This window comes from Styela clava, chromosome 6, assembly GCF_964204865.1.
Source record: "Styela clava chromosome 6, kaStyClav1.hap1.2, whole genome shotgun sequence".
NCBI lineage: Eukaryota > Metazoa > Chordata > Ascidiacea > Stolidobranchia > Styelidae > Styela > Styela clava.
Window position 1 is genome coordinate 9100317 of NC_135255.1, and position 119068 is coordinate 9219384.

Here is a 119068-nt window from a genome sequence, read left to right on the forward strand (position 1 = left end):
TTTTGGAGGTTACCGGTACCGGTAATGCTAAAGATAAGGTAAACTACTGCAGTACTGCTTCGCTTGGTCTCAATATATTTGTAGACTGTGGTATCTGCTGTTATGTGTACATGTATACGACCGTAGTTCTCTTGTTGTGTTGTTGTAATTTGGCTTATTATTATTTTACTCAATTCAGCATTTTTGCTGCTTTGTGGCCTGCTAAATCGGAGAATACCCTCTTAACCTCCAAGCAGACCTAATGTTAATCACATGTAGGCTAATTTGTATTGCGCGATATCGGTTGTTCAACTATCGATTAGATGGTTCAACTACCTGAGCCTCGCTCATCAATAATAACAGTGCTCCAGCAATCAAGTTGCTAAAACTTACTAATGTTTATTTAGATATTTGAATCGTGGGTGTCGCTGCTTGATAACTTAACTAGATAACTATAACTAACATAACTATGGCTATGTTTTGGACTGATAGGATCGATTTGAATCGCAGGCGAACCACTTAAGCGTGAAATAGTTTCTATTTGTGGTCTGCTAAAACGGATCCAGTGGACATGTAGCCAGGCCTAATGTTTCCGTAAGTTTTCTCAATTTAGTTCAACTGCCTAGGGAATTTTTGGATATACTCGAAGTACCCGCACATCCAGAGACATAATATTTCGTAATTTGTCGACTATGAGATCCTTTCTAAAATGAAAAATCTTTGAAGCTAAGTTGGTATTCCAGCTACCCATAAAAAACTGAGACAGAAAAACAGAATACCGATTCTTATATTTTCTCAAGAACAAAGTAGGTAAACGCGGCAAATATTACGATTTCGTTTTTTATTAAAACAGAAATATTCGTTCCCACACGGAGATAAAATAGCCTATGCTTGTCGAATATTAACAATAATAATAAAAATAATTTTACCGCGTGGAAAGAAAATGTAAAATCAGACAGAATGCGGCATAACAGTGCAATATGTAGAGCGAAATGAAACTTTTTGTAAATATAAAAATAACACACAAATAAACAATAAAATATCGAAAAATAATGGGAACAAAACATAAATGATGTGAGGTCAGGCACCGAATGAAAAATATCAGAAAAAGTTTAAATAAATGTGTGAACAAATCTTGCAGGACGGCTTCTCACCTCTGTTCAATACTGCTTTCGCAAACATTATGGTGCAGTTGGCTACCGGATGAAAAATACAGCTAAAAGATGTAACCAAATTTTGTACCAAAAAAAAACCGTGTGTCGGTAAAGTATTTAATTTCTGTACGTGTAATGTAAGTAATAACTGCCAATACAACTTCCACCTGTTCAGGGATTAAATTTAATGAAGGTGTGCGAATTGACACAATAAATTTTCCATACTGAACCCAGTTATGCTAGCTTAAGAATAAAAAATTAAACGAAGCTTGTTTGTAAGTTGGCAACGGAATAATGCAGTAGGCCTGACCGTGAAATATCTCGGAATATATTATTTTTAAAGCGAATCGTACATCGAGTTTCGACACCTTTAAACAAATTGTATATCATTGAATGTAATAGAAATGTGCAGATTGTGTGTGCGAATGCAGAACCCGCATGTGTTAAAATATTGTAAAAATGAACAAAAAGGAGCAAATTTGCAATAATATGGCTGTGTTGATATATAAGATATAAAAATATTTCATGCAAAAAAATCAAAATAATAGGATATTAAAAAAAGAAACATGATTTTAAAAATATTTTTGTAGAAAATAAATTGTGAAAGAGATCCTTGCACGTTAACCCAAATACAAGAAGTCGTATTTTTAAACATGGCCATAGATGAATCGTGCCATCGAGGCGAAACGACAGTGCTGTTAAAAATTAACTAAAATACACTCGGATTTCGAAATACGAATGGAATTTACAACATTGACTAACAAACTTGCTTAATTCAACAATTTTGAATTTATGAGCGCTGGAATTAAAAAAAAAAGATGCTATGTCGATTTTGTCTCTGTATTATTATTATTATTTAAAAAAATTGTATTTTCATCAACGGCCATGTCGCAATTTTCTGGCAAATTTTCACTATCTACGCTTTGAAGAACAATCTTTTCGGATACAAGAGTATCCGGATTATCCGGGCGATCGGTTTCTGGATAACTACTATCAACAAAATCTCGATCTGAATCATTGTTGTTGTCGTCATCTGCGACGGGGGATGACGGACGGCTATCGATGGTGACGTCATCGTTGAGGGTCACGACCCCGGATGTCGCCGCGCCTGCGCTGTTCGCGTCATCGTCATGGGTAGCGTCGTCAGATTTCTCGGCTTGGGAATCCGAACTTGTCCTTGTGCCATCTTCGTTACTATGGTAACCGTTATCCGGCCTTTGTACTGAGTCCTCGTAATCCCCCGTGGTGACGTTCCCGTCGTATGTCCTCATTACCATATGTCCCCCTGGGGCTGAGTAAGGACCCATCACTTGTATACTCCCATCACCACCTAGTTTTCTAGCGTCGCCCGGAACTATATGACAAAACTCTCCGTTATTGCCCCTAACCCACCAACTTGGTGGGCCGCCAGGGACAGGCATACCTCTTCCCAACCCATGTGGAGGGTAGTAAGGGTGCCTGTGGTCCACATACATATGCATTGGGTTTGAGTGTATGTTGGGGTAATTACTGGGGCTCCAATTACCCGGATAACCGGGTCCATGAGGCATTGGGTATGCAGAGTAGTCTACTTCTCTTCCTAGACTAGAATGGTTGCTATGGTGACGTGAACAATGACATCTAGTGTCATGAGGAGAGTGACAATAACGATCAGCATCGCTGGAACTGTTCGGTGTTAGATGACCATTCGAATCTAACTTCTTCATATTAATGTGATTGGGTTTTCCTTGAATGTATCTAGGAACGAAATACATGAATATAAAAGTACGTTTCAATTTTTGGTGGATATCACTTAAGCTGCCATAGATACTTTTAAGATCAAGAAGTATAAAATTAAATTTTGTGTGCCTGGACGGGTCGGAAAATCCCTAAATTGAGCCCCATACTTGATTACTTGAATAGTATTTTCAACCATGAACTATCGATTACATTGTTAAGTTGAGTCGTGTTAAACAAAGACACGTAGTAAATGTATATTCAGTGAGGTAATTTTGGGAATGAGTCACAGATTCGATCGGTTTTCTATTTTCAAGAATTCAATAAAGGCTGTGCCGTATTATAAAACTTCACATTGTTCACAATACTAGCACAAAATGTTAATTTTTAAATAAAGTTATTCTAAATAATTCATAAAATCGAGAATTTGGAATCAATTCGAATTCATTTGGGATATCGCTGGTCACTTTCAAAATGCAGAAATTCAGTCAGATTTTTGAAGTTATGAAAATGAAGTTATTCTAAATAATTTATAAATTCGAGAATTTGGAATCACTTCAAATTCATTTAGGATATTGCTGGTCACTTTCAAGATGCAGAAATTTAACATAAAACTCCGGTTAAGGCTGACATGGGAAAATACGGTCCGCGGACAAAATCCGGCCCGTTCGGTAAACCAATCTGGCATGCCTGATGCTGTCACAACCAAACTGAAACCTCATTTTAAAGTTTCAGTTAAAAATTAGCTCAAGTAATTAGAGATTGCGATTAAACTTAGTTTCGGCAAGAGACTTATTGTTTTCCACTTTTGCTTTTATAACACTGTAAATATTGTTCATAAAATGAAACTCTTTACGTCACACTTACATGACCCGCCAGTATAGGTGGGCAAAATTTTTGGCCCCTTGTCTAAAAATGGGGCCCACTTCTGAGTTAAAGGCAGGAAGATCTAAGAAATAGTGATGTGACTATAACCACACCTATATGTAGGTATACTTATATATTTTCAAATTGTTTGGAAATATTTACCCATTTTTATGTTTCATTCCAGGTGATGCTTGAGAGTTCTGCTCGCTCCGTCTTCTCCAGTAACAAAACACGGATATGAGTAAAATAATGAGTACGACTCCGATCACAGCTCCGGTAATAAGGAACATCGTATTGCGTTGATATGCTTTGTCGCGCGCTGGATCGTTCCGGTCTGTATCCGGAATAACTACATCCGGAGCTGAAATAAAATAACTCACTTTAAAACATCATCCCATTTATTGCTTATATTTGTCTTAATCATTTGGCGAACCACGCCTTTTGTTCAGTCCATACCAGATGTGGGAAAAGTTAACAGATAGTCATTTTAGATTCATGGGTTTGATATATACTGGAAATAAAATAAAGTTGTCATATCATAAAGGCTAAATTGAGTCGACAAAGAACAGGTAGGCCTTGGGCAATAGAAAAGTAGTTATCATCATAATCCCTTGTTTATTACCTTCTAATAAATAATGCTGAACAAGAACAAGAACACGTTTGTTCTATTTCCGAATCAGTCATAAAACATATTTTTCAAATTTGTGATGTGGCTAACTTGAATTCTTTCAAGTGTCCCAAAAAATCGGCGTTACTGGGGGATAAAGCATCACTAGAATTCTATAAAACTTCACAACCTCTCGGCATTTAGTTGGCGCTCGTATGTTTACCCTCAAATGCGTCTTAAATAAGTATGTGTGATCCTGCTTTGATAAATTTGATAAAAAAGATGGTTGTTCTGGGCTTTTTATGTCCATTGGCAGGAAAAGGCATTTCAAATCTCCATATTATACTCTTTGAAAAATAGAAAAAAATTGAAATTAAATATAACATGAAGTCAGTATTTCAAACCTGCAACAGGGTCTGGAAGTCCGTTATCAATTATGGTTACCGAGCTATTTGGTCCGCCTGGTTCCGGTGTTTCAATCAGCATAACGTTGGAAAAGGGTGATCGCCCGAGACTATTGAAGGCCTGATGAAACATAAGTTGATAAGTTTACACACTGAGAAATACCAAAAATGTATTGAATTAAATTTCTGTAATATATATACAATACTTGAAAAGCTGCCTCAAAATTTTAGCTTTACTGAATAGTAAAATTGATACAAAAATGCGATTAATTTATTTCATTTGATGAACACTTGGGCAAATTTGTTGAAAATATAGTCAAACACAAACTGTCAAATTACCTGAATTTTAATGTCGTATTGCATTTCTGGTTGTAAACCTTTGAGAACATACGAAGTAGCAGTAGGATTTTCTACTACATTTCTTTTGTAATCTTCTTCGTTATCACTGTCCGTGGGTCGATGGTAAATGTAATATCCAGAAATAGATGACGGTGGGACGTTATCAAACTGAAAAGATAGCGAAGCATTACTGGGATATTCGGTGACGATGAGCATATTAACAAGAGAACTATGGTGTAAAAAATTGGGAAAATGTAACAGAAAAAAACGGCTTTCTTCTTATACTGGAAATTTAAAATTCATTCGTTCATTAATTGTGGAGAGAAACGATATTCACACAATAGCAAAATCCCAGACAAACAACAACCAAGCCAATTTTGAAAAACGATACATATGTGAACATCATGTCCAATAATCGATACATCCGTATTATGTGTACCAGGTTAGGGTTGGGCCATAATTTTATTCCGATTTTCCTTATTTTAGTTCTATTACGAGTTCGGGGACTGTTTGTGTTAGCTAAGTGAATATACCCCCTGCTCATAAGTTTCAGTCCCTTCACACAACTTGATTTAAAGTAGACAAACAAAATTAGTTACCTCCATATTGGTACACATACTTTTGAAGTGCCCAATATTCTGTACAAGAGATTTGACTCGTTTTTAAATAAATTTAGTATAATTTTTAACCGGATAAAACATACCTTCCAGTATATGACGATGTCCGTCTCTCCCTGAGTTGTAGCATCTCTTATATAAGGTGGATCTTCTAATAGCTGAGGTCTTCTTCGTTTAGGATAAGGTTTCGATGCTGATGATGGTTGAGAATCGCCGAAATGATTGTAAGCTATCACACGGAATTTGTAAGTCTTGCCTGAAAATAGTATGAAATTAGGATTTAATTTTCGTCAGGTACGTATAAACCGGTGTCGTAAAAATGTCATGCCCAAATTGTACCACATTTGACCCGCCTATACTATTTGTACCACTGTGCAGGGCAAGGGTAGATATAAAACTTTAGCCTTGGATAAGGTTATAATAGGGATAGTAAGCGGGATCCATATAAGTCGTACAATTAGTGAAAGTGTGGTTCAAATGGGAGTACTCCCGAAGTATGTGAACCAAGATGGCGGACACCGGATGGTTCATATACCAAATGGAACAAGTGTGAGACTCGACATGAAGTTCAAGTGGTAAGTTATAGCCCTGCAAATACGAGCCAATCAAACCACACCATGGACTGGACATCTACAATCTACTTACATGTATTTATACTATTTTAGGTTGAATAAATTTTGTTGGCGCGTATACAACGGCACATAACACTATGCCATGTAGTACATGATTGGTCCATGGTTCTTCAGCAGTTAGAATACTACTAGTATACCCTATTTACCTCTTTGCAGATTGCCGATCTCGTAGGGATAAACGTTTGAATCGCTTATCGTTTCCCATCCAAATTTGCCTTCCATATCTTTCCTTTGAATCTGAAAAAAACATGTGACAATGACGTAATCGATTTCATGACGTCAGTCTTAAGAAACTTGTTATATCATAAAATAGGAGGAACTTACTTTGTAACCGATGATAGGTGAACCTCCGTTTCCTCGGGGATTCCACATCAAGGACACTTTGTGAGCAGAAATAGCTGTTACTTGTGGCCGCGAGGGTGCTTTCGGCATATTTGCATCTGAAATAATTAATATAAAGATAAGAACAGTGGTAGATATATGGTCTCAATCGGCATTTATAGGTACAAAGGGTATGATTTTTATGTCAGCTGTACAATATGTGTAAATGCCAAGTACATGCAATGTAGAGATTTGTTCTATTAATGTATTTCATATGTCTCTGGCCTAAATGAAAAATGTTGAAGAATATGCCGAGATCTGAGTATTGTTTGTGATAACGATTCTGAATAAAAAATGTGAGCTGTGTTGATAGCGTTAAATGTATAAAAATCTTATAATAACCAAACGTAAATGATGGAGAATCGTTTTAGTAAATAGTAAATCGAATGCTGAATAATAATAATGGTGCGCAACTAGGTGCATTATATACAAATTTACTAACACTACGATAGATCATCGATAAACCAAAACATACAAATAAATGTTCCTAACAAGGTTCTTACCATTGTCCTTATCGCCACCCGGATTTCGCTTTCCACCGCTACCCCTCTTCCTGGGTTTGTCAGGATTAGTACTAGGAACTTGTGTATCTGGAGAACTTACTTTTGTCAGGTCTGGTTCTGTGAAAAAATGGTTCATACGGTAAAGCGTATTCCTATATTTGCCAAACCAGTGTAAGCTTGGGAATGTCCAGTGTATCTTCGATAAATTTACATTATTTTTACTATGAAAAGACGTGTATAGTGTTTTCAAATGTATAGTAAAACTCCGATATTTTATCATAATTCTAATAGCAGCCAGCTTATCAGGATAGGAGGAAACCGACCGTTTCATAGCGCAATGATTATCTTAAAAACGAGTAAATGTTTAACTTCATCTCACAGCCCTGTTACTTGATAACCTTCTTGCGGCATTTCAGTTTGACTTTCAAAAGTTGGAAAATTTTACAGCGATGACGAATTCGACATGATATCACAATCTGAATCTTAAAACTCTATAATTCAAGTGTCCAATACAGCGAGCAGTGTATATTCCAATCCATATAACTACTAAAAAGTGCCTATAGAAATTATACTAAAGTACAATAAAGTAATTATACTACTGCTAATTATACTAATTTCCCTCCTATACCTTTTCCCGTGTTGAAACTTGACATAGCAACGTCACTCCTTGTCCCAGCTTGACTTATGGCGACCATTTCTACCACATACGTGCTTGAAGGTTCCAAATTCTTCAGAACAACTTTGCGTTGATCGCCTGGTACGTTCACTACATTCCAAGGATAGTTTATGGCAGCTCCGTCCACAAAATCAGGCTCCTAAGTTGAAATTGAAAATATATATTGAAACAAAACTACGAAGTAACACCAAGCCCTTTGAGTACATTGATAAAAAAGAAAATTACTTTTTCACTCAAACATATTTTCAAGCACAATCGTAATAACGACTGATTTTGGTGGTTTTGAGCGCTTTTTGTTGGTTTCGTTCTAGTTGTATTTCCAAAATTTAGGTATAAATCTAATACCTTGGCCGGCAATTTTGTCTTAGGAAGCGTTTTAGTTTATAAGAATTGATCGAAGACGTTCCCGAAAACACGGAGATTTTATATTAGCCGTTTAATGGCTAGTTGGCAGTTGTTTAAATATTTTTAAAATGATGGTGGAAAACAGCCATCCATATAAAGCGCTGAATGAATGAATATATGATCTAACCTTATAATATTTGATGCTGAATAATTTGACGTCAAGATCACTTGTACTCCATGTTAATGTATGCGAGGTAGATTGTGTTGGTGTTCTTGATCTATCGATAACCGGAGTAGAGACGCCGTCCTGAAACAGAGTTGATTTATATATGAGAAGGAAAAAAAGGGCAAATTTGAAAACTCTGAAGCATAAAATACGGTTTCACTAGAACAGGGGTCACCAAACTTTTTTGACCGCGGGCCGGGTATGACTCAAATTGTGTTGAAACGGGCCGGATGAATATTTTTGTCAATGCAATACAATAAATTCACAAATGTTGGGAATATCGCAGAATATAGATCGAGAACATCCTATGAAAAAAATTAACAAGATTCCTATATCTAGACAACTATCCTGAGTTTAGCTGTTATCAAAACGTTGCTGTCATGAATTAGAAATGTTACAAAATCCGCGGCAAAAAATGTGGGCATCGCGTCTGCTGGGTACCGTTACGCCGTGTTGAAATACCGCTCATAAAAACGACTAACTGCTGTAGCTTGGAATTCTATGAAATTTTGACATAATTTAGATAAAATAAACAACTATTATCTGATATTTGATTTTTTTCATTTGCGCATAAATTTGCCAACATTCGACGCTTTTAAAAATTACGCTCCAGTTATACGTAGTTCAAATTAATGATATTGTCTATCTACAATCAGAACACCGTTAATTATTACCCACAATGAACCACTGTCAAACTATCATGCACAACTGCAGCGTTTATTTGCGACGATCTTTCGGCGGTGTCAATGACCGTTGTCAGAATAAAATCCTGAAATAGTCTCAATTTACTATAGATGTGACGCACATCGAAAGATTAGTGATTGATATGTGTTATTTTTCCATATTTAGTTCAGTTCTTATCAAAAAAGTAATACAATCATTATGGAAAAAATTGGCCTGTCGGGCGGTACTAAAATTCCGATATCTTCGTTATTTCTTGACCGTTTATTATAAACTTGGTATTGTTTTCTATTTTTACTCAGATCTTTCCACTGGAATAGTTTTTATTTAAATCGGATGAACATCAATTTTTTTGTAACATATACCTACATGAATATCCGCATTAAAGCAGTACAAAAGTTAGTGTGGCTTTTGAAATTGGAGCAGTGCGCGAGGGATTACAGTACTGTTAGCACAAAATGCACATTCGACGTTTATTTTAGCACAAAAAAAACATACAGTTTCGTCGAAAGCACGCGCCACGAGTGTACAAGTGTATCGCAGAAAACGTTACGTACTGGTAGCATTCAAAGTCGCAAAAACGAAGTTTTGTTTACAACCATGACTGAAAATCTGTCAGGGTGACAAAAGTGTCTGAGCGGATGCGGAAAGGCCTATTATTACGTCACTTTTTTGCATCTTGCGATTGGGCAATGTTACGATATAAACAAAGACGACGATGCTCGTGAAAATCTTCCTTGGAAAAAAATTTAGCCATTTTTGTGTGTTATTGCGGACCGGATAAAATGACGCCGCGGGCCGGATAAAATGACGTCGCGGGCCGGATCCGGCCCGCGGGCCGTAGTTTGGTGACCCCTGCACTAGAAGAAGCGTACCCGTCTCACTCAGAATAACTACTAAAAAAATAGTGAAGTTAACACATATTACCTGACAATTCCTTCAGCATTTATTGAATTGCCAAAGTCATTATTTGCTTAAATGTACTTACCGAGTCCGTTTCTGCTGTAAAATATTCTTCTGATTGAACAGGCTGAGGAGATTCTGGGGTTTCCTTTACAACTGTTAAAATAATGAAAAAGGCATATTTATGTAAACAAATTAATTAACAAAGTTACCAATCTGATATTTTTGTCTTAGCACGTTAGTAGTCGTTTACAACTCTTCTATTACTGATCTTTAAGTTTTAGTTTAGATATCACGATCTTGCGCGTAAAACAATAATTTTTGTTGAAATTTTCCAACAACTTGGAATCCAACAACTTGATATGAAGCGGCCACATAAGTGACACTGCAACTTATATTAATCAATAACCTATTGCCTATTCAGAATTTCAAAAGCCAAATCGTTATACTAAGGCAGCAATGGAACCACGTATAAATAATAACGAAAACGATGTGAAATCGAAATGATATAATTACCTTCGACTTTGAAAATCTTGTGTGATGATCCAAGGTCATTGATAGCCAGACATTGATAATATCCGGAAGAGAAGCCAATTGAAATGCTGACATTGAATTTTGAATCTATAAACAAAAAGTATATATCACATGTTACTTCAACTCATGAGACGTTGAGGGAAAGTTGGTTTGGCTACAGTTTTACAGTGATTCCTAAACATTTTCGTTATATTTCCCCTTCGTCTATGTTGGAACTCTTTACTCCTCCCTTACTACTTTCTTTATCCTACTGTCCATACATGCATGGCACGTTTTTCAATGTCGTTAATCGATCAAAGCAAATCGAGTATTCTAATAGTAACAGCAATGCAGTTACAAAATAATTGCGACTGTCAAATAAAATGGTAAATAATGAAAAATACTGACCGTTAGCGTCCTTCAATTTTTCTCCATTGTGATACCATTCCCATCTAGTGTGGAGTCCAGTATAATAATGCACCCCGCATTCCATTGTTATAATTTCATCATCTTTGATTGAAAAGTTATCGGGGCCAAGAATAACAGTTACTGGTTTCGCTGCAAAAGACGGAAAGCATGACATTATGACGTAGGTATTTACGTAATAAGAATTGTTCGGTACGAATGCATAATATGCAATGCAAAAAAACACAAATAACAGTTACGGGTTTCGCTGCTAAAAGACGGAAAGTATGACGTCCATATGACATTATGACGTAGTTATTTACGTAATAATAATTGTTAAATATGAATACCAAATATGATGAAACAATATCATCCAAATAAATACAAGATATCACTTACCGATTACGTTCAAATTGTATGTTGCTAGGATGGATCCGTTTGGTGATTTGCAACTATATTGTCCAGAATCCCAAGCCACATCCAAAGACAAACCAGCTAAATTATTATAACAACAGAGCACGTTAAAATTAACTACAAACTAGCATTTGTACTTCACCAACATACTATCCTCATAATCTATTATTCGGCTCAAAAAACTATAAAAAAGTCAAAAATTCGAGAAGAGGCGTGAAAGAAGAAATCTTTTCTTCTATATCTTCCAGTCAGCAATTTACATTATAAAAATCCCGGAATACCTCTCTTTCGTGATATAATATCGGACTATATAAAACTGAACAACTAAACGGCAAGTTGTTGAGAGTTGTTCCAGAATCATGTATATCAAATGATGACAGAAAATAAGTGTTCCCTTTACCTCGGCTGATTTTTGCTGAGTCTGGCATGATTCCATTTTCCCGAGTCCATTTCAATTCTGTGTCATCATTAGAAATACAATCTAACAATACATTCGTTTGATGAACTTCAGCAGTTACGTTAAATGGCTGTTGAGAATCAGAACTCGGATAAATCATTCGGGTCTGAGAAGATGGCTTTATTTCTGTACAAAAAATGAATAAAAAATTAAAATAAATTACAGTTGAACATATACCTGAGGCAGCTAAAGTCGATGGAACAATGTTACCAGAACGACTGATATCGTTAGCCCATAGTCTGGTAGCAACAATCTTCATCCAAAATAAAATATCGCTTATTCAAATTTTTTATTCTTGATAAAATTTTGATATATTACAGGACACAGACAAGGAACTTACTGCATTTCAAATGGACAAGTATCGGTCAGAACCTTATCAACAACTGTGAATAATTCCTAAACAGGGTGTAATAATATATTTGGGGTGTTGAGAAATGATAGAGCAGCGTTCCGTTTCATCCAAAAAGATATATAAATAGCCTACGTTAGTTATCGCGTAGTCTCATTTGGAGAAAGGTAGCGAGGTAGATCCATGGAAAATCGTAACACAATCTGACCATGTATGTATGTATACCAAGTACATATCATTATGTATATGGCTTCTGAGCAAGAGTTGAATCTCAACTCAATGCTCGATCCGATTATATTCCATGCTCTATTTCGAAGGTAAAACAACATTTACAAAAATTAAGTTCACTCACCGTCTACTTCGAGAGTAATGGACTTTGGTGCCATCTTCAGTTCTCCAGTGATAGAGTTGAAAGCCCCACATCGGTAAACCGATTGATCCAATGACGTCACGTTTCTAATCAGCAAAGCACCGGACGGTAATACCATATAAGGATCTAGATAGAAATAAAAGGAAATCATAATTAAGAAGGTAATGGGTTAAAGCTTACATTGCTACTATTTTGTGAAGGAAGATTATTTTATTCCTATTTTCCATAAGTCAGAAATAATTTTGCCTGTGAACAGAACACATTATTTAATTTCAATAATGCTTATAAACAATATTCTTTATTGAAATAGACACAAAGCTTCTGTCAAAGCACGAATGTAGAGCATAAACGGGTATCCGACGTGATATAGTCTTTTCAGTACGATATGTAATACCTAGGGGTGGGGTTGACTGCTAATCACTTCCCTAACTAAGGTTTAATTAAACATAGGCCTTCTAACTTGATCGCCCCACGGCCCACTAACCGAGCTATAATAACAAATAAATAACAAAGAAAATATTAAAAAGAAAGACATCACCGCCATACAAAAGCGCAAAGCAGTTTTAGAAGATAATTTTCATACCGTACGCGGCTCATTAATTCTCGAAAATGCGTTCTTCATGTCAGCGCCGTCGTAAAACCCACAAGATCGACCTCCAGGGTTATTTGATACGCATGAGTGCAAAAGCACAACATGCACGTGCGCGAAGAATCCTCAATTTATCATGATCGGGTTATCCAAGTATAAACTGTGATGGAGTCGTTTTTTCAATATTAATGGAATCTTGAACTTGAGCGAACTCGAGGTAATGGAGGTGATTCAGTCAGAGGTTGGGGAGTAACATTTTTATGACAGCGGGGAGGCATGTGGTTGCAAAAACGCTCAGGTTTTAAATTCCAGCGCATGAATCACCAAATATAACTGGCGCATTGGTGGTTTGCTGTCTCAATAATTGAATCTACTCCATAAAAAGTAATTTTTACGATTCGCTGATTTAATATATGCGCTCCGTTACGAATAGGCTGCATGCAATATTCGGGCGTATCGTCCGTTTATGTTAATTTACTTTTACCCAGGAACATCGGAATTGTATGCAGTTTTCTATTTAAAAATGGTCATTTAATCATTAATTGTATAAGGAACTGTAAAGTGGTGGCGTTTCAGTACAGAATGAATTTTTTCCTTCAAAGGCTCTTTCGGAAAACACGATTTCAAATACTTAATTTATTAAAGAACATAAGAGTGCTTGTGATTTGCCTTTTCTAATAAGTTTGATGTACGTCGAAAGACTTTTGAAAATTGAAAAGTCAAAAATTCTACGAAAAAACGTCCTATATTTGAAATTTTCCTCACGTACTCAAGGCGTCCTCATTTTCCCGTGTTGGGTTGCAATTTGTGACGAACATGGCGTATTGCCCGAAATAAAATCGTGTCAATTCGACCTCAAAAATCCGTATTTGATTAAACGATTCGCGTGCCGCGTTTCCGGGTACTTTGACCGTCAAGGATATCGATACATTAAGCGTGGAGCAACTATAAAGCTTTGTTTCTTAAGAACGCCCCAATTTTGGCCATACATACTTCAAAAGAGAACGATTGTTACACAGTTTGGTGACATTTTTCAACGTCAAGATCGACAACATAAAACGAAAATAACCACGAAATGGCGTCGAGTCGAATTGCCAGTATGGAATGTTTTTGGGATTTGCATGAAATTTTAAATGTGTAACAACAACGTACCAAGTATGAACAACAATGATTATTACCATAATGTAACAAGAGTAGTAGAAATGAATGAGCAATCCTATTTATAAAACTATCTCAAAATATCGATTTTCCCGAAAGAAAAAACACTTTAGGAAGTAAGTACTGAAATAGTGTTTCAAATTTTACAAATAGTCGTTTTAAATAGGCCTAAATTTTAAAATGAAAACATTTTTCGAACGTTTTTAATTATAAGTTCTGTTCAAACCAGTTCGCCAACTAGAAAGTAAGAACCTCATCAAAAGACATGATTCTCTAGTTGATATTAAAAGTATCAACTGATATATTCTTAAAAAATCTACCATGGATGGCTATAGAAGTCAGATAGGTTATAATGTATAGTGCTTCCATATCAAATACTTATATATATATACCGATTTTACTGTACCATTTGGGTTAGTTTAACATTTAGAAATTCAAATTAATACAAGATATCAAATTATAATAAATTACACAAAAGTAACGTGCAACTAGTTTCTATGAAGTATATCACATCCTTAGTCTGAACTTCCGGTAATTTTTCTGGGTTAACATATACTACCTAACTTTGCATCGACCATCCAAATTCCACTTAACTACTTAATAAGAAGAAGTAACCGAACCCAATACACTTCAGATGAAGAGGTTACACTTCTAGGTGCAGGTGGGGTTAGGTATTATTGGGGACGGGGGTCATATGAAACTCATGATGGGTGCAACGGGGTATAATATTACGAAATATGATATTTGAATGATCAAGATATATTAAAAAATAATTCAATTCTCTCAAAGACAGTACAGAAATGAATGAAGTACGAATTGTTTATAATATTTGGAAGTCTTATATCCAAATTCCTTAGGTGAACTCAAAATCTCCCACAAGATTTCGAACCTAAATAGGAAGATCGTAAAGACAGAAGTGGCTAAAAATGGAGTTAAAAGAATTTTGAGATTTGTTCTGTGTGAGTAAAGATGTTGAGTAAATTCACCCAATCATTCATTTGATTAAACTTGTCAGTTCTCTGTAATTGCTAAGCTATTGTTATCATTTCAGATGAAGCATAGGATGAAGTATAAACAAATATTTATCAAATTGAAATCTTGTTATGCATTAGGCTTTATTCAAATTAAAACCACATCAAAAATAAACCGACGGCGATAGATTAATAGCTAAAAATACATAGTCACGTTCAAAAACCACAAAGATTGGTTGGATGATATAAAATTTATAAAATTAAGCTGAGAAAACTGATCGGCAACGTGTTATTACATTCATACTTTATACCTCGTTTATCTTCAAAAAGCAACGGCTCAGACGAAACGCAAGATATCACGACAAATACAACTGTTATTAACTGCTAAATGGAGTGACCCTGGGATCGTACCTTAATTGTGCTAATGTTCGGCCACACATAAATACACAAAACCTTTTATCGCCTTTACTATGCATTTATAAACCAGTTATGTATGATTCAATCATTTCTTGAGATACCATCGGCATTCAAAATGAAAACAAATATCGTTTTTAATATAAACTTAAAAAAAACAAACTGTCGAGACATTATGCATTTGGCGATGGAGATGAGAAACTAAGATATGTCGAATGGTATGTCAATAATATGTCTATTACACGGACGACAATTTCAAACAAATATACACCATTGTTAGATAATTTGTTTGTCGAATTTTATCTGATCCGAGTTCGCTCAATTTTTTTGCTATTACGCCTTTATAAGCCACAACTGTTCATAAAGTGAAATGACGTTAGCGCCAACCACGGCTATGGACAAGGAAATATACGCATTACACGAAGTTGCTTTAAATTTGAAAAGAATAAACTTGAAATTTATGAAAAGGTTTTCTTAATTTACAACGAGTCACAGGTTCGGATAAATAACAAATATTAAAGGAGACGCGCGTGAACCTTAACCCTGGATGCACAGGATGGAGAAACTATATATGGAGAGCGGAGAATGCACGATGCCTATAGCCTATATGTGTTGGCATCGTATTTTAGAGAAGATGAATTTCAGGGGACAATACTGTGGAAATGTCTTGGAATTTTACGCTGATGAATTGCACAAAATATGAGGTGGAATACTTGTTTTACAAGCAAAAAAAAAGACAAAAAGAAACTCAAAACTATAGGTCGAAATCTGTTCTTTATTTACATCTCCAAACCGACTGGGTGACGCCGACTCGTATAGAAGTGACAAAGCACTGATACAATACAACGTCTGAGCCATCTAATCCACATCCAAAAATTCTTGAAAAAGAGAGGCCGCACAGTCATTAAATTTAACCTTTGAACTTTTCGTGTGCCGGGGTCGTCAGAAACGACACAAAGCAACGAAATAAGTTAGTTGCTTTGACGAATATATGCGATGAATCTTTTTAGAAAATTATTACGGGATTTAGAAAGATAAGAAAAATAACATTTTTGAGGGTATACAGTTACAAAACAAAAGACTGAATTTAATTCACAGAAACACACTCTCGGCCAATCTTCGGCAGTGGATGAAACAAGTATGTAGTCGACGATTTCTTCAAGATCTGTCTTAGGTAAACCACCTTAGAACAATATTTATCATTTAGCATGAAATGCGAATATTTTCACCAATGAATGATAATATTTACTTATGTGGCAGAACGAGGAATGTGGAGAGCAAAACATATCATTAAGTTAGAAAGCCCGTATGAACTCATAAAACCAAGTTATGGATCGCTATAAGACTAAAAAAATCGTTTGGAATAATAAAGCATTATTAATATAAATTTGCAATTGAATTTTTTGTAAAATTAAAAAGTAAATATACCGACGCCACAAGTATGGAGTGAAAAACGAATGTTTCCAAGTAACGTCAAAAATTTAACAAACTGATCGTACGATTAGAGTACGACGTGAACTATTTCTTTAAATTTAAAACGGAATTTTTGATGAATTTCCAATGATTTAATTTTGAAAATACTATTAAAAAAGCTAAGTTATTCGTCAAAATAAAACACACAAAGTATATTTTAATTTCTTGATACTTGATGAGCGATAGAGGACTCAAGCACTTATCGGAGAATGCATCGTTTTGTTATTATGTTGTTGTTGTTAGAATTATTTTTCCTGTTCAGGTTGTTATGAAAAAAAGCTTTTTTCATTAAATACTAGACCAATTGCTTTAAAATTTTCAGTGGTTAAAGATTGTATTTTTCGCTAGAAAGCTGTCACTTTTATTTATTTCAAAAATTTCTGTTGGCTCCAAAGGATTCGTTTTTTTTTTGTACGATGACGTCATCGAAATTAAAAAATGCGCACCTTTTAGCGGTTCCGCGTTCGCATTAGCGATCTGGTGGCCAGGCTAAGTCGTTGGGACTGCGGTACCGGTAGCCTACTGTGACAGATTGCATATACCCGTACTACTTCGTTTTGGCCTTCGTGTTCATATATTTGGTCCTCGCTCTCTTGTGAACGAGAGTGATACGAAAGGTCTGCTGGTTACTTTGAAATTCCAAAAATAATAATGTACGAGTATTGCCACATTTTCAATGTACTGAACGTCCCGACTGACTTTCGAATTTTTCGCAAGAAACCTGAAACCGCAAGAGAGATTATGACGAAAATGGAGAAAGTGGGGCCAGGGTGACGGCAAAAGCGGGCTCTGCCGGATTTAAACAGATTTAGTGCGCGCATCGCTAAACCTGTACTGTTACTGGACGGAATTATTCGGAGCTTAGAGCAAATAAGTGGAATGAAATCCCCGTCTCATTGCAAACATGTAATAAATGCAGCCATAATTGGTCCATGGATAAATCTTACTTTCAAATTAACGATTATCTGTGCACCAAGGTAGGCCAACAATGGCGATTAACGAAGGCTTATAGTGTAGTATCTGTCATCTATTATCGGTTTAGCGTTGAAAAAGTTTATTTTACCGGTTAAAAAAATGCAAATGAGCAACCTTGAAGTTGAGGATGTGGGAAATTATTCGTTCGTGAAGATAGTCGTTAACTTAATGGTAAAAAGATAACAGGGAAGACCGAGAAAGTAAAGCAGAGTGATGTTGGAGATATGACGCCATACGAGAAAACGTGGTTTAGCATAATATGATTACTCGCTAGTCAACTTTCCTCTCTTTCCCCCGATAAATTTGGAAATAGTTTTAAGCGTTCTAGCGATAAGTTGAAAGATCAGAACCGTGTACAAAAAATGGCCTGTAGGACTTTAAATCTAGCTTTTTATATGTATAAACAGCGCGAGTACTGATATTGTATGTTTGATACTTTTCTACTACTTCGACCAATCATTGAGAAAAAATCGCAATCCTATTTGCAATACTGTTTGTAAATAATAAAAATTACCAATATTTTTTTTAAGTGAAGACAAAGAATATCATTATTTGGTATAAAACATTGCGTGATTTATTTCAATTTATTTTTGCAATCTCAAGATGCCGGGTCGGCTTTTATTTCCTGTTACGGGCGTGAAGTTTAGGACAAAACAACCCGAATTGAATTAAATTTAATAACGAACTTGAAAAAAGAATGATGTTATTGTGTATGTTTAATAAGAAGTCAACCGCGATCTCATGTGGATCACTGGCGTGACAGAATGTATCAACACAAACGGTGCAATTTTATTGTCACCAATAAATCAAAAATTGCTTGTAAAATGAATCTCATATCACAGACAGTTTATGCCTTGTTGCCAAGCAAGCTTGCTGTACACTGAAAACAACACTCGAGAGGGTTATCAATTCGAAACTGTTTGAGTAAAGGCCATCAATACACAAGTTGAACTAAACAATAACCCTATTAACCATCAGTTCAAATGTTAAAGCTAATTTGGACAGACGTTAACTAAAGGCATGGGTTGAATATTAATAAAGTCGACTAGTTGAGCTAATTTTTTGGTTGGCTAAACTAAGAGTATCGGTGAGCGCATATGGTGATCGGGCATGGTGGAAGAAATACTAAACAGCAATCCAGTATAAGCAATTGCCACATTTTTTAAGAAATTTCATCGAAATCATCATTCGATACATAAACGGTGAACTACTTCGTCAGTGTCGCAGATATTTATGCTAGTTTTCCCCTCAAAGAATAGAAATATAAGCCTAAGTTGGGTGCTCATTCATACTCTACAACCTAAAACTTTAGTACATGGATTCTACTTCGCGGTCAAGGTCCATCTCACGAACAAAAACAAACTGAAAGAGGACATCTGCGGCGATGACAGTAAGAAATACCGTGTCGAACCAGAACGAAATGGGAATCACGGTAATATAACACAAATAGAAAAGATCAGTAAATTCACGAGTATTTAATAGTAATACTGAACGCAATAATCTTACAAGATTAAGATAGTCACATATAGTCAGCTGAGTGGAATAAGATAAAAAAAAAACTGTGGTAACGAAACTTCCACGACAAGATCGCAAATGGTTGAATGAAATTGAAACTAAATGACTGACAGAGAATTCTATATCATTTGTGGTATTACTTGTTCCGAAAAGAGTTAGAACGCGTGGGGAATGGTATATTCCGTGGTAAGCGCATAAACAATCATTAAAGCACATAAAGTCAAGTACATGCGACAAATTCAACAGAACCATATTCAACTGAGTTAGGATTAGAATTGCAGCATTGCTCCAAATACAAACAATGTTGTAGGAACGTTGGTATGTGTTAATATTAGGCTAATCCATACCGCTCCTTCCCTACTATAACAACAGCCCGAAGACGAATGTGGGCATTTAGGCAAGATAAAAGAAATGCTTTGTGCTGGCAAAACTATACAATAAAACTAAATAGGGATGCCCTTTTTGCCTCACCATGAAAGTCGCTCCATTCTTTCCCCAAAACCACGATAGAGTGCATACGAGCGTGTTTAACTAACACAAATCAAATCTCAATTTTCATCAAAGAAAACTTCGGCATCGGAGAACGATTTTTTGTGTTTTGGGTTTTGATGATTGGGTTTTTGTTTGTTGATACCAGTGCGCCCGCGCCTAGAAAATTGGGGCAACGCAGCTGTCAAAAGAACCCATGTTATTATTTTTTGTGTACAATGCTAACATACCCGGTCACGCGTAACTGAATTTGGCTTAGAAAGTCACAAGATGTTGGTGAAAGAGCAGAATATATTTTCTGCAAAATGTGAAGAAAACTTATTTTTATACATCAACATATATGACATTTTCTGTCTTTTTCTAAAAACAAGGCATATTTCAGTCACTCCTACGAAGCACGATTCGAAAAACAGTAAAATTACCAAAATTTAACAAATTCATAAGCGGTGATTAAAAACCGGATGAGAATATTCACCTTCAAGTTTTGTCCATCACACTGGACTTTGAATTCAATGGGCTCAAGAATTTTCAAGGTGGTCTTGACAATACAATTATAAATAAATAACAGCTAACACAAAAAATCGTTCATCGCCTTTTCATAAATGTAAAACTGTGGTAGAATTCGTCCGTCTTATTCAGTATCGACGATGGACAAAGTACAATAAGAATTATTCAGTCGACAAGAAATATAGCCTGAACGGGATGGTCTTTTCAATGGTATTTTAAGCTTCAAATACTGTAGAATCTAGAATAACAATTGATATATCCGGTATAAAGATATACCAAATTAGGTATTTGTGATTGTTTAATGCAGTAAATAGTCCAAATTGGAGGATTTTGAAGAAGACAAGTTTGAGTAAGTACATATGATTGAATTTAAATTTCCAGCTAATAGATATCCTAATGTACCGGTAATCAGAAACTATTTCAGAGTGTAATATTGGTACATCATATAATCAGATTTATTTATATATAGGAACAGAAATGTATCGGCAATTACTCGAATAACTCACAAATTTTAAAAAATTGATGATTCATGTTTTATATTTAAAATGATAATCGTACAAAAGAAATTGTGATTCTGGATATTGATAAAAAATAATTAGAACCGGCATACACCTGTCTCGCGTGAACTAGCATATTAAAAAAAAAACGTCGTGTCGCCTGCAGTAGCTATGCAAGGACAATGTTTTGATACGCTGAATTTTTCGGAGGTTCGTGACGAAACGCCAATGTCATGGATTATTAAAAATAGTGCAAAAGTGGGTTCATTCACTAAAGTAACATTGGCAGATGTCACAACGGCACGAGTTTCTTTTAATATTGTGCACCTGGAAGTAAGTCAGAAATACATATGCAACAGAGGTGTAGTTCCTATATGTGTCACAGAAAGAATGTTTTTCTTTGTAGACGAACAAATTAAGAACAGTAATACTTCGGCATTTTCGAATATTCACAATTGAAATGAATTTTCAAAGGAGTTTTTCATATCGGCAAATTAGTATTTTGCGAGGTAATAAGATACTGATTAATGTTTTGTTGCTCTAAATTATGCACGAGTATATTTAGCCAAATTGGCAAATTACCGGTTTTTAACAAATAGGTCACGGCTGTCAAATTGCGAAAACACTATTCAATTGTCCAATTGCTCTAAAACAACATTATTTTGCAACACTTAACAAATCACTTGAATAAGATACAAATCGACATGTTTGAGTCAGGACCCAAAAACATTTAAAAACTCGTGGGAATTTTACTAGCAATTCAATGAAATTGATGTCGGAATGGAGTTGCATTCTATGTTCTGCCTATGTTTTCTAATGTCAAAATCTTTGTTTGAAATCAGAAGTTTGAAATCAGATGGAAGACAAAAATTATTGCCAAATATAAATAAACTATATTTTTAACAGTAACGTGGACGTAAAAAAATTGTCTTCAAGTTTATCAACTTCTTGTCACGCAGGTCAATGTGAGCCAAGTGTCAACTGGCTCATATTGACGGTGTCAACTGGTACTTGAAATTGGAAATCTAATCTGCACATTAAATTGCAGTTTGATTTAATTTGCGAAAATACCAGTATTAGAATTCAATATGGCAGGATTCCAAATGGGAAGGATACCTATACCGTGATATAAAATAATCAAAAAGTAAAGCATCAGCGATTATTGCTCTTACTGGTCCTGGGATGACTAATAATGGTAATATAAGAGAGTAACAGTCTACTAATGATTCATTCGATATATTTGGTAATGAAATCGTTCTCAGCTTTATTGCGGTGAAGGCTTGTTCATAAGATCACATCAAATCGATATTTTTGTCATCGCCGGCCACTGAAGCAAATTTCCCGTTAAGCGGGCTTTTGCACGTATCTGCTTCTTCATACACACTTCATCAAACTCTTTTTATCGGGTGAACAGACGGGTGATTTAATGAATGTTTTTGAATTTTTGACTACCGCACACTTCTGTATACTATCTAAATTGGATTCATCGCCGTTCCAAAATTCTAATCGTGGTAATTCTATCCGCGTATAATCGTAATCGGACGTCAACGGGGTAAAGTGGGAACCATTGTTTTCGCGACATTTTATCGAGTGGGTGCGCGATTACCCATCGGTTTATATCGAAAAACACGAGTGCCTCGATTCGCATAATTAACAAAGTGCGAATCCGGGGAAACTGACAAAAGATTTCAGAAAATAATTATAAATTGGGGCATGAACTATAGTATCAACCAAGTATACGCCAGAGATGGAACCCGTACTGAAGTAGCGTTCTATATATGTACCATTTTGATCGAGATGAAATTTTTGTTGGCAGCAAGCCAAGTGGTAACCTACCGAGAAATTTGATCCGTCGATAAACTGGATACACAATGTTTCAATTTCCGTCGAAAAATACGATTTTTGGATTAATTCCATGCTACTTTTAATCGATTTGTAATGTGAGAATGCGTCACGAGAAACGATTTTATAAAATAGAATTGCGATTATTCAAGACAAAGTAGAGTTTTCTGAAAAATGTCAAAAACGAAAAAAAGGTCGCAGAAATTTAACTTCAATTTCCACTATTTTTCTATAAAATTATTTTTCCCATAAGCCGACACTGCCGGAAACCGTGAGAACCGTGATACTGAAAATTTGGCCATCATTAAGAAAAAAGGAGTCGTATTGTAAATACAACATCTTAAATAACCAATTACGGTTAGGCAAAACAAGAATATTGGTTAAATTATTAAACTGGTTAGAGATTTAGTACAAGCTCTGTGAAATATTGGGATTCCAATTCGATTTTTTTTTATTGAATAACACACGGCCCGAGTGAATAAACAAACATTTTTCAAAAAACTTCAATTCAAAGACATTCTTATAATGGGAAATATATTGGCCCGTAGTTTAAAAGACGAATAAAGATATTTGATTGATATGGGTCTCTCAGATTTTTAGTATAATTGACTTGCAATAAAATGCTTGCGATTCAGAGGGAAACGGGACACGTGCCCACGTACAAGTATACAGAGTTTTATTTTTCCGTTAGTCGGCCAAGTCAGTCTAAAGGTTCTACACCCGCTGTTTTTATAGAATACCCCGCCATCGAAAATTAGAAGAAAATTCTGAGGTTGGTATATCAAAAACAATTGAAAATCGTTTATTGCCAAGCCAACAAATTATGAGCCTAACCGACAAGAATGCTTTACATGTGGTATTGTTGAGAGATAAGAAGCGTTCAGAGGTTACAGGGAGTGTTTTGAAACGTCCGCCAGAAAAATAATTGTTATTGACTAATGCCAGATAGAACTGACTCATATTGATAATAAAAAATAAGGAAGGAGATTATAAAAATATGGTTGCCTTTACCTCAGCATTGATAACCCAATGTCCAACACTTCACCCAAAGTGTGATAATATTGGGTTGGCGAAGCCGGGAAGGACTTTCGAATGACAGTAGCTCGTTAGATATCAGTGCATTTTATACAAAGCCTCATTCAGAGCGAACGGTAGGAAATAACGTTCTATTAAAATTGGTTTGTATTACTTGTTATAGCCAGAATTTGGTTGCACTCCTATGAAAATGTGAAGCTATGCCTATCACGTATTTACCAAATCTTTAACAATAACTAGGGGATAAGAAATTCAAACTGATTCCTACTGATACGGTGAATTTTATCTCATTTGCATTTGAGATAACTACTGAAATATTGTATCTGTATCTATACTATATACATTGTTAAGAATGGTGATTCGCACTACAAAATTGCTTGTAGGGTTTATAAAGCAGCGAATTTCATATATGTTTTAAAATGAACAAACTCATTCACAAGAATGATGATTACTCCAGGTTAAGCCGCTTATCAGATGTCGTTACAGACCCCAAGACCCCATCAAAAACAACAATTAGGGGCAAAACTACGGGTCGCGTGCAAACGCATAAAGTGGCTATCTTATGAGAAAGATGAAATTACCGCCAAAGTTTTCTTTAGCGCATCGATGATTGGTCATTTGAGAACTAAATGCATTATGGGAAATTTACGCGGCTATTCATTGACAACCAAAACCAGGTGGTAAAAAATAAGAAAAATTAACCCCAATACGTGCAAAATCGCAAAAATTTAACAACGCAATAAAAATAATGAAAACGAGGGTCAAAAGGGGGAATGGGGGCAAGTAAAAGGGCGCTGAAATGTGAACAATGATTGAATGACCAGAATGGGTAGCCTTGCAAATCGAGACCTGAATAAGCACCCCAAACATACAAAAACAACTAACTTATAACCCGTTAGTCGCTGGTCAGAAGTATCAAGCTTAGGACAGTACCCGGCCATGAATATGGGGGTCAAAGGGTCGGGATATGTTAGAAACCTATAGCGCCGTGAAAGAAAATACATTCATCAAAATTACTGCTGACAATTTGTGGCGTCTCTCGTGGGTACTCCTAAAATAGGGTCGCGCTGTCGCACAAAGTGATTTATAACAATTTCGGGCAACACCTTCGTCTAAAATTACACAGTGCCCGAAAATGGACAACAGGTCAACGGGTAAACGACACCATTTACGAAAGTAAAAAAGAAGAAAGTTAACTTGCATTGTGAAGTAATATACACCTGGAATTCTGTACACCCAACTATACATATACTTATATATATGCATAGGTCATTGAACAGAACCGTCATCCATGGAGCATAGATGGTACGAGTCTCGGTGACGAGATTATCTAAGGTCTATGCATAAGTAGAGGGTCGTACATTGATCATACTTGCACTTTTCAAACGCGGGCCAAAGTTGTTTGTTGGAAATTTTATAAAAATAAAATAAACTATTTATACTCGTGTCAAGCATGTTCGTAAATAATACGACGATAGGTTTCATTCATCTTTCACCGCTCTTTTTGTTAAAAATGTTGGCATTTTCATCGTGTTTCCAAAACACAAAATCGATGATTTAGTGCAGAAAAATGTAGGTTAACCAAGATGAGAAAATAAGGTCGAAGCGCCCTATTTAATTATGAGCTTAATTGACAGTAAAAACAATTTTGACGAAGGAAGAACATTTAAATACTTATTTTTGTATACGTAACAAAAAATATTCAAGTATCCAATTCGTATAAGAACATTTTAGGACGCTACTTCCCGAATTTTCTATCACACAATGATCTCATTGAATTATAAAATCAACATCAGTTTTAGAAATAAGTACAATAATGGTTAGCAAATATGAAGATATAAGTGGATGCTTATGCAGAGACTTATTCGTGACGAATTTATTGGTTGTAAATAGCATAGATCAATTAGTTGAAAACAAACTATGATATAAAAAATAAAGTACAACGATGTTCGAGTCCGGAAACCAAGAAATTTGAGACTATTTCTTCTTGTTTTAAAAAGCGAGAAATAGTCGGATTACATCGACCTAACTTATAATCTTATTCCACTTAAAATGACAACAAAATTACGCCCGCAAACACGTTCATCAATACCAAAATGTAGGATGTAAATAATAAAGCATTACGCATATAAGAGTTAATGACATCGATGGGTGGTTAAAAATTCAAAAATGTCTTAAATTAGATAGTTTTTGGAAATTTAAATAATCATATTAATCGAATCGTTTTATGGGGCACGCAACTCCGCTCCAAAATAGGTTCTAGGCAAACAATAACGTATATGTGAGGAGATAGATTGCTAAGATAAGCAGGAATTTTCAGAACTATTGTACCAGCAGAATATAAGCTTTTATGCTCCCTCTGAAACCAGAAGCCATAACTGTAAGTTGGAATGCGGACAAGCAGATTTGATTCAAATTTAGTAAATTTCTAATTTCTTTATAAATAATAGATTCAAATTTAGTAAATTTTCAATTTTCTTATGAATAACCGAAGACCGACTCAATTATTATTGATTCAGAATTGCGAGGCTCTGGAGTTCATTCATTTTCATGCATATCAAAAATTCAACTCATTTCTAGTAACATTTTAAATAAATTTACAAATAGCAGCCACATCCGGGTACCAGCAATGACAAGTGAGAAACATACTAAGCACGGAGAGATGATAATTTGCGCCCATCTGACTAATGTTATCATACATCCAAGCTTGAAATAGAAAATAATATTAAAACTATGATAATTGCCATATAAAAACAGCACTTGCGCATTTATCGCTTCTCCGCAGATCAAAATTGTGATCGAAGGCAAATATAAAATCGTCGTCTCCGCCATTAAACGTCAAATCGCGTGACGACTCACAAGGCAATTTGAGCGATATACATCTGAAGCTTCATATTGGCAAGCCCGTCATAATTTGGTACTATCGCTCAATTTTACAATTGATACTGCTTAAAAATAAATAGCTTCGGAACGGTCGATAATCACATAGAGTTTTCCGCGTAAAATTTTCCATTACATGGATTTAAGTACACTTTTTGGATTTTGTTAAGTTGGACATAAAATGGAGGCGTATTTTGACCGCTTTATAAAATTGGACACAACATGGAGTGGTGAAATTAATTATCAATCACTCGGTAAGGAAATATATTAGGTAATGAATGCAAATTATTCTCCCCATTTTGCCTATCTGATTTAGCAATGATGTCTGTATTATAAACACTTCAAAAATAATCAAATTTCGTTCTGTTTCACAAAAGTTGATTTTCTGCACTGCAAATGTCAAACTGTACAAGATAAGAGATGACACAGATAAGACGAAAATTTTATATAAAGGATAATTTATGATGATCTGATTGTTGATATATGAGTTGCACAAAAGCATATATGTCTTGTCTACAAATATTTACATCGCATGGTTTAGTATTTCGTATATCTTACATGTGCAAAATAATTTCGATTACGAATATTGCATTCGAGTTTATTTTACAGAGAATTTTTGTTATTTGACATATTTTTCATCAACATATCAACAGAACATCAACATAAAAAACAAAAAGTCGATTATCCGTATTTTGCATTATCTGTAAAATTAAATATTTGAAAACAATCGCTTTTGAATATTGATCGAAATAATTTTATTGAAATTTTTTCATGAATTTTAATTTGGTTAAAAATTTTATTTTGTAATTTTCCAAATTTCAATCTTCAGTCGAAAGTTGTTTACGAGAAATGAAGATAAAAAGATCACATATTTATCCAAAACATGATAAGAAAATCTTATCTCGAAAGGTGTTTTGTTGGAAGCGCATATCATAACAAAGGGATTTATTTGAAATTGGCGTTAGTTAGGGCCAGTCGTGAAATTGCATCATCTACAACTTGTTGATGTTAACACCGTGAGTTCTAGTTCCCGATTAAAATTAACTGCAAGACTGATAGGTACATGTTATTATGTTTGTGCATCCTTCGTTTTGGAATTTCGTTTGAAGTTGCTAGATATGAATAACTCCATAAGACATTTATTATAAATAATTTTTATCAAAACGGTTCGAAAGACATTTCTTCGAAGTATAACTATAAAACGAGTGAGCGGGGACACCAAATTAAAAAGCATTTGGTTCCAAACTGAGTAATTTGTTCAAGTTAGGAAGGCCAGGTAATAGATCCCAAAGAATGGATTCTTAGAAACAAGGTATATTAAGGTTTGCATTATTAAAATTGCTTATTTAACATTTACTGATATACTATTAACTAAATAAAACACACATTCCAATATTCAATACATTAGAATAAATGTGGGCTATAGACTCTGATCTTAATTTTTGAGAGGACAGGAATCTCTCTATTTCGCCATTGCCTAAACTCAATTTATTACACACTGTTTGAGGTAATAGGCATTGAATTTGAATCAGAGATATTCAACGCGAAACACCATCATAGTTATTTCTGACGCCCTGACGATTGGCCATCGCGCATATATTGGTAAATCCACTTATTTAATTATCTTAAAGGATTTCTGACACAAACAGCACTATGAATAATGAGCTTCGTGCTGGCGTTTGTTAATGTAAAAAATCACCATCATTTAATAATAAAAAAAAACTGAAATTTTAAACAAAAACAAAGTAAAACAAAGAGTTCTAAAAAAACGTGATTCCTCTCTCATAACGATGCGACCAAACCCCATAGGACGCATATATTAAAATAAAATAGACGATCGACGGAAAGAAATATTTGCGCAGCGCGTCAGCGACCGGAATTGGCACCGGGCTGTTATTGAATCAATTAGTGCAATCGAGATTTATTTTCGAACGAACGAATTCCTCATTAAAATCACATTTGTCAAAAAATCTGGACGTTTGTGAGAAAGACAAGTCAGTTAGTTTATGTTGTATCTGATACGTATCGCAAATTTGACATCTTTCATCGTTTGGTTTTCAATGTTGGCAACGCAGAGCAAAAATTTATATACGAACAAGCGTGGGCATTATCAACATTCAAGCAAGATTTTCTGAATGTTAGACAAATCAAATTCGCGCGCTAAATATATTTAAGTAAAACTCAAACCCCAGGCATACAAGATTTGAATGCAAAAATATTTGAAAGTGAAGCAGATTTGATTACTTAGATACAAACGAATTTCGCATTACAAGATTTATTATTCTCTGTTCACACTTAGATGCAAATATAATCCTTTTTTTAGTTTATAGCGATTAAAGCACATAGACAACAAAAGTCAGCTTTCGCCCGTAAACATATAAATACAAGCAAATCCTTGATGTAGACCAGAAAATTCTAATAACTCTATTAAATATAGCCTTAATGATCTTAATCATATTCAATGTTATATGGCATTCATTCTCAAAAATACAAGAAATATTACAATACGAAACGCAAATAGAAGGGTTAACAAAACGTTGTTTACCCACTTCAAACCTTATCGAAAAATCAGCGGTTACAAATTTGGTTTTACTATAAAGGCTATGTGTAGTATAAGATCCAATAAATTTGCGTGGTTTTGAGGTATTTTGTATGTTAATATGGCCACAGAAAATGAAATTCAGGGTATATAATTTCATAAAAACAATATAATATTTTATAGTACCGCGAAGAAATTTGTGCCTTAGGCGTTAGCATGGTGAATTTGATATTATGATATGACAAGGGCGTACAGACGCGCCTTGGAAGACGAATGTCCGCTCGATTTTTTTTTTACAAATGACCAGTGTGCATTTATTACGATATCGATAGCATTTACAAAGAATCGTTGTCGACCGTAAACAACGGTTGCAAGACAATTCCAACACGCACAAATCATTGTATAAGTCTTATAAGACGATAGATATGTTGCATTTGGACGGTGAGAAATAAGACGCACGCAAAACGGCATACCGTCCAAAAACTTGACCATGCTGATTCAATCATAAGTCATTACACAACACAAAGCTCATAACTCATTTTTGACTTCACTACTTTGACAGTTAGGAGTAGAGTTGAATATATGACCCCAATCGCCATTTGAATAACCTCTTCCATTGAGGAATTATAGGCTGCCATGGTGTGAACTGCCAATGAAGTGCAGCGTATTGCGAAAATTTTTTTTCAATTGACTGGACACAAAGTGACAACCTCGTCCGGTGAACGATGCACAAGGGGCAAATTATGATACAAGTATGAAGCACATACCGACTGTGTCTTCAATCCATTCTTCATTTACTTTCCATCTTGGTTTAGCAGGTGGACGACTTTCAGGCATTGCACACGGTATTACTGCGTAAACATGATTTGCATTGAACTTTTCTTGTGGCGACGAGGTGAAATTTGAAATATCTGAAAATGAAAAAAAATGTTGAAACACAAACTTCATCATAAATGATACACCAAACTTGTGTGTACCGTCTGGATATCTCAATATGAAAAATATCTAAAAATAAAAAGATGAAAAAACACACCTTATCAAAAAATATAAACAAAATGTACTTTTATTTTCAGTATAAAAAATGTTTGTTATATTTAAAAATTTGAAAAATTGAGAAAAATGAATAACTACATCAAATATGACTCACAAAATGGGACACCTCAAAACGTCGTGTCAAATTTGTACAACTTGTCCCACTGTATGGATTTCACTGTATATGCTCACTCTAATCTTCTAATCGATTTACGCCACAATATATCTCAAAATAGTGGGAGAAGTGGTGCAAGTATTACACGTGGGACAAGTATGGGAAAATGGACACGGATTTCTAAGTTATCCATCAAAAAGTACTTACCATACCATATAAGTATAAAAATTGTTCATAATGGGCGTGTCAAATAATTCCCCAATGTGAAACGTAATGATAATACGTACATGCAGTTTTCAATGAAGCTACATTGCTTTTTATTGCACCATCTTGATTTGCAGCAACACAAAAATAGGAGCCTTGATTTTTCTCAGTAAAATTTTGAATGGATAGACGGCCCTTTTTTATTGAAATTCCATATCTGAAGTAAAAACGAATGGCGTTATAATGCTGAAGATAGGTATACTCAGGTATCGATGCTGATCTTGTGTTTTGATGCATCTCAATAATTTCAGAATAACCATTCCGGATAGGCTTCCATTAGAGACTATAATCGTACTGAGATTTGAAATAATTATACCAATATTTTCGCATCCAAACAATCGTTTTTCTCACAAAATATTTTGTCCTTATTTCGCAATCTAGCAGCTCTAGCTAAAAAATCATCATGTAATTATATGAAGAAATTGTGTTGGTAAGGTTAATTTATTCAATTTCCGGGTATATTTCCGGCTTCTGAAAATTTGATTGCAGCCTATTCGGGTCAGCATATGGTAGCGCATGGGCTGAGAAATTTTGACCAATGAACAACAAAATAAGGTGTGGAGTCTGGATCCACTTGGTACTCCTTTTAAATATTCTATAACAAATTCTAGTATATTCTATGATTCTATGATATTGCAAATCCATATTTCTATAAACGAGTGTTAGTACGGATAACATACTGTTATCAAGGTTAGGTATTTTGTTATTTCAAAGTAACCCAATATACAAATTCTACTCCACATACATTTTTGCATCAATAGTTTTCGTTTCATCGACGCTTCTGACATACCGGCTCATAGTCGGATACAAAAAATCGTCGTCTTCGTGTTTTTTCCTTTTTCGTTTTCCTTTGCGATTATGTTCTGAGAAAAACAGATAATTAAAATGGATTATAATGCGCAAATGAGCTATTAGACAAACTTACTTACTTTGACGTTGCCACAAAATGACATTGTCTAGGCGTGACGTTCAAACCAAGCCTTAATGACTTCAAGGTGAAGTAGCAGTATAGTAAAAATAGATTTTTAATGTTATTTGGTGGCGTTGAGTAGGAGATTTATAATAAGGAGTTCGTAAAGTAATTCCACAAGTCTTATCAATAATTTTCTTCTAAAGATGCGTAATTATTATTTATTAACCACTTTTTTGACAACATAAAAATAAAAAGAATAAACAACAAGAATGAAAAATAAAATTTTTAATTTTCGTTATTCCTAAAAAATGAACCTCGTAAGATTTATTTTATTTCAGATTTCGTTCGAACAATATATTATAGTATTTTTACATTTTTTTTATTCTATTCATCTTAGGCTGGGTATGGGGGTTAGAACAAGGTCGTAGCCAGGGGGTTAAGGGTCGGACACGGACCCCCCCTTGAAATGTAAAAAAAAGAAGCATTTCTTGTATCGTACATAGCAAATTTCGTGGCTTGATACGCCTCTTAAGCCCTCAAGACTCTTAGAAACCAACGTTTACCGACCGGACCCGGTAGCTGGTCTTTGAAAATTTCTGGCTACGCCCATGGATTACAAGGTGGGACAATAACCGAACCAAGTTATCCTAACCCAACCTAAGATTAACTAAATCAAAGAAAATCGATCAGAAAATTAATTGTGGAAGGTCATAGCACGAAAACATATTCAAACCAATACGTTTTGCTATTATAAACTATTTCTTTTTTCAATAAATACCATATATTTAAAATATTTCCGATGTTCGACCTGCGAGTTTGACAGATAGAACAAAGCACATATTTTTACTAAATATCATGCGTTTACTGATTTTTATTGGAGTTTTTAAACAGTTGCGTACCTTTTCTCCTAGTTTTCTTCGTTTTAGAATATCGAAAGAAATTTTTTCGCGGTGATTCGGAAAACGAATGCGAAGATGTTGACATCAAGTTAGATTCTGATTGTATAAGGTAAGGATCGTCCGATAACGTCGATCGATCTTCTTTGTTTCGCTTTCTACGCTGTTTCTGTGAATCGGAAGCATCTGAAACAAAACGGATTGAATATCAAACAAGAGCCAATGTATCTTCCAAATAATAAATGACAAAACAAGGGCTTCAAAACTTTTTTGCAATACGCTTTCAGGTGAATATCGCCTAAACCTTCGATGAGAAAACCAGAAATTGTATTTTTTTAAATAAATATTTTAAAAATTTCAGCATTCGTCTTTTTATTTCGAAACCTGTTATCAATGCATGGTTTCCCATGGGTTCGGAGGTGGTACCGGAGTCAAAATTTCTTTCAACACGGAGTCTGGATTTCAGTCAACCCGGGTTTAAAAGTCAGAGTCGTTCTTTAAATAGCTTGGATTTTCGAGTTACAGCCTGGTGTAAAATTTCTCCGGCTCCCTAACCCAGGTCAAAAGTATCTGAACCAGCGTTTAACATGAAGTCGTACCACTACCCCATTTTCAATCGGCATTGATGCCTTTTCACAGTTAAATGAATGGACAGTGTATTAGAATATAGGTACTGATATGTACCTGAATCCTGAACTATCTTGACGTCATTGAAGTACCACGTGATTTGGGGAATCGATATAATATTTCGTGTGAGACATTTCAACCTTGCTCTACCTCCAATTTTCACGATATTATCTTCAGGTTCAACCTCGAAGCGCAGGTATTCTTCTGTTAAAATAAATAATAATTTAAAAATAAAGAACGGGGCTTGAAAAATATGAAAGGCAAACGACTTTGTTTCAATTCACATCGGTACCACGTGGCGGCACAATATGCGTAAAAATACCAAAATTTGAGTAAAATGTTGAGTCGCATAGACTCGAAGAAAATTTTGAAAAAGGAGATAAAAAGTAATAGCTTTCTGGCTAATTTTCCATATTCAATAGTGCAATAGTGAAGACAGTCTTGTGAGGAAAAGTAATTCTTCACCCCAACAGCACTTTCGCAAAACGATCGACCAGGGTACACTTCGCGTCCAATAACAATGATTGAGTATTTGTGATGAAGTTCAAAAACTCAACGACAGTAGGCCAACAATGACGTTACGTTTTTTTGATCAAGGTCCTCGCCACTAATGCAAAAATGTGAGATTTGAGTATGTTCCTAACTCTAACCCGTTCCTAACGGGATCATTACGCATCTTCTTATTTCGAGCATTGGCGGGGATATTTTTTTTGGAGAAAGCTTTGTACAAAAGATCATTTCGCTCCTATAACCAAACGCAATTACGCTCGCCCATACATATGTTAACAAATGTGATAATACATCTATATGATATAAAAAATGTTCGTCATGTTAACTAACGCAAACGAATGCAATTTTTAAAAATTGAGTGTTTTCGTCCCCATTGTATTTCATGTATTGTATTGACCTTTGTCCACGAACGTCGGTACTTTGATCGTACTTTTTTAGCGTATGGAACTAAACAATTATTTTTAAATGTTTCAAAATTAATAGTTACACCACAATAGTAACGTCGAGACGCAAAAGCCCAGGTGCGTTTTACGTGACCGTTTCATAATAATTGACGGTTTCTGGCCCCGACTGTGTATTGTCAATTCAGTCAATATAAACTATAATTACATACTCCCTATGTTTTGTTGATCAGTAGCTTTGAGAACGACGCAGACAACTTCTCACCACCTGGCCACGATGATGCGACAAAATCGTAAATAAAGATTAAAATATTGTATCAGATTTCTGAGTGAGTCAGAAGAAATTGTTTGAAAAAATGGAGGAGACGATATAAGTCACCAATGAAGTAATGTATTACGTACTGATACATTTACCGCAATATTACACATTATATTCATTTAAATTGTGAAATTTTTTTTGGCAAAAATTGATGTTAACGTGGAACTTGAGCTTTCATTTACAAAACGATAACAAAATTCATGTTAAAACTTTAATGTGGCGGTCCTTTGCATGAATACAGTGGTCCCTGATGTTGGCACAAATCATATAGATAAATAAAAGCAAAAAACTGATGTATATACTGTATGGTATGCCGAGGCGCGGTTGTCTGCCATCCACTTACAAGAAATTTTGCTTTTTTAAGCCCAAAAATATGGGTAATGATTTCTTTTTTAATGAGATGAACGATACTCGATTATGGATAAATATAAATAAAACCCAATGTATCAATGTTGTTAAATAATAGTGTGAGATTGTTGTCATCCTCAAGCAAATAAAAGTGAGCAACTTTCTATTTCTTCAAACGCGAATGTCGAAATTATTACCAAGAAAATAATCTTCATTTTCCACCCCACCCCATACATATTATTCACACTCTAATAAATACGTATTGTTATTATCTATACGTCAGGGGTTCTAATTTTGAACACAAATATGTTAAGCTCAACATTCCTTCTGTTTTATTTTAGGCAAAATCAAGATGAATATTTTGCTATTTTTACTTCGACGAAATTTATCTTCAACTTAGAAAGATTTATTGATCGATCGAATGATATTTGAATAATCATTAGTGAAACCACCAATAACTGACAGAGTAGAAATTTATTATTTTATATGGTTAAAATTTCTAGACCAATAACATCATGTTATGAAATCAATGAATGCATGAAATAATTACCGATTTCTGTCTGTGCGGTGTAAAATAAATTCTTAATAAAACCGAACAATGGTCCAAAGATATAACATAAACTACATCTATGACGGCGAACTGTCCATGGATTTTCTGGCATCTTGAACATTACATGAAAGACTGTGAAGCCTGCGTCTTTTACACACAGCAGTTAGAAGATGTAAAATGGTACAAAACAGAAAATTTGTACGGAAAAGCTGGTGTAGAGCTGGATCGCATTTTCCACGTAGGCTACTGTTAAGAATTAGGAAAAATACAATGCCTCAAATGCTATTCGAAAGTCATAATCCGTAGACGGCTATTGAGTTGTCATATAAACAACGGTTAAATTTATGGGGACAAGAGTGTTTTATGTGGAGACTTGTCCAAATTCAAAACTGTAGACTTGCAAACAACAGATATTTGCAAACTAACCATTTACCAGACATGGCAATCCATCAATTTGGTCTATTTCAGACGGAATTTGAGCCAAATAACTTGGTGTGAGAAAAATAATATTTTCCCAAGTGATTTAATTTGATGGAATGCAGGCTGATTAATAAATAACTTAACCTTTATTTATATTTCGGTTATACCTTGGCCTTTTGGTTTGAGGTTTGAGTCTCATGAGAGATGTTCCTTAATTCAGTCAAAAACCGCCACGCTCCTAAACGTTGGGCACATTAACAATGTGGGTTAGTAAAACGAAGTAAAACGTTCCCAATACCGATATCTCTTGCACATTGGCTATTAAACTGTACAAGACTGGACGTCATAAAACCATCACACAGTACGATTGGAATACCGACTATATTGCCATGTTCACTAACACGGATTATAGTAATGTTGATAGGCTGTAGACTGCGCTATAGTGTTCCCCAAATTACAGTGTTCGTTTATCTATATTTACCTATTTCAATAAACTAAAAAGAATCTAAATTTATGAAAGTTTTTGGTAGTTAAAAGTCGGACTCAGTCTTCAGATGTGGTATACCGATGGCGGATGGGGATTCTGTCTAACGGAAAATCTACGTATGCGTCCTTCAATTAACTTAAATTAAGTGAAAATAGCATCTTCTTCACTCTTGTTTATTATTTTTTATTTTTCGTGACATTCTGAAAATCCAGGCGGCGCCTTTGAAGGCAAAAGCGAAAGCTCTATATCGCCCTTGGGGATAGAGCCTCCTGCATCCCATCTGAAGGTGACTCTAGTTATTTGGTCTTAGTCAATCGAACATGGAAAAGATATAAAAAAGCATTTTAATCGCGATTTATCTGAGGCCCATAATCGATTTACCTTTTTCAAATTTCCCTTCAGCCTGATAAGACTGTCTGATCTCCCAAAGCGGGGATTAAATAAATTGACTATTAAATATCATTATAGGCGCTGATGTATTGATATTTATTCATACTCTTATTAATATTAGTTCTTCATTACCTCGACGGAAATACGTACATACATAAGGGTGTTGGTTTGACAGCAGCAGTTTGAAAATATTAAACACTTGGTGATAAGTATATCACACAAATAATAAGATGAAATACGAACACATTGACTATAATTGTTCATCAACAAATGGTCGAAATTTTGTTAAAAATTAAATAGCTGAAAGTCGGTCAGAACAAATAAAAAACTTGAGGCCCAAGATGTCCATAGATTTGATGTTAAGTAATTTAAAATTAGTGGGTAAATTCTGTTTTTACATAATTGAAATAAAATGAATCCTTGTTACATAATTTTGATCTTTGCAATGCAATGATTGCAATCACGAATTATTTTAAAATAATCCAATACAGACCCATTCAGAATATGGCATTAATTAATTATTTAATTGATTATTAATTGTGATCTCTTGTGTGAGAGAAATAAATATTACTGAAATACTCTTCGGTATCATAGAGGAAAAATATATATTAAAGAAGAGTAAAATTGAAAACTTCGTTATAGAGATGCTCTTATACGACTTTGTCGTACTTTTCATTGGAAATTCTTGGAAATTCAGACTAAATAGGGTACAACTAAATTAAAAAGTATCATACGAATAAACAACAAATACAATTTAGTTGATTTGTTAAAAGCACTCAAGTAAAATATCGGTATGATATACCCTATGAATGAATTTCAGCCATTCCTAGTATTAGTTAGTTAGCATTAGATAAACTACATTTTCGTCTCACTACATCATATAGGACGTATAGTTTGGGTTCATATAATACCATATTGTTGACTTTTGTAGGATTACAGGATCAGTTCCATCCGTTTATGCGTCTTTCACACAGGTATGTGAAGAGTCGCAGTTCATTCATTCGGGGTCAAAACATGGGCTATAATTTGATCTGTAAGCGTTTCTTTTGGCGTAACTCGATTTTTTTTAAATATAGGCACAAGAAGCTAAATATTGTACAATGCTCGTCTCGTATTTGGGTAAACAGGATTCATTTAGCTAGCCCGCATTCTAAATTGAATTGTTTATTATATAGTGTAGTGAATTGTGATTTGAATACTCTGAATTTTCGTTGAAATTGTCCGGTTTTAATCTATAAAAGTGCGATTTTTTAGGATCTGAAAACACTTAAAAACATAAACGAACTTTTGCATAGTATACGATGGTAGACGACATCCATTCTAAAGCCCAATAGTAGGATAATGACATAATGGGAATATGACTATTTTTAGGAACTCAAAACCAGGAAAAAACTACTATTGCATTCGCGTAAATTTACTGCCTATTTTATACAGTACAACTTCGGTAAATTTTGAATGAAATGTACACAATACATATAAAAGAGCACGTAAGGTCACATAACTACTGTCGATGTACCAATTATTATCCGATAAATGCTATTTTAGACTTCCTTTGGACTTGAATTTAGACTACAGGAAAGCACGTTCGTAAATACTTTACATTTAAATTGCGTTAAAAATTGGAACGGCCGTCGTTCGATTTTATTCTTCTTTTTCCAAATTTCTATGTTCATTTATTGACGACTTCTTTGACGCCATCGTTTAGAAATTTCGTGCCGCGGCAGTCATACTCGTGGATGCAATGACATCCACTACCTACCAAAATGCTTCAAAAAATTACATTTCTAAACAAATTTTGAAATGTAAATAAATATTTATTAATTTGGTTTCAATAGACTACGTCTGTATCAGTTCATTCCCAGCCATATGTACTAAACCAAGTCCAATTTAAACAAAAATTCATACTGAAAGATCAGCAAACAGTTGAAACAAATAAGAAACAAAAATTTGAACTGAGATAATCCCTCTTCAAGATATATTTGATCTTGTCATGTGGATGATTCGAAACCATGCAAGCATAAGTAATCGTTACACATTGTTACAAATATAACAAATCGAGAGGGAAGCTTAAAAACGATTAGAAAAATCAATTGGATGCGCGGTCACGGACGACAGGCGGTCTCTGAATATTTCTGAGCAGCATAGCATTGTGGGAAATATTTGGAATTGTGGGAATCGTGTTACCATCTTCAGAAATTCTAATATTACTCGTAAAACAGTCTGCGGTAACGAGCGTCGGACGATAGCTAATGTGCAATTTACTATCGTATAAGAAGATATAGCACGGTGTGAAATCGAATGACAATTAAGCCCTGCGCACTCACCTCCATAAATAATATTAATCCATAAAAATGAAATGATGATAGCTGATATTCGATGCATAGCGACTGTTTTGATGAAGCAGCGAGTCAGCTCTTCTTTGTATGTTTCACCTTGTATGTTGCTAAAATTCTGACAAACGTTGATCACAATTCAACATAGTAGTATTTAATTACCATACTATTCCAAAAATATGTTGCTTTTCTATTGTATACCTGAAAATAGAGATCAAAAGTTTTATAATTACACAAGACGGAAACAAAACAATAAAGTTTATGTCAGAGAACATGTGGCAAGCACAGACCTGTAGTACATAGAAATAGGTTGCAAGGTATTGGCAGGTATACTGCCTAAAACGAAGTGTATTCATTTCTTATTAAATAATTCACAAAGTACTTCTTAATAATCACTGTTTCAAAATTCCGCCCTTTCTATTATAAAATCATGCATCTACTGTACAAAGTCAATACAATTTGTTTATTCGTAACTTAAGTTTCGATTGACACATTTTTTACTTCTCTATCTTCATAGCTGCGGACGAAAAAAGCAAAACGATAACGATAATACGTTACGCATGATCAGAAAAAGCGTAAGACAACATTCATTATGCATTAGGGAAAAATGGAGTGACATTAAATTCAAAATGGCGGTTTGATTTTATTAGACGATCGATCAAAATGAAGTTATTGCTGACTCAACTGAATCTATAACCACACGGACGGTGAGGCACAAATAAACTGATTTCTTATAGCCCGGCTTGAACAACATTTATACGGGCAAAACGTGGCAACATCTGAGACGATCCATCAATTGAAATCTTTTTTTTTCTTTCGATTTTCCTCAATAGAATAGTAAAGCTTGATTGTGGGCACGCGCTAAAGATTCAAACTTTAACAGCAAAAATTTGGTCTGACCTCCCTAATGGGGAGAGATGACCCCTTTCTAGATTGAATTTACAAATATTGGAGAAACGGTAAATAGCTTTCACCAGCTGTCAAATTAGAATATCAAGTTTCAAGTTTTTTTTGCCTCGCCTTTTTTGCTTTGCTACGAGTATTGCGTCACCGAGCCGTGTAACGCTTACTGCGTACTGTTTCGCGAATTTCGTACAAAAAACAACAGGAATAATGAGACATATTTAAAAATGATGAGTAGGCACCAAGGCCGGTGTGAAGAAACGATGTAAGTTTGGCACATCTGTGATCTATATATTCTCCACTTGAATATATCTGGTAAAAATCACTCTTTTCTGGCACAGAATTTCGCACTAAATTTTGTTTCTTGGAAATAATTGAGTTAAATCGAATTTGCTGCCCATCACTAAACCACTTAGACTCTGAGATTTAAGACAGAAATCGAATGCAGAATTTCAACGACATAATGGACAGCCATCTTAGGTTTGAATATTCAGATAGGAATTTAGAATACCTTCCAAATTACATATAGCAATCCTTAACGAAAACAAAGATGAAGTAAGCACTGGCACTTTCCTGATATTTTATGAAATACTCTCATCTATCTGTTTAAAATTTTGGCGCAATTATGTTCAAACGAATGCGGTGGGGCAACATAGAGAAATCCATTAGCAAGCATTGTTTGTAGTGACCACATAATTAGCGGAGAAAAAGACGAAGAATACTTGCTTTGTTACGAGGTAAAGAGTTAACTCATTTGTCTATTTTCCTTTACTCTGGAACGTAAAACATATTCAGAAAACGTGTAAGGTTCTTGAGATACCGCCATGAACCATGATTATTCCTACTTTCCCCGAAGAAACTACATCTAATAAAGAAAAGTATGTGGCAGGTATTCAGGATCCAAAAGCAGGAAGTAACAGTTTTATAAATTACATTCGCAAAACAGACTTGAAATAAACAAATGTGACTCAAAAACACATTTTCACAAATATAAATTGTCTCGATTTTGAATGCATGTATTTTACATATAAAAAAGCTACCTTTTTCTACCGGTAAGTAACTACAAAAATCAGAGCAGATTTAAAATTTAGATTCCAGTTTCGGTTACTTTTCGATGCGCCACACGATCAACATCTCGCCAAGAAAACACCGACAATACTAGGTAGACATTGGTTGGTTTTGCTACACGCAGAAATTCAACACAAATCATGATGGTAATCAAATGCTCAAGCTCAGAATTCAGCAGGTTATCGCGAAAAACCTTGTAAACAAAAGTCTTACATCAGTAGTGCTAGACACTGGATAATCTATAAGTAAACAGAAAGCACTTGAAAATAAGATCCTTCATTCGGACATAAACAAAATTATCCCGAGTCTGCGAGTCGCTGACCAGTAGAAGAAAGAATTTTGTGTTATTCAAGTAGGCTTACAATATCCTTTGTGTAACTTTGGGCAAGGATGTGTGATTTTGTTAGAAACATAAATATATGCTTTAATTTTAGACAAAATCAAATCGATTGTAAAGCCGTTATAGGATTTTATTCGTTTGTGCCGGTTACGACTATAAAATGATGGCTAACTGTGAAGGTATACTCGAGTACATCTGAGTAAGGTAACGTAACGCGCGATCGAGTAGAGAATATTTTATGTGTCATACTGAACAAAGAATAATACTGACATGAGTTACACTCCAGGTATGGTGACACTCGAGAGGTGTCAAGTGTGTTGAGGTGTTGTGAATTCATTCTGAAATTGTCAAGCATAGTCAAAATCCAACTATTTTTAAATTTGAATTTTTATCGAGCTGTAATGCCCTTGCTGTGGATACGATAATTCGCATACTATAGGTCATAAATATTCAAAATATCAGTTTTAATTTGAGATGTACAGCTTATTCAGGCCATTCTGACAAGAAAAGTAATAATTGAGTCTACTGCGAGAATGGTTAAATATTTTCATAAAGACATAATAACATTAATGCATGCAATGGTATCTCTAGCTCGCAACCTTAGTACAATACTCCGTGAAAACGACGTCCGCAAGCGTTTAAGTTTTCACACGGGCAGTGGACCGAACAATTCTTGCAGTTAACAATCTTTATACCCAGTTCCCACAGTTAATAACACCTTGTGACGTCACGCTATGCTTGACTGGGCACAGTCCATACCAAATACATGGGAAAGATATCGAAATTAACAGCCATACACGCGTGGTCGATGAAGATTGTAAAAGTGCCAAACGTGGCGCAGAAAATTAGTCCTGGTGTCAGATATCTGATACTGTATTCCTAGATTCCAACGAGTTTGGTACTCAAGACCTGTTTTACTAATTATTTTGCGTGTAAGAAGACTATAAAAACAAATAGGCAACTGCTGCTAAGGCATATAAGTTTTCGGCAACAAAACCAACTTAGATGGATTAAGATAGTTCCTGACCATTGGTCACTGTGATCTTTGGCCTAATTGCATAAACCAAGAATGATAAGGTAATTACAAACAATGAAGATATTATCACAAGCAAAAAATGTAAGCATTTGTAGTTGAAAACAATGAAAAGCATATAAATCTCTAACAGTAAAGATTTAATACGTAAATACATTTTATCGGTTTTTCGCTTGCTCACCCATTTTAGAAACATAATTTGATATCCACCTCGACACCGTAACATATTTTGGCTTTCGAGAAATATGTGTATCAATATGGAGATAGCTAATTTTGTTCGCTTACCTTACATCAAGTTGTGTATAGGAATTGAATATATTCACTTGGCTAACACAGACAGTCCCCGACTCGTAATAGGGAAAAACGGAGTAAAATTATGGTACACATACTACGGGAGTACCCATATTTTTTACGTATGGTTGGAAAGTTTGCACAAAAGTGCTTCTGTCAATTTGTTACACTGAAAGTATGCTTTGTGACAAATTGCGTAATTGAAGTAGACTATCAAAGAACTTCACCATCTTGTTAGAAGCATTGAATTCCACCTTCATAATGAATTGAAAATCGCAGGATTTAGAGTCGAGAATACAAATTGATTCAAACCAATTAGTGTATCAGAACGTGGGTAACTGCCTAACAGATGAAATCATATATAAAATTATTTTGTATTTAAAATGTCACACATAATTACAGTGATCACTTTTGAAAAAACCCAATCCCTAATCCATCTCCGGACGCAGACACGTCTGTCGTGAGGATGAGTATTCAACGACACAATAGGCGTTTTGGATATTTTCTCCCAATATAGGATAAAACCGCAACATCCTTCCCCAACCTTTTTATAACAAATAAGTACCTACTACGCTTTTTATAATAAAAGACTATAGCAAATGCCGCACCCCAATCCCGATGCGATGCTTTATGTAACATACTACGGTAAGTAAAGCGTAGCTATATTTCTATGTCTTCCGTAATTCAAGGAGTATTTCCACGGTTGAACAGCAACAGATACTAAACAACCAATGTTACAAGATATGAAGTGTAAAAATTAGTTTTCCCAAGCTAACGAACAACAATTATTATAAAATTATATAGGAAATCGGGCTATATTAGGATCACATAATAACTTCATATCGTATCATCCAACAACCAGAAGTGGGGGATAGGATCAACCTCTCGTTGATTGCGATTTCCTTCCTCGTCAACGACTGTTCCGATTTCCGAATACGAAAAAAAACTACAAAAGCCGCCGAAATTGGAATTTAATAATGAAACACCTGACGGATTTCTTGCATATGTAAACCAAAACAAAACAACCGACCAATAAAAAATTTACAATACATGAAATATGGAAGGAGAAAAATTTTAGTTCGGCCACAATTGAAACAACGCTACTGAATGGTTAAAATCATACCTACAGCCAAAAGTCGACAAAAAATATGATATGTATTTAACAATAGCGATTCTATCAGCATCCTTGAATAGCAAAAAATCTAATTGATAAACTACCAGCGACACAATTCGTTAACTTGACTGATGACAGGATGGAATCGTAAACGCTGGGGATTACAGATGGAAATCACAACCGGCAGATGATCTTTTGAGAGCCATTATGATAGTTATTTCAAAGTCAGGTGGACGAGTCGAAATTTAATTCAACCGTGGAAGTAGGACGACAGAGGAAATATGAACCCGGGAGACGCATTCCTTATAAACATAAACATGAGAGCATCAGCTTAAAACTATGCCCTTTTTCCCACTCGACAAATGAGGCGAAAAACATAACGCACTAGATGTAGATTTCAGACTGGTCCTATCTATAGTACAACATTCCAGGTCATACAAAGATCCTAAACCAAACATGAAATAACTTTCTATTGATTTGAAAGTGTAAAACTATAATACAATCTATACAAACATTCGATTTGGTGCCGATTATGTTTGGATTGCAAGTGTAGCAAACTTTTACGAGGTCAACATCACGCATGTTTCATACTTATTACGTGTAGGAAAAAAACTAATTTAGTTTTCATTTAATCCTCAAGAAGGTCTGTTCATCACGTTCCTGTTAAACTAATTCTTAAGGTTTATATTTGTATTTGGTTTACCCTGAAAAGGTTTCGATTTTTACGTCGTTTACCAGGTTCCCAAATTACTTTTGGACGTCACAGTACATCGGTGTTACATATAAAAAAGCCAACAAATTTTGAAGCATGCTGCAAGAAGAAATAGGATTGGCGGCGAAACATGGATAAATTGGTCGTAATTATATTAATTACATTGACAGATTAGAAGAAAACACTGGATTTCTAGGAAACTTATGAGTCGCGCAAAATGTATTTTTGCTTGCAAAATTCACGTTGATACTGAAGAATAAATAAAAATATAACACATTATAGAAAAACATAACAGGGTTAGATACAACAATCAGCAAATACTCCTAATCCACAAGTAACTATGACCTGGATATGATCTCATCTAAGCTGTACAGCCACCTTCCATCAAGCTCGGACTGGCAAATCGCAATTGTTGAGTTGGTTTATGTTTTCAATCTTAAATAATGTCACCATAAATACGAGCGATTATTCCAATGCGGTATAAAAAACGTAATGTTGAAAAGTTGCTGTTCTTGAATGAACCGTTTTGTCAGCAAACCATAACTAAATCTTGTAAAACCACTCTTATAAATTCACAAATTTCTCTAATGATTGATGAGATTTTAAATTACCAGACAATAATAAATACTCAGGGATGTGGAATGTCTTTAAGATAAAAATCTGAGGTCAAATTTAGAAATAACAAATCTACAATGGAACACCTGCTGACGATAATTTTAACATCAGATAGAGGATTTATTGTAGGATTAATAGGGCATTATACAGAGCAAAAGAGGGAATCAGAACTTCAAAAATGGATGATCCAAACAATAGATTGATTGAGTGATCGCATTTAGCATGTCAAGTTTGTTGCGTTAACATGCAGTAGATGCTCAAATAATCGGCAATTCTTGTATTATACAAGCATAAAACGACTAGTTTTGCATTTATTTTTTAAAAAATCGGGTAAAACTACGGAATGGAATCAAACAAAACATAACGATGAGATTCTCTCCAATATTGAATCAGTCACATCTACAGAAAATGTATTGTAGTGGCGTCAAATATCGAATGGAACCGTAAGATAAATTAGAAGGGCTAAATTTGCAAACACCATGTAAGAGTTTAAAGATGTTCGACCTAGAGCAATTTATCCATCTCAGAGTGTTATAACTACGACATTCATAAGAAGCGGTAAGGAAAAAGGCGCGTTACATTCATGCTTATGCTCGGCCCAGAACTTTATATCCAGCAGGCTGCACAGATACGGATGGTCCATAACACAAATTATCTCGTTATAAATAGTATTCAGCGAAATTGCAATTTGTATATATATAACATAAATCGGATTAAAAAACAAACAAAAAATCGGCCTAGGACGCGAGCCAGGAAACCATATCCAAAAAATCGTACGTTGCGGACATCTCAATGTTGATAATGAACACAGAATCAGCCATTCGCGAAAAATTTCGCAAGGGAAAGCGACAAGCTGGCCGCAGAATTTCAGACTGAAGTTATTTTGGAGAATATCTTTTGTCACGTATTGAATTCCACTGAAATGCGTCTCGGTAAAAGGTATCCGCAATAAAACTTTACTTTCCAGTGCATTTATAATTGCAATACCGGTATAGCGTTGCAGATGGTGAAGGGTTTCAAAGTATAAAAATCGGATTGTTGGCTTGTGTATATTTCAATATTAAATTTTTATAAAAAAAAAAAGTCCGGTCGAAATATGTTAGCTACCGGCATCGATATACTTATTGAAGAAACCATTTCGATACAACTCATTTATTTAATATATGTGTATTCATAACACATTTTATTATTGGGGGGCGAACTCAACTTTGGAATAATGATATGGTATAAAGTGATTAGATTGTAGCACACGTATTGACAATAATGATAAACATTTTGTTAAGTGCCTTCTTTTCATATTTTTGGCATACTACGTGAATTTGAACAGTTACGGTACTTTTTTGGTTTGGATAAATTCGCACACGTATTTGCGGATTCAAGCGATTTCTTAGCTTGGATTTCACCTAAACTAAATGATCTGCACCCCTCTACATATTATATTATCTTTCAGAATCATTCGCATAATCTTTCCGCAATTTCAGAACTAAATCTTTGTGTGGTCGTTCCTTAAGCGTTTTCTTTGGGCTCCGGGTTATGCCGCAAAATTTTATAATCCGTATTAAATTTCGAAGACTACTTTGGAATTAAAGGACAAGGAGTTTGAAACTGGAACAAGGCTGCTGTCTGCAACTGGATTGACTAGCACATCGAACATTCCAAATCAACTTTGTTTGGAAAACTATTTTTATGGAGTTCACTCGCAATTCGCCAATCACTATTAGTTCGAATTGACTGACCTCTGAGTCCCAAAATGATGGACTGACATTAGCTCGGCCAATCACACGATAAACAAAATTACGCGAAGTATTGTTAGGAATGCGAATAGTCTGCGGATTAACTTTGCAACAACATCAACAATAAGATTAACATTGAAATTCAAATAAAATAATAAAAATAAAGAAGCATTTTGCGGACGAATGCGTACGAATGATAAAACATTAAACCTAAATTTGTGAACAATACTGTCATTTAAATTACATTTTTATTGTATATTTTGTCATAAACCACAAATTCTACAAATCGTGACACGAAACCATCTTGGCATTGTGCTATTATTAAAAGTACTATACAACATGTAGTTCCAAGGCCAACAATGGCCTTCAGAATTCAAGCTTGTCTCGCGTTGGCATATTATTATTATTCCTCACTTTGGTGCGATGACCGCAGTGTAAAATCGCTGTTAAATCAATCGTTATTTTCAAGAAAGTAGTCTGAAAGGAATTCCAAATTTGGTCACTGCGATAAAATTACTCCTTACTTTCCACTTCCACCATTAGCCGCAAACAATAGGAAAAACAAAGAGTTGTACAAAATATAACAAAGAATTGTCAAGCATTGTTGTTCTCATATAATAGAAAGTTCTCGGTACTTCAGTAGTTTGTGTACCATGGTTACCTGCAGGTTAGGATTATGCCATAATTTTAGTTTACAAAATTAGTTACCTCCATATTGGTACAAACTCTTCTGGAGCGCCAAATTCTCAATATGACAAATCCTTGCTTGTCGTAGGTAGCCAAATAGGATAATCACGCATCATTGTTATCTTTCTTTACATTTTGTCCCATTAGATTATACTAACGGCATTGTCTCAAAATTATAAAATTTTTCATTGCACCTATGTGGCTACCGATATCGTATTATTGGCCAAATAGCTTATTTACATCAGATTACCTACTGATAGGCGAACGCATATTAACAAATATTAATGTATCAAAAAATCTCTTTCAATGAAGATACCACAATATGTATAATTAAAAACGAAAGGGTAGGGAATATATTGAAACGTCTAATATCCCATAAAACGCCTCAAATGTACAGGAGACTAGCTGACAATATGCATAGCGTCAATTTATCGCGGTATATGGCCTAGTGCTCCATTTACAGAAAACTGCATACGTTTCCCATCGGTAGCTAAACTGCAAATGCGGCTATTGACCTGAACGGTCGGTTCTTATAACCTCCTACTGCCCTCTGAATTCTATTTTTTCTTTGTGGCGCACAGTAGCAATTTGTAAAAATATCCGGCAGACTGATTTTGAAAAATAAAATGCCAACTTGCTGAAATGAAATCCTACCTTGCAAATTTGAAGAGGTATAACAATTAGTTGTATATAATAAGTGGGAGTGTAGCTTGCAAAATTTTCTATACATCCGTAATAAGCATGATATTCATTTGGAATTATAATGAAATCATAAATGCACGCTCTATGCTCTATAAAAAGAATCTAGCCTGCCAAATGCGGATAATTATGAATATTGCGGTATATTAGAATCCGTCATGGCAATGGTTATTGATCACGTCTGAAGTAGGCTACTCTACTTTTTCTTTGAATTTTTGAATTGTGCAATATTTTGGGCCTATATATCAACGCAAATTTTCCAACAAACGAAGTTTGCTATGCCACAGTGTCAATTTTAAAGGAGCGACTTTTCGACTTCTACATAACCAGTAAACAAAGTCATTTATCATAATCTTTTTTATGAAATAAGTTTCATCGATTAGATTCAAAACCTTGTTTTCAGTCGGCAATTTCCTGTCATAAAACACGTTTTGACTGAATTCGAAGGAAAACGCTTAACGTGATCTATTCTAGTCGTTAGCAATTTGTACTTTTTTGGAAAGATGACTAGGTCTAATTTTGTTCTCTCTTGAAACGCCCGCTAATGGCATTTTGATAACGCCGCCTTATCTTAGGCTTGTTTGTAAAAATAAACGGTCTGTAGATTTTTATCGATATGAAGGAGAGATTATTATTGTAAAACCTAAAAGAAAAAATCGTATGGACATAAACCAATTTTCATTTTTGTGCATTTGTATTATTCTCAATATAGCGCATGTTTACACTACGAGAACAATTTTACAAATCTTAGCACATTTAGCTTGCAGCTCAATAGCTCTCTTCGAAGGAAGCGATTCAAATGGCAATTGGGAACATGTATATCCCTGTTCCCAATTAGAATTGTGATCTCATTACCAATTGAATAGTATCTAAAGTCGTAAGTATGGTCATTGAAAACTGATTAGAAAATTCAAATAACTTTTCTTAATTAACGGAAAGTGTTTTTTGAAACTATTTTTGAAGGTGGAGGATTTTTTGGAACATTCAGAAATGAACATACCTTCGAATAATTCAATTTAGTGCATTTAAACGACAGCAATCAGAAACGTTAATCAGTGGGCATCATCGCACGTGTTTGGAAGGTACAATCGTATACATTTGCAACCGAAGAAACAAATATGACCGCAAAAGGTATTAAATGTGTCACATTTCAACCGAGTTGAGTACACATTTGCCTAAAGTCATATATTTCAACCCACAAGATATGAAAACTGATTCCAGTTTTTCGACACCTTCTGTGATAGTTGAGATATTTATTTTTGCCAAATTCTTTGCATTTTTAGTGAAAGTTGAAACCCAAAAATAAGTCTGTCTACAATAACGAAATTCGCAATTCGCAATAAACTCGAAAAATGCAAAAGACCATAGGTAGGCTAATAGAATTTCATTAGATGTTTTTTTTTCATTTACACTACACAAAATGAATTTAATTAACTGGTTTTATCTGACATAGAAGATGCATAGAAAGCGAAGCATTTGTATGTTGATAATAAGGCAAAAATTGATATTCAAATATTCCTAGTCTCCCACACGAGTCAAATGTATATTCAGATGTTAGGCGGATTGAAAAAACGATGAAATTTCTGACAACTATAAACAACATCCAAAATAAGAACAACATAAACAGTTCAGGTCACCTATGGCAAGACTAGGTCGAACAATTAAAACCAGCACTGGCTCAGTCTAATAGTAATAAACACTTTCGGAATCTCATCAGTCATAGATGGATGATCAATTTCTCAGGCAAGCGCGATCCATCCTAAATCTGTGATTGTAAAGAGATAAAGCCCGAGTTTATATTTGTTGCTAGTCTAATTTATGAATTATTTTACAGTGAGGTATAATAACCAAATGTTAAAAGATGCTAAAATATTCTAACGAGAATGCTCATTAATCATTTTTGTCAGGCAGATTCTTGATACCGTAAACACAAAAACGTTTTTCGCGGTATAAGTCCCTTATTTTCATATCACGGCCGAGATCATACTCCATTTTTATCGACGCATCAGCGGCGCCATCTCAAAGAACAAGCGCGAACGGCCGAATGCGCAACGCAAATAGTGAATCACCCCAATTACTCAATTATTTCGGGAAGAAACGAGCAACGATAATGATGCTCCACCTGTGGTGTGGTGATGTTTAGGGATAGATATCTAAAACGCATCAAATTGTCGAGCTTCAAGTTTTGGAATTCCGATTATTAGGTCGATACAATTGATTCATCTTTTTAACTTTCTTCTCAGTTTTGTTGAAGTGGCCGCAGTCATAAAGCTTCGAATCCTACATAGTGAAAATCCAATAAAAACCGGGAAAACTGCAAGACTATTTAAAGAAACAATAATTCAAATCAAGCTTACAGGCACTCTAGAATTATAATCTTTTTTCCGAAAATACTATTCTTGATTGACCCAAAAGAACACGCTAATATCGACAACCTACAGCCTGATTGTAACGTGCCGATAGAAGGTTTTCATAATAGGGAAGAACTAGACCCATGCTTCATGGAATACGTTATGTTTTATTTTAATTTGCGCCCTTTCTTATCTCCAAGTAAACTGACGTTAACCAGAGTAACGATACCAGAGTATGCCGTTAAAAAACATTTCCACTATACGAGATAAAAACCAGACCAATATAGCGTAATGTAAAATGATACTGACAAAAAGTAAGCCACGCCGAGGTACGGTTAGTCATATTCACATATTCAGTTTATGGTCAGTATCGGCAAACACCAAGGCTACATTACTTCGTACTGACATCTAAGTTTTCGTCTGAAATTTACAAGCATCGTGCGAATGATATCACTAGTCACAGTAAACAATACCTTTATCTCGTTGTTTATTCGCTAAAATCGATTACTTGCGATTACTTCACGAATGCAGAACAAAAAAATTGGCCGCTTTTCACCGTTCTAGCATAATTCGAGGGCTTCATGCTTATACACAAAGAAAACGAATGTTTGGTAATGAACTAGAACAAAATTAAAATAAAAAACGAATTCTGGATGTACCGTGGTAGCAACAAGTTCGTCAATGTGCTTACATTGTTACCCCGTTACGATCGACAGTTCGACTCGATATGCCGCGGAAATGGTGACCTCTATCCGACTGCTTACCGAGACACGCATCCGCTGAAACCAATGAGGCGTAGGCAGATGAGTCTGAGTGACTAACAATTAAAAAAGACAAGACTAAAAGAAACGGTAACAAGGGACTTGGTTGGCCAAATGACTTTCTTGGTTACCCTAAATATTAAACCAGCTGACTATGTGCAGCCCAAAAGTCTTCCAAGAAGCAGTCCATTCAAGTGGCGGCAAAGATCACATATTCATCTCTACTCCTGACTGTCCTGATAAAAGTGTTCCATTCGAATTTCCGTAACTAATCTGATGAAAAACCAGGTGACAAACGATGCAGGGTAAATTGACCAATCACCATTTGTAATGCGAAAAAAAGTCAGGAATATATTTCACTATGATAACAGGTGTTTTCACTGAGCACCACAGATTTATGAACATAAGTGTATGGAACAAGAAAAACAATTTACTCAGTATATTAATCAAATATATAATATGGCTTAGCTCGTTAAATAATTTGAAATATGCATCTTATTTTATTAAATTCCATTGTGGTTCCACTCCTATCCAGAACTTGATACCTAGACCTCCAATCGGAAATTCCTTAGCCTATTTGAAAGTATAACAAGACACAAGCAAGCTAAGTAAGTCAGAGTAACCTGTTTAAAAACTTTCATTACTAAAATTCTGCACATCTAAGTCAAGTAAAACTACACTAACTTGCAACTAAACGTGGTATTGTTCAGCTACATACTCCTAACCACAACCTCCAAATCTAACCTAAGCTAATTTGGGAGTTTGCTTCGGGGTTTCGGTCAAGAAATCCCAGGCGCCAGCACTGCTGCCATTCGATTAGCCCGTGAGATAACAAGCTCTCGTCCGCGAAATTTGATCGAATGTACTGGTGTGCTGGGCGCCCGGAGCTGTTTTTTTACGCTTGGGAGCTCGTAGAAAATTTTTGTTGATAGGACGGCAGATGGTGACGGCGGGATAGCTCAAATTGCGAGAGAACCGGCAACCGAGAGTAAAAAGAGAAAAAATAAATACCAAATAAGTTTCTTTAACCATAAAACTTTGGAATGGGTATAAGGTATCAGTACCCAAAAATGTTCGCTAATGAAAACGACAGCCATGTATAGAACATGAATAGAAAGTATCAGTGATACACGGATTATCTATGTATCACACTTGGTAATTATCGATACTATATGAAATGCAAACTTATGGCTTTACTAAGCATCAGCGAACGACAAAAAGATACATTGAACCGTATAATTATGTTTTCCCAAGGAAAAATATGTTAAGATACGATGAGGGGCTATCGTGGTTCACAAGATATAAAATTCAACAATTCAACGAGTCGGATTTTTATTCGAAAAATCCGATATCGTGTTACCCACGCCATGAGATAAAATTAGAAAATAATCACCGTATGGTGGGAACTCGCACCAGTTCGAATATAATAGTGAACTTGGTAGTATATGTCAGTAACGCTTAGTCCCGAATGTCGTTTTGGGTCAAAAACATTGAAGATAAGAACTCGAAACTGCTCGAAAATTTTACTGTGGAACGGAGTGAGATTTTTTCGATAAAAAATTATTAGAATATACAATGTTAATTAAAACAGTCAAACGAAAAACGTAGTTCGGGTCATCATCGGCATTTTACTATATAGCTGAAGTCAATGGCAAATCACACGATGTACAAAAATGTTTTTCAAGGAAATAGTTTTGTTCCGACGTTTATATAGATTTGGGTATCCTAATATACAATCCATTTTATTCTACCATTTTTTTGCCGTATGAAGTAAGCCTAAAATGATACCGCGCGGGAACAATTTAATATGTCAAATTTCAAAAAGAGATACATACCATTGTTGTAGGGCGGAACAATGACAAATATTTTTCCTTGCAAAACAAAATTGCAACCGACTGTGAACGTGACGAATGAAAACAAAGTAAAAAAAAAGTAATTTCGAAACGAAGCCGTTGAGATTTAAAACTAAAATCCTTAGGAAAAATTGCAAAAACGTACATACGTCTCTTATGATAGAAAACAAGGCCTCGAAGCTTGGTTCAAATTCCTTCGTTTTGTAATAAACTAACAAACATCAAATTATACAACGTAAAAATGCTTAATATCATAAAGAGCGCTACTAAAAGAACACAAAATATACTTTCGGTTAGAAGAGTGCAAGCAACCTAATTTCGCATATTGATGTGAAAAATACGATTCTACCGAATTTCAACATGCTGCAAAAGCGGTAGTTTTTTTTTTTTTTTGATCGTTCTTTACGCCATGATTTAGAAGTTTTAGAATAGTGATATTGAAGTAAACTCAATGATATTTTTCTATATATCTTATTGAAGAAAATATTTATTATTTCTAATATCATTTAAATTTTGAAGAGATCACTGTTCTAAATCAGAAGTTGCAAAAATTATTAGAGTTCACTCTTATGATTAGAGACATAAGTTTGGATATTGGTAGTTATTTGATTGAAATAAAGTCGGATTTACTCACTACAAGCCGAAACAGCGGAGGATATGACACAGTGCAAAATATTAAAAGTATTTCCCGAGTCAACGAACATCTACAAGCCACGTGACTCGTTTGAAAATAATTTTACGCTACAAAAAGGGGCATTTCAATATTAAGAAATATGCATTCCAGAGTATTATTTTTGTCTTGACTTTCCCTTATCTTTCGATCCACAGGAGCGTGAAGCACAGCCGACGCCGCAAGTCTTTTCAAGAATAGTTCAAAATTGGATAAAATTTCTCCGAAAGGGATAACCCGCCCTTCTTTTAATCTAATAATGAAGTAAAATTGTCGATTATAGAAGGAACCCACGCATGTATTGCGATCATGTGAAAACCAGAGGAATATTCTTAAAATTTGCAAAAGTTTGAACAATCGAATCAATCTAGAAAACAAAAGCACTGATGTATGCGGCCTAGCTGTTTGAGACCTCGTCGGTACGACCAATGTTAATCCCGAATCTATAATCATCTTTACATATTTGTTCCGTTATGTGCGTAATGTCCGTAATATGCGAACTCATTTACCAAAAAAATTAGATTTTTCCATGCCCCAAATATCCTCCTGTCAGAAGCCACAATCACATGTTATATATTAGTTCTACATTCATTTATGAATTTCATACAATTTGATACAAAGCATAACTTCACAACAGCAGTGGAAAGCAAGTTTTTCCTGAAGTGTTGTTGTTGATCCACAAAATCATTTTTCTTCGCAACCAATGGTCCGATCTATTGCGCAACATCTGGGGATGATGTGAGTCGCTGGAATGCTTTCAGTTTATTTTTTAAGATATTCTGAATTTTACGGGACCGGTATTTTTCCTAAAATATAACTACGTTTATTTTTGAATTTATGGGAACACTACAATACGACATATGGGAACACTTGGTTTATAAACTTCGTGTCCATATTCATGTAAATACTTTTATAAGACATATGCGAACACTTGGCCTATCACCTTGTGACCATATATTTGAACATCGGTGCTGAATAAACAATTTGTTCGCACACCAATAATATTAATATTAACTATTTGAACTATTCAAACATTCGAGTACGAGTCTATATAATATACTTTTCAAAAAGATAAGTTGGTAAACAATGTCCTATTCACCATTTTACCTTCAATAAACTTCAATTATGTAAACATTTTTGACTTGAATAAAGTTATATGCATCGATCATGAAATCATCTAATCAAATCTACATCAATCTTCGCAAGGTCCAATGCACATAGAAGGAAACTCAATCACCAGAACCATAGAAGGAAATTTACCAATGTAGCAATGAAATACAAAGTTAAAAAAATCAACAAGACGTTGTTAGTAAATGAAGTGAGAAAAAGTAAATATTTAATTTCACGCAACCGAACGTCAAAAGGTCACAACCAGGTGGTGATCGTAGTAAAGGTAAAAGAATTTTTGAGGTGAATTTCGGCACTGCATGTTCACTAAAAATTTATCTAATTTACAGTATGAAAACATAATGTAAACATGATCAACCTATCAACACAGAGGGAGGGCGTAGGATTTTTCCGTCAACCAAAATACAGTCATCATAACAATATGAAAAATAAAAGAAAACAAACGCGTTTTTTGTGGTGCGATCCTACACGGTCATCAAAGTCAGTCCCACTAAAATCTAGCGACATACGGGTAATACTTTTTTAGCTTTTGGGGAAAAAAGACTCGCGCATACATCGAACGCTTTGTCAACTAACTGCCTTGACTTTAGTGGAAAATTGACATGACAATTTTTCTGACTCTTCTGATTTGAATTACAAAACTTTTGTGATTGCATTGTCCTATACCTATACAAAACCACAATGGGGAATGCCAAAATTTCAAAAAGTTGTCCATTTTAAATCTTCGAGACTGTATATTTAGGACTACACCCGTTAGTTTTAGATCAATATTCATGTATTCAAAATTGTAGACGAACAGGCTAACTCTGACATGGGCAAACTACTCCCGGTTGGGTAATTCGATATGGCCCGCCTGATGCTGCCACAGACAAATTTTTAAACTAAATTTTTATGTTTTACCTAGAAAATAACTCAAGGAATTTGTTGAAATTGCATTAAATTCAGGTTTGGCACAAGACTTATTGTTTCCACTGTTGCTTTTGCAACACTGTAAATATTGTTTTCTAAAATGTACATTTTTACGTGACACTTACATGGCCCGCCAGGTTATAGGTGGGCAAAATATTTGGCCCCCTGGTTCAAAAACCTTAAACTACAACTCTGTCGAAGCGGCTTTCATGCAATGACCTACCTCATGTGTCTGTCGTACATATTGTAATATTTACAATGATTACTAGAAGGGCGTTATCAATATTTTAACTTTGAAAGGGTAGTTCTTCGTGTGCGGTATGCTGATATCGCGCCAGGAGCCGCATATCGTGTCACAGTACAGCTTTATAAATATTTCGAACTTCCAACTTGAAATAAAATGAAAATAAATGAAATCTTTCAATATCGCGAAGCGTGAAATATTATTATCTCGCCGCATACAATATGATTTTCATTTTTATGTTGAAATATTAAAACATATTTATCATGAGAAGCATAAAAATACGGAATTAAGTTCAAGTACAAATACAACAAAATACCATTACAAAAAAACAAAATTTGAAAAAGTTATTTCAGAATAATCAAGTAATATTCAATTAGCTTTACAAAATGTTTTTTATTCGTGGGTTCAGTTTGCTATTTATTAAAATGTTATACATCTTCGCTCTGAAAAAACTGAAAAATTGCTAACTTAGCTACTGCGTTTCGTCAGAGACAAAACCTTTCCTATAGTACTCGTTCTACTAACTTTGTTATGTCTTTTATGAAGTGATACATAAAATTTGAGTTTGACATCGGAATAAAACCGAAATCTCATATTTTTTGCTCGTTAATGGACATTACTGGGTTTCCTCGTATATAAATAATGTAAGTTATAACACTCATTTAGTTAGCCTACTTATGATCATTTGCCGAGGAATGACGTAGGATATGACTATTATTTTCTAGTTTTCTACAACAATAGTGCAATGCGATAGAGTCAAATAAAATAAAACATGTTTGTCAAAGAAAACTCTCTCGCATTATTTTCCGTCAATTTGTTTTTACAAAGTTATCTATGGAGTATGCGATACACAAAAGACACACGCTGGGTTTGAGATTCAAACTAATTTGATTCAACCCGTTGTCTATTGAGACGTACATAATATTGACAATGACCGAGAGAGCCCGACGTTTGTAGATTTACAATTTTGGCGATTTTTGCATCAGATCATATCAAAATCATTGATTGATGTCTGACGGTATATATCGCTCTATATCCTTTTCAGCATAGAAAATATGTGATTGTTTATGTTTAATTCTGTTCGACTGGAAGATGATACAAGATTAGTATTTACTATTTAATATGGGAAAGAGAGAGATGATGATATAGACACGTCGCTGCGTATATTGCACAATTCTACTGAGGGGCCTCAGCAAATTGCCGATTGCCGGTAAAACTTTGGCAGCGACTGCGTTTACATAGTCTTTCGTGTTCGAGTTAAAAGTAGTATGAAAATTTGCACAAAAATTATAGTACATGAATTGAAATAAATAACAGCATATACAATTTCCAGACAAACTACTCTGAACTTCCATACACGATGGAATTCCCAATCTCGGCATTAAATTCCGGACAGAGCTAAGATTCTTACGATATTTGCGTGGAGTATATCTCCACACTTGAGGTTTCCGTTGTCGACTATAATCCTGGCCCATTGCAGACATGACATTGAGATGGGTACCCTTGACTTTCTCATTAAATTCCATACCATAACAGCGGTAACGTAAAAAAGATTAAGGACCGAGCAAGTGTGGCTACCGCGTGTCCCACCTTTAAAGCATACCCTACCAGAATGTGTAGAAATCACAAATTCCCATTTTGGGAAGGGTCGACAGGTGTCGACGAACGACAGGCATGGTATTTCAAAACGTCAACTCCCTGGCATTTTATCGTGTTGAATTCCATGAAAGTAATAGGCATTTAAGATGACGCAATACTCATATATAAACACATGGCTTGTGTTAAAAATAGCAGTCATTTTTTAAATATTTGAAACATAGCAGATTGCACGATTGCGTATATATAGTTGCAAAAAAGTTGCCTGGTGTTTTAGAGTTCTATGTCAAATTTGATTTGTGACTAAAAACATCAAGAACAACTGTACAACCTACACCTTAACATTAGCAGGTAAAATGCATCACTTATTTATATTCCTAAAAGTGTTGGTGGTGTTTCAGATAGAAATGCAATATCCAAATAGTCGTTTTCTGGAATTACATTTTGAAGCTAGTTTAAATTAGATTGAATATTGGCAAAGTATGATGTATGCCAAATTTCACTCAATTTGATAGCAATTATGAGTTCAATGGTAAAATGGAAAATTTCTCAAAGAAAAAAAATGAGCTGTTTCTGATAGCATAAGTTTCAAATTAGTTTTCTGATTGATTTTATGTTAAGCAGATACAGTAAAGTAAAAAGTTCGCCATTTCGGAAGCCGGTTCCTGGCCTGCAATAGATCTTTTAATCTTCGGGATAAATTTGTTTAGAATAAGACTATGAGACGATTAGCAAAAGCTAGAAATAGTGTTGATGATATTGTTGAAATGGACATTCTGAAACATATCTTCGTGTGTGGTTATTAGTGCAAGAGATTAAATGTATAATCTCATAAATAAAGCACGAAGGTAACATTTGATATGTATGGTATGTTGTGAGGCGATTAGTTCAGAATTGTTATTCAAATCCGGCAATGTGGTGGGTGGTGCTTTATAACTACGATACGAGAAAAACTTCATTCTCTCAATTCGTGAATACTGTATTAGAAAACATCGGTAACTTAAAATTTTGGTTTAGATTTTATCAGTTACAGAGCTGCTTTGAAAATTAACAGGTTGATGTCGAAAATATAACACTACCACAGAGGAAAGTGAAAGTTTAAAAATAGAGCGTATTAAAATGAATGTGTATACTGCACACAAACGTATACGTCAACCTCACTCATGCTGAAACGAGGCTACGAACATAATGCTAAGAAAGTTCTATTAAAATTCCACCGGGGCACGGCTTTGAAACGAGTGCCAAAAGAGCAACTCCGTTCTATCTACTTATAAGAAATATGACAGACAGTGGATGAGAAAAACAACTTCCCGTATGTGGCCAAAGATCGCTTCCTTTATAGTTTAAACAAACGTTTTTTACCAAAGGCAAAAAAAGCTTTACATAAAGATCAAAAATATTCCTTCAATGGAGTTAGGCACTTTGTACAACTAAGAGCTTGCTATTTGGGGGCACACTAAAACTTTATCTCTCGGCCGAACATAACCCACCCAAAAAGATATTTGAAAAATTGATATTATCGCAGGCCGCAGCACATATCACATTCAGAAAATATGAAAATTGAATAATGAAAATTCTGCACAGGATTATGAAAGTCTGCAAATGCAGGAGGCAGATAATAGGTATATCTATATGAAGCAATGTATAATAAATAGGAATATATATAACGGCGGAACGAGCCAGATCTGGCATAGGTTCACATAATTGAAAACATGTCTGAAACTAGTCTCGGAATCCATAAAAAAAAGTCCCGAAACTTTCTTGGCACATCATCCTGCTTCTTTTGCTTTTCGTATCAGCTTATCATGGCAAAAATATTTAAAGAAGTATAAATAAAACTGTTGGAATGATGAAATATCTTTTTCAAGATACACAAACGTTCACGTAAACAAATATTCTTATTTTATAACAAAACCAGATAACATTCTGTTTTCAACATCAATGAAATTCTCGGTAAATTGCTTCAATTTTCCTCTCAATTACTTCTCTAGATTACCATAGTGAGAGAGGCGTTGCGTCTTTGTTGAGTTAAACTCATAAACGTTTTCCTCTCAAACTTGACGCACAATAGAAGAAGACAAATTCAAATGAAATTCGAAAAAAAAATCATGCTGAAGTGTTTTCTCAAGATTTGTGCATTCGCTGCGCACAAAGATTTGTGCAAGCGGCTCTCTTTTAGGAGAATTACTGGGTTTGGACATCGGGACCTTTCCCATTTATCATTTTCAAGCGAAATGCTCGGACTTGGACTGTACATCGGACCTTCTGAGGCTGAGATATTTAACATCCAACGCGAACAAGAACAACGAAATAAATAGAAGGTACTGAGTAAAGATATTCAAATGCATTGAAGTTTAAGTGTAATTATTGATGATTAAACTAATATCACACTTACCAAAAAAGAATTTGACGTATTTGATAGGTAGTACCTACTGTACATGTTTATACAGTTTCACACATTCCTAATCAAAATGCATTAAAAATTAAATAACAATATTCGGCAAGTCTAAAAAGATTATTATTGAACGGATACTCCGCATTCACATGTTTCTACTTCGACAAGACGAGAACTCCACACAACACAATTAATTGTAGGAAACAATGTAATCTATCTGACTAGTTGCCAAATATTAAATGTTATGACAATACAATGTCGTTGAAATTGATTCAAATCCGCTAATCAGCTTTTAAATAGCGACAACCTGGTTTTAATGAGCGACAACCAGGCGCCTGTGTTCGTGATAGTTGGAGCGGTACAGCTACTAATATTGCTCAGGCTTATGACAACAAAATAATAAACATTTAGAAAGTCGCAACTTTTGTTTGTATACTTTCAAAACAAGATATCGGATCTTTCACTAAATACCTATAATTAAATACCTTTAAAATTAGAAAATGCATTACCTGGTGCGCTTTTCGATAAACGTTCGCTAAGTCGGCATTCGAGACAGTAGACGGCTGAAGAATATTTTCGTACAGATTATTCGATTAAATATCAAATTTTCCAATCACTAAATCGGGTGCAATTTAAACGTTGAAACGACTAACTCTTGCCCAGAGGTTTTGCTCGAAAAACATTTAACATTTCGTGTTCCAATGTTAATTTGGAATTTCGTGGCATACTTCAAATATCCCTGGTCTAATCTAAATGTTTCGTAAATACCTACTCAGTAAAATTGATGAGGAGATTGGGATAAAGATTCGTGTTGAAATTACCTATATTCAATTCGATCATGAATTCAAAATAGACTACATGCAAGTACCATACATCACGTTTTTAGGCAATTTAATGGCAGATGAACAACATGTCACCAAATCTGCAATTAATTGTGATTTACAACATGGCGATGACATCTGCGGCTAACACTTGATCATAATTATAGGCGAAGGCGTTTAAAAATTACAATTCTGCGAACGATTTATCATGGCGTGTACTGTATATTTATCAAACAAAGAGTGAAGCTATAATTAAAACCAAAAATGAGCAATTATGATGCAGTATTTTTTATAAGAGGAGTTCAAATTAGCGGAAAGTAGAGAATGTACTTGTTTGTACCTAACATGAGAATTTTTGTTGGGTTACCATATCTAGCTACCAACCATTCACTGAAATGTAACTGTGAAAGTTCTCGCTTGCAACCAAAAGTTTAACACTAGAAGATTTCCTACAACTTTTTCCGAACTCTTCCCGCGACAATGTTGGTATCAGTGGGTACTGTTTATTAACCGACAATCACTGGGAAACTTCTGTATCAGGGATTTTCCAGACTTCTGATTATAATTTTAGTGTTATGCAAGAATAATGCAACCTATTTTGAAACCGCAAAAATGTAGTAGTACCGTATATAAAAAAAATACTCACTATTTAGGAAAGTTATGAAGAGTTTCAGAAAAGTGTATGTAACGAATTTGATGATAAAATATTGAGTTACCGCGCCTCCTATTTACGATGTACAGAAAACAAATCAAACGACATCATCCATTTTTCGCCAAATGAAACAATTTAAAACTCCTTGAGGACCGTTTATCTCTACTATGATTGCCTTCGATGACATAAGCAAATTAAAGAGTTTTTTATGACATATGACTCAGAATAATTTGATCTCGTTGAAGCTTGTTTCGTGTTGTATCTCTGTATTTACGCCTTAGGGCAATATGAAAATTCTTTCACAGTGTACCATGTTGTTGTGTTAAATAAAATAACAAACAGAACACGCTTTTATTCCGTTAATTAATTAAAAAAGCAGTCATAGTCGGGTTCACCTAGACGTCGATGCAAGAAAATACATGTTGTCAAAACATATCTTACAAATCTACCGGAACATTAGAGTCTATTGAGCTAATTATGGTTGCTGCATTGCTGATTTAAATATCGAGCCAAAGAAAGCATTGTATTAGTATTTAGGAACTTATCTCTGTAATACATCTTCTTTTGATGATAAGTCACAACTCACAAGCAAAAGTATAACATACGCAGAATTAGCTGATAAAATTGGAAAAGGTGGCAAAAGGCTAATAATTGTTATAACGAATTTAAATACACATTTTGGTCATATATAGTCTCCTTGCTCGCTGGATCTTGATAATAAATAAATAAAAATAATTGATGAAATTTTGAATCTTTATGTATGTTAAGTCGTCTTGTAATGATAAGACACATAGACAGCGTAACAATATGAAGACTTAGATTTCAAATACTACTGAACTTTTTTGATCGGCATGTCAAGCAAATTCAAAAAATATTGCACGCGAGCATATAACATGATGTTACTAACCATCCCAAGTCGCATTCAAGGCCCAAGTAATTTTGTGGCCTATGCCTATCTGGGTTCAGTAGCTTCTAAGTCTAGATGGTATTAAATCGACAACAATTCTTGAATAAATATTTAAAAATCAACATGAAAGCGAAAGATAACAATTACCATCTTGGACTAGCACATGACACTAAAGTGGCAGATGACGCACTCCACATACCAATAGAAGGTAATGGTCTTGAACACTGCAAACAAGAGAAGCGCTTCAAAACGGGATTGGTTATTCAGTGCGGTTCCAAAAGCAAACAATGTAATTTCTGAAGTAAAAATGGCCTTGTTTACAAAATGTAAATGTCGTAAAATACAGAAATACGATTACCAAAAGTATTTATATTGTTTGGCTAGAGCTCCAGTGTGTCATTTTCAGCTTTAATCAATATTCAACATATGTATACACTGTCGAAAAAAACATCAAATGATTCGTCAAAGTAACAGTGGTCAATGGTCATTGCTGTAAGATCACACAGAGATCATCTCCTTTGTTTATGAGTGAGTGCGCGCAACTCTGCTCTTAACAGATTTTTTTTAAAACGCATATCAGATCACTGCGAAATTCATATATCGAGATTTCTAGACGAATTAAAAAATATTAATGTATTAATCGAAAGTGTGGTGGTGGTAAACACATATCGAATAGTTCACCATAAAAAAACGACTTGAAAGGCTGGAACATGCAAAAATTTTGAAATCTCGATAATGAAAAATGGTAAAGAATGCACAAGAGAATCTATTTTCTCTTTCGTGGAAAAAAACAACCCAAAACAGAAAACCCCGTTTTGTTTGCACGATAAACAAATTATCGAAGAATTTTAGCCTGATTTGGGTTCTCCGCATTTTAAAACAAGACAAAAACGTGAGTACTGCCAACTTTTCACCACCGCAACCTTTTAGTGAGAACGAAGAAGGTATATATACTTGGTACGGAACGCCGAGATAATTGGGGACGGGCTATTAGAGAAGCGCCAGAACTGCGCCATGATGAAGCTGCTCGGTATTTGGGGACTTTTAATTTGCATCATAAACAATATTGTAACCTATTCTTAATGTACTTAACCCAACTTGATGAATTTGAAGTTTCTGATAAACATCATAAAAACAGGGGCGTAATTGATGACTTTTAAAAAGCGCGATGTGAAGAATTGATGATCTGTCGAAAAATATGTTCCTAATTGATTGTCTTGTTGGTAGCGAAAACGATAATTAACCCATAATTACAGATCAAACTACCTCGCCGAAATACTCTAATACAACAGACCTTGTCTAGGGTTTCCTAGAAGAACTGACGGTATTCTCGCTGAATAAGCAGTTTTTGGGAACCCGTGAAAATCTTGATTCTAATCTGAGTAAGCGGAGCCATTTTAAATGAAATAGGTATACCACACCGGTAACAGATAGATATCTATCAACGAAGTTATCGAACGCCCTAAAACCTTTTAGATTCGTTAAAAATCTAGCAGTGCAGCATCTACGGAGCATACATCCACTGTTTTGTTTGTAAACATATGAATTTGGTAGGGCCACCAACAACATCATAAATGGCAGGAGGCATTATACTCGATTTCACAGGCGTCCCTACATAATTGGTTGATGATGCTAAATTTTATACCAACAAAATAAAACGACATAATATGAATTGGCGGGCATAAATTGCATGTTGAATGAAGTTGACGTCTTGAGAACTGGGCTATAAAGAAGTTTTAGCTCAATAAGATTGCCGCTAAAAGATAAATTTCAATCTAGTTATAAATACAGTTTCAAACGAAGGAAAACTTTTGCTTTATAAATTAATGAGATTAAAATTCTTGTCGTAGAACTATTCGTATCGATTTTCCTTAGTATATTCTGCGCTGCTGTATTTAAACAATGCTGGACATTCGCATCAGTTTAGTCTTTTGATGATAATTTAACTTAGACTATCCCATCATTTCCTATAATTCTCAAATTGCGAGCAAGGCTCTTATCGAACATTCCTGGGCTAAAGTTTCACCCCTAATTCCGTTAATTACAAACCATAACTGAAGTACGCAAAACAAACACTATGACACTGGAAAACGCTTTCAGCAATGATAAGAAAATGCACGCCTGAAAATAATAATCATAACAATAATGGTGGACCACAAAAGTTCCGTTGATAAATTGATCATGATACAAATGATTCAAAGAATAATCGTGTATGATCGTTATTTTTTGGAGACCCTTCATAAAAAAAATCTATTTCAATCATTTTTGTTGTGGGGTATGGGGTTAATTGCGAAGAACTGCAGTTCTAACAAGGGGTTCAACAGATTCATGGCACGACCACCCATACGTGTTGTTATTGCAAAACAAAACTGGGTCGAACTACCAGATAGGCCCATTTGAGTGAATATGAAGGTGATGCATCATTTATCAGTTTTATTTTTGCCTGCCCTAAAGCCTATATATTTATTCATGACACAAGGAAGAAAGAATGTCTCTTTGCTGATCATCAGCCAGCTTTGACGATATTCCGAACCCGACGAGTGCTCGTGAGAAAGAATAATATGATCCCAACAAACAGGTTGAAAATATATTGATGGGAATGAAAAATTTCAACTACTTGTTTATAGCGTAACGAAAAATAATCTCAAAACTTTCATTTCGAAGATAAAATAAAAAAATTGTCAGATACCATGACAAACAATAGAATTTATTTCAATTTTTTTTCTTCAAATTTTATTCGACGTCAAGTTGAGCTGAGAGTATTTCAGAAAAACCATATCAAATACACGTTTATGGACGAGGCAGATCAACACAATCGCATAGATTGTGATCAAACATCTCAAATAAAGTATTTAAAAGGCCATGTATACGGACAGGTGACATTTGGTATGAATGTATGACGTGTCGTCTTAATCTTCTTTTGTCTACAATAAAATACATATGACCCCGCCCGAAATTCTGGGTCAGTTGGCTTTTTGTATTCTTAATTCTTGGATAATTCTTCGATTATTATTATATACATATCTTTAAAAAATTCGAAGCGATCCACGGAAAAATAAAAATTCTAGGGCAAAATGGCACATCGCACACTTCCCTACTCAAACAGACTATGTGGTTGAATGCGTCTAAAAGACAAGAGCGGCTTTGTGTCAGCTACCTGGAAGAATTTTGCGCGAATAGACGGATGTGGATGACAAGTCGATCAGGGCTGAGTCAGTCACGGTAAACTTAAAAATACAAAGACGGGCTGACAACTATACATCTCGGTATATAGTTTTACTTTTAAACGTGCTCGAAATAACATGGTCCACGCAAGGAAGGACCAAAATATTGATGGGCCGTAACCAGACCCTCTAAAACTCGCAATCAATCAAAATACAGTAAATCGTAAGGAATGGGTTAAACTGTACTGGAAAAATAAATAATTATAAACCATGACGTAAGGCTTTTCAGTAATCGGTTAATCAGACGCATCAGAAATTTGATTTGATTATTAAAAAGGGATCGAAAATTGATTGGGTATAAAAAGTTTCATGAATATTTGTTACGTACGATAATGTAACTATCGCGTTCATTTTAAAATATTGATATTTTTCTTCTAATGTTTTACCAAGTTCACGATTTTTACCGCAAAGTTTTGAGAAGTTTATTGTCGCGCAAGGCAGCAAGACTAATTGCATACCATTCCATGGAATTCGGCGAACGCGGTCAAACTTTTTGCAAACAATCCAGTCTTCACCGAGACAAGCAGGTGTGTGCTCTCGCCACCTTCAAACCAAAGCCAAAAATGGATTGCGGATGCGGCAGTGAAATCGGGGACATTGTCCTACCGAATTCAAATATCAGACTTCACATCATAGAAAAACGAAATTCTAACTTAGGATTTAAAATTTTCCAAATCTCACTCCAGCAGGAAAACAAATTTAGAGAATGTCAATACAAACGAAGGTAATAGTGAAAATACCGGTAAACACACCCAAGATGCTTTGTTGAGTATGGTCGAGTAATGCCATGGTCAATTCGCGTAATGATATCAAATAGATGAGTTTCACTAATAAATTGTATTTTCTCATAATCAAAGTCTATACCCGGGAAAAGATTGCGTGGACCTTCAAAACCCGAAACCTAAAAAGCAATCTAGTTCCAATTCCAAGCAGCAGACAGATCATTGCTATGATCGTAAGAAAAACGTGGAATTTACCTATTCTGAATGTGCACTCCTCAAGCTGGAAACATTTTCCGTTCGCCAAACAAAATATTTACCTTGGCGCTGACAGCCACGACCGCACGAAGAAATACGATATGACAAAAATGCAAAAGCAGAATCAGACTGGTTCTTGGATTAATATTATTAGGATTTCCAAGAAAAAGTTAGATGGCCTTGAAAAAAAATTTTACTCGAAAGAAGATAGGCTCTACACTTCTACAGAATATATGCAAACCAGCAAGCAAGCCTTTTTCTTGTAAAGACCAAGAGTGCCATGCCCCAGTGTGTTAAAAACTGTCTCGGGTAAATAAAGATGAATTTTTTTTTGCCAGCTCTCAAAGCGATTTTATGATTTCAAACAGAAAAAATTAGTTGCAAAACGACTCGCATCATCAGAGTGATCCGTGTTGCTGTAAGGTAACCCAATTCACTTCTCCCATTTTCTGCAATATATTATAATGCTCCGCTAAATTTGTCTCTCTATTTAGCTCTTTTAATAATCCAATTCCTTGTTTTAGCCTTTCGAACAACTACGAAACACTTACTTGAGGGAGGCAGTTATCTAAATGGCGTGACTTTAATTCAGCTTTGTGAAGTACTTTTTGACTCGGAAATTAGAATCGCATGAAATCTGAAAACCGCAATCTATTTGGAGTAAGGCCAAGAGTAAACGACCCGAGTTTTATTTCACTCATCCGCGACAATATTCGAGCCAAATATCGAGTCGCGGTCACGCAACATAAAAAGTTCAAGTACGCGTATGCGCTCCTCCGATTCCTGAGCGCCAGTCATTTTATTAATGTTGAAAATCACAGATGAGCAAGATTTGAAATAGTACTTTTCCACTTCCAGGTAAATGGACAAAAATTGATGGCAAATGCGAAAATAAGACAAAAAATATGACGAAAATAAAATCAGAAGCCTAAAAATGAAACCGACAAGACTCCGAATGCCGCGGCATAACTCAACAATTGCATTAAACTCTTTTCGCGCAAAAATAGAAGACTGAATAAACTCTTCAAAAAGCTTGCCCACTTATATATAACGCATAAAACATATTTGGCGAACGTTTGCGCGATTTTCCAAATTCAATCGATATGGTCAAGTTACAAAGATATTTTGTCAACTCTGTAGTGACAGCTACTGGCATGTTTTTTATCTGTACTTTAACCAGGAGATACTGCGGGCTTTGGCACTAAAGATTGGCCTGAATTACGGCAAGTGATTTTTGAACCGAGAAGAACTGTGCAAATGTTAGAGTTCATAAGCAGATGGAAGGGAGTGTTTGCATTTGACTGAGCTATCCCGACATCTTTCTTTTTCATGACTAAATATTAAAATTTACCAAGATGCTATCATTGACAAACTTTACTTCAAGAATCGGCACAGCCAATAACAATTAGGAAACAGCAGACCCCGTACACACTATGAATAAAGCATCACGTCCTAGCAACCAGAAAAATCGTGCAAAAGAGCTTGAAGTCAATACTTCAAGCATATCAATGATTAAACCAAAAAACATGCAAATTATACAAGATCAAAGCATCATAGCGTAACATGACAATATTTTGTTAAATCATGGTGAAACAATAATTGATAGTAAGCAAAGAAACGTTTGTTTTTCCGTGAATCATTTAAGAATATAGCAATATGGTGTTTGAAAAGGCGTATGAATTTGTGTCTCACCGTGCATTATACATATGTCGAAATTTTTATTTTGGGGGAGGGTGGCCTTGAGGGCCATTCCCCCCCCCCCCCACAGAGAAAAAAAATTTCAACATATTCCTAGGTTGACACATAGCCAATTAGTAAAACTTGCCAAAATTAACATATAGCAATTTCAATTTCATCCAAATGTAATAAATTGAACAAAAAAAACTCACCCGCTATTGAAATCCATGTCCACAAAGTGTTTTGCAATTATTCATTGATTCATCCAAAGTACAAAAAGCTAAGCTCAAACAAAACACACCAACTAGTATATACAGCATGCTTTAAAATAAAAATAAAAACATCAGCAATCATGCTTCATAATTTGAATTCAGAAGATTATTACTTAAAAGGATTTTAATTCATCATACAAATCATAGTTGATATTGCCTTTCATACTGCTATACAAATACAGTGAAATAAAATCAAAAATTGAAAAAACTTCATTGCTAGCTCATACAATAATTATGCAGCAAAATAGTCCAAAATAACGGGAACATTTTTTTCTTCCAATCATGAACTTTAAAGAACAAGAATTACAACTTACAAACCACACAATCATTCATATTTTTGGGATACCATATATACACACCGAAAAGTAGGTATATCATGGTATCTACCTAAATCAAAACAAAATAAAACAAATCAACAAAAAAATATCATGCAGAAATAAATTTCAAAATCCAAACAATGACAAAGAAAAAAAAATAAGCTGGCAACAACAACAAAATGACACCACCATACAAATCAGTTCTGTAATTAAAAACCGAAAATTATTTGTCAGCAAAAAAATGATTTGTTCTGAAGACATGCAATGGTGACATAATAATAAACTGGCCTCCTCCAAACATTACATATTAATATGGTAATACTTCAAAACCTAGGCTAACCCAAAGCAATCTGATGTGAAATATACAACAGATGATGTGTTCAAAATGATGCCATCATGGTAACAAACTTTTCATTTTCTCTGTTCCCTGTTATTTTATTTTTCAACCACACCACACATACATGGAAGTTTGTTATATTAATTTTATTAATATATGATTTATAATACGTATCAGTTCAGACTTTAATAAGTAACTTGAAATATTAAATAAACTTAGTGAAATGAAGCATAGTAGAATTTGTTATTTATCGGTACTTGTATTCTGAGAACTTAAAGCATTTTCGAAAACTATTAACAACAAGAGAGCGATGCTCAAATATAAGAACACAAAGTTAAAAACGCTGTAGTACAAGTATGCAATCTGTTACAGTACCGTCACAATGTCATACAATTGTGGAAGACAGTCATCACGATGGCATAAAAATGAGTTCCCCTAATTAAAGATTACACCGCATTTTAGTTAAAATATCAAACAAATAACAACAAATAGTACGGTATAGCCTTCTGGAAAAAATACAATCTCTAACCACTGAAAATTTTAAAGCAATTTGTCTAGTGATTGAAGAGAAAAAATATTTTTTTTCATAATGATAGGAAGAAAAATTTTGACAAAAACATAATAACGAAACGATCCATTGGTCCACTTTGAGTCCAACATTAAAGAATATTACTTCATTGCTATAAAAAGTAATTTCATTTATTAAAAAGATGTTAAATATAAATGTCCTTGTTTATACAATAGAACAATCTGAAATCTCCATGTGTTCTTCTTTTCATGCATCCAACCAGTTCAGTTTTGTAAAGAACTGCCTTTACAGTAAAGTTTTTTCTTTGAAATGGTGATTTTCAAGAAAAGCACAATCTCTGAAAAAGTAAAGCTGTCTCAAATAATTTTTCAAAGCAGTCAATTAATCATCAAGCCAATGTTTCAATTTGTTTTGTTTTTTTATCTCCAATTCCAAGTTCTGCTCAATCCATATTGATAGAATTTCATAAACCTACTATAAATTAACTTCATTCAAATAAGCAAGTGAATCAAATATGCATTTGAAACCACAATGCTTTACCTTCTTTACCCTCAGCCTTTACAATTCAGTCAATGTCTAACATCAGCATATTTCATGACGAAAGATCCATCAACCACCTAATGCTGTTGATTAACGTGAGAATCATTCATTTCCCACTTCCTCCTCCATTTCTTCTGCTTCATTCTCCTTGTCCTCAGATCCGGGACCGGGAGGAAGTTTTTTTACGATTTCTAGAATCTCGTCTATTTGTTCTTCAGAAATTCTTTCTTCATTTTCTTCCACAATTAGCGAAATTTCAACAGGGGTCGTAGGTCGTAAATTCATTATTTGAAGTTTTTCTGCTTTTGACAAATTATATGGTGCCAATGCAAGGCATGCATCTTTAATGCACTGTTCATTTTGATTAATACATGGTGTTCCCTCCAGATATTTAAGAACTTCATATGTGATAGTTGATAAATTTTGATCTCTTTGTCCAGTTTTATGTTTCCCTGTTTTCATTTCTGCAGAATATGTTGTCAATAATCCATGCATTTCATAATTGGATAACATCATTGGAACTTTATCTGATATTACTTCCATTTTTTTACACTTTTATTGATATAATATATTATTTAATAGTAATACTATAAATCTGAAATTAATAAACAAGAATTCAGTTCAATTTCGGTAACCTCACTCAAGTCGAGAAATCATTCTTCATAGATTGAGTTGCAAGCAATCAATGCTGTATTCAGATTGCTATCTAACTCCCAATAAACATTCTGACAACAATGGCCAGGAGTTCTGGAAATAGATTTTGCACGAAATTTGCATTGATCTGAGTGAATACTGTGAGACAAATGGATATTAAAGAGTAATGTTAAAGGCTTAAAAATTATTGTACAGTACAGTAATAGCAGATTGGGAAAAAATACTCTTGAAATAAGTTGTTTTCTTGGGGTTACCCTGTGTAACACATAATAATTAATTCTCCAAATACAAAATGTCCACATATTCAAAAGGTATTAAAAATTTCTATATCGTCAACTGCAACTCACCTAACTGCTGACCTACTTAGTCTGTTAGTGTAAACTCAAACTGTAATATTAGTTGTAAGCCAGTTTCTGAGCTCACCACAAGGTTTCAGTCTTCGAGTTGCTGAGTCTGTGAGTTGAGATTTCTTTTATGCCGAAGAAAACCAAGACCATATACTGAGATATACATGTTCCAGCAGTCAATGTGCCTGACAAAGAAACTGGAATGACAGAATGAGGCCTATGACTGCAGGACTGTCTGACTGCTGCCTGCTGGACTGTCTGAGGGATACGGTACCGTACCGGTATGCGAACTGACGAATTCCATTTTTCATTGTTCCATTTTTTGGTTACAAATGCCTGAATACCGGTACTGGAATACTGAATACCGTACTGGAATTTAATTTATTGATTACTCACTTTTCTGAATTACACTCATATAGACTGTACCGGTACCGGTACCGGTATTGGCGGTATACCGGTACAGGTATAGGCTTGTCAGCTTGTAGACGGAGAAGTCAGAAGTCACCATCGCTACCAGTGAAATAGGCGAGATGTCTCTGGTGAGTTGTCCGTCAGCGTCTGAGCATATTGATGTTCTCACAAAGATGTCCTGACTGCCTGAACTACTAGTACACTAGTAATTGATGTTTACTGCACACTGATACAACTGGGCATCTATATTTTTCTAACCAAATGAACAACCAAAGACTTGCCAAAGACCAGACTCATCTGAAAAACAATCGTAGTGCAATGAGTCTACAATAAGAAAGTAGATAAAATAAACAGGATCTTCATGTTTACTCATGAGGAGAGGGCGGACGAAAAAATAACTCTATTATATGCAAAATTCATTTCTCGTCATTAATATAGGTAGAATATTGGTATATTTCATCATTTAAATTTGTGAATCTGATTCATGAATGATTCTATTGTCCCTGGTAACCCTTCTCTGAATTGTCTTCCTGCGGATTTGGAATTGGCAATTGAAACAAATGGGAATCAAAAGTATTGATTGGTCTACAGATTGACAGCTGAAGAACTAAGAAACATTACACAAATTCAAGAATTCCGCCATAAAGTATAAGCTGTGACGAATCCCCCGGAAGAGGCTTTATTTGTGGGATTCATTTACGTTGAGCTGGGCGGTTGGCCTAACAAGGGCAAAGGTCGACCCTAATTTTGATTTGATCTCTGGTTTGCGAAAAGTGGCTTATCTGAATAGGTACTGGACATTTTATGTATATAGTGTATAAACATCGTGGAAAGTTCAGACGCCCGAAATGAATTTTCAGAGTCTACCGTTTTAGTCTTTGTTTACAATTATTTGTGCGCGTGCGCGTTCCCTACATAAATACAACAAATTTTTATGTAACATTATTTCTCCATCAAAAATATTGCACATATGATAACCACGGCCACAAAATTTTTGTAGTTTGTAAAAAAGGTTGCCCTGTTCTTCTTTTGATCAGTTATTTCACATTAAATTGTTTTCAGAATAATTGCCCGATTTTGTATCGTGTGTGGTTATTTCGTTGTGTGCTTTAACGCTTTTGGTGGACGGGCGCGAAACTCTACGTTTTTAACTCTTTCTTGATATATGCTCGGCTTCCAGATCCTGCATTTTGTTTGTCCGTTTAGTGTTGTTTTGTTTTATAGCAGAGCGACCAAAATAAAATTGATTGATGAATGCGGTTTATGGTGAGTGTGGTAACCGGGTTGCGAGGACATGACAATCAGCTGGACATATTTTGACTCAAACATAATAGAAGCGACATTAACACACTGATAAAGCATGAACAACACATGTAAAACCAGCAATATCTAGTGAAAATTTTAAAAAAAGGTTCAAAGCGCAATCAAAAAAGTTCATGTGAATATGAGGATGAAAACACGACTGGATTACATATTATTTTCATACTTACACATTTGAACCATACACTAAATCAATCAATCAATCAATCAATTTTATTTCGGTCGCTCTGTTATAAAACAAAAACAAACGAACAAACACAAAACAAAGAGGACCTGGAGGGCGGGCATAACTTAAAGAAAAGTTAAACACGTGAAAATACGCGCCCGTCCACCAAAAACAGTCGAATAACACAATAAAACAAAAATACACGATACAGAATCGGGCAATAACTTCAAATAAATAAATTTGTGAATAACAGTGACAACAATGAGTTTATTTTAAGGGTCTTCATGTAACCAGAAAATGAAGTGATTGTAGGAATAACACTACAAATGGTAAAGGAAAATTGTGATTAGAATAAACAGGTCGCTTGAATGAAGACTTTGTTCGAACATTAAATGACTGATAAAAATTGTTGAAAGAGGTGCTTTTGGGTGTTGACCAACTAAAAAAATAGTGTTGTGATGGTGTGGTGTTTATAATAAACTATGAATCCTTTGGGACAAACATATACTCTCTATAACGGTACCGGAATATAACAGATATGTATCAGAGTAAATTTGAAAAGAAAAGTGTAAACGAATGAATAAAATGGACAGTGAAATTCGAAATATCTAAAGAACATAGGGCTATCAGATTTGAATACCTTCGGATGTTTGCAACGGCCATAGAGCCAAATTGACAACCATCTCAAATATATGTAGCACATTAGGCTACAAGATTGCCAATTCTGACTTGGCTCAAAAATACATCTAGCCGAAATCTCACAAATATTAAAAAGCTATTTTGTATTAATTGCAAGAGTGAATAAGTGGTCTCGCCCTATCCCATTTTTTTACGTTTCCAGTTTATGGCAACGTTGGTTGGGATATTTGGCATTGGAATCCAACAATAACAAGCAATATTATATGTTTTGATGGACATTTCACTTCATTTTACCTATATATACATATTTAGTTACTGACATGGTAATATTTTTATGATAGTTTTTACGTTACATATATAGCGTAACCATTGACAGTATTTTCAAATAAATGACTGATGAAGTACAGTAACACAAATATCTAATTTAATTATATCTCCTGTGAGATTTGAACGATTTCGTTGCCAATACTCAACATCCATTTCAGTTTATTTGTTTTTTGAAGCATTTTAGAAATATGACCTATTTATAACACAGGGATGGAGGTGTTAATAGCGCGCTCATCAATGTATATCTTCATTCTATCGTAGCGTAAGGTTATAAAACGTTTATAGCCACGATGCAAAGTGCGAGGTATATAAACATAATGGTTATGAAAATGGCGAATCGGAACTCATATATATATATATGGAGTCAAACATATCGAACCCAGAACTCTACTAGCGAATGAAAACGTTGCAAGAACGGGAAATAGGGAAAACAGGAAAAGGGAAATAAAATTCAAATGCCGAGCCTATAAAATAGAAAATTTGGAAAAAATGAGAAGCCATCTAATTACTTTTGATAACATTAAGGAACGGAAGCGAAAAACTCTTATTGAAATCCCAATAGAAACTATTAATGAAGATATACTTTTTAGGATAGGATAGGATTTACATATTTATCCCGGGGAGAGGAAAGCCGATAAGACGGCTTATCCATATGGCGAACCACGGCCTCTCGTCCGGTTACCATTCCAAGTCGGGAATGGGATTAGTTATATTGTTTGTTTTCGAAAGCATGGACTTGGTGGTGGAGGAAGCCAAGGAAACCAACCAGCGGTTACGTGAACCACCCAACGACGGCGAGGAGTCCAGCAATCATCTCGCACATAACCATCCCTGCATGGGATTCGAACCTGCGAACCCACGCAGAGTAATTAGAGGTGCGGTGGCGAGCGTATTCCTAACGCTTAGCCCGTTGAGCCACACCGTGGCATAATGAAGTAGCATAATTGATTGATTCGCGCTTTTGGGTAATTGCATAATAAAATTCTTCACTTGCATTATCAGACTATAGAACTGTGGTTTTGCAGCACATGGAATCGTTTGAGAGTTTTAGAAACTAATTTGACGATCATATTTAATTTCGAAACTGTACCGACGCAGTCTTACTGGCTCTAAATATGATGTGCCAGTCATTGAGCGGTCAAGGCAACAATGATGTGGATTGTAGATGAATGTTGCATTTATGTAGAATGAGACGACGAAGGTAAAACAAAGGGGCTACTTAAATTTGACAGACATTAGCTGCATGACATATTCATTAAAAAAGTACCTATAAATTATAAAGATCTTCAATTTGGTCAGAAGCCCTACCGATAGTGTATATATTAGAGATGAAATTAGCAATTCCGGCCGATTTTCGATATCTGTATCGACTTAAGACAGAAACGGTATTTTCGATATATTCAGCTCTTTTAATAGTCACTTTGTCGGACAGGGTCAGGGTTATTTGAGGTCTGGCGTAGTCATATCCAGTACATATTGCAGGCTTACAACGTGTAGAGACGACCAGACCATCAAATTTTGATTTGGTTCCATAATGACAACGTACAGACGTACGAAAATCCCATTCCATTTTCATATTTTTTTCTCTCATGTATTTGCAATTGGATCTTACGATGGACAGGGAAAAAATTGTTCTCAGATTTACTTTAATACACATATTGCCAAGGTGGACTTGCAAAAGGCTGTATTTTGTAAAGGTTGCTGGTATCACGTACATATTCTCTTCCTAGTCATCATAAGGCAGGGATGACGAACCTTTTACAATAAATGAGTCAAATATATTTTTTTTTTTTTGAGAAAAGAAGACTGTGGGTCATATATTTTTAATCAATCAACGGGAAACATTCTCCTGCATCTATTCTTCAAGTATTATATAATTCTTGGCTGGTATTGTTTAGTTTTGGGCTTATACATGCAGCACTCTTATCAGTACTGAGGCTATTTCCGGTAATCGATTTTATGAAATTCGTGAGCAAATACTCTCCTGCGCATGCATATGAATTATTGAAAAACATTTATCGTGATGCAACAAATTTGGTAATGATTTCAAAGAAGTTAGAAAGAGAATTCCGATCTGAGAAAAATAAACTTTTGGATCGGCTTTTAACCGCATTAAGGTAACTACCATTCTGCTGGATTTTTATTTCAGATTCCTGGGTTGTTAATTGAAGTCTACAAGTTTTTGTTTGATCCCAAATCAAAATTTATAATCCCTAATTTGTTGTATTTTTAGTGTGCATGACATCGTTTTAATATCTAAATGAGCGTTCGCTCATAGTTAGATAAAATTAAGGCCGGTTTCATGGTGACCCGTGGGTCAGTGGTTCGCCATCCCTGGTATAGTGTATACTTCTACATCAGGTATATTTCGTTTCAGATATTATGATTGAACCACAAAATTCATATTAGGCTGCAAAATGCTTAAAATCATTGCACCATCGAGTTCATTGGCTGATGAAATAATTGCGATAAAAGCAAACGGTTTAAAACCTCACCAGAAAGTCACAATACAGACTCAGAAAGCAAACAACAACGGTCAACTTTTTCACGCATATGCCTATTATGCTGCTAACCACAATGGGTTCATAGACACCTCGGTTGATACGTCATTAGGAGGAAGTTACAGCGGTGTTGCTGAAATGGGATTATTCTGGGCAATGAAAAGACCATGTCACATTGAGGAAAGTTTTGGAAATTTTTCCAAATTTGACGTTGCGCCAGCCACAGTGGTTCTCAAAATCTTTAACGGTTTTCTTGAAGAAAAGCGCATTAGGTCAGCACATGAAATTGCAAGAACTATCACTCTTAACAGAAAAAGAGGATATTTGCCATTTCCACCCCCTCCATTGGGGTGTAGTAATAAATTTTCCGCCTTATTTCGTTGCATAATTTTATATACACCGTGCTAATGCATTCACAGGGTGTGTTACCAAACATTTTCTCCACTAAACTTCGTGGAAATGCATGAACGCGTCATGTCACGTGATATCGAGGTGACTGTGACGATGTGAGAAGGCTGAACGCTATTGGCTGAAATCGTTTCGAATATTTTTATGCGCGGTGACTTGACTTATCACTCTGCCGAGGCTTCGATGAAACTCTGTGCATAACAGACTGTCTGCGGTAAACAACTCCAATTTTCAATAGATAGAATAAGTGGGAGGGCACGGTTTGTGTTGAACTTGTCTCAAGCTACAATATGTGGAAAACTTACATTGTGTTGAGAGGTCTGGAGGTTTAAGCTTGCTGGTGCAGGTAAGATTTCGAATTATTAAGTTGCTGATAAACAAACGCGAAATTATAGTACCGGTACGGTACTGGTACCTTTATCTAGCCATAATTAAACAATCGATCAGTCAATCCACTACTACTATTAGCCTACAGTGTTCATGTGGATTCAGATTGCGTTCAGCTAACGTTGCCAGTCAAGCAAACGCCAGTGATTTCCCTACACCCCCCCTATAGGGGGTGAAAACCCTCCCTAAAATTTCAAACACCCCCCCTAATTTTGAGGTGCAATTCCACACTGTAATTCCTAACTCTAGTATAATTGTATTCAAATATAACGACTATGGCATATTTATCAGTGTAGGTGAGGGGTTCCAAACCGCAGTCTGCGGGCCACTTACGGCCCGCGTAACGACTTAAAATGGCCCGCCAAAATAGTCATTTAGTCACTTCATGTGGTACCTTTTGAGTTTTAGATACCGTCTATCGTTACATCATTATCACAGTTTGAGCACGTTTATTTCGTAACAATTGAATTATACCGGTATCTTATGTATACGTATTTGTTTTAGGATTACACACTGCAGTATTTTAGATATCAGCCGTATATTAAGAAAGCTTAAAGATGTCACAAAACGAAAACTAGGCACTGAAAACAGACGTTTTTTATATGAATGGCAGCGTTTTTATTTCTTTATTGAAAAGAATCAAACTTCAGCAATTTGTCTTCCATGCCAATATTTCAGTTTTGAAGGAATACAACATTGTGCGCCATTATGATCAGTTGACGCGCGTATTTCAAAATTTAATTCATTGTTTAATTCATACAAAAGTCAAACAAACATGTTCAAAATAATGTGGAATGTGTAACAAAACAAGCCATAAGTAGTCATTATGCTAGATGAGCAAGTAACTTCATTAGTCACTATCAGTTGCAAATTACTTGCTGAAAGCCGTGTTCGTTATTTATTTCTCGAGAATTCTATCAGCTAAATATTATAATTATTATTTTCATCACATAACAAACTGCCATGCTAGGTGTATCTAAAATCAAGCTTAGCCCATTTCTCAAAATTTTCTCAGGGCGCTTGCAGCGCGCCCTGAACCCCAGCCGTGTCGTCGCGCACTTTTCATCGCTCCCTTTTTCTAGCCCTACAATTTTATTATGTTGGCTCGCCGTCAATCAACTTGGTGGACCCCTCGTGTACTTCATTTCTTAAATACATACCAATTTTTTAAGAATACAAATAGTTTTATCGCTAATAGCAAATTATTTACCACCCCCTAAATTTCGAAACACCCCCCCTAAAATGAAAAGCTGGGGAACATACTGAGCAAACCAAAGCTTTGTTTGCTAATGTCAAGTGACCAGTACCGGTACTAGATAAGACTAGGCTATAGCCCAGGGATGGCGAACCTTTTTCACTGAATGGGTCAAAAATTATAATTTTATCGCGGAACAAAAGAGAGTGGGTCACAGATATTCAATTCACGATTGTATCTATAAGAAACTTCTGAAACAAATCTTATAACTGTATAAGCTGGTGTTGGTGTAGTTTTGGGCTTTACTTATGCAGCACTTCTATCAGGGACTTTTTATGGCACTCGGTTTTGTGATATTAGAGTACGAAAAAAACGCATATGAATTACCAAAAACGTTTAGGATGATGCGGTAAATTATTTTACAGTTCTAGTGTCGGGAGGTAATTCCGCTTTGATAGTGTTATAATTTTCGATCAGCCTCCAACCACATTAAGCCACTTTCACACTGCCCCATTGTAATTTCATATTTCTAGATTTTCCTTTCAAGTCTGAAAGATTTTGTTTTCACAACGGCATTGTAGGCGAGAAGCTAATAAAATGCAAAGTAGCATCTAGTTCTCGTATAACCCCTAAAACTAGGCTTACCATAAGTCTGAAACAAAAAACCGGGACGGTGCGATTTGGCGAACATTCGGTCGATTGCCAGTCTTAATAATATTGGAACGTCTACCATGCCATTGCGGGTATATACGGCTGTGAATCTCTACTGATCATTGAATTAGAAAAAACACAAAAAATTAGTTTTTATTATTCATTTAGACCAAAAGTATTAGTCCGCAGATCCGCCTTTCTCAAAAATTCTTGTTTTGATTTTGTCATAAAACTGATAACAAGAGACATCACCGTTAAATTTGCAGGTTACGGAGTGGTTTTATATTTTCTTCTGGCATTCTGCACCTGCTTTCGGACCAAAATTTTTTAACAATGGAAAAAATCCTTTTAACAGATGCCGATGTTCCGAAAAACAAAATCAACTAATTTGCTGCAAATTTGAAATGCTAATATTTCTGTTAGAAAAAACGTTAAACATCTCTGTCCACTTAATTTCAACCGGCAAAGTAAGTCAAATTGCATTTGAACCATGCTCAGATAAATATCTCTTTATCAGTATTTGTCGAAACAGGCATCGCTATTCAAAACCTGATCAGCTAACCAAACATATCATTTATCAATTTTGCAGACCAAACACTTCAGTCCAGTTTTTTTTCACTCTTCAAATTTGTCAATATGTGTGGCAGCATTGTAGGCTTCATCGTGCAGCTCTATATACGATAGACATTTCTTGTAAAAATCGCAAACATTCTTTTTAAATACAAATTTTTTCCCTGCAAATTTAGCTTCACCTCTGACAGAATATTTGCAACATCTACGGCAGGGGTCGGCAACCTTTTGTCGCCCGCGGGCCAAAATTAAGGGTTGCGAGTCATTGGCGGGCCGCACATATTTTTAGAAAGTTGAAACTGAACGGATGATACTTTTTATATTAAAAATCAAGCAGTGATACATCCATCTCTCGAATAAAATATAGATTTATTTCCTCATTGCATCTCAAAAAATTCCATTTGAATATTTTCAGCGCCATTGAACCCTTTGCACTTCGCATCAACTTTTCTGCGTTTTGTTGCCATTCGAGCTTGAAGTAAATCATCATTAAATTCAGAGGAGAACAGCGGAGCAATGCACCGACTCTCATTTATTTCTGACTAAACGTGCAAAATCAGCGAATCCGCTTATCAGACAGCGGACATCAGAAATTCTAACTGTGTATATTTACAAGTTAATGCAAATTTAGCCTCAAAAAAATTTGAAATTAATTCAGAGGTGCAGTCAAAACTTTGGTCATGAATAGCAGTGTGATAGGTAAATGTCGGCTGCCAACGACACAGAATCATCCGAATTTGTTATCGCAAAATTGGTCAGTCGAGTCGATGCTCAATGTTTTGTGCTTCCTGCTTTGGATACGATCGTTGACATCTGAACGTCCGCCATGACTAATAGAAAAACAGATCTGCAATGCGTACAGTGTACCTTTCCTCCTTCAGTTTGCTTCAAATAAGGAAAATCTTTCTTCAACTCATCAGAAAACTTGTACTTTCTTTTTGGCATTTCGACAACTCAACGACATTGCAGTTTACGCCAGAAAACGCATTAAAACATATACCAATTGTGACAAAACAATAGAGCGATTTCTCTCTCTGAACTAGCAAAGTGTGTCGCAAAACAGTGGTTAATGGGCTGTCACCGTTAAAAAAAAATTGTAATAATAATGAATTTGAATTTTTTACCCATGAAAGCCGTGCTGACAAACCGGGACATTTGAGTCAACCGGCCGGGACGACGGGACAGCTTGTCAAAACCGGGACTGTCCCGGCTAAACCGGGACGTATGGTAAGCCTACCTAAAACAGTCTGCAGATGCACTTTCAAAAAAGACAGGCGTTGCGAGAAATGAACAGATCAATTGCATTGTTATGTCATAAACGATGTCAGGCCCAATAGCTCAATAACGGTACACAGCGGTGCATACATGCGTACAAGATTAGGGGTTTTAAAAATTACCGTACCGGCCCGAAATCAACATTTTGAATATGAGCGATCGCAGCCCTCCCTGACTGTCCAATTGACGGTACATTATAATAGTTTAGTTATTGTTAAATTAATTTAAGGCCGGTTTTATCAATCTTTATCACTGATATATTAGCATTTTATTTTATTCGTGCCTTCGCTTGGCGGGTCACAAATAAAACGCAGTGGGTCACTTTGTGACCCGCGGGTCAGTGGTTCGCCATCCCTGCTATAGCCTATAACGGTAAATACAGAATTTTAAAACTGTCTGTGCAACCATCCGTATACTTTTGAAGGCCGTATTACGTCATTGCGACTTCGCAGTGATGTAATTTTTGGATGACGTAGTCATGTCTGCATGTGGGGGTTAGAAATTACATATGTAAATATTGTTGAGCCAGGCCGACTAGAACTACTTGCAGCGCATACTTCAGCATACCCGATAAGACTATATAAATACAGAAATATAACGTTATCAGTAACTTATATTGCGAGTCTAACTTCTGAACTTCGTACCAGTAACGGGAGCTATCTCAACTAATTTTGATTTGCCAAACTTGCCAAAAGGATTCTATACAGGCTATTTCTGTATTGGGCTTATTTATCTGTTTATAACATGTTTGGTGAGTCGAGCGGGAACAAGTTATTTTTCTTTTGTGCTTAACTTGAAATTACACAATTTTAACAGCTATCATACATTTTGTCAGTAGCCTACTGAGCACATAACTTTCTATTCAGGATGTTGATTTTCTTGAAAATGAAGATGATCACAGTATTGGGACTTACAAGTAGATAATAGCAGAGGAACTAAATGAGAGAAATATAGCAGATGAGCAGTGCTGCAGTGAACAACTTATAGGTGAGTCTTGTTATTTTATGCAATAAATATATCGCCGAGAACAGAACAGGTCTAAGTCACAATTTCGAGTTTTGAGAAAAATGCAAAAAAACAATTTGTAATTTTTTTATTTTCGAATTCCTAAATATTCACACTTAGTGAATACCTGAGCTCTGGTTATTTTAGTGTGGATGAGAATATCTTTGTAATCGATATTTTTTGGCACTTCAGCTTCAATTCCTTCCAGCTTTTTTACCCCCATAAAGGATTTTGGCCCATTCTGTTCTCAACAACTTCTGAATTTTTTGTATGGGATGCAAAGTAAAACAAGGTGACTAGGCCTAAGTTGCACTGAATAATTTTTTAGGGATGTAAGTTTCGGACATTTCATTTCTGATGTTCATGCTCATCATACTGGAACTTAGGACTCTTTTTTTTCAATATTTTGGGGTTCTGAGCATTGGGGTTTTGAGCCTGCTCTACATTCTACAAGGTGGTGGTCTTGAAATCCAGAATTTCTCAATAATAAAAATTTAAGCTGGACTTAGGCCCATTCTGTTCTTAACTTCTACAAAATATTATAGTCCTAGGTCCAGCTGAAATTTTTATTATTCAGAAATTCAGGATTTCAAGACCATCCACCTTGTAGATGGCTCAAAACCCCAAAATATTGAAAAAAGATGAATTTTCCAAAAATGTGACTTAGGCCCCTTGTGTTCTCATCCGGCGATATGCAAGTCTAATAATGGTACATGTTTTTAAATCTAGTGCGTTGTATTTGGGTGTAAAATACAGTGTTGAGATTGAATGAAATAATGTCACCATTACAAACATATTGTTGAAATTTTTGACTCTATATAGCCTATATGTAGATGTATGATAATATCACTCTATGCTTTAAAATCATGAAGAGTTAGAATCAATACGTATTACTTATGTCTAGCCCTAGTGGATTGGGATATAACTTAGTTTAGTAAAATTCGTCTATTTCAATATGACCTTGGTAAGAAGACAAACTGAAAAAATAGCTAGTCTGTGTTGTTCAGCACTTTTATAAATTACTATCATAAATTACTTGTCCAGTACAAGGACTCCAATTCAGTTGGAAACATTTTTATTGATATGTCCGAAGTTAACATGCGACCGTTTTTCTACTGCGAAAGACATACTCATCTGATCTCTTTTTTTGTATTTGCAGATTGTAAGTCCATTCCAATGATGAACTCTGGATCATCACTAGATCACAGTTCGAATGGAAGCTTTAATTACACAAAAGCAATGGCAGTGATGGACTCTTTGTTACAGGATTTTCAATATACAAATACCATTAGGTAGCAGAAAAGCTTGACATTCATCAGGTAGCATGCCTACTGCTCCTGCCAAATGAAGAATTCCCATTCAAAAAACAAAAAAGGCGTAACTTGACTTTCTCATTACGACTGTATTTATTTGCGACCTTTAGTAGTCAATTTCGCCGAATATTTACTGTTTTAATAAATTGTTTAAATCTTAAAAACCTGTCGTGGTTTCATGCTTCCTTTGTGTGGTATAGTACGTTTCCAGCCTTGCAAAAAGGTTGATCTTCCTATCGATTTGGGTGGGGTTGTTAGGGTGGAAATTTTAAACACCTATCCAAAGGGTGGAAGAAGTAGAAAACCTTGTGAACCAAATATTTCGGTTGGAATTACCACTTTTTTCATTTAGAGTGTAGCATCGAACGTAGATACAACAATGAAAATGTGAAAAGGATACAGATAAATAATAGCAAAATATTCGGCACATTATTTCTGCCTTGTGGAAATGAGCTTTATCCAGGAGTGTTACATCTGGATGCATTGTTTGGTGGAGTCGTTGAATTTCGTTCATCCTTGTTAGCAAATCATGGATTCGCTGTTCTGGCCCTTGGATATTTTAATTGTGGAAATAGGCCAGAAAAGTTAGAGATTGCCAATCTTGACTATGTTGAACAAGCAGTAGATTATCTGCATAAACACAAAAGTGTTATGAAGTCTGGGATAGGCACAGTTGGCTCTTCAGCTGGAGGAACCTTAGCTCTAGCAATTGCGTCCTGTTCACCAAAAATAAAATGTGTTGTTAATATATCAGGAATGCTTCCTTGGGTGTGGATATAAAATATAAGCAACTAGTATGGAAATCAGTAGGGATGAAAATGAAAAGAATTTCATTATCCGATAATATACAAAATCACATAGACGTACATACCATTCCAAATAGTGATGACATGAAGCATCATATACCTGCTTTTTATAAGTCATCCGCATCTTTTTATTCATTGTCGGAGAGGACGATAAACTTTTTTGTAGCGACGAAGTGATAAGGCTTATAGAAGAATCATTTGAAAGGTCAAAAAAAGGGAGTACAAAATTTTAAAGTATGCAAAAACAGGACATTTGATATTGCCACCGTACATAGCTCCAATTATATATGCTTATCATGCTGTAAGCCCAGACAAACCTACTGATTTTGGCGGCAGTGTAAAATATCATGCGATAGCCCAAGAAAAATCGTGGAAAGAAGTAATTCATTTTCTGAAAACCAACCAACCATCTTCAGAAATCAGCACTTGGAAAAGATACTGTTTCCGTATTTATTTATATAATTCAAGTCTACACTATCATTCACAATAATGTCGTTATATATATATATATAGTAAATACAAATAATGACACAAGTTTTCCGTGATATCTGTTAATTTTTGGTTGTATTTCCTGGATAAATCAAAAAGCTCAAAGGAAATTTTAGCAAGTAGCTTAATTTTTGAATCAAAACGATGACTATCGACCTATATAAACCAGTTTTACAAGCCAAGTATAAACACTACCCGCTGGTCAAAATAATTGCAATGGTAAAGCACGCAAAGAATTTTCCATTAGTTGCAACGCTTTCATGTCTTCAAGTTTGGATTTGGTCTATATCAGTGTTTCCCAAACTTTTTTTTCTGCCAGCGTCTCCTTGGACGACTTTTTAAATAGCGAACGCCCCCCTGAAGGAAAAAAAAGTCAAAGCAACTTTATTCTCCATTCATTATTATTATAATGTGAAGGTTGAGCGTATTAAAATACCACCAACGTAATAATATCTGGCTTCATTTCAGTCGTAAACAGTTCTGAGTCTCGAGTCTTGTCTGACCCTGTTGAGAAAATCTCTCTTGATATGTAAAAGTGCGGCCACTGCACTAAATATACGCTCTACCAAAAATGAGCTGGCAAGAGCGATAAAAAATAATAATAAAATTTGACCCGATCTCACACGTGAAGATATTTTAATTTGATTCTGTTGTCAAAAAGATGCAACACTGAAAGACTGAACATGGGTTTAAAGTATAAACCCAAGGGTAGTGAACAGTGGCGCATTTTCGCTTCTGAAAATTCAGGGTTATCTAGAAAACGGAAACCAAAAATTTCTCAACTATTTCTAAAAAAAATATTTAATGTTATTTGCGCTTGAACTTCTGTTTGCGTATGATAATACTAAAAAGTTTTCCAAAATTTTTTACCACTCACTTAGTTTTCTGATGAAGCGCACCTTCTGCTGTCAGGCCATGGAAATGAAAGAGTTCAAACGGTGAAAACAGAACATTACGTGGTTGTGCTGAGAAAAATCTGGACATGACTTGAGGGATTGATAGAGGTGACCAGCAGTGGTTCAAGCATGACGGGACAACCCCTCCCCCAATACATCAAATCAGACTCCTGCATTCCTGAGAGAAAAGAAATCAGCAATGATATGCAGTGGGCACCTTAATTATTGGACTGAAACCTCTCAGATTTAGATATATATGTAGGGTGTTCGAAGAACAATTAGTATCAGGACAATCCTCACGATTAGTGAACTCAAGGCTGCAATTGCAGAAATAAAACAGAGAATTACCCGAAGAAAAGTGATTGACAATGTTGCAAAAATAATGCAATTGTTTCCTCAATGTCGAGGAGAGCATTTGGAACATATTCGAGGAACAACATAATTTTTGTGCAGCACATCCTCGATTTTCCGACACTTTTGGGTACAAACATGCGCAAACAGAAGTTCAAGTATAGACAAAATTAAATAATTCACTCCATTTCGTAGAAGTAATTGAGAAATTGTTGGTTCCGTTTTTTGGGGACCACGCTGTAAAATACTGTTTTTAATATAAATCAGTTAAATATGCTGCTTAAGTCACTGTATTCGATAGTTTAGCGCAACACAAATGATAAACCGACATCGAACAATGTCAAAACAACATGATATAACAACAGGCTAGATTTTCTGCCGTTTGCCAAATTATGTATTACATATCGTCACGCTAATAACCGAATTGCGTAAGTCATTTTTGGCGGTTTTGAGTTTTTTATAAAATAGGTATTTATGTAATACTGCGCACCTGTCTGTTAACTCAGATTTTATTTTAAGAATTCCGAAACCCATAAAAATAGAGATTTTGTATGATACGCAAATTTGTTCAATTGTTTCGTCATAATGAATTATCATTGTTAACGCAGGACTATTATGACGTCACAAAGGCAAAATAACCTCGGCGAAGAATTTTCGAGTTTTTGCATCTCAGATTCTAGCTTAGTGCTCATAAATTTCAGTTTAAACTACAGTATAGGAAGGCGTGCACTTGTGATATTCACTGTCTGAATCCAATTCACCTTGGTTGGCTTTTATATAAGGGTACATTGCTGTTTTATTCTTTATATTCAACTTTAGTCTTATTTCGGTGGATGCGCAGAGCGTGTTTTTTTGAAATATATATTTTAAAACATAAAAAATAATGCAATTGAAACAGATTAGCTATTTTGGGGATTAGACATCGTATATACTAAGAAATACATTCATTTTTGGATTGTTTTGTTTTCAGGTCTGGTTCATATAGTCAAGTTGCCAAATTGCGTATGTCCCCTAGTCATAGACACATTTCTGCCTAAGTCACAGTGCGCCATTATGACGTCACTTGACTGCGTCATACAAATTAACTTGAATCCGTCTACGATCGAAAAATTGAACTATGGCAAATTATTGATTCTCAATTGCATAGCAATATCATTAGAGAGTTTTTTACGTTTTTCTCAAAACTGCTAAAAATGACTTACGCAATTCGGTTATTAGCGTGACGATATGTAGCCTTCTTATCCAATGACCTAAGAAATAAAAATGAACCAGTCGAGTCACTCGCAACATGGAGATGGTCCTAGTTGGCGTACGCCATTTCGATCACATGCCTAGCTCACACGTGTTGCTCTAAAACCAAAATTATAACATAAGGGTGTTGTACTTACACTACCGCTTTAAATCACCCGATAGTAAAATGAAGATGTAATGCAATACAGTACAACGAAACGTGAAGTGCATGGTAAAGGAAGTACGGTATATGATGTTTGCGCTAGACAAGTATCATTATGAAACAATACGGGTTTAAAAAGTCATAATACCTATTTTACGTTAGGCGAGAAATTTCCAACGCCGAAATCACAAGCAAACTAGTTTGAACCAAAACATATGACATAACATGTGACATAAAATATCACATCTATTGTGAGTTCCCGTATTGATGTCAGCCCAAATCGCCATCAGCGCCCTCCAAGTTATCGCAAACGCCCACAAGGTGGCGTTTTCGCTCACTTTGGAAACCGCTGGTCTAATTAATATAAAATAAACACATAAAAAACAGTTTCCCTCCCAAGGCATTAAAGTCTATATCGCTGCATTGAGTCAATACAGTCCAGGTTTTTGAAAATGTATTCAATAAAAAAAATTGAGATTAAATTGTAAAACGAAGCGATAAAAAACATTTCAGTAACTGAAGTAATAAAATATATATAAGATAATGGATTAAAATATAAACAGCAGATCACATTATATACACTGCAACCCAGCAATACACGCTATTTCATATTGTATTGTTGGAAGTTTTACCATGTTATTTCAAATAAGGTAGAATATTTAAAAAGTCAGGTTAACGTAAATGTTTATGGTCTATAGTTGACATATCACCAATGTTACAAACATGTTCTCATTTACATTCTATAGCTCGTGATAGGCAAAGCACTTTTCTATTTAAGCGAAAGCCCATAGCTCAAATAGACAAGCACATGAGTGCATGCGGAAAAATATACTCAATGGAAGACAAATCATAGAAGCAGTTTGCCACACATTTCTAGGTGGATTTCTGCCATAATATTTATAAGGGTAAGTATATAATTTAAATGCTGTGCCTTCCAAGGACATGAAGAACCACACACACGCGTTTGCGATCAGTAAAAACATAACAGTGTTGCGAATCCGGAGTCTTATTTTATTCGGAGCCGCAATTCTGGGACGTTCAACATATCTGGGCACAGGCTGAACTACTTGGGTCTGTATTTGGCCTTCATCATTATGAAATTGAACGTAAATATTGTCCACGTTTTCTATTTCCTCTTGTTTCTTCATGAGTGTAGTTTTTGTAGAAGATAATGACGAAACACCGGTCGAGCTGCCTTCCCCGCCATCCGATTGGTGAGTGCTAGAACTCGACTCTTGAGCATCCTCTATGACGTCACTATGTTTTATGGAACCGTCGATATCAACTTTTATAGACATGTTTGTAGATTTCCTTTCTTCAACTGAATTTTCGTCACCGTCGAAAGCTCTGTTTGTAAAATCGTTGTGGTTGAGATCTTTTTGTTCTCTTGTCGAGGAAACTTTTTTTAACTCGAACAATTCTTCCTTCTCAACAACTGGATGTCTGGATAATCCAGCGATTAGAAACATAACCTTCAAAGTATCAAAAGTGGGTTGAAATTGTCAAAAGAACTTCTAAATTGCAGCCAAAACACACATGTTAAAACCTTTTTCACAGAAAAAGATTTAGGGGACGTTATTATTGAGTTCGGTCAAGCTTTTTCGAGCTTTTTTGAATTCTGATCAGATCAAAAATGAATTTTTTTTTGTCAGATTCGTGGCAAAGTTGTTGCTTTGTGCCGGTAGCCTACTCGCAAAACCAATTATTTATCGCCTACAACCATGCATACTTACAGTTTTTCAATTTACCTTTCATATTCAGGCTCGAACAAAAATATATGCTCACGTGGAGTATGTAATACAACATTTGTTAAGCACATTATGATTAATAAGTAAGCGGACTTTCGCAGAAAGTAACGATAAAAGTGACATGATACGTTACACTATTTTCATAAGCATTTCAAACGCCCCATAATATGCATACCTGCACAATAATCTGCAGCAAATCGACGACAGGATAAACGACTCCCCAATACCACATTTCATCTGATATTATGGATGCATATATAGCAAATGCATAAAATATATCGAGTGTAGCACTCCCAGTTATAGTAACAAGAAGAAGAACAACATCTAGATTAACGATTGAAATCACCGGTCGAGGTTCTCGATGAAATAGGTACAATCCGAATCCACAAGCCACCAGCATAAATACTTCTATTGCCACCTGAAATTGTAAAGATGTTATATTATTCATGAATTGTGTTCCAGAATAAAAACTTGTGATGACAATATTGTGATAAATATGAGTGAGTTAGCTAAATGAAAAAAGCAGTAACAAAATGAATATTCAGACCGTATTTAAATGTGTGGATTGATATTATGTTTGCTTCATATATAATTTAACGCAGCGAATTTGCATTCAATTTATGACAGACAGCAGTTTATTAATTTGTCCACACTTTCTTGAAAAACCTAACTTCCTAACTACCACAGTGGTTATGCAAACCAGATTCTCACCTATTTTTTTACAATTGAATGATAGGATAATTAATTTTGCTAATATTCATTCCCGTCTTGTATCTGATATCAGACTATCAAGTCTGATAATATTACTACTTGTGCATTGTTTGTTTTGAAATTAATGTTCTGCCTATATTATGCCTTTCAATCGATATCGATTAAATAATATTTGAAGGTAAACAACAGCCGGGAGCAGTTAGTTATGAAATGATTGGTAATAGTTTAAAAATATATTTATCGCCAAATAACGCCATAATATAGTTTTAGTATCCGCAAAAAGAAGCCAAACGGTTTGTATTGTCTTTCTGTCGAATCTTTTCCATTCGATTTTGAATGTTACTGGAATATCGTTTCATAAAAAAAATATTTCAATCAGTCTGAAGAAAAAGTATATATATATGCTCTCCGTTTACTCGTTTTGGATATGAGAGAAATTATATATATATTTGTTATATAGCAAAAACTATTTATATGTATATAACGATATGAAGTGGCAAGAATGTCAAACAAATAACAGATTTTGTGAAAATGTCACTAAATTTATTAATAAATGAGTTATCAGAATGCAAACACTTGTTTGTATTTACTTCAGATGAGACATCGACTAAACATAAGTGGAAATGTGTATTGCTTTACGACAAAGAAACAATGATTAGATTCCTGTTGAGTCATTGCTAATAAAAGTGTGGTACCCCCAACAATGTAATGACATTTTCAAGATCGTTGCCTAGATGTAAATAGCATGAAATACTGGACGTTCAAAAATGTACTCTTATGTAAATGTTACGGTTTAGGTACTTTAACCACGATGACGCTTCTGCGGTCATTTCGAACCAGTACGACTTTTTTTTCAAGTAATACATGTTGTAACGCACCCTACAATCCAGTGTCGTTATTATTATTAGTAGTATAGTCAATTATTGTTAGTATAGTCTCGAATAATTATTTTTATTTATTTTGCGGTTATTTCACTCCCTGATATCTGGGTTTTAGCTCAAATATTAAAACACAGAGAATGTTGCATATAAGAGTGTAAAAGTGTACAGGCTCTTTGACTGACATAGCATACCCAATTCATAGAACTCTGCATACGGATTATTTAGTGGATTTAGGGTTGTAAAATATATTTAAAAGTACATGATCTGCGTAAATACCGGTGTCAAGAATTATACAAAGTGATTTTCACGAAGGCTATAACTTATAAATTTTCTTATATTTTCTCTGGAATTACTGGTTGTTTCGCTACAAAGTTTGTTGGTTTTGAAAATATAAGTACAAACTCACCATATACGTGTTAAATATGATTAAGGTTATTTTTTCCGAGTCATAACTTTGTTCTGTTGCAGCCGTTTGAGAATGACTGTTGTTAATAAAGACGAGAACAACAACAGTTATGACTAGAGTAGCACCGCCTGCAACAAAACCTGAAACAAAAAAGTATAACTGTGAATTACAATGTTGAAAATTTTTTCTACAACATAGCTCAAATTGTATGATTCTTGTCTACATCGATATAGACCATGCGTGGTTTATAACTTTATTTTAAACATGTCTTAAAACGTAACAGCACCTGCATTTTAAATAAGGGAGCAAAGTTCAAATATATATATGGACATTAAGATCAACTGACATTAGGGTGTTTTGAAGCAATATGTTGGCGGCAAAAGTAACATCCCTAAACTCTTGTAGAGGTTAGCTATATTATCATACTGTAAAAAATGTAAATTCGGCGATATTACTCCAACATACATGCAAAGCACTCGTGTATACGAGTGTATTTTATACATTCAGTCACTAAGACGAGTGACGCAAACACAAACACCTGTTCCTACAGATGAGTAGCAGCAGTGTTTGGCACTGTCTTTGCTCCATTGATACATTGAAGACAAGTGGTGCAATACCGAATTTCGTTCACAAAATTACACTATAATAGGCTGCCATTTTAGGTTCCCAAACTATGAATATTTTCGATTCTTTCTGGATTTGAATTATCAATAAATATTATCTGTTTGGTTCACGAAGATGATTTGGTTGAATTACAATGTCTAATTGACTGAAGTAAGTTTATACGTTACGAAAAAAGTATTAATTGGTATTGTTAGTACTCTTATTGAACTCTTGATTAGTTGATTTTCCGTCATATTCTATTTTGAACACTAAACCACAGTGATATTGTTTCAATTTTCCTATTTGTTACTGAAACCAGTAATGATAATGTTTCATAATGATGAAATTCGTTTCAAACAAGCATTTTCAAGAATCGTGTGAAACATACAAAACAAAGTCAAGTACTAAAATCTCTACTAAATATTTACGGCACATAAAGTGAAAGATACAATAACATATTGCGACGCAACCCATTGACATTAATGTTTGGATCAAACTGGTAATAAAAAATAATGACGTACAGTTTGTTTATCAGTTGTGAATTTACAACTGAACGTGACACATATAATACTTTAAAAATACTTATCCTCCCCACGTTTTTTCCGATTATAGTAATATTCTCCACAGTTATGTATTGGAAAACAGTGCAGTTTGAGTAAAATGAGTCAGACAACATTGAGTAAATGCAATTTGTTTTGTGGCAACAATAAGCTTGTTCTTATAATAAAATGTTAAGAAAAAGCAGTATCGTACATGGAATTTCAATGGAGGTGTCAATTGAATAACATTACCAAAAATAGGGCGTCATATTACGAAAAAATGACGCGACAATACCGCTTTAAAGACTGCATTGTTCAACATGTTATCGTCGTGAAATTGGTGAAATTGTTCACTTTAGAAACGATATATTTGCGCATGTGATCCGTCCAAATGGGAATATATATAGGATACGCCCGAATAACTCGATCATAAAGCGGTTAGTTAGTTGTTTTTAGGTTTAATTCATAGACGAGTTTATACGTTAATCGAGCTACTTTCTATCATATCATACCTTTATACGATTTATAGAATTTATAAGCAGGTTTAATTGACGGTATACTGTGACTTGGTTTTCCGATATTTTTCCATACAATGTATAACATACAACTTGACACAAGGCTGAATTCAATCAAGAAAGGATAAAGGAACGAATGAGCCCCGACAACTGCATCACAATATGACGTGTTGCAGGTACACTCTGATAAAAATAGTAAGAAATAAAAACAAAATTATTATTTGAGTAATTATCGTATACTAATGTCTAAAAACAAATGAATGTCTTCTTTGGTGAAGTTGTGGAGGAAATTGGACGTTAGTATGAGCTACCAAAATCAGTTGCATGACTTGAAGATCACTAGATAAGCTTTGTGAACGTGAAACAAGCATACAATTTCTCAAAGCAAAAAGATGTCAGGCCACCGATAAAAAGTTTCTATTGTTACGTCATTGTTGAGGCCTCGCTGATTAGCCATTGCTACGGAGTAAACCCATGGTCGGTGGAACATTCATTAAAATAGGTGAAACGAGAGTAATATGTATATTTTACTCACCTGCAGAATCTTCGATTGGTCGACCTGAGCTCATATTTTTCTTTGTATCAAGAGTTACAATTCCGTCCATTGATTCATCAATTATAACAAGCATCCATATTGAAAGATTGGTTGCCAATACATGCATTGAACCAAATCTTAATAATTTTTGAAGTTAAAAACGCATTTGCGATTTTAATAAAATACTTGAAATCATGTGATCATGTTACAAGGAATCACAAATGCTAATGTTTACAATAACATTACTAGTGATATAATACAACAATCACTCAAGCGCACTCAAAAACTGAAGGCTATCTAAACCAGCAAAGACATTTATTTTCATCAAAATACCAAAATCTATATTTTTTATTTTCACACTTACTGATTTATAGTTCGATGATCTTGCAAATGTAACTTCGAATATTTGAAAAGAAAATTGACTTCAATGGCTACAAATGCTATCTGCATGACAGGTGCTATAAAATAAATTGGCTTCTTGCAATCTTCTGCGGTGTATTCAAATAATGTCAACGATTCCAGAACATCCTTGATAATAATTGCAATGCCGAAAACAACCAATATACCTGAATAAAAAAAAACGCTTTTTTGAACACATGCTATTAAAGAATGCTCCCAATACAGTACCACCAAATTGGACAAAATAACAGCTTCTCCACAAAACACTATCAAACAGGGTTCTTAGTAATGAGGGAAATTTTCTTCCATTTGGGATGAATGTACTGCACACATATATACAATAGAGAGTATACAAAGTTAAAAAAAAATCCTGCTATATAAAGCATTGATTGTAAGTCTACATAATTGAAACATCAGTATTTTTTTGAAAATTGATAATTTTACTGGAAATAAACCGCATTCATTTTTATTAAACAATTCAGTACTGAATTCGAATCACATGTCGGACAACGACAAAATTAAAAATATTTTTGTGTTACAAAAAATGGCTGAGTGGAATGATAATTACAAGCAAGCGCTTGGTAATACTATTTCAATCAGTCTAACAGTTTTATTCATATTTATATATATATATATTAGGAAAACATTTACAGTATCAAACCTTTTAGCCATCTGTTTGTTGAATGATTTCCTTTTACTGTGAGAAATTTAGTGGGTTCTTTACCACAAGATGTCGCAATATGTCGAAATGATATCATCCAAATACTCCCAATTAGACATAACAAAATGAAATATACATCGACTGTAACATCTGTTACCTGGATATAAATGTAAAGCAAACTGCCCTTAACTTTTGTATTCAAAATATATATTAGTAACTTTTCAATTCATATCTAAATAGACCTACCGGGTTTTCTATTATATTAGTAAAACGTATATAGACGCCCCAATTTTGAAAACTTTTTCCAATATGAAAATTTACTTGATAAAAGACGAAAGGGAGTTAAAAAAATCATTTGCTACGACATAATTAGAGAATACTTACGTCATCAGTGACGTAATGGTTGATGCATATTACCATGCTAAAAACGGTGATAAGCATTCCATATATTCCAGACAATAAGCTTGAAGATGCGTCGGCATTATCATGTTGAGAAAGATTATGTTCCGAATCCAATTCTAGATCGGTTCTTTCGCATTCGTCACTTGAAACGCTCATGATCGTTGATGCAACGAAGTGGTCTGATCCACAAATGCTTTTCAGGGCATATTTGCTGTCATATTAATACCAAATGAGCAAACAAAGCTTGTTTACAACTCGTCACAATGTGAGATAAGGCGGCCACCACTCAGTACGGAGCTAGACCAGCGCGGCGATATTTTCCTGGCACCGTTTTGTTTATTTCAATATAAATCCCATTAAATGTCTAATGCCAGACGGGTTTATTGCACCCTGTTTTGAAATGAATCCTGCATTTTCAATAATTATTGACAAACTATTTATTTAAGTAGATTTATGAAACGTTATATTTTGGCCTACAATTACGTTGTACGTTTTGTTGTTTTTGTGACGGAACTGTTTCCGGCCTTTGACCCCTGATATTCTCAATACACTTTACAAGATTTCTGTAATTTAATTGTGGAACTTTCTGCAATTCTGCTTTTACAAGCTAGTTGGCCATTTAAAACCATTTCGTTTGAAACTGTACAATCAGACACACGTCTAAAGTAAATCCAAATATTTTAACTTAGTTTTCGTATGTTTTTGGTCTAAATCGTCTTCAGATGAATACTATGGGCACAGTAAATGTTCATTTTGCTTCGTGGTTCGATTTTCTTAAAATGATAAAAAGAAAAATCGATCAATATACAGGTTTTGTATACCTTTAATCTTATTCTTATTAGGCATATAATCAATGATTCATTCTATCTGTTTTTTTTTGCCTCACACTCAATTACAAATAGTTTAATTAAGTTTTTTGAGCAGCATTCCTCTCACACGTCGCGAGACACCAATAACACTGAACCTGATGGAGGCAGAATTATCCGACGCACATCTAAATATGTGTGTGAGACCTTTTCCTTGATAGCTATAATATAGCGTCCCGAAAAGAATTAATTCTACGTACTACATATACCCAGAACGCGTACTGTTTTATTATTTAATATACGTAAATGTAACTGTGCGTAGTTGCAATGGCATATTATTGTTTTGGGAAGGCCAATACAATAGGTGTAGCCTGTTATGTAAGATGCAAAGAATTTTTAAAGCAAATATTTTAGTGAAGAATGAGATACATTACCGTATAAGAAATAATAATATATTTGAGGTTAGCCACATAATAAGTCAATTTGTTGCTGCGTGGGATGATAAAAAAAAATTAGTTATAATTTATATACTGCATTCCTTCAAGCTTAATTCAATTTTCAAGCAGAAAGAAAATTTGTCTGAGGAAACGAAATCGAACTCCGGCAGTATTGTATCCACTGGAACGGTAGTACGCAGTAAAGTACGCAGCATTGAAACGCGCCAAAACTTTCTGCTTTTCATTCAACGGCATCAACTGTTAGTGAATTCATTGCACTGAGCTTTGAATACGCTTGTCATCTAGTCGCTGATAACCGATTGTGGGCTCACAGGTTCAAATCCAATGAGCACTTTCATCGGTATGTTCTGTTATGCGAAAGGTGCTATTTTGTTATCATAAAATCTTATGTATGGAAGTTCTATCACTGTATTGTGCCGTAAAGTTGCATCTATTAGGATATTTCGAGAAATCATTAGCTGAAAGACATATATTTATTCAAAATTTGTTGAATTTTGGGATGATAAATGATATATGGAAGCATAAAAATCGTTTTGGTGTATCATAAATTCCGCGACTTATGGCATATGGCATTTGAATTAGACGATATTATCCATGCGTGGTGAGGCATTTCGATGCTATTGACTCTGCAAGCCCTCGTACTATAGTACTTGTACACAAGATAATTCGAATGTTGTAAAAGTGACGACAATGATGAGACGCCTAATTTATTCCAACATATTTCGGCCAAAGAACTGAGGCATACACTGACGTCAGAATATTCAACATTCTTTATACTTTGAGATGACTGCTTTCACTTGGCACCCGCTACTCGGGACCAGTGATTTTTGAAGGCTACAAAGTGGTATATCGTTGGAATTTTTTGTCAGAGTATAGCATATATCGTCTGACTCTATAGTAGTGAATATTTCGAAACAAAATAAAATTCACTCAAAGGCCCGAACGAAAATTGACGTGAATCGGTAGAAGACCTAAGCACCATTAACATTTTACCCGGATCTTATATATGGCATATTGAATATTTTCAAAATATTAGAAATATGAACATTTTGTATTTTAACAAAAATAATGCAGTGAATATTGAGATCCAAACTACAATAGCTTATTATTTACGCTCATCCTTAATTCCAAAACAATACAAATTGCCATTCTATTGTTAAGTACATGATTTGTATTGTTCGGAGATTACTATATTGTACGCACACGTGTCCAGTGTACAACAGTGTACTATGGGGTATATAAGAGATATTTCGGTATTATGAATTTAGTTTAGTTTTCATGAGTTCATTTTACTTTTAAACTACAATTTCGCTCGCAATGGATTAAGATCAACTTCTTGAGCACAACATTGAGCAGCTTAGTGAGTATGTTCTCTTTACCAAACGAGCAAGTAGCAAGTAATTTCAGTTGTCACGTTGACGTTACTATAAACGTAACGTTATGCAACGAGCGTGACGGTTTTGTAATTAGAAGCTATAATGAAACCACTAACACAGATTCGCCCTGTAACGAGCGTGAACGTTTGTATAAATAGAAGCAATAATGAAAACACCAGCTCATATTCGTTCAACTGCCTTCGATACGGATTGAATAGTACTTTGTTATGGGTATGAATAAACACAGAGATATACTAATAGGTCGACAAGAAATACAATATTTAAGCATGTATGTATACTGGAAGTTGGTTAGGAAGACAAAGGAAACCTAGTGCATAGAATGGTATTAGCATTTTGCTTGTTCCTCAGGATTTTGACAATTGATGGAATACAACACCAGGTATTACAACTCGTTTGACAGTGATTTCAATGTATAAGGTGCCATTTCGGCATGTGGTCTTAGTGATTTTAGTATTTATCTAACCCAACAATAACAGGGTTAGAAAATGAATTCTATGAGAATGTCTTTACTTAGAAAGATTAACGCATACCAATGTGGCACCACAACTGGCGTCACTTTAGTATGCGATTGACATCACATTAGGCAAGTGGGATCACGTGCAAAAGTATTTTTATGATGCTGAGATCGCATAACAAAGTGACACCCCTACATTGTGTATTGTATTGCACCAAAGCGCGATATTGATCATTGCTCTTGTACTTTGTCTAACAATGCATATGAAATTTTGTTTGCATTGTTAAGATATATTTTTTGGAATGACCGGATGATAATTTTTGAAGATTGTAGACCTTCGGTGAAGATAGTCGTGCAGCCCTGCACAAGAGATCGTAAATATTGTTCTGGTGCATTGAGGTTCACAGACCTCATGCCGAATGTATTATACGTACAATGGTTAGATATAATGAGGTATTTTAAGATAATTAGTTACAGTTTTGAGTTGGCTTAATTTAAAACAGCATGGTGGTTAGTTGACAAGAGTTGTAGGATTGTTTACAAACTAATTTGTTATATGTGAGCCTCAGGGTAAAAGTCATTGAATAAATGATATTCACGACCTTATCATTCAAAAGCCGTGTTTTTCTCTCGGACTGTAATCGAAGCGATTGATCGAGTTGCCAAGTAATTTTAATATGTTTCGTTTTGAAGTGTTACGTAAACGCAAAACCTCATTCAGCGATGCGTGCAGCGTGAAACGGATAAGTGTAATTTGCAGTCGACGCCCGACGTAGAATTTGTTGGTGCCAACGGTTTGGGATCAATACACGAGAGATTTGAAGATTTTGCTAGGATTTAGTAGATCGAGTGTGGCCTAAATTTATTCGCATGTGTTGTTCTATTTATCCGTTGCCCCAAGTATAACTGCATATATTTTGAATTTGGAACAGGTTTTACAGTTAGCACTTCTGATGCACATCAAATTGCGATTGAAACAAGCCTGTAGCTGATCCACAATCAAGATGGACACAATCGACAATACAGGAATGATGGCGTTAACGATTTTGGCCATGGTGGCCCTGATCTGCATTTATGTTTTCACTGGAATAAGCGTTGTACGAAACAGTGAGTGTTTTGGCACCTTTTTGTTGATGTAACGGCAATTGTCGAGATGAAGTATAGGTAAAGATCTGGTGTTATTTAGTTATTTAACCTGAAACCATCCCCGTTTACTATATGCTTCAAACTCATTTCTATAAACAAAATGAAGTGTTAGGAATTTTAGATAGCTAATAAATGGGTCTTCGGCCACTTCTACTGAATATCTCCAAGAAATTGAGGGAAAAACAGATGATGCTATTATAATGATACATTCCGAATGATATGGGTATTGCCGAATTTGTATAAAACATAAATATTTACTCCGATTTAATTTCGCAATCCTATGTGTTATTTGCCACGTACAGGCCCAATGTTGTATTGCAATTTGGCATATATTCTCACACAATTTATTTACTATGTAATATTTTTGCTTCGGTATTACAATTTGAAAACAATGGTGATTATATATTGACCTGGCTCTCGACATTACATTGCATAACTGACTGATAAAGTCGGGCATATACAGCAGTAACCTTCTAGTCACACTAGATAAAACGTTTACTTCATTTGTAAAATGAACATTGTAATTTGTATGAGAAATCGAATTTATTGACAGCAACCCGAGATGGTAATATCGTATCTCACAATGGGTTGTGGGTACAGTATGTGTCAACTCAAGATTCGCTTTCAGACTAGTTCACGCAGTCAAATTCAAAACTTCACATTTTGATTTTACATGGTGAAGCTTGTTGAGTTCAATAATAACATGTTTCGATGTGTGAATATCAAGCAAGAATATTCTATGTTAATTTGGAGCGTCCACATGTAATCTATATTTGGGACTTTGTTCTCCATGTGAAGTGTCGATTAATAAGAAAAATGTTGGTTCATGTCTAGAATGTTTCTTCCTGTTCATGCATTCGAATGAATCTATAATCCATCATTTTCGGAAAGTTTGTGGCCAATGAAGTGCGTCTTCCTATTTTACGCACCGATGACTGTGTCGGCCTGCGCGTTGTGCTTAAATGTGGCTTGAGAAGCAGACTGTAGGTGAAAGTGCATGAAATTATTTTTCATGTAAGCCAGTAATGACACATAATGAAGAAGGAGTGTTTCTACCCGCTGTGTTACGTGATCATGCAAATTGATCGGATATATTCACCGGCAGAACATCTCAAAACCTTTATAGTCATCGGTTCGGGCAAGACTTCATATACCGATTCAACCACTAGCATGAAATTTTAAGTATAATTTAAGGGTTTTAAAGCCAAATGCCATATTTATAAAAAAATTTCGGAAGATGGCTTCTTCGCTCGATCCGAGCCGAAAAATCATCCACAACCAAGTTCATTTACCCCTTTTAAACTTCAGTTCTAACAACCAACGGAGCGTACTTTGAATATTATTTTCATATATTCTAGATCCACTGTTTCGAAACAGCGTGGGAGAAGTATCTCGTAGATATGAAACGGATATAACACCAGCAAATTACGCTTTTGGAATTTGGAACCTCATATTTCTATTGGAGGCAGCTTGGGTGCTTTTTGCCGTCAGCAGTATATGGAGAACGACGGCCGAAGGTACGACTATGCATTGTGTGCTTCAAATTTGTTAATTAACATTAATTATATAAACCAAAAAATCTGATATACCTCGAAACACTACATTCAGACATTTGCGAAATATTTTTCTTATGGCCGGCCGGCCATTCGTGTAATTTAAAACACAACACCTCCGTTCGACTGCCTGGTCATAATTAGTACATCAATAAATTGTGTGTATCAAGCCCCTCTTCAGAACTGACAAAATTTGGATAATCCGCCTTCATAAAGAAGCTATTCATTTTGATTGTTTCTTTCGCTTGTACTCATGGGCTACGAATTCTCAGAAGCGGCTATTTTCCTTCCACTACAATTACGTACGTCACGACATGTCCATTCATTGTTATGTAAGCGAGGCACATTTTGTTCGTTACATAAGTTTAAAATTAAACCTACCTAACCGCGGATAAAAGTCGCTAATCAATGACGCAGCTTCGAGTCTGTCTGATATAAACGTTATAAATTTGCCGAGCTATTGAAATCCGTTAAACAAAAAAATCGGATCAACTTACCATTTTTTAACCATGCTTATTGTACTATTTATTATAAGCGCATGATGACCGTTTTATAATTTCGAAATAAACAAAGAGTTTGCATGCAAACCGGTTAATTTGCATTTGGCTCCGAATCAATAATAAAGCTCGACTAGCGTTAATAAACGGTATCTACTATATGTTTATTTGTAGACTCGTTGTTTAAAAGATTAGGCTAAGGGGTAATTCTCCACGGCATTGAATAATTCAATAATCCAAATTAAAGGTTAAAGTTCGAAGAAGTTAGACCTTTTGGCCTTGACTCAGCTTCAACTCTTGAGTAAACTATTATGATAATAAAGAAAAACGCATAATTAACCTGCGTTTGCCATCAATGTAATCTATAATATCAAAAGCAACACCGGAATATAAAATATATATATTGCAGTCCAATCACTTGATTCAATTAATATATATAAATGGTCTAAAATTTCGCTGCTGATATGCAAGAACGGCACGTGTGGCCGCATATGTCCTGTCTTTAGATCATTTCATACGTCTTCAAGCCTGCTAATAACAACTAGGGTTGGGCATTTTCGAATACCTCATGATTGCAGAATCAAATAGAATATTTTTTCGAATCGAATCCCGAATATTTACGGGATATGTAATTGAAGGTGACTTTGTGAAGGGTCCTACCAACACTGAAATTACTGAAAACTCACCACTCATGCCGGTCGCTGAGTGTAAACACACAATGAAATAACACACAATTTATCGATAACTCACTCGGGCGACAAGGATCGTATGCATTTTTAAAATATGGCTTCAATAACAAAAAAATTGGGGAAAATTCAACTCGACCTTTGACGAGCGGAAGAAAAGAAGATGGCGGCGATTCGTAATTTTCATACGAAACTATTCGAACAATTCCGATTCGATTCGGAACGCCCATCCCTAATAACAACGTCGTCAGACAGTGTGTAAACCGAATTGATAAACAAAACAAAAAAACAATCAGCTTAACAAAATGAATTGGCGTATAGTTAAAGTTGACTTTTCGATGTTTCAGGTCCTATTTTGATGAATCCGGACGTGTTGCCAATGGAATTCTACATATTCTGGATACTTAGCTGTGTTTTCTACGTTGGATGGCTTTTTCTTTGGGACAGAGAATACTTACTGATAGCATTTATTGATTTGCTACTTCTGACTTTATCCGGATACGCAGCCGTTGCTTTCCAAGGCATCGCTACTGCAAAATATGCCGATGAACTAAGCAAAAAATCTGATGTAGACTTAACTCTTATATACGTATTGGTACAGAACGGCACTGATCTATTTTATTCTTGGACAACCATAGCGACATTGTTGAATTTGTCCAGTGCCCTGACCTATGACCCCATGGTCAAGAAACGCGTGAATAAAATTACATCAGGAACTATTGCTCTTGCAGTTCTGGGTGTTCTTGTAATCGGCTGGTCTGTGTGCGAGAATACAGTGTTTTACGAATATTTTAAATACGTTTATGCCTGGTATGGTGTGCTTTTGTGGGCGTGTTCCGGAATTCTGGTGAAAAATTTTGACAAAACAAGCAGAAATTCCATAATAACAGTCATTCTTCTTTGTGTCATCATCGTTTGTCTGGTGGCAAAGATTGCAGTTTACACGGTCTCGACCTTCGGGTAAATTTGAATTGAAATAATTAGTAGTAATAGAGGAAGACTAAAGAAATAATGGAAGTTCGCGAAAACCATTTTTGAAGATTTATCCCAATAAAATATTGTTAATAAATTTCGAATAGGAGATTTGATTCACAGTATTCCGTTATTAATTTTTTTGTATATATGAGTTATATATACGAAAACAATTGAATTTTGTAATTACTGAAATGGGGCTGCTTGGAGCCCTCTGGATGTGAGTCTATCAACTACTGAGCCCAAACAAGTTTCCATTGCTTTACCTATAACTCTATATGCCTCAGTTAATGCTAATTTCATACCAAAGTTTTGAAGGGGGCTGTTTTTTATTTCTATCAAATTTTTTTTTCAAAAGTAAATTGTGTAATACACATGTCTGATATTGTTTTGAAAGAGAATAAATTTTCATTTTGTGTTCAACTTTTGAGTATTTCGTTGTTGACGAATGTCTCAGTCACGATCCTGAAATTCATTATTAAAAGGTTGAGTCATGTAAACATGTTCAGTACGAAAATACTTTTGGAGGAGAAAGTATGCTACCGGTAACTGGCGTTCGACTACTAGTCAGGGGCGGAGTGAAAGTAAGCACTTGATTTTTAGATGAGGTTTATCATTAAAAATGATACAAGATGGTGTCTACTGGCTATCAAAGGGAGGTATACGACTAATACACGTGACTCCGGTGACTATGATTGCTAAACTATTAAATTTCCCAAAGTCTCCACAATACTGCCTACCCATCTTTGTTCAAACCGCCAGACTCTGGCGTATCGGTCAGAGATCAAGTATAGTATGAATAAATTGATTCGTCCCATGTTTTTTGTGTCAGACTTGTCCATGGGGCATATTTCTCTGTCCCATCCCTTTCCATCGAAATTATGCGTGTCCCATCCCATGGGATTCCCAATTCAATAAAAAATGTTAAAATTTGGTTTAGCGTCTACAAAATAGGACTAAATGTACGAAGAGACATGCAAAACAACAAAATTTACGGACTTTGTTAACTTTATATTCATAACTATTATACATGTGTCCATCAGCTCCTCCACTGAGTATATTGTTAGTGTTGAATATATTTTGTTATTTATAACTAACAAAAGAGCTATGCTCAAATATATGGACACGAAATCCATAAATAAATATTTTACCATCATTTCTCCGAAAATCATACGTTTCTCGTGTCCCGTGGGAAATACAAATGTGTGCTGCCCCACTCCATCCCGTGGGACATTTCTCATGGTCAAGCCTGACAATACCTCAGATTACGAATATTAAAACTCGCAAATCGGCGTGCCCAACACAAATAATTTGATTCTGATTTTTTTTATTCAATTCAATGAATTGAATATTTATATTATCCAATTTATGCTAGCGTTGTTCTTTGGTGGCATGCTTCGATAAGCTTTTATGTCGTTCATACTGAGTTTTCTGCTTGCAAAATGTAATAAGTTCAATTGTAAAAGGCTCCGGATACCCGGGAGAAAAATAAACCCCAGAGTTCGCGGAACAACTATATTTACTTTTCTTCGTCATGGAATTGAACGAATCGACAAATACAGTGTTTCTGAAATAGACGGTGCAAACACTAAAATTGAAAAAAAAAACACAATAAAAAAATAGTTATAAAGAAGCAGATATTCACAGCTAATTACACAGTCGACCTTAATTATAATATTGAATAAATTGTATTTTGAGTTGTATTATGTGACCGGAACACGCCAGTCAAAAATTGTATATTCCAGACGCGTACTACGGAGAAACCCTACTTCGTTACACGTTCCATCAATTGGACTTGTCCAGGTCATATTAAACAATTTTTAGTGTTTCTCGCGGTGTAATCAGTGCAATTCATACACACAGATACATCTATACGAACAGTGAGTTTGGATAGTCATCGCTAATTGAAGTTATATAATTATTTTATTTAGCTAGCAGAAGTTGAACCATATCAAAACTAACAAAGATGCTATAAACGACCTAAGGAAAAATAGCGCCAAAAAGTGGAACAAAATACGATGGAACAAAATATACATATATAATATACAAATACTGAACGTCAAGGTAGAAATTTTCTAAAACAGTTATGCTAAAACAACTAAAATACAAATCAACTGATGTATTTAAAAATATATTTAAAAAGATGATTGCGCGAAATACAATTATTTGTTGTATTGATTAGATGCAGAACGAAGTCTTCAATAAAACTAAATTGGCTATGAAAAGTATAAACCCAAAAAGCTACTGTGATTGAGGTTCGTGCCATTTATTATGGCATCTAAATTCGAAAAAGTCTAGTATCGATTTTTGATATGAATATACATATATACAGAGACATATCCATTAGGCATTGTCGAAATTAAACAATATTTAGTATTGTATCATCGTTTTTATAGTTCACTTCAGATACAACGACACTTTCTGGGCATTCTGGTTCGTTGCTGCAGCTCGAGGTTGGATTGCCTTTTGATATTCCTGTTTTCTCTTTGGAGACGATTTTAGCAATTGCTTGAAAACTGTTTCTTGAAGGTGCCATCGTTTGAAAATCTCTGATTTTAGATAGTGGATCTAACCATTTTACAGAACCAGTTCCATCGGGTTCTTCTTTGGCGCTATCATACCCAAGATCCGATGCAATCGAGCTTGGGTGTCCAGGAATAGACTTGTCGTTGTTGTATGTCGTTGTATACTTTGCCGTTTCTGTATTAGTGCCAAGGTCGTTGTCCAAACTGATTACTCTTTTACTTGAGTTTTCTGCGAATTGTTCAATTTCGTTTTTGCTTGTATCTATCGATGCATCGGGAGATATTAGCGGAGTCAGCTCACTGGAGTTGTAGCGGGCGAGTTCTTTATATGCGTATTCTGAACTTGTGTTGATCACGTCATCAGCAATTTCGGAAATCTCATCTACATCAGGTTTGTTGGATTGATTGCATTCGTTTTCCCAGTGTACAGAGACGCGATTATTTGGTGAGCTGGTTCTGGAGCTGTTTGTGAGGGTGGCCGTGGACTGAAAAACATTAGATTTAAGTAGTCTGTTCATTTCTGTGTTTTCTTCCTCATCGTCCGATGAACTATCTTCTGCTTTTTCAGAATTATCAACTTCAATAGGTTCTGGAATGGCAGTGTTACTTTTTGATATTGGAACATCTGGACAACTTTTTGATCGTAGGATATTGCGTGTCGACTTACTGTTGGCACAATTACCGACTTTGTTTTGGTTAGAAACAAGTTGTGGAACAGGCGTCTTTCCAGTTTTTTCAACGTTTGTCTTTGGCAAAGTCATGTTAATTTGAGTGCTACGTTGCAAAGATGTTTGCGGTACGTTTAGGGATTCATTCTTAATTTTTTCGGATGTCCTTTCATCGGTACCGACTACGTTTGAAATCGACTTTTCAGATGTTGGATTTTCTCCAATGACTTCTAGTTTCCCGCTCCACGTGTTGCTCGTTGTTGGTCCGTTATTGGGCGCAATCATAAGCAAGTCATCGGATTGGGTAAGTGTTGGTTGTGTGTGAATAAACGGATTGTGATTGTTAGATTCTGGCATCCCTAAATATGCGCGGGACATAATAGGCGAAGTAGCGTTAGACGAGTTCGGAGTGTTGGTGTTGACAACAAGAAGTCTGCGTCGCAGATCTTCAGTAAAAGGCATGCTAATTGAAGTAGAAGGCTGTAGATGAGGTTGATGTAGAAAATCTTCCCTCGATCGTGGAGACCCATTGCAAAATCCAAACGATGGAGAGTAGTCTTCATTTGCTGCAAACGTAGCAATAAGGTAAACTGGGCGAAGGAATTCCAAATTGCAACACTTTAGCAGTTTACGTTACTAATAATTTGTCGGCATATCTCAATTGAAAACAAAGCCATTTGATTGAATGGCATTCATTTAATGAGCATAAGTAAATTAGACAATGTTTCGTATGCAACATAACATACATTAATTTTAAAACTCTCGATCCAAGGTGCAACACTTGTGAACGCTGTATAAAAAAAATGCAATCACTTACCACATGGACTTGTCATGCAAGATGACGCGGATATACTATCAAAATTTTTTCTTCTTCCCCGTTTTACAAATTGTGAAAATCTCAAAGGTCGAGGTGATGGTATGGACGTTCCGAACGATATGATTGAACCGAATGGTGAATCATAATATTCAGCTCTTCCGTGGTCTTCCGCTCCACTCGTCATAGATGTGTAATCAGCAGCGTTTGGAAAATCTCTCCTATCTAGCAGTGGATGAGTGTAATTATATCTCAGCCATGCGTTTCCAGGGTAGTTTGTTCGTCGCGCGTTTCTCTGCAACGCTTGCACTGATTTTTTTCTGTAATAAAATGTCGGATTGTATTAAGTGGCTGAGCTACTGTACCTTATCTTATCCTTCTTAATCATAAACACAATGCCTAAGTCACATATGAAATGCAAAGATTGCGCCGTTTAAATATTGTAAAGTTAATGTGTGAAAAAGCATTCACTTAAAAAAAAATACACGGATGTCAAATATGACTTGTTTTTGTGTATGAGATAGTCTTCAACCGTACATTCTTTACAATTAAACACAATTAAAATAAGCGTTTCTTTTCTAATCATTTTAAATGATGTAAACATACTTATTGGCTTTCAGTAGTCCAATAGTTCTCTTTTGAGCGTTTCGTCGTTCGTCTTCAGTTTCCTCTTGATTACGTCTCTTCAAAAATTTCGTTGTATTCACCTTCTTTTTGGGCGATTTCTTTGCTCTGCTCATAACAAACCGACCGCCCATCTTTTTCAAATCACTTTCGCTTGGCTTAGTAACAAGAACATCGGGACGTTTGGGTTTTGAACACGAATCTTTTGTGTTAGTAAGAGGTTGGGACGCATTTTTCGGTTTCTTTGCTTTAGGTCTATCATCCGATTCACCTATTGAATGTTTTTTTGCTGACAATGAGCGTTGAGAATCACAAGGCGCGTCGTCGTCAGTGTTATTTTTTTCTACGCATTCTCCTTCTTCTGAAGACAAACTAGTTCGTCTTTGACTTCGATTATCTCCCGATCCATCGTCTGACGAACTATCTGCAACATCGGAATCTGAGTCCTGTGTAAATAAATAAAATTATAGAAAAAAATCGTAGTTCATCCGAATCGTCAGCATCCGTACATCATTGGTGTTTATGACGGACGCCCACGTTCATTGTAAGTTCGGTGGTCGATCTCTCCAGGCATAAATTGGCCACTGTTTTAGATACCACAGGATCACACACAACAAGATTGCCTCCTGGTGTACAGTGACCTGAAAGCAACACCAAGAATATGTGTTGAGACCTTAGGAAGATTTTTAGGTCCGTAAGGTCTACAATGTCTACATATATACTGTCGTGTTATTGAAAAATAACATATTCCTTGCCGCGAGCATTATACAGATATCATTCATTATACAGCACTCATCATTAAAAGTATAAAAGAGTAATTTCGGTCATGTTCGAAGTAGATGGGCTATCTAGCATTGCGATGATTGTGGATGAGTATTGTAAATCGATAGCGAAGGTATAGTTATCATATATGGAACTCTAGCCATTGAATCGAACGGGACAGAAAGGTAACAATATCTGAATCGGGGTAGATATATGTTTCGCGAAATGCCCGTAAGTGCCATTAAAGTAATTCATATTAATTAAGAAGCATAAGGCCTTTTAATCATTGAAATATGTCTACTATGAGGCACACGTCATCTTCATCTGCATGGTAAAGTTTGTATGTGCTTGTGTATTTCGTTCTGAAGAAAAAATTTTATTCAATAAACTTGTACTATCTTCCAACTCCTATAACGATTTCAAATTTGCCTGTCCGAGTATGTCTGAGTAAAACGGTGTATGCATCAGATCGGTATCAATTTTGCCCGAACCTTCAACAAAAATGCCCAATCTGTTTGACTCTCTTTTGTCTATTCAATTAAGGTGTTATCCGTACAATACATACCGAATCTGCAGATAGAATATTGTCGTTATCGGTCGATCTCTTTTTGTTCTCATTTTTCTCGTTATTACTACTGGCACGTGGTGAGAGGTAGTCCATTTTTAATAATGATTTCTTTGCTTCACTTTCTTGTTCCTTTCCTGTAATTCTCTTCCAAAAATTCACAGGATTTGTTGTCCTGGTGGGAGGTTGCTTTGGTGTAAAAGGCGGCGGTTCCTTCAGTAAAGTGTTTTGTTCTGTTTTCGTTTGATATGTTGCATCGTTATGATTAATATCTAGATGATTGTTGTCTTTCTTGTTCTGAGGTGCATCGGCTTGTTCTAAAAATCGCATCTCATATCGATCCAAGCTGCAAAGTATGGTTAATTTTATTAGCTATTTTTGGCCGTCTTAAAATTTTTAAGCTATGGCCTATGCCCTATGTTACACATTACGTTATCCAATAATAGATAACTGATAATCCAAATAGCATTTATCGCTTTTGGTTTTTTAAAAAAAAGTTTTTTCAGCTTAGCTCCCAATGAAAAATCTTGCACGAGTTATAAGTCTGTGATGACAATTAAGATGGCCGTTAACTTTTTTTTAATAAAAAGACTGAATGAAAACGAGACAACGTTTTACCTCATATCAATGGTAGAACCCAGAAAAGCGTCCATTTTATGATTAGCCGCAGCAGCAGTATATGGTATAGCTGGGTTTGGGTTGTCCCAGTAGATATCTCTTTCCAACTTTGGATGACTTAGGTACATGTTATCAACAGTTAACATTGACAATTCTAGATTTCTATCGATAATCATATTCACATCAAAATCATCGTCATCTTCTCCAAACGGGTTGATAAGCTGCTCGGCAACCTGGCAAGAAAGGTAATAGCTAAGTTGTTAAGGCGAACTCGAAGATGTAGTCATATAATACCTTTCACACAAAGTAATAAATGAGACTGGACACCCTCGCATGCACACGAACTTCCAAATTAGCCATTCTGTATTTCCAACTACTCTCGCAAATGTGCTTGACGGTCTGCTTATATAAAGCATTGCGCAGAGCAAGCCTAATATAATATAGAACTGAATTGAATAGGTAATCATGCCAGTAGGCCGAGACCAGAACTCGTTTCCAGTGGAGGCATGATGTGCCTAATAAAAAGTATACAAATACATAGAAAATGAATGTATAAACTACCTTAAGCCACCCAACGTAGAAGAAAAATTGGCAGATCGTGAATATAGGGACATATAAATCAACTTCATGTCCAGGATATCCTTTGGTAACGTCTAAATATTGGCGACTCAGAAGTGTGGACATGAAGAAAACGTAGACCGCTACCGTCACAACCTAAAAAATTAAATCACAGGAAATATATTAACATGTATGTGTATTGTGTACAGTTACTAGAATTGAAAACAGAACAGAAGTAATAAATGAGGGGTATAACGAGTGCCAATGGAATACGTAGATAAAAGTCAAATTATACTATATATACTTGGAAAAAGTTGAAACAAGCATTTCGAATTGCATGGTAATATGACGCAAGCTTTTGTCATTATAATATCTTGGGAATATAGAATACAAGCCGGTAGGCGCTCAGGATCTCAGCTGATACATGGAGAGGCCCGCACATCAGTAAACGGTTACCGTCCACGCAAAATTCCACCCTAGCGACAGCGTACTACGCAACGACAGTGACTGTGATACCGAAACTGCCAGTTCATTTTGGACGCTGCGCGTCTCGTAGGTATCCTTAAGTGAGCGGTATACTACGGCAAATAATAAATTATGTTAACTAAAATTCCTATAAGGCTACCCCAGTTTATGAATCAACGAGATGAAAATGGCTTGTTCCAAAGAGAATTTACGTCTACGGGGCGTAGCGATCTCGGAATTTAATTTTCGAGGTAGTTTACGAGATAATGGCGACAAAATGTGAAAAAACTAGAAATTTCTCAGAATTTGGCGTTTGTTTTCGCTGATGCCGTGGAAACGAAACACCAATGCGGACTTTTGGTGAAACACACATTACTATAGGGTGACAGCATAACGTGAGAAATTTTAACCAGATCGGACCAGCAGTTTGGACGCTACAGTTTACGACTGAGAATAAAAGTCTCTCCTAGACCGAAAATCCAATAAAACATGATATGGTCTCTTTTTGTCACCAAAAGCCTGCAGGTACTTACTGCGAAGAGAGGTAAAACACCCACAAAATCTGCTAGCACCTTTAAGGCTTTAAAGCTATAAATCGTGAAATTCGTTTTGAGTAATAGAAAACCATATGATGAAAGGAAAGCATTCAAGCGAATGTGAACCCTTTATGGATGGATATAAATAGACTACCCGTTTGTAAACAATGTGCATAGCACGATACTAGTGGAGTCAAATAGTGGCATTTCCTGGTAAAGCATCATCTCAACAACAGGATGTATTACTAAATCACGAATGTGATGCATTATAGTTTGGACCGCGGTACAGTGAGAAAACATGTGACAATAAGTGAAGTTTCAATTGTGCATTGAAACTGAATTTCTGATATTCGTATATTCTCTGCACATTTTTCATAAAGGGTCGATAAAAGTTCGTTCGCAGCTCTTAGCTTATCAGTGTTTGCTTTGAATTCATTCGTTGAAACATAAATGGGCAGTGTCGTTATTAGTCCGATATCTGGCGATTTCCAATTGAGTTAGGCTAAATTTAGCCGGAAACATTGATGATGTTGGGTTTATTTATTTTCAACATGACATATATGATTTATCTAGCTAGGTTCGTACTGCTAAAATTTTAAGCTCTAGTCTAAAAGTTCCTTCCATATTTCGATATTCGCACCGGAGTGTTGTACGACATACGCCACACCCCATAACACTATATTAGTCAAAAGATAGTAGTTCTGTATGTATACCTGTGTATATACAAGTGGTATACTGATCCAATCGTAACTAAATAACATTCCACAGCATCCACGAAAGTCGTTCAGTTCCTGTGAGAAAAAATTAAAACGTGAAGTATTAACGAATAGTTCAAAACCAGTGATCAGGTAAAATTCTAGTAACATGAAGTATTTTTAACAGGACAAAACAAAAACCCTGAAAACTGCATACACAGCTTGTAACACGAAAGCATGAATTATGCATGAAGGCAGTGGGTTAACTATATTAAACCGTAAAAATGATTTAAACCCATTTCCCCTTCCCTGTAAGTCGTAAACTGTGTAAGAAAAGCAATATTTAACATAATTGGTTTATGAGCCACACACCCCATCCCGCCCACTCTTTATTATTGAATACCCACAGAATTTCCAATTACAGACTGGTACGTACGGTCGTTCACTTCTCCAATATTGTATACATCAGATAATGCGCCTTGAGTCAAACTTGGGCGGCGAAGACCGGTTTGGAACCGGTTTTAGCAAGTACTATTTTCGAATTTATTAATAAACACACTTGTTTAGGAATTATTGTAACTGCGCAAGGTGGTGTGGTTTGAGATTGTGTCCAATATTTAGGAGACGTTGGTTTACTTTACTTGGAGTTAATGATATATCAATTTTCAATATCCTGATTGCGGATGTGATATGACCAAATTATAGCTGATATTTTTTCAACTTGATTATTCAACGGTTCGATTTATGGTTGATTTGTCTTGAATTTCTTCATAAGGTTTGGTTATTATTAAGTAGCAATACCACTCAAGTGGCGTATCGAATTAAAAATGGAATAACAAATTAAATATGGCGATCAGTTGGGTAATCTTTGGTATATTGTATGTTATTGTTATTACACATTATTATAAGATTACTCTAAGATCTTTACTATGTGACCTTGTCTAGTCCAGCAAAATTTTCAATCGCCTTGCTCGACTCTAATGAGCTGATCCATTCCTAATTTATTTTCTACGTAATTTATTACCAGTCAGTTGTTACCCGGCATTAACTTGAACTGTCCTGGAGATCGCGCCAGTCAGTGTTATGATATGGTGATATTGACAAACTATTAGAATATTATTATGAGTTGTTTATAAAAACGGCTGTTTATTGAAGCTGTTTATGTTTACTTGATCAACCCACCTTCAGTAGAGTTTGATATGTCATGTCGTCGTATATTCTGCCTTCTTGTCGAACTTTAGAGAGAAGATTCGAAAACCAAACGCATGGAATAAAATATTTTACATTTTCCGTTTTTACATTTTCATATTGCTTGTATTCTGTTTGCGTCATGAAGCCTGAAAATAAGTTAAACGTATTAGTAATATGGAGCCATCAAACAGTGAATTTATCATTTATGATTATCCGATGGTTCGGGCTTCCATAACGAACGCAACGCACCACGTTTATTCATTCACGTTTTTGTACTAATAAAAATATTGATTTTATGATATTTAGATTCAAGATGATATTTATATGGTGATTTGACTGCAGGAGAAGTAATTTAATTTTTGCAATTATTTCGACTTGTAATGTCCACGCTGTAAAGTCAAAGCGCTCATTCTTGCTTTAAATTTATTGGATATTAACTTCCAAATTACAGTAGTATATACGGTTTTGCACCGTTCAAGGCATAAAATCATAAAAATTGTCGCTCAACACGTAAATGATAACGGCGTAACTGCTGCTATCTAACCGCGGAGTCAAACGAGTTCACCATCGCCATAGGCGGAATAATGTAACGTTACGGCTTATGGGCCCTACAATTTTCAAATGTCATAAAACATTTGGGCAATAAAAACAATTTCATGGGGGTTCAATAATGGGGTAGATCCGTGTTAATTTGACACGGCCAGACCCACCGGTTGACACCCAGTACTGGCAATACCAACACATCGAGAAACAGCAGCTAGTTATTTCAGAAAACAAACCCTTCAACTTTTGTTTTCTAGACTATGATAGCACTTGACAAGATGACGTTGACGTTTTGAGTTGTTTCTTTGTTAACATGATTGTTTGCTTAAAGTACGGATGAATAAGAAGCCCAAGCGTGTTATTTTTTGGTACTCTCGAAGTATGTGAACCAAGATGGCGGACATCAGAACGTATAGTATGTGTACCAGGTTAGGGTTAGGCCATAATTTTATTCCAATTTTTCTTATTTTAGTTTTATTACGAGTTCGGGGACCAGCCAAGTGACTCTCGTAGTATTTGTACCTGAAATTATGGCCTAACCATAACCTGGTACACATACTACGTTCCCTATTTTCTACCTCTACCGCAACGAAATTAATAAAAAAATTCTAACCATTGGTTTTTATGTAGTGACAGTATTGTACCTGCATCTATTACATGTTGTATTGTTGGAAATCTTTTAAATACTGCAGTAGAAATTGAACGGTAAGTCAAAACTTGCATCAAGCTTAGATATCGGACGAGTGTCCTGCGGATTAATCTCCCTCGGTAATCTGGTCCATGTACATTAGCAGAAATCACCATCATAAGTCGATCTGGCCATGGTATATTTAAATACTGTTGCCACCATCTTCCGACGACCATGCTGACATAGAAACCTAAAATACATAGATTTTTGTTTCACTACATTTTTACACCTTCTTGGCCGATTATAAAGCAGACATTATAGGCTTAAATTGAATAAATTTTAAGGAGTGGGAACAAAAGCTCTAGATTGAAACTCCCATAAAACAATTTCGTGAAAAAATAGTTTAGAAAAAGTGTTTTTATTACTTTCGATTGACATAAAGTTTTTGAAACAATCTAAAATTGCGCTTAGACTCGTTACCATATATCTATTTGTTTAACCTTGGCAAGTAAACAATACTTAGAATTAACTATCGGTGTGTTGTAGACTGTGCGTCCATATTTGACAAACACTTTACTGGTATCGGTTAGCAGGATGAGCGTGACCATCCACCATGTTGCTTCTCATTTGAGGATGAATAAAAAGTTTTCGTTGATTGTATTTGTCGCAAAGCTAATAAAATCTGATCGTACTCCTCTAAACTTAAGCATAATGATTCCACCACCACGACCAACACATCGAGACTGTCTTATCTATGCCACAGGATAAACGAGAAAGATTTAGTACACCACAGGCTGATACAAAAAACAGCAAAAAATACTGCAGATCATCGGTAAAAAAGGCTAAATTTGTGTTGAGATTCTAGTCAAAATTGGTGCTTTTAATATTGTGCGACAAATTAGAAGAAATACGATTAAAACTAGAATAAACAAAATTTCAAGCTTGGGTGATCATTTTCTTTGTGTTGCACTTTATTTTTTTTTGTGAGTTTTAAAAGACTAAGGTATGTTGTTCAATTAAAATGTATTTAGGAGGAATTATTATTCAAATTTGTAGGTGGAAATTAAAGGTATGATTTATAAACTTTTGACTTATTACATATTAAATTAATATTTTATAAAATTACAAAACAACATAAATTTCCCGAAAATGAATATTCACGATTTCGGGAATCTATTTTTTCACAAATTTTAGTACCAGAGCATTAAATGCAAATGAACATCAGCATAGATAAACAGCAATACCATTAAAAAGATTTAAAAGTTTACACTTCCTCATATATTTTTATAACGGTCATTCTTACAAATTTACCGTGCTCCGCGATGAATCAACATTAAACATTGACATGCATCCACATAAAAATTCAAAAACAATCTCGTAAACACATCTAATGAAAACAGTATTTCCACGTACGTGTCTATTAAATTTAAATCGTGTTTAACGCTGCGGCTTATTTCCTCAAAAAGGGCAAGTCACTCACAAAATAATTAATTTTGAAACCAGTTTATACCGGTTCGCAGGAAGCAGACTCCGATACTGAATGGAAGTTCCCATTGTCTGACGCAATACGCCCGAATGACAGTTCGTTTTCGAACAGGCGAGACTCGGAAAAGTAGAGAAAAGATGCGACGAAGGTATGGTATCGTCTTATGTCGTGGATAGAATTTCAATCAAACAGTGCCGTCGATGAGCAAATTTCTTTATTTGAACATTTGACGACTATCACGCGAAAGCGCAAACGAATTATATGCTGGTTAGGGCACTTGTACATAGAAGAGAATTAAATATAAGCCATATTTCGACCTGAACCTTGCGAATTATTCATTCGAAACCCAGAGGCAAACAAAAAAATTGCGAATCCCAATCCACTCAATCGCGTTAAGTAACTGTGACTATTTGCCATAAAAAATGATGACTTGGAATAATCGTGAGCAAACGAAAATTTGTTTGTCAAGTTAAAATGAAAACGGAGTTCTTGTCGACTTAAACAAATCTGCAAACTTCGCTCCATTTTTAATCATTCAACCTGTTTTTGCAAAGTTTTCCTGACTGACAATACTATTGTGCAATACTCAAATGAATAAATAAAAACGAGAAAAGTGTTTATTCATACCCAAGCCGAAACTTCTTGTCATAACAAGGGTTAAAATCACCCCATAAAAAGTAAATGATGTAATACTTTATTACTCATAAAATACACATTCCAACATATGTATGCAATTGCTTCCCACAGGAGAAAATACGGATCCCGGGAGTAACAATTGCGAAAAAGTAAACCGGTTGAGTCCGTCGTCGGGCCGGAGAGTTGATTCATCTTAGATGCCGGTATTACGTCATATTAATGAGTGTAATGTTTATCACTACGGTTACATTAGTTTTCGTTCCAATGGTTTCCATCACCATGTTACATGAATATTATATTTGTCTGGGTTTAACCAAAATTGAATATCATCATTACCTAATGGTCGGTCACTATGTGATGAAAAGCAACATAAAAGTCAGTAAGCATAGTTGTACATGGCTATTTATCTTTATTTAACAAATCGAAAAATTTGGTAAACTATGATTCGAATTGACCGGCACTAATATGGACTTTCTAATCCTTTTTTACGAACTAGGGTTGTTTATCTCCTCCGCTTATGCCACATTTTTCAGAAATGGACTTATTTGGTCTTCTGTCAATATGCACCACTGGCCATCTTTCAGTCTGGGTTTCCAAGGGTCCCATTACATTTGAACCCATGACAGTTGCACCTGTATGCTATTGCACCTATGGATTTTTTTTTTGTTTCACGGATAGTTAAACCCATACTAACCCTAACCCATGGGTTTTAGCACCCGCATATAGATTGAACCCGTGGATATACACATGGGTTCAAATGTACGTGGGTTCAAATGTACGGTCACCGTTTCCAAGCTATACCTGTTTTAGTTTTGATTTTAGGTGGTGCCTTATGTACATACCTGTTCAGGTTTGCCTCTTAGAATCAAACTATGACATAACATAAGACCTACGGAAATATGCGAAAATCGTGAAATCAAATCTACCAACATTGATAACATAATGCATTGAAGTCTTATCTCAGTAATAGAATCGATCCATTGATTTTTATGTCTTGAAAAATCCATATGCTTGTCATTTTACTACTCCCTCAGCGTTCAATAATTTAGAACGTATATAATTTGGCAGCAGCCTTATAATGGAATATTGATTGTAACGAATCGTAATTATTATCATACTTTGACATCCCGAAACATGCAACATCATCCTATATATTTCGCGGCAGTAGAATGTAGCTCACGACAGAGCTCAAAATCAAATGTAAATCAAAGTGGTTTAAGTGGAAAGTGCTTTCATAGAAATAGCAGACAAAGGCTCAAAACTTTCGCAGTCCCGGATTCCAAACGGACTGATAGCCCAAGGCTTAAACTATGCTGCATGAGATCAAAGGCTTTGTCACTCATCAAAATCAGCCATTAAAAATGATACACTTTTAGTAATTTAAGAATAACATACCTAGTACAAAACTGATTGGAACGAGGTCGGTATAACTTTGAAACTGCAAACATAATTTCTCGAAATAATTTTTGAAATCTGAATGACTGACATATCGATATACCAATGACAGAATGGTGTAGAGTGTTATGTATATGATGAATTCTCTGAAATGAAAAAGGAAAATAAGTTAAAATATATATTTCAGTTATCACTTCTTTTTTAACAGACACTTTTTCAATATTCCGCAAATTACTTTTGCAAGGCATTAGGCAGTCAAACATTCCAGTAATGATATTTTGGGCTTGGTCATTGACTCTTTTCGTTTACCAAGAAACAGGGTCTTATCGACTTTGTTCCACTGCAATGATAGCTCGTAAATTACCATTCAAATAAAGCTGTCATGCTACATTTACCCGACCATATGCACGGGTTTTGGGCGATTAAATAAATATTCTAAGAAAAAAAGACGCTTACTTATAAAATAATTTATAAACGCTTCCTTTCCATCGTAGGAGTAGATTTGAGAAACCTCCTAATCTTGCATTTGCAACCTCGTGCGAATAAGTAACAGTCATGTTTTCTGTAACTTTTTTCACAATTCAAAAATATTAAAATTGTCCAAGTAATGAAAAATAAACACAAAGATATATATATCTATAGATATACATTATAGAATAATATGTATATTTAATAATAAAGTCTGCAGAACAAAAATTGATTCACATTATTAAATATCTATCATATCTAGTGTTATCGGGAGGGGGCTCGGGCTCGCTGGGTTGTCCATAACCATAGTTTCTTTTTCTATGTTTGTTTGCGATTCTGCTATAAATTATATGTTTCGCCCTTTAGCGCTACAATAATAAGCAAAAATATATTCCAATGCGACATCTACAAACATTTTTGCGCCTTCCAATTATAAACTACCATGTTGCAAGGACTTATCCAGTAACAGAAACTGACGCCACTCGAATATTATTCAAAAAGGCGTATTACTGCCGAATAGCAAGGATGGTTTTTTTATTATTCTGCATCGGGAGACGGAAATCACGACAAACTAGGCGTGCGACGCGCTAAAAATCAATCGATGTACCGATTTGTTGATACTAAATCATCTCGGAAATGAAAATAAGCATATATGCATCGAAGACGTAACTACTTACCATCTTGCAATGCAGTTTATCGTGACACAAAGGTTCACGATGGAAAATTGTTTCATTTTTGGAAACGGATTCGAATGTGAATCTTTAGCTTCTAAATATCGCTGTGAATGAATAATCCGTACAATTTATTCTTTTAAAATTAGACTTGAAACGCAAATAAATTTCACACAAAGCTATGTTATCGGCTTATGAACTTTTCTCTCCCCCGGGGATGAATATGTAAGTCCGATCCCATCAGATTTCCGATCGCAGATTACGCCACACCATTGCCGTGCGCTCTGATGAACCTATAATCCAGCCTACTGCACTGCGCATACATTATGCATTATAACACTCGAGCGAGCCTCATCGATATCTAA

The 119068-nt window shown here is 35.2% G+C and overlaps 6 protein-coding genes and 1 long non-coding RNA gene across 8 annotated transcripts; 3 read left to right on the plus strand and 4 right to left on the minus strand.

Annotated features, from left to right (window-relative positions):
* Positions 1-750: 750 nt before the first annotated feature.
* LOC120331693 (brother of CDO-like) lies at positions 751-68719 on the minus strand. The gene is made up of 23 exons (XM_039398818.2): positions 68600-68719; positions 39019-39228; positions 33327-33473; positions 32646-32828; positions 31579-31696; positions 30857-30990; positions 30190-30333; positions 12521-12664; positions 11763-11945; positions 11348-11443; positions 10952-11101; positions 10547-10651; positions 10116-10186; positions 8408-8527; positions 7828-8014; positions 7200-7316; positions 6640-6755; positions 6462-6552; positions 5770-5939; positions 5067-5234; positions 4728-4848; positions 3879-4077; positions 751-2870 (listed from the first exon to the last, which is right to left on the minus strand). The coding sequence occupies exons 2-23, from the start codon at positions 39074-39076 to the stop codon at positions 1955-1957; spliced, it is 3738 nt and encodes a 1245-aa protein (XP_039254752.2). The 5' UTR covers positions 39077-39228; positions 68600-68719; the 3' UTR covers positions 751-1954.
* Positions 68709-70985, minus strand: LOC120331772 (DNA-directed RNA polymerase III subunit RPC9-like). Its single transcript, XM_039398919.2, has 2 exons — positions 70383-70985; positions 68709-70179 (listed from the first exon to the last, which is right to left on the minus strand). Exon 1 carries the CDS (start codon positions 70923-70925, stop codon positions 70485-70487), a length of 441 nt encoding a protein of 146 aa, XP_039254853.2. The 5' UTR covers positions 70926-70985; the 3' UTR covers positions 68709-70179; positions 70383-70484.
* A 5524-nt stretch (positions 70986-76509) lies between these two features.
* On the plus strand, positions 76510-84885 carry LOC120331769 (acyl-coenzyme A amino acid N-acyltransferase 1-like). Its single transcript, XM_078113813.1, has 3 exons — positions 76510-77102; positions 83904-84319; positions 84563-84885. Exons 1-3 carry the CDS (start codon positions 76664-76666, stop codon positions 84845-84847), a joined length of 1140 nt encoding a protein of 379 aa, XP_077969939.1. The 5' UTR covers positions 76510-76663; the 3' UTR covers positions 84848-84885.
* Positions 77125-83719, plus strand: LOC120332709 (uncharacterized). Its single transcript, XR_013476730.1, has 3 exons — positions 77125-77501; positions 82100-82220; positions 83398-83719. It is a non-coding gene; the product is annotated as an uncharacterized LOC120332709 (long non-coding RNA).
* Positions 84886-87955: 3070 nt separating the features above from the next.
* Positions 87956-95193, minus strand: LOC120331707 (proton channel OTOP2-like). Its single transcript, XM_039398841.2, has 8 exons — positions 94869-95193; positions 94485-94641; positions 93789-93990; positions 93425-93561; positions 92887-93072; positions 91233-91372; positions 89410-89652; positions 87956-88958 (listed from the first exon to the last, which is right to left on the minus strand). The coding sequence occupies exons 1-8, from the start codon at positions 95040-95042 to the stop codon at positions 88260-88262; spliced, it is 1938 nt and encodes a 645-aa protein (XP_039254775.2). The 5' UTR covers positions 95043-95193; the 3' UTR covers positions 87956-88259.
* A 2544-nt stretch (positions 95194-97737) lies between these two features.
* On the plus strand, positions 97738-103278 carry LOC120331753 (uncharacterized). Of its 2 annotated transcripts, none has more exons than XM_078113511.1 (4): positions 97738-97926; positions 98934-99108; positions 100506-100664; positions 102231-103278. In XM_078113511.1, the coding sequence occupies exons 2-4, from the start codon at positions 99006-99008 to the stop codon at positions 102845-102847; spliced, it is 879 nt and encodes a 292-aa protein (XP_077969637.1). In that variant the 5' UTR covers positions 97738-97926; positions 98934-99005; the 3' UTR covers positions 102848-103278. The 2 variants fall into 2 exon arrangements, with proteins under 2 accessions (XP_077969637.1, XP_039254827.2); XM_039398893.2 differs by lacking the exon at positions 97738-97926 and adding an exon at positions 98148-98454.
* A 1080-nt stretch (positions 103279-104358) lies between these two features.
* Positions 104359-118242, minus strand: LOC120331695 (uncharacterized). The gene is made up of 11 exons (XM_039398823.2): positions 118021-118242; positions 117565-117710; positions 114064-114297; positions 112868-113022; positions 111704-111781; positions 109993-110145; positions 109432-109664; positions 108814-109159; positions 107469-107932; positions 106866-107182; positions 104359-106614 (listed from the first exon to the last, which is right to left on the minus strand). Exons 1-11 carry the CDS (start codon positions 118119-118121, stop codon positions 105215-105217), a joined length of 3627 nt encoding a protein of 1208 aa, XP_039254757.2. The 5' UTR covers positions 118122-118242; the 3' UTR covers positions 104359-105214.
* Positions 118243-119068: the final 826 nt, after the last annotated feature.

Excerpts from the sequence above, each read along its gene's own strand:
- LOC120331693 (XM_039398818.2), bottom strand. The coding sequence starts at position 39,076 with ATGCATCGAATATCAGCTATCATCATTTCATTTTTATGGATTAATATT. Across the intron at positions 31,697-32,645 it reads GAAGAAAACTAGGAGAAAAG|AACATAATCGCAAAGGAAAA; the intron begins GTACGCAACTGT and ends TGTTTTTCTCAG. Across the intron at positions 30,991-31,578 it reads AAAACTATTGATGCAAAAAT|ATATGGAATTTCAATAAAAA; the intron begins GTATGTGGAGTA and ends TTTTTACTTCAG.
- LOC120331772 (XM_039398919.2), bottom strand. The coding sequence starts at position 70,925 with ATGGAAGTAATATCAGATAAAGTTCCAATGATGTTATCCAATTATGAA.
- LOC120331769 (XM_078113813.1), top strand. The coding sequence starts at position 76,664 with ATGCTTAAAATCATTGCACCATCGAGTTCATTGGCTGATGAAATAATT. Across the intron at positions 77,103-83,903 it reads ACCCCCTCCATTGGGGTGTA|AGTGTAGCATCGAACGTAGA; the intron begins GTAATAAATTTT and ends TTTTTCATTTAG. Across the intron at positions 84,320-84,562 it reads TATCAGGAATGCTTCCTTGG|GTCAAAAAAAGGGAGTACAA; the intron begins GTGTGGATATAA and ends ATCATTTGAAAG.
- LOC120331707 (XM_039398841.2), bottom strand. The coding sequence starts at position 95,042 with ATGAGCGTTTCAAGTGACGAATGCGAAAGAACCGATCTAGAATTGGAT. Across the intron at positions 93,991-94,484 it reads AACAAACAGATGGCTAAAAG|GTATATTGGTTGTTTTCGGC; the intron begins GTTTGATACTGT and ends TTTTTTATTCAG. Across the intron at positions 93,073-93,424 it reads ACCAATCGAAGATTCTGCAG|AGTGTACCTGCAACACGTCA; the intron begins GTGAGTAAAATA and ends TATTTTTATCAG.
- LOC120331753 (XM_078113511.1), top strand. The coding sequence starts at position 99,006 with ATGGACACAATCGACAATACAGGAATGATGGCGTTAACGATTTTGGCC. Across the intron at positions 99,109-100,505 it reads AATAAGCGTTGTACGAAACA|ATCCACTGTTTCGAAACAGC; the intron begins GTGAGTGTTTTG and ends CATATATTCTAG. Across the intron at positions 100,665-102,230 it reads ATGGAGAACGACGGCCGAAG|GTCCTATTTTGATGAATCCG; the intron begins GTACGACTATGC and ends TCGATGTTTCAG.
- LOC120331695 (XM_039398823.2), bottom strand. The coding sequence starts at position 118,121 with ATGACTGTTACTTATTCGCACGAGGTTGCAAATGCAAGATTAGGAGGT. Across the intron at positions 113,023-114,063 it reads ACAACATGTAATAGATGCAG|GCTTCATGACGCAAACAGAA; the intron begins GTACAATACTGT and ends ACTTATTTTCAG. Across the intron at positions 110,146-111,703 it reads TACCACTTGTATATACACAG|GTTGTGACGGTAGCGGTCTA; the intron begins GTATACATACAG and ends TTAATTTTTTAG.